Source organism: Sylvia atricapilla, chromosome 19 (genome assembly GCF_009819655.1).
Source record: "Sylvia atricapilla isolate bSylAtr1 chromosome 19, bSylAtr1.pri, whole genome shotgun sequence".
Lineage (NCBI taxonomy): Eukaryota > Metazoa > Chordata > Aves > Passeriformes > Sylviidae > Sylvia > Sylvia atricapilla.
This window is the reverse complement of record NC_089158.1, coordinates 3,594,683-3,731,251: the sequence shown is the minus strand read 5'-3', so window position 1 is coordinate 3,731,251 and position 136,569 is coordinate 3,594,683. Positions and strand designations below refer to the sequence as shown.

General features: G+C 50.5%; 6 protein-coding genes across 9 annotated transcripts; 4 read left to right on the top strand and 2 right to left on the bottom strand.

Annotated features, from left to right (window-relative positions):
- The first annotated feature begins 2,675 nt into the window (after positions 1 to 2,675).
- On the top strand, positions 2,676 to 10,727 carry TOR4A (torsin family 4 member A). Of its 3 annotated transcripts, none has more exons than XM_066332512.1 (2): positions 2,676 to 2,786; positions 7,723 to 10,727. In XM_066332512.1, the coding sequence occupies exon 2, from the start codon at positions 7,762 to 7,764 to the stop codon at positions 9,514 to 9,516; it is 1,755 nt and encodes a 584-aa protein (XP_066188609.1). In that variant the 5' UTR covers positions 2,676 to 2,786; positions 7,723 to 7,761; the 3' UTR covers positions 9,517 to 10,727. The 3 variants fall into 3 exon arrangements, with proteins under 3 accessions (XP_066188609.1, XP_066188610.1, XP_066188608.1); XM_066332513.1 differs by having other exon boundaries at positions 2,676 to 2,825; XM_066332511.1 differs by lacking the exon at positions 2,676 to 2,786 and adding an exon at positions 3,083 to 3,617.
- A 14,057-nt stretch (positions 10,728 to 24,784) lies between these two features.
- LOC136369605 (discoidin domain-containing receptor 2-like) lies at positions 24,785 to 83,097 on the top strand. Its single transcript, XM_066332524.1, has 17 exons — positions 24,785 to 24,815; positions 51,475 to 51,606; positions 55,548 to 55,650; positions 57,628 to 57,856; positions 60,476 to 60,623; positions 62,471 to 62,576; positions 63,686 to 63,872; positions 67,219 to 67,465; positions 68,489 to 68,581; positions 69,067 to 69,224; positions 69,475 to 69,670; positions 70,792 to 71,036; positions 73,429 to 73,550; positions 73,903 to 74,100; positions 77,220 to 77,454; positions 79,539 to 79,688; positions 80,813 to 83,097. The coding sequence occupies exons 2-17, from the start codon at positions 51,483 to 51,485 to the stop codon at positions 80,951 to 80,953; spliced, it is 2,682 nt and encodes an 893-aa protein (XP_066188621.1). The 5' UTR covers positions 24,785 to 24,815; positions 51,475 to 51,482; the 3' UTR covers positions 80,954 to 83,097.
- Positions 83,098 to 86,102: 3,005 nt separating this feature from the next.
- On the top strand, positions 86,103 to 99,815 carry CIMIP2A (ciliary microtubule inner protein 2A). The gene is made up of 8 exons (XM_066333064.1): positions 86,103 to 86,158; positions 89,434 to 89,603; positions 93,186 to 93,361; positions 93,542 to 93,715; positions 94,698 to 94,800; positions 95,972 to 96,066; positions 97,980 to 98,097; positions 99,727 to 99,815. The coding sequence occupies exons 1-8, from the start codon at positions 86,103 to 86,105 to the stop codon at positions 99,813 to 99,815; spliced, it is 981 nt and encodes a 326-aa protein (XP_066189161.1).
- TUBB4B (tubulin beta 4B class IVb) lies at positions 99,806 to 101,958 on the bottom strand. Of its 2 annotated transcripts, XM_066332510.1 has the most exons (4): positions 101,812 to 101,958; positions 101,617 to 101,725; positions 101,428 to 101,538; positions 99,806 to 101,013 (listed from the first exon to the last, which is right to left on the bottom strand). In XM_066332510.1, the coding sequence occupies exons 1-4, from the start codon at positions 101,866 to 101,868 to the stop codon at positions 99,953 to 99,955; spliced, it is 1,338 nt and encodes a 445-aa protein (XP_066188607.1). In that variant the 5' UTR covers positions 101,869 to 101,958; the 3' UTR covers positions 99,806 to 99,952. The 2 variants fall into 2 exon arrangements, with proteins under 2 accessions (XP_066188607.1, XP_066188606.1); XM_066332509.1 differs by having other exon boundaries at positions 101,428 to 101,725.
- A 7,525-nt stretch (positions 101,959 to 109,483) lies between these two features.
- On the bottom strand, positions 109,484 to 122,803 carry LOC136369596 (ectonucleoside triphosphate diphosphohydrolase 2-like). Its single transcript, XM_066332508.1, has 9 exons — positions 122,657 to 122,803; positions 120,516 to 120,633; positions 118,810 to 118,960; positions 117,901 to 118,060; positions 116,235 to 116,462; positions 114,965 to 115,234; positions 113,541 to 113,636; positions 112,443 to 112,574; positions 109,484 to 111,221 (listed from the first exon to the last, which is right to left on the bottom strand). Exons 1-9 carry the CDS (start codon positions 122,768 to 122,770, stop codon positions 110,994 to 110,996), a joined length of 1,497 nt encoding a protein of 498 aa, XP_066188605.1. The 5' UTR covers positions 122,771 to 122,803; the 3' UTR covers positions 109,484 to 110,993.
- A 2,049-nt stretch (positions 122,804 to 124,852) lies between these two features.
- On the top strand, positions 124,853 to 135,941 carry NELFB (negative elongation factor complex member B). The gene is made up of 13 exons (XM_066332507.1): positions 124,853 to 125,068; positions 125,218 to 125,381; positions 125,566 to 125,665; positions 126,897 to 127,127; positions 128,039 to 128,224; positions 129,205 to 129,317; positions 130,097 to 130,199; positions 131,130 to 131,225; positions 132,450 to 132,592; positions 133,458 to 133,564; positions 134,433 to 134,574; positions 135,165 to 135,273; positions 135,513 to 135,941. The coding sequence occupies exons 1-13, from the start codon at positions 124,967 to 124,969 to the stop codon at positions 135,648 to 135,650; spliced, it is 1,734 nt and encodes a 577-aa protein (XP_066188604.1). The 5' UTR covers positions 124,853 to 124,966; the 3' UTR covers positions 135,651 to 135,941.
- Positions 135,942 to 136,569: the final 628 nt, after the last annotated feature.

Sequence of the window (136,569 nt, the reverse complement as noted above, 5' to 3'; positions counted from 1 at the left end):
ACCTTGATGGCCCCAAGAATGCATTCAGGGAATTTACACTGGGTTTAGGATTCAGGAGCCCAGGGATCAGCAGCAATTCAGGGCAGATCAACACAAGGTGGGTGATGTAAAAGGGAAAAAATCCACTCACCAGCTTAATCCAGAGCTGATGTGGCTGTGGAGCTGTGGGGGTCACATTGCAAAAGGGCAGATCCATGCTCAGAAAAAGAGATCTTTGGTCTGGGAATGACCCTCCAGGGCTGGATTCTGCACTCCTGCCAGGAGCTGCTCACCTCCCCTGTGTGAGTCCTACCCACTGTAGATCAGATTATTTTATGATATTCTTTTATTCTTCCCTGTCTGGGGCTGCAGGAGAGGCTGGCTCCAATGTCAGGGCCCGTGGGGGTCCTTGGGGGTTTCTGTATCCCAACCCCAGCCCCATTTCCCCTTCTCCACTTGCAGCCTCTCACTTTTAGTTTCAGGGCTCCCTGCCTGCTGCAGGCTTTACATGCATGGGCCATGTTTCTGGTCTCTACTTCCATTTTCCTGCTTGCTCCAAGCCTGTGACCTCTTCTGCTGCTTCTATTTTTTTTTTTTACTAGTTTTCCTCTTTTTTTTTTTGCAGAGTTTCTCTGAGCAAGGCCAGAGCTGCAAGTATGGTTACACTCCATCCTGGAGCTGCTGTGTCTCACTCTGGACCTATTCTGAGCTCTGAGCACCCCACAGCTTCCTCAAAGGTTCTTCATTCACCTAATTCTGGTTTCTTGGGGTGCCTAGGGGGGATTTGCCTGTGTCTGGGATGCAGCTGCTGCTCCTCAGCCCTAGAAACGTTCTGGCTACAAGGCAATGTGCAAAAACTTGAAGGAAAATGCTAAAATTGTCACATAAGTTGGTGCCACCAAGCTCCGGGTGTTGCCTCCTGATGGGTGCCAAACCCAGGGGTGCCCAAAGCAGTGGGTACCAGTGGTACCAAAATCTCGGCTCAGGGCACAGTCCCCTTCTCCCTGGGACATTCTCTCCCCTCTCTCCATGTGGGAGAGGCTGTGTTTGTGCAGGATTTGCATCCCTGGCCGCAGGAAGGGCTGTGGCACCTCTCGTCCCCATCCTGGCCCCGCACCCGTTTCCTACCCGCGGGGCCCCATCAGGGGTGCCCGGCCTCGGCACCCGCAGGGACACGGGGGGCAGGGCTGGTGGCCTCAAAGCCCTGGGGGACAGGGCTGGTGGCCCCAGTTTGCTCCCACATGGCCCCCTCCCACTGCCCTGCTGGCCCCATGTGCCCCCCAAGGCAGGGCTCCCCCATGGACACAGCCCCCACCCCATGGCACTGCCCCACACAGAAAACACCCCCCTCTCCAAAAAAATCACCTCCGTGCCTGCATGTCCCCACAGTGTGTCCCCTCCCTTCCCACAGGACACAGCAGCTTGTCCCCTCCTGTTTGGAGGTCCCCAAAACTCCGTGATAGGGGGAGAGGACAGAGCCCCCACACCAGGGCCCAGGAGCACTCAAGGGGATATTTGGGCTGGGAACATAAGCAGCTTTCCCATCCTCCTGTCCTCCTTGTGCCCACATGGGACAGCCACCTTGTGCCATTGATGCCCCTTGCCCTCCCCAGGTGCTCCCCAGTGTTTTTTTCTGGCCATTCCAGACCTAACTCCTGATTTTGGAGTTGGCAGCAACACCAGGACAGTGTCCCCAGTCCTGCATCACCTTGTCACCTGTGATAAGGCCGGCAGTGGCCAAGCTGCCCCTCCAGATCCTGGTTCCACACGTCATCCAGTTCCACCAGCAACCACGGGGGTCCCAGGAAGGTCAGTCCCATGTCCCCACTGTCACCAGGATCTCATCACCCTCTGCTCCAGCAGCGCTCTTTGTCTCCAGCACAGGAAGGGTTTAGAACCCCCCTTTCCAGGGCAGGCTGCATCTTCCACTCTCCCTGGGTTTCCTGCTGTGTTCTGGGGGGTTTCTGCCCCTCCCCCCCCCCCCCCCCATTACCCCAGCAGCCCCTGGAGTGCTGAAATGCCTCAAACTCTTTCTCAGTTAGAGCAGAACAGTTTTTGTTGGGCTGTTGAGGTTCACTGGTAGCCCTTGAGGGGGGTGGCAGCTTTTTGCTTCTCTAATGTTAAATCTTTCAGAGCTTTGGGGGGCACTGTGTTTTGGGGGTTTTTTTTAATGGTTACCAACCAATCTGCTTTGGAGAAGCTCTTCCTTTTCAAAAACCTGAATTAGCCAGAAGAGCATCTCTCTTCATGGCTGCTCCCAAAACACCTGCCAAGGTCTCTTAATGAGATCTCTGCTTTGGGTCAGCCCTGCCCGGCTCCTTGATCCCGAGAGCAGCTCCTAGCTGCTGAGTGTCAGCTCCAGCTGGGCCCCTGTGCTTTCCTGACACAGAAATCCCCACATTTGCAAGGATTTGTTAGGCAAATCCTGCTGGCCACAGCAGAGGCACATGCAGCTGCCTGGCACCGGGTGGGGAGTCTTGCTCAGAGAATCCCCACCCCTGAAGTGAGGGGGAATAGTGTGCATCAAAGCCAGCAGATCTGCATTGTGATGCACCAAAACCCCTTAAATTCAGAGGGTTGCCCCTTGTTTTTGGTCGTGTGCAGCTGGGCTCACAGGGTGATGCTTCCAGCTGAGGGCTATCAAAACCCAGGAGCTTGAAATACCAGCAAGAGCTCGCTTTGGGCTTTTCTGGCTTTACCAAGTGGGCTTGTTTGGGGGGAAAAAGCCTTGGCCAGGTTGTGTGAGTGCAGGTGAGAGGTGGGACGTGCCAGGGCGTTCATCAGGGCTGAAGGAAAGGGCAGTGCAGGTGAGCAGGAGCCGCCGAGATAAACGTTTGCGCTGCTGGGTGAGGAAAACCCCTACTGCCTCCTGCTCTGAAGCGGTTTTCCCCGGGCAGTTTTTGTGCCCACACCACTGGTGGTGCCAGGGTTGCCGTCCAGCTCTGGCCATGGCTGTCCCCATGTCCCCATGTCCTCGTGCTGCTTGGACAGAGCAGCCAAGGGGCCAAGAGCTTCGGGAGGCAGCACAGCAGGAGCGCGGCTGCAGTCAGGACCTGCCCAGGGTCCAGCCAACCACTCTGGACTTGCTTATTTTTCCAGACTCTTTTTTTTTTTTTTTTTTTTGAATGGACTCACTCCTTCCCCCTCCCCAGACTGACTCGATTTTCTCCTTGTTTCTCCTGTTGGCAAGGGGAAGCACCCAAGCACCGCGTCAGCCCACAATTAACCCCGCTTGGCAGCGTCACCGCTTTGACCTTTAGGGTGACGGGTTCCGGGCTAATGACTAAGGACAGACAGGCCGGAGGGTGGGGATGTTTTGCCCGGGCTGTCCGGGGGATGAGCTCACCCCGCTGCCCCGGCACGGCCGTGTTTGCTCGCACGGTGCCGCCGTGACGGCAGCGGCCGGGGAGGGCTCGGGGCAGGACGGGGACACGGCACCGGCCGGCTGAGGCCATCCCGTGGTACGGGGAGAAGGAAGTGCCGCCCAGGGCCACTCCTCCTCACCATTTCCTCTCCGGGGCTGGTTTCTGTACGGATGAGAGCGGCGACAGAGGAGCTGCTGGCCCCGTCCGAGGCCGGAGGCTGCGCTCGGCGGGCGGAGGGAAGCGCCGGTGGCCGGCGCCGAGGGGACACCGCGGGTAACTGCGCTGCCGTCGGCTCCCCCGTCCTGCTCCCCACCCCTCGGGGGTCACCAGGGCACCCCAGGGCTACTTCCAGCTTCATCCCTGCCACCGCCTCTTACTCGTCCCCAGTCGCTTCTATCCGCCAAAAGCCGTCTCGGTTTTTTAGGGATGCTCCTGCTCCGGATGGTTTGGGATGCTCCAGGCTCTTCTCTTCCGCTTGCTGTCCTGCCCTTCGGACTTGGCTTTGGGGCCTGGCCAAACTTGGGGCTGGGCTGGTGGGGTTTGGTGGCCAACAGGCTGTCGGGGGGAGTGCTGCTGGCTGTCACCGCTGTCACCCTGCGCCGTGTCCCCGTGTGTTCGGGGCCGGTGAGCGCCTGCACCCGCCCAGCTCCGGCCGTGATCAAACCGCCTCGCTCAGCTTCTTCCCAACCGGGGCCCCCGGGCAGCTGCAGTGCGGGATGCCGGCGCCGTGCTGGCCTCTGCCGACACTGCGGCTTTCTCCTCCCAGCCGCTGACCCCTTGATCTGCGGCTCCCACGGCAAGGGGCTGCTTCGTGCCCCTTTCCCCATGGGAGTGCGCCCTTTGGGGGGAGGCTTTGGCTCCAGCTGGGAGTGAGGGGATATCAATCTTTAGACTTTCCCGGTTGTTCCCTTTTCCCAGCAGCTTTGCTCATCCGGAGGGGCCGACTTTGGGGTGCAGCCTCTCCAAGGCTACTACTACTTTAACCAAGACCACGGTTCTCTGCTGGCCTCTCCTGCCCCCCAGGCTTTTGCCGCCCCGCTGGGGGCTGTCCCCATCCTGCTCCCCTCTCCCAGGCTGCCTCCAGCTGCTCACACAGGCTCCTCTGTTGTGGAAACGTTGTTTTGGAGCAGCAGGGTGCATGAATGCAAACACTGCAAGAGCTACAGCAGGAAAGCTGGAGCCTTCCCAAGAGTGTTTCCAAGTGCAACTTTTCCTGCGGTGTCCAGGCTCAGCACAGAGCAGCAATCAGCAGTGTTTACATGAGCACTGGGATGCTGCAGACTGAATTCCTGGGTTCTCTTTCCTGTTGTTTTCACCAAATGTTAAATTAAGCTGTCGAAAGTGCATCGTTGCAGGCTGGTGCAGCCTCCTGCCCAGCCCTGGCCTGACACTGAGTGTGCAGGGGCTGCTCTTAGAAACTTCGAGTCCTGTGTAAATACCAGCAGGTATTAGGAACTGAGTCATGGCATTAACAGAGCTATTATGCTCATGACTGGGCAGATTCCTTGCTCAGGATGGGGCTTTGTCCTTCCATCCTGCCTTGCTCAGCTCATCTGGAGGGTTGGGGGTGAGATGGATGTGCTGGTGGGATTTTGGGAAAGAGGATCTTGAACATCTCCCAGCTGGTGAGCACTCGGTCCTCACCATTCCTCACGGGTCTTGTAGGGGCTTCAGGCTAGAGAGCATGGACATGGCAGTGGGAAGGCAGGCTCTGGGCTGAGAGCAGCCAAATCACTTCATGTTTCAGCTGCAGCAGCCCCTGGCTGTGGCCTGGCAATGTCCATGGGGAGGTCTTGGGGTGTCCTGTGTTCTCCTGCCAGGAGCAGCCCTCAGGCCTTGAAGGGAGCCTATGAAAAACAGAGACAAAATTTTTAGTAGGTCCTGTTATGACAGGGCAAGGTGGGATGGTTTTAAACTATAACAGAGTATCTTTAGAGAAGATATAAGGAAGTTTCTGAGAATGAGAGTGGTGAGGCCTTGGCACGGGTTGCCCGCAGTGGCTGCCCCACTCCAGGCCAGATTGGATGGGGCTTGGAGCAACCTGGGCTAGTGGAAGGTGTCTCTGCCTGTGGCAGGGGTTTGAAACAAGATGGTCTTTGAAAGTTCAATCCAGCCATAACTATTCCACGATTCTGTGATCCTTCTGTTCTCTCAAACTTTTCCTGTAAATTTCCATAGCCTCTCCCCTGCCATTTAACCAACCCCCTCTTCACCTGCAAGGGCTTGGGGCTGAGAAAACTTCACCCTGTGTTTGTGGAGATGTTTGTTAGTGCCTGGAGGGTTTTCTCATCCCTGGCTGAGCTCTGTGGTGTCCCGGATCCCTTGAGTCTATGCTGCTCTGAGCTGCAGGGGCTGCCCCCCGGTGGCTTTGGGGACAATTGTCCCTTTGGGGACCTGCAGCACTATGTGAACAAGGTGATGCAGAGTGGAGAGGAGCACAGGTGTGACTGCAAGGTGACCTGGGGACAGCCCAGGGCTCCCAGTGCATCCTTTGGGTGGCATCGCAGTGATGGTGGCATCCAGTCCTCTTTCCTGGTGCTGCCTCAGGGCATCCTTGTCAGATCCCGTCTGGCTGGTTTTGCCTTTGCACACCAAGCCCTGCGCAGGGTTAGGAATTGGGTCAGCAATTAGCACTCGGGGTTAATTGCTGCACAGCAGTGGCAGGTCCAGCGATCACTGGGCTCACTGGCTGCCTGCTCACGGTCCCGAAATCAGCTTGTGCACGGAGTGGGAGTGAAGCTTTGCATTTCAGAGTAGCCAGGAAGGGTGTGGGGTGAAGCAGGGAGGCAGAGGGAGCCTTTCCCAGTGCCTGTGGCTCTCACAGCTCCCGGGGCACCCTCGGGCTCGCTGGGTGACGGAGGCTGCCTTGCGCAGGGGAAGTAAAACCTTGTCCAGAGCGTGACTTTCTGCAGGTTGGTGGCTTCCTGCTCAGCTGGGGTGAGTTAATAACAAACTTGTAGACCTCCTTGTTCTCTCCAGAGTTGTGGTGCTTTTGGCAAGACCCTGTGTTGATTTTTTTTTAAGGATGGCTGATGAAAGTGGCTTTTCCTCATGCTGCCTGTGCCGACTCCCTGCTCTGGGGCTGGCAGTGTCACAGCAGCAAACTGTCCCTTGTGTCAGCCCTCGGTGGGCTTCTGCCACCTCCAGTCTTGTGCCAGGCAGGGCCAGGGCAGCACATGGAGGTGCTCATGGGGCTACAGAGCTGTGTTCTCCCAGGGCCTTCCCTGCTGGGTCTGTGCCTCTTGTCACATCCCTCTGGCCTCTCCTTCTTGTTTTCCAGCTGAGGTTTGTCCATCAGATGGTTATCCCAGGATGACCACATCCCTGAGCTCTCCTGGGCAGCTCCAGGGTCTCATGTGGCAGCCCCTGTGTCCCTCCTGCATGTCCAGGGGGGTGTGTGGGCACATGGGGCAGGGGGGACCGTTGGGGTGGCAGGGTTGGGGTTCTGTGGGGCTGCCCTGCTCCTGTCCCCATGTGCTGCTGGCAGGCTCAGGCACAGCCACGCTGGTTCTGCAGCCCCTCTGAGCCTTCCCCTCCTGGGGCAGCTCTCATGTCACTCCCTGCCAGGCACATCCATCAGCACAGGCAGGAAAATCCTCCCCCGGGAGATGCCACCACAGCCAGGATGGAAACTACAGCAAGTCACTCCCACAGCCCAAGAGGTGCCCGTGGGTGGATGAGTGATTTCCCACGGGGTGTGGACGTGCCTGTGTGCATGTGCTGGCACAGAGGTGGGGCTTTGTCTTCTTCAGATTCAGCAGGTGTAGGGAAAGAGGACTGGGCAGTTGTGTTCAGAGCACGGGTCAGTTTGTGCTGCTGTCCTGCCTCCCTCTCACAGCAGAGCCCCTGGCTGTGGCCCTGGCAAGCTCTGGCCTTCCCTTCTGCATCTGCAGGCAGGGTTGGGGTTGTGTTATAACATCAATTTGCATTAATTGACACTGAATTTCATCTGTAGTTTTGCACATCACTCCCATCCCCTCAGGGGACCTGTGGCTCCCCTCACGTGTGGAATAGATCTGTCCAAGGAGATCTCTGACCAGAGCTGAAATAGAGGAAAAAACCCCAATGTTTATTCTGGATGAGGTTGAGCTCATGTCCCCCATCCTGCTGGACACTCTCAGCCGATTCTTTGAACCCAATCAAACCAACGAGTTCCTCAATGCCATCTACATTTTAATAAGCAACCTGGGAGGTGCTGAGATCACAAAGTTAGTTATCCAGAATGTCTGCTTAGGTCCGAAAGTCTCTGCCACCTTACCATTACTGATTGCTGCAGGTTTCTGCCCATTAGAAAGGGGGATATCTGTCTAATTCCACTGTTACTTGTCACTTCCTGATGCTAGGAAGGTTGATTCTATATAATTCCTTTTCTTTTTAGAAAGAAGATGATGTGAATGGGCTGTAAGAACCAGACGAGATGGAGGAGGAGCTGCCCTGCTCTGAGGTGGATGGAAAAAATGTCCTCATGGATCTGGGGGTGGAGATGCCCTGCATGGAGAGCAGTCCCACAGGAGACACAGCTGGAGCAGAGAAGGATGCAGGAGAGGTGCCCTGTGCTGAGAGTAGCACAAGAGAAGAGGCTCCTTGTGAGCCAGGAATTGTCTTCACTGAGGGCAGCATGGGAGGAGAGATGCTGGGCAGTGGCAGTGATGGGGAAGGGGAGACTCCCAGCACCAGGAGTGACAGGGAAGAAGAAATTCCTGACACTGGCAGTGACAGGGAAGGGGAAACTCCTGGCACTGGCAGTGATGGGGAAGGAGAAATTCCTGGCACTGGCAGTGACCGGGAGGAGGAGATCCCCAATGGAGAAGAGGAGATTCCTGTCACCGACAGTGATGGGGAAGAGGAAATGCCCTGCGAAGCAAAAGAAGAGGCCTCTTGCTCTGAGAGTGACGCAGAGGAAGTCCCAGATGCTGTAATCCCTGCTGCTTCCAAGAAAATAACTTCTATTTCCTCTCCCTTACGGGCCATCGTCCGCCTGCGCCGGCACTACCGGGGGCTGAAGAAAAGCCGTCTGCATTTAGAGCTCCCTCGGGAAAAGTCTGCAGAGTTTGTCCACACCAGACTGCACCAAAGGCAGCTGTCTGTGAGCAGAACTTCCCTGTACAGCCCTTCCATGTCCTTCTTTAATCAGGCTGGCTTTGAGAGCTCCCAGTACTTCACCTTTGACACGTCTGTGGAACATTACTCTGTGAAAAAGTGCAGGCGGAAAAAGAGCCGGAGGAAATCCAGGATGGTCCTCTACCCAGACAAAACAAAAAAATACCTCCCAGCAGAGGAGAAAAGCAAGGCAAAGCGCTGCCTCCTCTTGCTCATTGCCATTATCTTCTTCCAGATTCTCAATGCAATCGAGAACCTGGATGATAACCTCCAAAAATACGACCTCGATGCTTTGGAGAAAACCATGCACCGGGAAGTATTTGGGCAGAAGATTGCTGTGGAAAGTATTGTGGAATTACTGAAAGACTACCTGGCCACTCACATCCACAACAAACCTCTGGTGATCTCTCTGAATGGCCCAACAGGGGTTGGGAAGAGCCACGTTGGCTGGGTGCTGGCCAAACACTTTCGCTCTGTCATGGACAATGACTTTGTGCTCCAGTACTTTGTGATGCATCACTGCCCCAGCGGGGTGGCTCCCCTCACGTGTGAAATAGATCTGTCCAAGAAGATCTCTGACATGGTTACCAGAGCTGAAATAGAGGAAAAAACCCCAGTGTTTATTCTGGATGAGGTTGAGCTCATGTCCCCCGTCCTGCTGGACACTCTCAGCCGATTCTTTGAACCCAATCAAACCAACGAGTTCCTCAATGCCATCTACATTTTAATAAGCAACCTGGGAGGTGCTGAGATCACAAAGTTCGTTATCCAGAATGCATCCACTGAGCTCCTGCATCAGCAACGGGGAGCTGAAGAGCTGCTGAGCATCATCCAGCCAGTCCTGGCCGGTGTCCACCCTCTGTGGAAGGCTGCAGACATCATCCCCTTTGTCCTTCTGGAGAAGTCTCACGTCATAAACTGCTTCCTGGAGCAGATGAGGAGGGAGGGGCTCTATCCTGACCAGAAGCACATTGAAAATTTGGCGAATCAGCTCAGTTACTACACTACAGGGGACAAGCAGTACTCCATCATGGGCTGCAAGCAGGTTGTGGCCAAAGTCAACCTCCTGTAGGGATTCACTGCAGAGACCAAGCCCTGATCTCAGGATTTGCAAAGTTCTGTGCTCATGAGGAGTGTGTTACAGCAGGCTGTGCTCAAGGTGCCCTTTCTCAGCCCTGCACTGGATCTGCCCTGCTCCAGGCACAGAGGTGGCAGCTGGGACAACCTGGTCCCTGTTGTCCTCCAGAGACTTCACTTTTTCCTGATGTCCTGTGAAAAAAGAAGAGTAAGGAAGCTGGAGCCACCTCCCAGTAACTGCAAGATGCTTTGTTCCTCACATTCTCATTTGGGATTCTTGTCATTAAGGAGTTTTGAGGTGGCATCAAAAGCTGCAGGACATAAATTGGATGAAGCAATCCCTGGGTCACTGCCCTGCAGAATATGTCACCTCATGTGTCTCACTCTCTCCAGGCTCACAGCTCTTTGCTCTCCTTTGTCCTGGCTGGTGTGTGAGAGCAGAGGCAGGGCTGGACACCTGGCACTGGGACAGTTTGGGGCTCCTGCTCCCCCAAATGTGCAGGCCTGCCTTCCCCAGCTCCTACGTGACCACATCCTCTGGAGAACACTCTTTGGGCCTGTTCCTGAGCTGTTGCTCTTCTGAGCTCATCCCTGAGCTCACCTTTGGCACCTGCAGTGAGATTTCTGTCCTGCAGGTGTGTTTGGGCTCGCCTCAAAGACAGCTCAGCTGTGCCAGATGGTGCAGAAATAACCTCTGGATTGTTTCAGGTCTGGTGGTGACACCTCATCCTCAGAGCTCTTCTGCTTTTCCCCTCTGGGGACACGTCACCGTGGTCAGTCATTATCTAGAAAGCCCAAAGCGGCAAGTGATGGATATTAAGCAACACACACTGGAAAAGACAGTTTGTGCTGATGGAGTGGGAATCCTGGGCTTGCTCCCTGTCCTGAGAGGCCAAGAAGAGGCTCTTGGCCATTGAGGCCCAAGTGAGATGTGGCCTGGGAGCAGCTCGGGAAGGGCTCACAGCCATGTCTTGAGCAAAACTGAGCAGGTATTTATGACATTGTTTTCTAAGGTTGTGGTTTTGTACAAGATTTCTACAGCTTGCTGTGAATTCCCAGACAAGAAACCTGTGGATTTTTGCACTGGGGGTTTGAGTCACCTCTTCCTAGTTGTTGGTCTCCAAAGACTCATTCACAAACTCCAGCTTCCAGAGCTATTGTCAGGAATAAACCCAAACTATCCTGAATAAAATAATTGAAAATGCATTTCTTTCATTTGACTGAAATGTGGATTTCCTCCCAAATTTCCCTTCTGGAGCCATGTGGCTGCACTGCCATGCCTGTGCCTCCCAGTGACTCGGGTTGGGAGCAAGGCCAGAGCTTTGTGGTGTGTTTTTTTGCAGAGCACCTCAATGCAGTGTGGGTGCAGCAGCTCCAGGTGTGCCCCTGGTAAGCCCAATCCCAAACCCACACAGTGCAGCTGTGCCAAAAGCTGGGTGCTGCACACCTCCTTCATCCAAGCCACCTTCTAAGTTCAAGTGTCCTCAAAACCTGACATGTGGGAGCTGGTTTGCACAGCTTAACTCGAGCAGTAAGCTTAGCTTATTGCTAAGACATTTGGGGTGCTTTTATCCTGGATCAGAAACAACTCGGGGACCAGGATTCCCCTGCTCTTCCAGCTGGGAGAGGGGCAGATGTTAGTTCTGATTGTGTCAGCAATGCCTTTACAATTACCCCCCCACGGGGTGTTTGGTTGTGCCAGAGGCCCCTGGGTGCCTCCACACCAACCAGCGCCCTGTGCAGAAGGAGAGGGTGACTCTGAAATGAGCTGAGCGTCTGCAGAGTTCATTTCCACCCCTGTAAGACTCTCCTGCTCTAAATCAGGGCTCCTGGCTGTTCCCTGAGTCTGAGTCTTCCTGAGTGCCCTGTGCACCTTGAAGACCTGCCCAAGTCTTTGTGTCACACAAAGCTGCTCCCAGTGCTCAGGAGTGGAGCTCAGCTTCCTGCTGCCTGATCACCTCATCCCTCACCTCTGGAGGCTCTTGTCAGACAGCACAGGAACCTCCAGGCTATGGAGAGGTCTTTTCCTACCAGAAGATAGGATGCAGGACTCAAATCCCAGCTCCAATGGCTCTTTAGGTTGTCCCCAAAGGCTTCCTCAGTTGGCAAAAGCCCTTCCTGAGTCAGGACAGGTCTCTGTTGTGCTTGGAGCAGGGATTTGTGGCAGGCTGCTCTCACCCTGCTGCAGTCACTGTGTTTGAAGCCCTGGTTCAGCACTTCCAGCAGCCCTGGGGTGGCTGTTCCCTGTCACTGCTGGCTGGGAGTCCTGAGGACGCCATGCAGGTACTCTGCACCCTGCAACTGCATCCCAAAGCCAGAGTGGGGCTTGGACCAAATCCCCTTTTTGCATCAGCCCTGGGGAAAGGGCAGGGTGATTCCAAACAACTCTGTAGTGAGAAGGATGCTGTTGCTGCCCACGGGAGCAGGGCAGGGAAGAAGGGTCAGAGAAAATGGGAAATAATTCCTGTCCTGAGAGCACAGAGTGTGACCCCACTGGCCAGTGTGTGCTGCAGCTTTCCCAGGGCTGGGCTCAGGATGGGGGGCCTGTGGGCAAGAGCTCAGATTGCTCTGGTGTGTGAGCTGGGAGGGGTTTGTTTTATTCATGCAGTGACTATGAGCTGCTCTCCCCAGGCCTGTGGGCTTGGAGCACTCGGGGCAGGAGCTGGGGCTGGGGTCCCCAGGACACTCCTTCACCTGGGATGGGGGAGCAGCAATGGATGTGCCCTGTGCTTCCCCATGGACATGGCCCAGCTCCAGCCAGAGGAAGGTGGGTGGGTGCAAGTTCTGCAGGAGCTCTGGATAACTTCAGCTGCCTCGGGAAGAAGAGCTTTGGATTTAAATATTCCTAAAAAGGACCTAATTCCCAGCTGCCTCCCTTAATCAAAGCAGCCTGTCTGAAGCTGCCTCCGGAGGTGGGTGCTGGCTGCTGGAGGCAGGCTGAGTCCTCCTGGGGTTTCCCTGCAGCGTGGGAAGGTGTGATGACCCTGCACCAGAGCTCTGTCACACAGCACAGCATCACCCCAGCCTTGTTGGGCTTACCAGGTCCCTGAGTGCTGCTGGGGCAGCTGCCACTGCTGTGTGCCCACCCAGCAGGACCTCGTCCTGTCTCCTGAGGCTTCTGGCTGTCCCTGAGGATCTGTGATGTTTGCCCAGGGCACCTGAACAGTGTTTGCAGAGAGAGGCAAATGAAGAGGTGCAGAGGGATCCCATCTCCACACACACCAGTGACTTGTGCCTGTGCTCAGGACAAGGAGAAGCTGCTGCCAATCCCTAGAAGTGATTCATTGCTTTCTTTCCAAGCCCTGTGCTCATCACTAAACAGGTGAGGTGCCACCAGAAAAGCAGATTTTGATGCCAGTGGTGGCAGGGAAGGTCAAGGCTGCAGCAGAGGAAAAAAGAGCGAGGACAGCCCGGGTAGGTCAGGGCTGCAATTCCTCCGAGGGTGCAGAGGGAATGTCTGCAGTGGCTTTTGAGACCATGCTGTGATGGGGAGAGTCCTGCAAAAGTGGAGGGAGGACAAGCACCCCTGCTCCTTGGGAAGGAGAAGGAGGGACAGGCAAATAAAGGAGTGACTGCATTACCTGTGAGCATCCTGAAGAGATGGGAGAAATTACATCCAACACTTTTCAAAAACACTTGTAACCATAGAATCTGGTATCTTCCTCTTAAGGATATCCAGAGAATAGCAGTTAATAGTTACTGGGTTGACCTGGAAAGAGTTTTCCAGAGCTGGGTAAACTAAATATTCCATAAAAGGTGGCAGAGCAGAGGCAGACACATGGTTTGTCTGCCAACGCAATTTGGAGGGGAAGGGGAACTGAGAGGTACCCAAGCGCTGCAGGAGACGGGCTTGGCATGGAAATCATAAACCGGAGGAAAGGTCTGAAAGAAGGTGCTGCAGAGGAAGGTGGGAGTGAGCAAAAGCACGTTCCAGGATGGGGAGGATGAAAGAAGGGCTGAAAGGAAAACAAGCCTGGGGCCATCACAGCACTCCCAGCCCACAGGAGGGATAACACCCCGAGCCGGAGAATGGCAAAGATCCCGTTAAAATGTATAAATAGGTGTGTTACATATACAAGGGATGAAGTAATGCCGGGCCACGCAGGAGCAGTGTGGTACCATATTTGGGCACCTTTGGGGCAGGGAAGAGGGCAGCCCTGGGTGCTGTGCCCCCACAGCATCCTGCCGGCAGCGCAGGGAGAAGTTTCAGGTGAAGCCCGATAAGAGGTTTAACTATGCAAAACACGGGCAGACAGGAGACAGCGGTGCTTGGTTCTCCCGGCTTCCCTCGGGCAGGGTGTGGAGCTGGCTCCGGAGAGTGAGGTTTATGGAAAACTTCGGGGAAAAGGCTGGAGCTGTGGAAGTGCAGCACCCAAGTGGGTTGAGCTGAGAGGCTGCAGAGCTGCTGCTGCAGCCCCCGGGACAGAGGGTGGGTTAGGCAGAGACTCAGGGCTCTGCCCAGGGCTCTCGGGAGGTCCCACTTTGCCTGTTCTCTGTCACCCCTCCAGCTGGAACCTCCTCCTCCTCCTCTCGCTGGCAGTGCTCAGCCTGCACCAACATCATTCCTCTGTCAGAGAGATGCTTCAATTCCTAAAACATCTGGATTTAGGTGCAAAGTTTCGGGCAGCTGCATGTGAACGTTGCCAGCCTGGGGCAGGACGGTGAGATCACGGTGAGCCCAGCTCAGATGGGCTGCTTTCCAGTGGGATGGGTTAGAGGCACGTGAAAGCCAGCACTGAAACCACAGTGTGTGGATTATTGTAGCCATCCCCAGAAGTGCCTGCAGAAGGAACTGCCCTCCCCAGCACACTTTGTCTTCTCCAGTTGCAGATGTGGTGGTCTCTCCCTGTCTCCTTGAGCAGTGTGGGCTGTGACATCAGCTCCTGCTCCTCCTCCAGCTCTGGGGGTCACAGCAGAGCCCCTCACAGCTCCATGCAGGATACAAACAGTCCAGGACTGTCTATGGATGCTAATTTGAGTTTTGTGCTTCCTGTGATGTGTTATCAGTTGATCCCTCAGGCTGGAATTCAGCTGCCCTAATTTTGGTAACTTGAGGAAGCCTGAGTAAGTCTGCCTGAGATTTCCCCATTCCTGCCTACTGAAAAAAAGCCTGTCCAGGAACCCAGGCCTGGGGAAAGACCACCTGACAAACCTCTCCTGAGGTGAGTGGACATTTTTGTGGTCAGCAAAGAGACATGTGAAAGAATGTAAAGCATTAATTGCAGCCAAACTCTCTGTTTTCACCTGTACCTTTGCCCCTCTCCTGCTCCTATTAAATGTGCCTCACTGTTCAAATGCTCTCATTTGGACAAACCAGACCCATGTGGTATCTTTTCTGTTCTCCTTTGGAAAAAAACCAAAAGTTAAAAAAAAAATTCAAAATCCTGCAAAAAGACATCCCCAGAATTCATGGTTTACTTTTAAACTTTCCAAGCCACCCAACCCAATTTTTGTGCAGCAGTAGTTGCAGGCATGACTGTCTGAAATCGGGGAATCCTGTGCTGCATTCCCACCCAGCCATCCCCAGCTCCCAGGTTTTCCAAAACTGTCACTGAAGGAGGTTGTGCCCTCTCAGCTGGGACAACCTGGTGGTTTTACCCTGTGCTTTTCCTGACATATCGAGAAAACTGCCCAGTTCTTCCTGAGATGACTTCATGACCCCCCTGAGGCTCAAGGGCCCTGAGTCATGGCCTTGCTCTGCCCTCACTGAGGGTCTGCATCTCTCTGGGCGCCTTGGGAAGTCAGTTCTGAGCTTTTCCTTCCAGGATAAGCTGGTCCTTGCCTTCAAGGTTGTTGCTTCTCTTTCCAAGTGCAGAAGTGCCCTGGGATTGCTCCAGCCATTCTGGATGATGGAATGAGCGTTTCTGCCCCTCCCTGCACACCCCTGCAGCACAGACAGCACAAACAGCTCTGCATTCCTGAGTGGCTCGAGGTCAGAACACGATGCTGAGTGTTGCAGAACTCTTTGGCCTGACGTGACCTGGTGTCCTCAGCTCCATCTGTGCCGTGGCCTCCGTCACTTCCAGCTGCAAAAGCCACTTCTTGGTGCTTCCCCCTGCCAAACACCCAGCACTCCCAGCTCTGGGTGCTGCTCCCCATGCAGCCACAGCTTGGTTCTTGTCTTTGGTGGTCAGTGAAATGCACTGAAGTCTCTGGGTGAGAAAGGGTGGATGAAACTCAATTGTTTGGACCCAGCCCAACAGGTATTTTCATTTCTCCTTGCACCTGGTGGGCAGAAGATCTGCTGCTTGCAGGGCTGATTCATCTCCTCACCTGAGGAGGATGCAGTGACCTGCTTGGACAAGCTCCACTGGGAGTTATAAATGCATCCCTGTGTTACACTGGGATGACAATAATGGGGGTTGGAAGCAGGATTAAGATTTGTCCCTACAGGTCTCCCCCTCTTCCTGAGGCTCCTTCTGAGGCTGGGCTCCCACTCACCTCCCTCCAGCTGGGAGTTGGGCAATGCTGGGGAGATGGATTAGGGGCTGAGAGGTGGAATTTCACTGAAAACCTCTACGTGATGAGCAGCAGGAGATGCCACTGGTGCCAGAGCTGGAGGCAACCCCTGAGTTCCTGTGCTTCAGGAGCTGCCTGTTAACTGCACCAGGGTGACACAGCTCAGGTGGTGGGACAGCCGGAAAAAGCTGATTTGATCTGTCTTCCTCCTTGGATATGATCCTGATTGAAATAAAGAGAGTTTGAATGTAATCTCTGAGTGAATCTTTGGGGTTTGTCTGTAACATCCACCCAACACCCAGGTGTGCATTTGGGGCAGTGCCTGTGGCACTTTCTCCTGAAACCCCGTGGTCTGACTCACTCAGGTGCTGGGACCAGGCACCACAGGGCAAGGCAGCAGTGATCCACAGGAGTTATTTCTTAATTGTGTGCTTCTTTTGAACCACTAACAAGCCTTGGGCGCTGCCTGACAACATTTCAGCATTTTCAGGGCAGGGGTGGGCAGTGACTGGGCTGTGGTCACTGAGAACAATGTTTGCCACCAGAATTAAGGGATGAGCCATTCCACCCCTCTCCAACCAGCTTCCCTAAGAGGTGGTGACCCAAGAGGCCACCTGGGCCAATTTTTTACATCTTAGGAGCTGCCTTGTCATGAGTGGGGAATTTTGGAAGCAGCAGATTTTTCTGCCAGCCCTCTGGACTTTGCCTTGTAGAGGAGTAGGGGAAAAAGATTTCTAAAGCCCACTGAAGTGCTGTTTGTGCCTCTGGTTCAAGCCCTCACCTGGGCAGCACAAGGGAGAGCCCTGAGAAGGATTTTTCAGCAGCAAGTGCCTTGAGGGGAGCCACAGGCTCCAGCTCCAGATCTGAATGGGGATTAGGGGTGATGGGACCACCAGAAGTATTGTTATGTGGAATTAATGCCCCATCACCTTGGATCTCTTGAGTGGCACATTCCTACAAGAGGGACCCCATGTACTGTAGTCACTGTGTTAGATGTTTTATTTTTGCCTGAGTTTCCAGTGCAATAAACCTTGGAAGAGTGAGAGTTCTCCCACTGTGACAGCAGGTGACACAGTTGTGATTTACAGAGCTAGGAGCACAGGGGGTTGATGCATTGTGACTCAAAGCCAACATCACTTTGGTCTTCCAAGAAGCAGATAGCAAGAAATGTTAGGGAGCCCAAAGGGCAAGAGGAGTTGTCAAAGAATAGTTTTTAAATTGTCAAAAGCTATTTTTTAAAATGGAATTCATGCCCTTTTGCTGCTTTGTGGTGGCTAAAGGCTGCCTAAAAAGACTTAGGAGTGATCAAGTTCTATTTACTTGATCTGCTGGAAGGTGTCTCTGCTCACAGCAGTGAGGTTGGGACCAGATGATCTTTAAGGCCCCTTCCAACCCAAACCTTTCTAGGACTTTGATTCTTTCGTTTGGTTTTACTGTCGCTATCCAGAAATGGGTGCCCAGGGTCTTTTTACAGAAATGCATCTTCCATTCCCTCCAGCTCGAGGTGGCCCACAATGACCAAGAACATGTGAAGTTTGCAGCTAAATCTTCTAAATTCATGACTAAGACCTGAGAGAGCTGGAGCCCTTCCCAGCAGGTTTGTGGGCACTCAGCCCTTTCAGGCTTTGTTTAGTCATTATAAGGCACAAAGAATTCAAACATGAGTGCTGGTTTTTTCCTTTTCTGGGCATATCTGAGATGGAGCTTGCCAGAGCAAGTGCTGAGGTTGCTCATTTTTCTGGGGCAGAGTGCTGAGATTGCACAGGGTCAGGACAGAAACTCCAGCTCAAGGCCAGAGTTACTGATGGGTGGGATGGGAAGGCAGGGGGCAGCATCCCCAGGTTCTGTTCTTTATAGCAGATACATGAATTTCAATGAAGGACACACTCTCAAAAGCACTGAAATGTCTCGAGGCCAAGCCTTGTGGTAGACAGCGGTAATAAAGGAGAAGTGGGGAGGAGAAAACTTGGATCTGCCTTTACACTGCTGTTAGCAGTGAGTGCCCCTGGGCAGATACTGGGCAGATATGGGCTGCTGGGGTACAGACATTCCAGAGTGATTTCTGAGGCAGTTGAGCTCCTCCCATCATCACTTCACTCATCAAAGTAAGTATTTATAGCACAGGTAGGAGCAGGGGGAGAAATCAAAGAGGAGCTCCCTAGAAAGACACATAAATCACTCCAAGAGTTCAGCTCTGGGGCTCTGCATTTTTTGCTTTAATGAAAGCGCATAAAAACTCCTGTGTTATTATTAATATTTCTTAATATTATTTCAGTGGTCTGCTTTTTGCATTAAAATAATCTCGGAGGTATTTCCATGGAGTTCTCCCAGCTTTCAGAGCTACGCCTGCAGACTACTAAGGACATGCTGTCTTACACCAGAGAAAACATTTGCTCCAGCACAGAGCTGCTGAAAAACAGTGCAGAAAATCCTTCCAGGCTGATGTTTGCTGCCCAAGCTGTCAGGAGACCTTCAGGCCTCTCAACAAAGCGGAGCAGGAAAGCCAGGAAGGTGCTGTACCCAGCCCACGTGAGGAAATATTTGCCACGTCAAGAGAAAGATCCAGTCAAGCGGTGGCTGCTCTTCTGTGCTGGCATCATCCTCGTGCAGGTGTTAACTGAGGCTCCTGAGCAGGAGACAGTGGCCGTGGGGCAGAGCCCCGGGGAGAAGCCGCTCTGTGCAGCATCAACCCCGGGGTTCGCTCGGAACCGCTCCAGAGAACACTCAGCTATTGCGGGAATCCTTTTCCCCGCACCTCGGGGGCTCCAGGCTCTCGGGCACAGCTCGTCTGAAGTGCCACAACAAGTCCGGAGCCATCCCGACGCTTTCTGCTGCTCCACCCGGGCAAAGCTCTGAGCCGGCTGCCAGGACCTGCGCTGCCCCAGCCTGGGCACTCCTGCGCCCTCCGAGGGGACACCGCCACTCGGGATGGGGACACGGGGCTGGCAGCGGCCACAAGAGGCGTTGATGAAAGGCCAGCAGCAAGAACTGAGCAGTTTTTCCTGCTGATTTGTTTGTGACTGTGATTAGAGACTGTGGTTTCCACTGGCTGCGGCAAAGAGCTGCAGGAATTAGAATTACCGGCCCGGGCCGGGTTTGTGCTGTGCTGATGGACCTGTCACTGTTGTATGACTCGTTTCAGTGTTCACGGGTTGTAAGTCACTTCTCAGGGGTTAAAACAAAGCAGCTCAGCTCTCCAGAGAGTACCCAGAGAGCAAAGCTCCCGAGTGCTGCTCTCCCTCTGTAATACTGTAAGAATAAACTAATGACATCAGATCATCACAGCGTCTTTTTGCAATTAATATTTTAAAATTAAGGTGGTGTTTTGTTTTTTTTTTTTTTTTGCCATCCTGGGGAAATAAAACTGTTCAAGCAGCAAGGACAGTGGGGTGGGAGCCATGGCATGACCTGGACATTGGCTGAGGCATTGGGACATGGGACATTGTGGCCTGACACTGGACATGGAAGAGCTCCATGAACCTGGGGCAGATGCTGCGGTTCCAGCTGGGGAGATGGGGCAGCAGATGGAGCCAGCACTGGGATATCTTCCTGGAGAACCCTGGGAGATCCCTAAAACCACGAGACATGCTGAGAAAAAGGGTTGATCGAGGAGTGGTTTAACTAGAAATCCCCAGTGCTCTCTTCTCACACAGTCCCACCATTTATTGCTGTGCTGAGCAGGGGTTACTGGGTGGTTCTGTGCACAAAATACGGGATTGCCCCAGCTCCACGGCAGTGCAGGTGTGGGATTTTTGGAGACAGTGATGATGTGTAGGGGCTGGGGCAGGCTGTGGGAGCCAGGAGTGAAGAAATCTTGCCCGGGAGCTGCTTCTCCTCCTTGGGGCTTATTGCAAAGAGCCACTTGCAGGAAATGCAGAGTGCAGGATTTCCGGGGAATGGTATTTTCAGCCTACGGAGTTGGCTGGGCTGTTTTATCAGACAGCCCCTGAGGCTGGGATTTAACTGTCTTAGTTTAGGCATCCTGAGCAAAGTCTGATAAGGCTTCCCGGGATTTTCCCAGCCCAGTCTCCTGGGAAGAGGCTGACTGGGGAAAGGCATGTGGAACCCCTACCCCAAGCCATGCCCACGCTCCAGACTCATGTCTCTCATGTATCAGGGCTTCCCCTCACGGAGTTCTTCCCCAAAACACCAGTTATGTCTGTGCAGCCCAAGCTTTGCCCTCCAGGTCTCCAGCCCAACCATCCACTCTGCCGAACAACTTCAAACTTCTGCCAGGTTGCTCAGAGCTGCGTCCAGCCCAGCTTTTATAATCTCCAAGGATGGAATCTCACCACCTCCTTGGCCAATCTCTTACACTTGCCTGGGACTTAATTCCAATTAATTCCATGCCAGATGATGACAGAGCTGGTGAGCCTCACACAGCTATTCGCTGAGCAGAGTGTCCCAGAAAGCAGGTGTTTTTTGGAACAAGCAGGTATTTCCTCAGGTCTGGGTAAAACCAGAACTCAGAAGTTTTGTGATGACCCACAGCGGGCAGGTGTGACCCAGGAATGGGACAAGCTGGGTGGCACATGCAGGGATTGCACAGGAGGGGTGGCAAAGCCAAATGTAGCAGTGCAGACCAAGGCAGAGGAGAACAGGGAGCTGCAGCCAAAGGTGAACACAGATCTGTTTGCCTAAAGAAGAAGAAAAAAAAAAAAAAAAAAAAAAAAGAAGAAGCAGCTGAAAAGGCTGACTCACTACGAGATTTAGCTGCTTAATTTCTCCTGGGAAGAAAAAAAAAAAAAAAGCCAAGGCACTGTCTGGATAAAGGAGCAGCTGGCACACAACTTCTGCAAGTGGTGATTCAGGACGAGCCTTTCAGAGGATCTCCCTTGTGTGACTAGGGGAAAACACACCAGCACAAGGAACACAAGGATCGTGAAGTTTTGTAAAATTCAGGAATTATGAATGTTGCTGGGAATAGAAAGAACTTTTAACGATGGTGTTGGTGTCGGCGGCGTCTCTCAGAGTCGATGGGGGAGGCAAAGTCTTCCCCCAAGCCCAGCACATGCAGAGGCATCACGAGAGGGCAGCAGAGACGGGAGCTGAGCAGGACACGGGGGCAGCTCCAGACACCGAGTCTGAAACCGCCACCGAATGTGAAAGCTGAGGATGCTGCCAGCAGGAACCCAGAATCTGTCACAATAAACGAGTGTGCTGAACAGCTCAGCAGAATAGACACAGATCTCTTAAGCAGAACACCCCCCATCCCTGAGTCCTGTAGGTGGGAGTTTTATTGTTCAATGAGCTGAGGTAAAGCACAGGCTGCCTTCACCAGCTGCCTGACACTGGGAGCTGAATGCAACCTCCAAAAATCCACTTCAGGCTTGGTAACTTGGAGGAGCTTGAAAAGGGACCTTTACAGTCAGTCTATTGCATGAAGTCTGGTGGCTCCTGGCATGGCCAGCCCCTCCTCCAGGCTGTTACATCCCTGTTTACCCCAACACTTGCTTTTGGCAGGGTGAAGCACGGCCAGGACAGCTGAGGTGAGGGCAGGAGTGAAGGACACTGCCGGGAGTGCACATCTCTGCTCCACAGCTCCGTGCTGGGAGTGAGCCCAGCCTTGCCCAGCTCTGGGGGAGCTTCTCCCTGGCCTGTGCATCTCCGAGGCAATTCTGAGATGTGTCCCAGCTCCTCCTGAGTGCACAGGGCCTGAGGCAGCCCCAGGATGGCTTTGGGAGCCATGGAATGCCCTGGAAGGATAAGGCATCTTTGCCTGGATGGCAAAGCCCCACATCCAAACAGGCTCTGTGGTGGGGACATGCCAGGACTCGGTCCTGAGCTGCCATTGAGCTGACTGCTCAAGGCTTGTGGCTCCTGTGCCTTCCCTGTGGGGTTGCCCTTGTACTCCAGTGGCCTCCACTCCCACCTTGGCTCAAAACTTTTCTTCCTCCTTCCTCTTCCAGTTCCTTGTTCTGTGCTCCAGAGCCTTTCCAATCCATGCCACAGCCCCTTCTTTCCTCATACAACTCCTCCCTCCACCCTCTTTCCATACCCAAGTCTCCTTAGGCTGTCTCAGCCTCCCCATCCTGCTGCCCCAGTGTTCCCCTGCCCTGCCCTGGGCACAGAGACCTCGGCTCCAGCACATGTCCCTGCTGGTAAAATCCCTTGGCCTTCAAGCAAACAGCATCCAGATGTGTGCTGGGAGCAGCCCCTAGGACATTCCCACCGTGTTCCCCAGCCAGAACCACCCCTGGTTGGTGCAATACCCCACAGGACCCTTCTGGGATCACGTGTGATCACATTTGTGGCTCAGCAGTGTCCTCAGGAGGGCCTTAATTTGGTACTAAAGATGTGTCCTACAGGACCGGGCACACTGGATATCCTAACATCTGCTTAGACTGGATATCAGGAAAACTTTCTTTGAAAGGATGGTCAGGGATTCAAACAGGTTGCCCAGAGCTGATGTCACTATCCCTGTTCAAAGAAATGTGTAGGTGTGGCCCTAGGGGACATAGTTTAGTGGTGATGCTGGGTTAATGGTTGATCTTGGAGGGCCTTTCCACCCTTAATGATTGTATGATTCTATGCAGCACTCCAAAGATGCTCCTGAAGGGCACCTTGCTCCATATTTCCCCATTCCTACGACATGAACCCTTTAATGCCCCATCCACACAGGACCTGGAGCTGCTCAGTAGTTTTTCCCAGGGAGATGTAAGAAGATTTTTCACACCCTCATTAGCAGAGAAAGCTCTGAGGCAGCTCCTTGACCCTCCATCAAATGTAGGAGCTGGCTGTGCTCCCTCCTGTGACACAAGGGCACAGAGCTGCACCCTGTGGGGGCGTGCCATGGGAATTATAACACAGCTGCTTTCTTCAGGCATGTTATTCACCCCCTGGCTCACTCTCAGTTGGACTGGTGATGTCTCATGAGCATAGTGGAGAACATATTGAAGTGTTTTTTCATTGCTCTGCCTCACCTAGGTATTGCGTGCTGCTCGACTCCATTGCACAACTGTCTGTCTGAGAAAGGGGAGGCTGAAAATGCTGCTGTAAATAAGACTTAGAAAGGAGACAAAAGCCAGGGGAAATGATAAGAATGCAATAAATCAATGAGCAGTCTAGTGAAGACATTGCAGGATCTGTGCCTCTCTTTGCCTCGTAGCAACAGAGAGCCACTTGACAGAGCTAAAAGCCATGATATTGAAAACGGGTTTGTGTACACTAATACAGCAAAAAAGGAATTAGAATTCTTTATGGGAGACGGAAAGTTTGGTTGTTATGACCAAAAGATTATCTGAACACCCTGGGCTTCTGCTTCCTAGAGCAAAACAATGCTCTTCAATGCTATTTGCCCTCAAATAGTATCTTCAAAAAGTCCATCTCCTTTACACCCAGAGGGTCTGTAGCTCCATCCAGCTCGTTGCTAGCCTAATGTTTTGGCTCTGTTTTCACCTGGTGTACTGGAAACCTCTGAGCACACGTATTCCCTGGTAAGTGGAATTTCCTTCTTTCCCTTTCTCCTGCTTGGGAGAGTTTCCCTCTGCTCTCTTTGGCTTGCTCTTGGCCATGTGTCTGGACAGCTCCAGGGAAGGGCTCGTCCTCACTGACAGCAGCACAGAAAGAGGATGGAACACCATCATTTGTTAAGAGGAGAGGCTGCCGTAATGGAGCCTCTGTGCATCCTCAGAGGCAAGTGCCAGGGGTGGCTTTGGGAGGGTGCTGGGGGTGGTGGGTGGGTGAGGAGGGTCCCTTGTGGGTGTGGTGGTCACCTGGGTTGGGTGACTGAGCAGCAAGGGGGACTCAGAGACATGGTGGTGACCTGAAGTATAAGGGGGAATAGGGAGATGTGGCAGGGCTGTAAAATACAGGAGATAACCTGGGAATGTGGCAGGGCCAGGGAGGGGACAGGGGACACAGCACAGCCCTGGGGGACGGGAGGTCACCTGGGAACATGGAGACACACAGGGGCTACAGTTCAGCCCTGAGACACCTGGGACACAGCCCTGAGAAACACGGGGACACAGAGTGGCTGTGCGGCACATCGGGACATGGAGGCACACAGGGGGACATGGAATAGCTGTGAGGCACATGGGGGGACAGGGGACAGTCACCCCACAGGGTGCACGAGGGCATGAGTGCACAACCGTGATGCACAGGGCACGTGGAGGGACTGCGGTGCTCAGAGGACGTGGCGGCACAGCCGCGGTGCTCGGGGCGCCTGAAAGGACTCCGATGCACAGGGGACAAGGGAGCTCAGCCCTGGAGCACTGGGCACATGGTGGCACCGCTGGTAGTTCACAGTTCTGGCAGTCAGGGGACATGGAAGGACTCAGGTGCACAGAGGACAGAGGCGCACAGCCTCGGAGCGTGGGGGACATGAAATGATCTAATACACAAAGGTTACCCGGCTGCCCAGCCCTGGAGCACAGGAGACGTGAACTGACTCTAAATGCACAAGGCATACCCGGGTGCCCAGCCCTGCAGAACAGGTGACATGAAATGACTCTAAACGCACAAGGTACACACGAGTCCCCAGCCGCGGAGCATAGGAGACATTAAATGACTCTAACGCACACACGGGTGCGCAGCCCGGCGCTGGGGGACCTGAACGGGCTCCGGCGCACAGGGCACACGCGGGTGCCCGGCCCCGCCGCTGTCCCGCTGTCCCGCTGTCCCGCTGTCCCGCTGTCCCGCTGTCCCGCTGTCCCGCTGTCCCGCTGTCCCGCTGTCCCGCTGTCCCGCTGTCCCGTTGCCGTAGCGACTCCTCCCGGCGGCCCCGGCCCGGCGCGGCCGCTTTAAGAGCGCGGCGCCCGCGGCCGCCCCCGCCCGCCCGCCGGAAGGGGCCGTGAGCCCGCGCCGCCGCCGCCGCCGCCGCCCGGCCTGCCCCAGGTAAGCGCCGGGGCCGCCCCGCCCTGCCCGCCTCCGTGCCCGGCTCCCGGCCCGGCTCCCGGCCCGGCTCCCCGCGGCACCGAGCGGGGGCGGCGCGGTGGCCGCGGTGGGAGCTCGGGGCCGCCCCCGGGGCGCCGCCGGCGGGGGGCTCCCGGTGTGCCGAGGGGATCTCGGGGCTCGGTGGGTGCCGGGGCGGTGTCCCCGCGGGGTCGGGGAGGGGTTCCTGGGGTGCCCCGGGCCGTGCGCGGCCGCGCTGGGCTCGGGCCCCGCGGAGCCCCCAAAGGTGCGGGAGCGCTGCCCGGGACCGCGCGGGGCTCGGCGCGGGGACGTGCCCGGGAGCCCCGCGAAGCGAAGCCGGTGCCGGGGCTTTGTTCGGCCTCTCCGCCCCGCCCGGGGCTTCCCGCCGGGGTCCCGCTGCCCGCTCCGGCCCTTCCCGCCCGTGCCTTCGGGTCCCGCGGCCGGGCCGGTTCCGCTGCCGGGGCTGAGCGAGGTGGGAGTGACGCTCCGGCGCGGTGCGGTCCGGTTTGTTCCGCTCACGTCCCGGGACCTGGTTTCTTCCTCGCAGCTTTGAGAGTTGGGCTTTCGTGCTGCCTCCCGGCTCATTTGCCTGGGGTTTTTCCCGCTGTGAAAAAAAGCGCTTTCTGTTTTCCTTAAGCGGACCTCTGTGTGAAAACTTTGCTTTTAAACTTTTGTTGTAGCCTTTGTTGGTTTATGCCACTGCTTGTTCCTTGGTGTGTTTCCCCATCCTTTTTTTTTTTTTGTGTTGGATGTGCTGTTCCTTTGGCTGCTCTGCCTTCTAAATACTCTTTTGTGGCGAGGTAAGATGGGGAAAAGATAAAAACATGAGAATCCGGGACTGTTTTGTGTCAACTTTTCTAATTGAAATGTTGTAAGCCAAAGGGAAAAGAAAAGAAAAAGTGATCGAGTGGAGCTCAGGGCATTTTGCTTTGCTGGAAGCAGAGAGAAAAAACTTATGAGGGAATGACTGAGATTTTGTTTCACTTTATTTCTCTTCTTTTGAGGCTGAAAGATAAACAAGCATTTTGAAATGCTTTGGTTTAAAATTCCGAGCTCTTAATTTTCTCTTCAGCTGACTCCATTAAAGAAAAAAAAAATTCTTTAAAAAAAAGTCGAAGCAGTTCTGTAGTTGTGGAGCCAGCAGCAGTGGTGTGTGTGGGCAGAGAGGCCCTGCTGCTCTTCCATCAGCCGTTCCTGCCTTGTCTCTGTGGACTATAAAATTAGAAAGGCTCCGATGTCCATTCAGTCTGATGTCTGGGTAATGTGGGCTGTGCAAATCAAGAGGAGCTCTCTGTGAATTAGCTGCTGGGCTGCTCGTGGCTTGCTCAGCCTGTGGGTTCTGGCCTCTGGTGTATAATTAGGAAAGTAATTGTATTTTAAGAAGCCTTAAATCTATTATCCAGGTGTATGCTTGTCCCCTGGGCAGGTATCAGGTGGTGTGAGCTTTCTTTTGCTGCGAGCAAATGATCTCTATCCTTCTGATGGCTGCAGACTGCAATCTGAAATTTGCAGCATCTTAGAACCACCGAGTTTGAGTTGGAAAGGATCTTTGAAGCTCTTCTAGTCCAACCCTCCTGCAGTGAGTAGGAATGTATTCAACTATCCCAGGTTGCTCCAAGCCCCGTCCAACCTGGCCTTGGACACTTCCAGGGGTGGGGCAGCCACAGCTTCTTTGGCCACCCTGTGCTAGGGCCTCACCACACTTGTTTCAAAAAACTTGCTTCCTCGTATCTAATCTACATCTCCCCTCTTTTAGTTTGGAAGATTCACCCCTTGTCCCACTTAAAACTTTAAGATCTAAGGCTCTCCGTGCTTTTCCTCCCCTGGGAATGGCCCAGCTCATCTCCTCCTCCCCCCAGAGCTGTCTCCTTGCCTTTCCTAGGAGTTTTTGTCTTTCCAGTCCCAGTCAGTGTCCAGGAAGGCTTTTATTTGTTGCATCTTTCCTGAATTTGCATTATGTGCATGCTGAGAAGCCCAGCCGTGGAGAGCACAGGTCTGTGGTGAGGGATGGAGAGCCAAGAACAACTCCAACTGGCTGTAATTGAAGACTGGCAGCTCTGCAGCAAAGGAGGATGTTCAAAGCATGTGGCTTGGGGCAGCTCCTTGGATAACGGCGAGTGGGGAACTGGATCTTCTGGTCTAAAGAAAGTCAGAATGCCCAAATCTCGGGGAGTTCTGTTGGCTGGAGCCCAAAGGTGGGATGGCAGGAGGGCTCTGGATGGCTTTCCTTCAGAGGTGCTGCTTGGTGCTGCCCTTCTGCACAATCTGCCGTGGTTGCTGTTGTTCTGGAGATGCCCTAAAGCGACTTGGCGTAACTGGTGTATCCAAGTCATGGTGCCTTGGAGAACTCTGCTTGTTCCAGGTTTCTTGCCCTGCCTTCCCTTCAAGGTGGCTGTTTCCTGGGAGGCTGGGTGCAGTTGGGGGTCTGTGCCCTGCAGGGACTGGCAGAAGGTTTTTGGGAGACAGGCCCAAGAGGAGAGCAGTGTGCCCACCCAGGTGTCAGGTGCATTGGGAAACCCTTGGCTAGGACAGGGCAGGTGGGGGCATGGGAGAAGCCTGGGTATCCAGGAGGAGGTTGGAATTTGGGAGAGAGGCAGTTCTAACAGGAAGCAGACACTCGCTGTAGCAGTAGACAGCACAGAAGAGCTGCTCCTGCCCAGTGTGGGTGAACCTGGGGCAGTTCCTTGATGAGCTTGTGGGTAAAATTCACTGTTTCATTCCCCAGGATCCTGCCATCCTCCTGGGCTGTTGTATCTGCTGGGGTTTGCCAGACATTGCCTAAACTGCTCTTAAACTGCAGCTGTTTTTGCAGGTTCCCAGTTACTGCACAGTTGTTCTTACTGTGTTTATTTTAGTGGTTATAAACTGATTTTTAAAAAGGACTTGGAACTTGAGCTGGAAAGTCTCCTTTTTCTTTCATGATTTAGTTGAGAAGCTGCACCAGAGGAGCCAGCAGCTGAGCCCTTCGGTATTACCCCCCTCCCTTTATACTTTGAATTTTCTGAGCTGTGGTTTTCCAGGAATTTGGGGGCAGTTGTCCTGTACCTTGATTTTAGTAGTGAACATCAGTTTGGAGGTGGGATGTGGGGGGTGTATGCTCTTTATCTGGTAAAATTAGGAATTTGGCTGGGGAGTAAAAAGTTTGAAGGAGACTGGGTTTTTTTCCTCATAACATTTTGTTTAGCCTGAATGTTTGCAGTCAGAGCTATGTGTTTCTTAAAGACACAGAAAGCATAAAGCTTTTCCAAGGCATTTATTTCAAATTGCTGTGAGCTTCACTGTGTCATTTGGAGCTAGAAGGTGCCACCATTGACCAAAAAGTTGCAGCATGATTGTGATTCTGCATTGTCCAGGGCAAAGTCCCTCACTCTGGTTTGCACAGAGGCTTCAACAACTATGGGCTGAGGTGTTAGGAATCCTTGTGTACAGTAACTTGTAAAGAAGTTACTTTACATATATAAAGTAGCTTTTGTAAGGATACAAATTGAAGGCGAACCCAGGGGATAAATTTTTTCCTCTGCTCTCAGGATAATAAATGTGCGATGCCTGATCTTTATTGCCTTCTGTTTGTTTCAGAAGAGTTACTTCTGCAAGCTGCACTGAAAATAGGTGCTGGAAGTGGAGAATAATCCAGAGCTGTGAAGAGCCAGGGGCTCAGTCCTCCAGATCTCCTTTGTTAGAGACAGGCTGGCTTTCCCCCACTCCCTCCTGTGTTCTGCTCTGAACATTAAACAGTGATTTCTATGCAAGAATTTTAAGCAAAGTCTCTCAGAGCAGCACTTGAATGACCAGCGAGGGGCAGCTGGGGAAGGGTTGCCTGGGAGATGCTGCTGGGAGCAGCTGAGGCAGGGTGTGACAGCATGGAAGGAAGCGAAGAAGGCAGGATGCTGCTCTGATCTTCCCTTCCACCCTGCTGGGTGCAAGAGGGGTGGTCCTGCTCCTGGCAGCTCGGGGGATGCAAATGTGACCGAGTGTGTGAGCACAGGACTCATTCTGCTCACCACAGAGCCCTGGGGAGCCAAACTGGGAATCGAGTGCTGCACTTTGTCCTACACTCTGCAGTGCTGTTTCCTCAGGGTTTGCACTGAGGAGTAAAAAAAGATGTCTCCATCTGGGCATGTTGTAGCCCAGGGAGGATGTAGGGCTCCTGCAGCATCTCCAGAAATTCAGGTACAATTCTGTTACATCACTTGGAGCGATCTTAGGACAAAGCTGGCATTCCAGGGAGTTTATTGCTTGTTCCTTACTCCTCTGCAGAGCTCTCACTGTACTGGTTATTCCTGTATTCTGGAGCATGTCTTGAGTCCCTGTGAGAATTGTGAGGAAATGCTGAAATACACGTCCAGAAATTCAGAGAATATTCTGGTTTACACATAGAGATGATCACTGTTGCATGTTTCATGAACTGCTTTTCTGGATGCTGCTCAGCTTGCAGCTCTGAGTTTGTCCTTGCACTCTTTCAGTGCCTGTTTGAGATGAGCTTTGCTTGAGAATGTGAGTGCTTTGGGGCTATGGGGAATGCAAATAGGATGCTGCAGTTAGGTGTTGGCAAACTGTCTTGTCTGGAGTTGTGTGGGAGCAGGAATGGTTTCTTGGTTGTGTGACCCCAATGGGGAGAAGAACAGCTGAGGCTTAACAAAATGGTTAAAATTATATAGGCCCCAGAATCCTCCAGAGACTTCTCTCCTTTCCTAGAAGCTTCCTTTAACAAGCTGATTTCTCAGGCTGATTGCTTGCAGATGAGATCATGCAGTGTGTTTTGCAGAGAAAGAATCTGAGCTTTGACTGGTGAGCCAGGAAGTTTTAACACACAAGTCACATGCCCGGTGTCCTCATGGCACACACCAAGCCCCAGGGGCTGCCTCAGGGTGAGCTCAGGGCGGCTTTGTGCTCCAGCAGGAGCTTTCTGAGCACACACAATACCCAGGGATGCTCTCCAGTGCTGGGGCTTGCTGCTTGGACAGCCACGGGAGATGATGGCAAGGAAGTATTTCATCTTTCCTGAGCTCTGTTTCTCTCTTTAGTGTGTGTGGGGTTGGGATAAGCCCAAGTGAGGGAAGGCTCTCATCTGCCTTAATTCCACAGACGTTTTGCTGCTGGCTTCAGCAAAGGAATTTATGTAGAATTGATGGTGTTTTTTCTGTTAATGCATGAGAACATTCTGAACAGGGAAGACTTGATGGTAATGTTCTGCTGCAGAGGATCCCAGCAATCTCTGGTCTCGCTCTCAGAATGGATGCTGGGTTCCATTTCTCTCGGTGGCAATTGGGTTGCTCTTCCAAAATAATCACAGCCATCGTTTGAGAGTGTTGAAAATTAAGCAAAGCTGTTCTGAGGTGATGTTGGGTGGTGTTCCCAGCATAGGGAGCTTTTGTTGCCAGTAGCTTTAAAGTACAACCTGTTCTCACAGGCAAGGTAGGAAGGCATCCTTCTGATGCCAGAGCCTCTCTGTGCCTAAAATCACTTCTTGCCAATCACGAAGGCATTAATTATGCAAAAATGGATTGGGGGTGGGTGGAGCTTTTATTGGCTGCTGAAATAGGAGCCAAAGAGCCAGTTGATCCCAGTCTCTCTTAAAAAAAATTAACAACGGAGTCAGACTGGGAGGGGAAAGTTTTGAATCCCAAACTTTAAATCTATCAGCATTTTATGCAACTTGAAGATGGGAATGCATAAGGCAAGATGTGTTAAAACCTCTTACTACTCCATAGCCATGTTCTGCCTGTCATCTCCTCTCAGTCACTCCTGTGAGCTGTCTCTCTGAAACAAATCACTGAAAGTAGAGTTTACAGATCAGCACAGGCTTGATGGTATTTTTTTCCCCTGACACTTAAGCATGTTTGTTCCATGGGAGTTTATCAGAAGCCTCTTCCAACATTTAATTTCACACAGATGGGAAAGTCAAGCACGTTAAAGTGGAAAACTCCTGTATGTAGGTTATCAAACTTCATTTGGCTTCCTTGAGAGTGTGTACTAATGCAAGTACTACATACACTAAATATCTGCTTTTTATATTATATAATTTTATTCTATAGTTTAAATAGTTGTGAGCACAAGTTGCTTTGGTTCCATGCCCTTACTGGCTAATAATTCCTTCTTTTGATGGCAAGGACTGGTAGAACACTAGCTGCTCTGATGGATGGCAATGAGGTTGTATATTTTTTGTAGCAGCTCAAGCATTTCATCCTTCACTCTGCTCCTGGAGGGGACCCTGCTGAGTGTGTCCACCTGGAGCCTGGCTGATGGTCATCCCAGGCCTGGCAGGGTCCATGTGGGAGGTGATGATCTGTACTCTGAAATGTGCTGCCTAAACCTTGTTTTGTCCATGACGCTTCAAGTGTGGAGCTGTTAGAACCTCAGCCCACTCAGAGCTAATGCCTGCAGAATGCATGACCAAGGAATTAAACTGGGTGGAGTCATTCCAAAATTTGGACTTGGGGCCTGTCTCCTCCTAATGCAGCAGCTTTGGGTGTTTGCTTGGAAGTGCTCCCAGCGTGGATGATGCTCTCCTGACCTGATCTGACTTTTCTTTCTCGGTGTTTGGGTGCTGTGCCCAAATCTGTCTGCAGAGCTCTGCAGTGCAGAACTGCGATGCGTAATGAACCTGAAACAAGTCAGCTCCTGTCAGGAGATGATGGCACAGAGATGGTCGGCTCCTGGGTGCCCTGGGAGAGGGAGGAGGGACAGACAAACAGAGTAAACAGTTGTGTTTCTTCCCCGGACTGTCCTGTGTCCTGAGGCTGCCAGCTGCAGTGCGGAGGCCAGAGGAATAGGGCGGGGTATTTTCTTCCAACCAGATGAAGCTGTGCTGTGAAAATGAGGAGTTAGTTCAGTTTCTCTGGGAATAGTATTTAAGGTGTTAAAACGTCCCACCCATCAGTAACAAAGAGCTGCTCAAGAACAAGCAAATACAGAGATGGAGCCTGAAGAGCACACTGCCTTTGCAGCTCTTCTTTTTCCTTGAAGAATGAGGGTTTGGGCATGTTTTTGTTGCATTTATCATTTGGTCGTGGTGTCCATCATTTGTGTTACCCTCCCAGGGAGAGCTGAACTAGCCAACTGTTGGGTTTTGTTGTCCATCTTGATTACTGTTTTGTTATTTCACTTGTGCTTGTTTGTTTCTGCCTGTCAAAAGGTAAAAAAAAATAAAAAAGAAAAATAAATACTGTAGCAGAAATAGCTGGAGTATCAGAACTCTCCAATAGGAAGATGTCAGCCTATGATGAGTGCTTTTCACTGAGCTCTGCCTGTTTCTGCTGCTCCTGACAAGCTGTCATCTCTTCATGCTGGGTAATGTGATTTTCCAGGAATGTTTCTCTTTCATTTCTGCGTTTGTAGTGTGGAGCTGAGCTGGGGGTGCTGGGAATGTGCCTGCAGTGCCCTGTGGTTGTCTGGGCTGAGGTGCTGCTCCTGTGCTGCTGAAGGGAGCAAATCAGAGCAGCAGAGCTGCCATACAGAACTCCCTTTTCCCTGAATGAGGGTCCCAATGCTGTGAATTCATCCTGGGGACTTCTTGTTTTTAAGTGTTTTGCCTTCCTCTGGATTGTGATGGACATTATTCTAATAACTTTACAAAGTGTCCTTCCTCTTTCCATGGTTTTGATGCCTCCCATCTGCAAACTTGGCTAGCAGCAGTCTTGTATTTCTTTTACATTTTGGGGCAACCTGGACAGGGCTTTACTCTGAGAAAATGAGCTTTGCTGGCCAGTGGCATGTGTGGATACCAGGGGTGGACATGTGGAAGGAGCAGCACCGATTGCAGTTCCTCTGGTGACCAGAAACATTCTTTCATCTCAGTGCCAGCAGCTGCTTCCCCATCACCCTACAGGCAGCACCTCGTGTAGACACTCTGCCTTCTTCCCAAGGACTGAGCCCACCAGTGATTAGTGTGGTTCAGTCTCTGCTACAGCATTTTTTTGGCCTTCTCCCAGCAGTGGAACGCCACCAAATAGCAGCAGTACTGTTGAGATCTCCCTAGAGTAAAGACTTAAAGTGGGAAATGAATTTTCTAGTTGGTTCTAATGTCAATGTCTTGAGACCTATAGGTTGTCTGGCTTTTAACCTGTATTCTTGGATTATTGCAGGCTATTGTATTTGAATGCATTGCTGAAGTTAAATTACCAAAAAGGAATCTCTTGTGACGGGTGTTAATTTGAGCAAGGGCAGTGTGACGCAGTGTGCTGACCCTGTTTGAGACCCATGCAATATGTCAAGGCTCAGATCCTGGCACTCCAGTACTCCTGCCAGTACAGAATTAGCCCTCATTGTGAGTGCTGAGGTCTCTGCTAACCAAGCTTTTATTATTATCTAGAAGGATCTCTCCAGACGAACTCGATGCAAACATTTCTTGTTGGCAGTAATTACTCTGCCTCTTCTCATTTGCTGCCACACCAGTGATGGAAGCACTGGTTGAAAGGATATCTGGAGGTCTCTGGCCTCACCTCCTGCTTGAAGTGGGACTGTCTCCAGCATGTGAGTGATCAGCTCAGCCATGGCTTTGTCTGGCCAAGTCTTGAACCTGTCGGGGATGGAGCAGGGTATCACACCAGATCAGCTTTTGTTTGCTTTTGCTTGGAAGTTATACCTAGTGAGACACCTTGGAAAGTGGGTTAGGCATTTAGGCTGGAATGACCTCATCCTGCAGGTTTGAAAACATTCAAGTGAGCTGTGGGAAATGTCCCAGTAGGGTTAATGTAATGTGTAATGGATCCAAATCCTTCTGTCTTTTCCGTGCTAACATGGGAAACATGAGCAGACCCTCGTGCTGTTTCTGCAGGGAAAGGCAGGGATCCTGTTAGGTGGTTTTCCTGTGTTTGCATGGGGAATTGCAGGTGGAACAGTGCCTGTAAGACATGAACTATTGCTGCAATGAGCTCATGGGTGTTTTCCCACTGGAGTTCTGTTTGTCAGGAGGCACAGCATGAGCACCCCTGAGCATCCTTTGCCCCAAGGCTGAGTGTGGGATTGATGCTGCCCAGGCTGAGGCCACACATGCACAAGGCTCAAGTCGCCTTTTATCCACCCTCCTCAGCCCCTTGCCATGAGAGGGAGAGGGTTTTCCCCAGAGTCTGCTGCATTTATTTCAGACAATCTCCCGTGGGATGAGTGTGTGCACGTCTGAGTTACCCATCATGGTCCTGTGTGTTAAAGGGAGCAGAGCAGCAATCTACATCTGAGGAGAAGACTTGCCTTCTGACATGCCACGAGCTTCTGGACACAGTGGGTGTCCAGGGATGGCACGTAGTCAGGCCAGACCAGAGGATTGCTGCTGTGGCTGGGCTGGGCTGGATTTCTTCAGACAGAACTGTGGATTGCAACACCCCTCGTGCTTGTTTCGGCCAGGAAGCCTTGCTTGGAAGGGAAATGGCTGAGAATGGAAAGAGCTGCTGAGGAGGTGGAAGCTTCCCTAGCCAAGGCCTCTTTGCTAGACTCAGCTCTGGATCCATGCACTGTGCATCCCCTCGTGCAACAGGAATTGTGTGAATGCTTCATGGGCCCTGAAAAGGAGAGGTCCTGTGGTCTGGTCCCGATCTTGGCACTGCCATCTGCTCTGGAGATTCGTGTTGTGTTCCTGTTTGAATGCAAACCAGTCCTTGTGTAGGATGAATCTGTTGTTGTGGAGTGAGCAGCAGTGTCCTTGGGTGGGTTACAAATTCTCACTTGCAGAGGGCCCCTTTGGTATCTTGCACATCTGAACCCCTCCTGCCTTTTGTTTCCATGCCAGAAAGGGCAGCCAAAAGGGCTGGGAGCAGGGGCTTCTGCATGCTCTGGTTATTTGAAGATGAGGGTCCTTGCTGAGGAATCACAGAAATGTGGGGATCACTGTTGTCAGCTGCTCTCCATGTGCTCACTCCAGTCCAAAGTGCAGAGGTCAGGTTTGGGGTTATATGGCCAGAGGGTCCTGGAGCAGCAGCTGTAAAGGGCTTCAGGGGGGTCAGGGACAGCCTGACGTTGGCTGACAGCTCTTTTGTTACCACCAGTTTTTCCATGCACCATTTATTTTTGCAGAGGTCTGTCTTTGTGTGCTGCAGGGGGAGGAGCTGTAGTGGCATTGCTGCCACAAACTGAGCTCTGCCCATTTCATGGCTCAGTTGGGTTGGTGTTCCTTGCTGGGAAAATCACATGGCTGGTGCAGAATCTCTCCCTTCCCTCGTGCTGTTCCTCCTTAATAAAGCTTGCAGCCAGTGCTTATGGTTTGCTATGGTTTTTCTGTTGTTGTTGGTGAAGGATGCTGATCAGCTTTTCTCTGAACTGGATATGGAATTGCTACTCAGACATTGTTCTCCTCAGATCCCCACAGCTTGTAGTTTTGAGATGTAATATGCCAACATAGATTTATCTGGGAAGCTTCTGGGAGAGAGGAAGAGATGTGGAGGAGTATCACTGTAAGAGAGACAGCAGGACTTTGTCCCAGGACCTGTGTAGCTCTGCTTTTCAGAGCACCTTACACCATCTCCTTGCTCCAAACTCCTGACAGGGATGATGGGCAGAAAGAGCTGCCTGCTGCTGTGGTGGGGAGGAACATGTGAAGGATGATGCTCAGAATGTTAGATACTACTGAGTGCTTTAAGAGGAAAGGCCAGCTTTGGAAGAGGCCATGTGCCTGCTGGATATACCAACTGCTTCTAGACATTAGGGGTCAAAACCTCAGAGCAGAGGTTTTCTGGCTTGTGGGAGTTGAGCCTTTCCTTGATGTGGCAGTGATCCTCATCTGCAGCCAGAGGGTTTTTGGCTCAGTAGACAGACAAAAGAGAGCCTGGAGATGTCTTGCTTGGGCTGGTCCTGGTGTCCAGGGACAGGGAGGGATGTCTGTTTGCAGATAATGGTTTTCTCTGCCCCTTTCTCGTGCTTGCGTCAGCGGCGATGGCCAGGGAGAGTGTTTACAAGTGTCTCCTTGCTGAGCACTGCTCTGTGCCAGCAGCTCAGCCCTCGTGGATGATGTGTTCTCTGGGCCTTTGTCATTGCAGCAACTGAGGCTGAGCTGAGCTCACTGCCCTGCTTCTGACCTGGGCTTACCCTTCCTCACCCTCACCTTTGAGGCAGCCCATGGTGGGGACCTTGTTGTTTAAACAGAGAGCAGATGGGAGGCTGCTCCTGTTTGGGGCTTTCCTGGTAACAGTAAAGCCCTGAGAAAGATTTTTGGAGCTGGGAAAGAAGAGTCGTTGTTCTTCTGTTGCCACCTCCCCAGCCATTCTGACTCCTGGGAGAGGGAGCTGTGGTGGCAAGAGGGTGCTGGGACCTCTGCTCCCATGTCCCAGCAGGACAGGGCTGAGCCTGTGTGCCCAGGAGCAGGGAGCTTGGCACAGCTGCAGAGCTGCACCAGCTGAGGACATGAGGATGTATCTGTCCCATGGCTGGGCCAGAGGTTGTCCTGGTGATTTGAGAAGTGACTGAGAGGCAAAGTTCTGCTGTGGTTCTTGCCCTCTTGAAGACTCTGACCATCTCCCTTCAGAGCAGGAAAAGCTTCCTTGGCACGGGCTGGGGGGAGTCTGGTGGAAGGGCAGTGCTTCCCTTACTTGCAGCCCTTGTTTTGCACCCCTTGGGAAGGGTGTGTCCCACATCAGGTGTCTGTAATGTCACCACGTGCTCTGTCTTGTCAGCTCTGAGCCTTCTGTTACCCCGCAGAGCAGCTCTAGTCTGCACCTGGTATGTGGAGATGGTTTGTCAGTATTTCTTGGAAGATGTCACATCTCAAACTTGCCCTCCTTATCATGTCAAACTGCCCCACTTCCCTCTTCTCCCAGGTTTATGGCTGGAAGTGCATTTCTTTGCAGTGGAAGGATGATTCCAGCAGAGCTGGGCTGAGCAGATGTTTCATGGGGCAGTGGGAGTGAGCACACTCACACTGGGTAAAGACAGGGCAGGGCTGCAGGGTGTAAACAGAGCATTTTTACAGCAGGCTTCTGCCTTCCATCAAAACTTCCTGGAAAGGTGAAGGCAGGAGCTGGCTTTCACCACCTCTCACTGAAAGAATAAAGAGCTTTAGCATTGTGCAGGTCAAGTCTCTGTAGCAGGGCTGTCCTGTGTTCCTCAGCTGTGTCTGTGTTTGGCCCAGGGCCACTGAGGTGATGTCCTGGTCCTGTGTGACAGGAGATGTTGGTGCTCCAGGACTTCTGGAGCCCCATGGGATAAGGCAGGTGGGGCCCTGACACGGCTGGGCTGGGTGGGAGGCAGTGAGTGCAAGGCCCATGGAGCAGAGCCCCTGGAGAGGGACAGGAGGTTTTATGGACCTGTTGTGCTGCTGCTGCAGGAGAGACCTGGCAGAAGAAGCTCTTGGCTGCTGCTTCATGATGTTCCTTATTCTTGCTTGGACGTGTGTTCCCATATCACTGTTGGTGGCTGGGGAAGCTGTCTGGTGCAGGTCTCCTGATGTCTCCACAGTGGGATTTTGTTGCTCTTCTCTGCAGGAGCCTGGTGCTGGGTACAGAGGAGGGATCTCCTCAGTCTGTCTTGAGCTGTTTGTGTAGTTGCCTTCACCCCAGTGTTAACATAACCACAGGTTACTCATTGATTTCTCGCAGTGCAACCTGACTGGGGGTGGCTTGGGGTCAGCAAAAGGAACTTCCCCATCCCAATGTGATCAGCTCACCAGTTCATCACCCACAAATTCCTAATTCCTGCTTTGCTGCTCAGCATCGCGGGTTATTTTTAAGCACTGGGAGAAAAAAAAAATTGGAAACCCTTTCAAGTCGTTATTTTGTGTTTTGTGAGTTCACCTCTTATCTCTTGGAAGGCCTTTGGAATACTTCTGGGATTCACATTATCGTATAGATGCCTTAAACCCAACGAATTTGGCCTGCATTGGGATAAACAAGCTTTTGTGTCTAAATTTGTATGTGGAATTCAGTGTGTGCTAATGGGTCTTCATCTGCTAATTGGATGGATCTTTTCCAAGGCCAAACAGAATCTGTTGGAGAAACAATCACGGTGCCAGCTCTGGCCTGAGCTGGGTCCTGTTCCTTTCTGCTCCCTCGTTAGGAACCTGCTTGAGCTGAGGAAAGCTGTCCTGTGCACAACCAAAACAGGGCCTGTTGATGTTATTCCTGGTCCTTTGAGAAGATGACTTAGTGGTCACATGTGCTGCCATGAGGTCATTAGGAAGTCTCTCAGATACCCAATTTGAGAAGCAATGATGCTATTGCAGAAGTATGCTCCCTCTGCGATGTGAGATGCAAAACTCTCCCGAGTACTTGAGTTTGCAATAGCTCTGAGTGGGATCTGTTATTGTGCATATTTGGGCTTATTCCAGTTTAAAAAAAAAAAGGCTGTTTTCTGCTTTGCTTCATCCCTCGATTGATTAGTGGATGTGTACTGTGGGATCAAGTTACATCTCAGAGGGCATCCAGCAGAGAGCCTTTTTCTGTGCTGAGCTGCTCAAGTGAGTCTGTCTGCAAGGTCAGCAGTTTTCCAGCAGTGTTTTGTGCCTCAGCAGCAGTGCCCTTCCCCAGGGAAAGGAGCTCCTCAGATCTGTTTGTGAGTTGAGCCACTGCTCTTCCCAACACCACAGGGAAATCGGGAGCTTTTTGTAGACCCTTGATGTTGTTTGTGTGATATGCATCTGCTTTGGTGCTTTTATTGATGCCATTCCTGGACTCACTTTTCCTGGATGTCCAGCGTTTCCTGCTGCCACAATGTGCTCTGTGTCTTGCAAAGGGAATTGTTTGATCCCAGTTTACCCCAGGGGCCTGTATCCAGATTGGTTCCCATGTACCATTATGTTCTCAGGGCAGGCATCCTTGTTTTGGGAGGAGAGTGCCTTGGAAGAGCATTATCAGAATGATAACACTTCTGGAGCAGGCAGAAAGGGATTTGATGTCTTCCCACATCCACCCTGGTCATGTCCCAGCCATCTACGAGCCTTAGGGACTATTCCATCCCTCTGAATAACTCACTGGTGCATGGAAATATTACCATGGGACAAAAGAGAAAATAATTTTCTGTGCTCAGACCAGAGGTGGATTGTGTAGCTGGGATGGGGCAGGGAGGAAAATGGGACCAAGGTGGCATCTGACTGCATCTTGCAGCTCACAGCTGTATTTTCCAGTTGGGACTTAGTATGGGCACAGTGTGCTTCATGTCTGCTTCCTTTTTTCCTTTGGGATACCCCAAATACCTGCTGCTTCTGTTGAGGCTTTGCTGGGATTCCTGCTGGAAGCTGGTGCAGCCTGTGAGGTTCTGCAGGCTGAACGGCTTCTGTCCCCTCTCTCCACCCTCCTGCTGTGGAGTCCCTGTGAGTCCTATACAATACTGATATCACTTCCCAGCCCTGCCCTGCTGGCCCTGGGAGGAGTCCTACCCCTGCCAGGTGTGTGGGTGAGACATTGCAGCCCTTCCCTTGCTGAGCAGCTCCCTGGCAGGAGGCAGGCTGCCACCTGCATTTCCCAGCAGGTAGGGTCAGCACATTCCTCCTGCTCTCTGGTCTCCCTGTGCTGCCATGGTTCCTGCTGGGGTGGTATCCCAGTGCCCTCAGAGGTTCCTCTCAAGCCCCTTCTCATCCACATGAGCGTGGCCCCATCCTGCTGTGCCCTCCAGGGCTCTCCAGCAGAGCCCACATGGGTGCTGGGGGTGGAAGGGCTGTGCAGGGCTGTTGCAGCCCAAGAGCAGTTTTGTAGCCCCTGAGGTGTGTTTGGGTGGTCTCACAGTGTCACAACCTGCTGGCCCTGTGACCAGCTCAGTGTGTCCTGCTGCAGTCCTGCTTGTCCTGTCACCACAGAGCCACCTGCTCATGACATCCCCATTGTCACCCTTGGTAATCATCTCCCCTGAAACGCCACAGCCTGGCTTCAGCTCTTTATTTCTTCCCCTCAGTTTGTGTTTTGAGAGAAAAGGCTGGCACACTGGATGGGGTGTGCTGTTCTCAGGCAGCTGCACTGGTGACCTCCCTCCTGGTGTTCAGCAGTGGGGTGAATGAACACACAGAGAGCCCTGGTGTCACAGCTGGGCTCTCCCTCTTCCAGGAAAGACTTTGGAAGCAGAAGTCCGAATGTCTGAGAAGTGCCCGGGGCAATAATAATTCTGTTGGTCGGACTGGCTAATAACTGCCTAGTTGTGTTGTTTTTTACCTTTCCTCGTGGATGGCACAGGCTGGGGCAGGATGAAGGTGAGGGCTGGTGATGTTCAAGCAGAAGGTGCGGGCTGGCCGAGCGGTGCCTGGCCTGCCCCTGGGACTACACGGGCCCTGCTTCCTGAGCAGGAGAGCTGCTTTATGTTGTGGTTTCACTAAATGAATTCAAAGCTTGGCCTTCCTCCAGGCAAAGTCTGGGCCAGGTGCCAGCGGAGCAGCCCCCAGGGAGAGCACTGGAGCAAGGAGGGGCCAACAGCAGGGAAGAGCAGAGGAATCCAAGAAGGCAGATTTGCCTAGAAAACAGCTCTGTTTCCATCTGCTGGGTCAGGAGTTGCTATAGGAACCGGGATGATAGAGGCAGGGCCATCTCCTGGGCCTGTCTGTGTGTGCTGGGAGGAGTTACTCAAGTTTGAACATATCATGTGTGTGCTGGTGGAAAGTTGCAAGGAATGTCGAAACTACAGCCTGGCTCAACCTGTGGAGCTCCAGAGAGACATAGCAGTTGTTCCCTGTGCTCAGCAGGTCCTGGCAGAGGCAGGTAGGGTCCTTCCAGCTTAACCTGGCTCTCAGCTCGGTGTCAGCTCTGTCCCTTCTCTCCCCTCCTGTCTCTGTCCTTGGATGGAGCCTTTGGAGCCTTGCTGGGAGAGGTGGAGGTGGCAGTGCTGGGAGGTGAAGGCTTTTCTGCCTGGGCTGGTGAGGACAGGGGGGCTCTTTGCACCCCCGTTTTCCCTCCTACAGCTCTGGGAGGGTTCCCAAATCGTGGGTATTCCCCCAGGGATGTGTGCCTGGGCACCCCTGGGATGGGCAGGGTGTTGTGTGGGCACTAACGTGGTGCTGGCTGGGGGGTTCTGGGCAGAAGTGGTTTTGGGGGCTCTCGGGGGAGCACGTGCAGTGTTTGAGCTCTGAGCTGCTGCTGAGATGTGCCAGGGCTCAGGCTGGGCCAGATGTGCCAAAAAGTGGAGCTGGCAGCCAGTTCTTGTGGACAGTGGGGAAATGTGTTCTTGTCCCCTGAGCCCCAGCAGCTCCTGCCCCACACGGGCTCTGTGGGTGAGCATTCACCTCTTCTCCCCAGGAGAGGCAGACCCTGTCCCCTCCTGAAGCACCTACTGCAACTTTGGTCACTGTTTAACTTTCTCAGGCTCCCGTTTGCCCTGAAACATGGGAGTATGAATATGCAGGAAGGTGCTCCTGAGAATCCTCATTGTTAGGGTGAATCATGGGGCTCTCCGGTAGCAGCCCCTCCAGATAAAATCTTATTTATTTCCTTAGTAAACCCATTTTTTCAGGTGCTGATTTCCACCAAGAGCGTTCCAGAGTCGCTCACTGCTCCACAGGTATTTCTTTAATAGGTTTGACTGAAATTTCATCTGCTCTTTTTGTGTCACAGAGGATAATCTCATAAAGAAAAAAAAAAAAGGCGGGTAGTGTTGTTTCTCTTTTTGAGAAGCTGCACAATAAGCTGCTGAAAACTGAAATGTGATCTCTATCCATGGAGGCAGAGCCTGCCAAACTGGCTGGGATCACAGCCCACCTACTCAGGCACCCATCTTATCAGAGGCACAGGAAAGCCCCAGAGCCTGAGTGCAGCCAGCTGTGGAATAACCTGCCCGAGCAGGAGATAACTTTCTGGTCACATTAGTTACTGGTTTGCTTATGGCTGGCTAGAGGAAAATTTATCTCCAGTGTGCTCTCGTTCACTCTGTTAATGGAATCGCAGATGTTCTTATTATGGAGATCTACTTCCAATATTTTATTGAATTACTCCCACATTGCTCTGTGGCGATGTGTCCCAGAGGCTCAATGCACATGGTATGCTGTGGAATTTCATTTCCTCAGTTTTAATTTGTTGTTCTTTAATTTCAGTTCCTTTTCAATATGGAAAAGAGGTAAATGGAGTCTTTTTTTTTTTGGTTTAGGCATCATTGTTTTACATGTTTCTTTTTTCCCTTCTCATCTCTCCTGTTTCTCTTGCCTTTGCCCCTAACAATACTGTGATTTTCCTACTACTACCTGCCTTATACGTAATTGCTAAATCTTATTACGTCTCTGTGGGCTTCTGTTTTTTGTTGTCTCAAGAAAATTTAATCAGAATTGGTCATTCTGCCTTGCCCAAGCTGTGAAATACTGCTTGAGCTTTTTTCCCTGTGTTCTTGGCTTTGCCTTTGTTTATAAGCAGAACGTTTGCTTTGATTGCTTGAAATACATTGTGGTAAGCAAAGATCTTCTCTGAGCTGTCTCTAGTCATTGTAGGTATTTTGCTGGAATGTTTAATTAATGGCAGCTTCATCTCTGTACATGGGAAGTTGAATTTTATCTTGCAGAGCTGTACTAGTAAATAGCAAACCCAGTGGAACATGGCTGGACCTGCCTGGAAATCCTCGCTGGGCTCTCCAGGCTTGGTGCTGTTCTTCAGGTGATGTGTGAGTGTTGCCACTCACTGCTCCCATCTCTGCCAGGCACTTCATAAATTAAACTTTTAAACCACATTGGGTCATAAACAAAGTTTGCTCAAGCCAAATGCAGCAGCTGTGTGTACCCAGAGTTGGCTGCCTTGGCTGGAGGTTGTGCTCAGGCTCTGGAGAAATGGTACCCACTGAGGTCACAGCCTGTGTTGTCCCCTCTGGCTCCTGGGGTGCTGTGGGAGGGCTGGAGCACTTCCCACCCCCTGCATTTTGGTGTTTGGAGTTATTGCAATCCGTGGAATGCAGTGAAGGATGATAAGTTATGCTTCTTTCTGATATTGGAAAAGATTCTTCAAGTCTGGTACCTTCCTGTGGCCGTAGGCCATGGCTCTCCATTTTTATTAACATTTTTTGATCCTACTGGCACAGAGCCCATAGTGCTCCTCAACAAAGGGCAAGGGCTCTTTGCCAGCTACAGGTGCTCTGAGTTTTATTTTTACAAATATGAAGAGAAATTTTAAAACTCGTAAAATGTAGCTTTTGATAATATCAACATTTGTCATGGTTTGAGGGACACTAGATGGGCAGCTCAATTAGTAGATGTTCTAAAATCCTGTTTCTGGTTTGATTTTCACTGAACTGTCTCTTGGAGTTTGGCTTCCACCCTTGCAAAAATCAGCAGTTCTCAGGTACTATGTGCAGCTCTATGCAAAGGTTTGCTTCTCTTCTGGTTTTGCAAAGAGCTTGCCCCAGTAATCGTGTTTTAGCTTTTAAATAGGCTCAACTATGAGCAATTTGCAAAACAAAGGTTGTAGATAAGGCCCTGTTACTGTAAAGTCGGTATTTTTGAAGGTAGGCAGTTGATAAGAAAAGCTAAAGATAACTGAAAAAGCACAGTAAATATATCATGGGGCAATGAAAAATATTTTTATATCTGTAAAACAAAATAAATTTCATCAGCGGTGCTTATATTGTTGGGAAAAGTTAAAGCCAACTGATTGCTGATAGCAGTGCAGAGAAGTAAAACATTTCTTTCCCATTTTTGTGGAGAAGCTGGATGATACTCTCAGAATACCTCCTGTTGCATGGGTAACCAGGGAGGGTGTTAAACCCAAGATAACATTTCAAAGTCTTTTGAAACTTGAGCAACACTAGAACCTGTTTGTTTAAAACAAATTGGCAAAACAGCTTTCTGAGTCCTGGCTGCCAATTTGTAATAAATCTGGGAAAACCAAAGGAGTTCCATTATGGGAAAACATAAATGTTGTAGCAGTGTTTTAAAATGGAGAAGGGAGCAGGTAACCAGTGGGCAGTGGAGACCAACCTCTGTCACATTAAAGGAGCATTCTCAGCAATCCCTGTGCTCTGATGGAAAGCAGATCATGTCCAAAAAAAAAACCCCTCAAATTGTGGGTTTAATGAGATTCCAGCACTGGTTGCCAAAAGTAGTTGCACTGACATCATATACCTGGATTCTGAGGGATGCAGCCCTGCTGTCAACCAAAGGCTGCTGCTCCCAGGAGGCAGAAGAGGCTTTGCTTTGGGAGCAGGAGTGTTAGATCCCCTGGGCAGGAACTGATCCCTGGCATGTCCTTCATGCTTTCCTGCACGCCTCAGCACTGCTGGTGGGCTCTAGGCTGAGGAATAGACACCTGAGCAGTTGTGGTAGGCTCTGAGCTGGCAAACACCCACCTGAGCAGTTGTGGTGGGCTCTGAGCCTTTTCCCAGTCCCTGCCCTGTGCCAGGGTGGCAGTCCCAGTCTCCCTGTCTCTGCTCAGCACAATGTTGAACAAGCTGATTTAGAAAGTGCCACCTGATACCCCTCAAAAATAGTTACCATTGGGAATGTGATCCCTGCTCTCTGTAAGCAGAGGGCTGAGGAGTTGTGCTCTGCCACGCTCTAACATCACTATGGGACGAACTCAGTTATTCCCTGGATTCCCTGTGAACATGCCAGTGGGAGTCATGGCAAAATCTGACTAGAGCTGTCTCACTGCCTGGAGGGTGCCTCTGTCTCACTGGGGATCAACTTGGGAGAAAATATTAAGTAAATTAATACTGAATCTTGGCTTCCCTGAGCTGGCTGATGGAGTCAGGGTGGTTTAGCTGGGACCAGAGGAAGCTCTGGAATATTCAAGAGCAGATTATCGAGGAGGTGCATAGCAGGAGGATTGACAGTGATTGTCAGATGAGATAACAGGAGTTTCTGCCTTGTGATAGAGGGATAAAGTTTTCCTTCTTCAGACAACTGAGCAGTGGGAGAGATTATCCAGAGGGCTGAGGGGAGCCTCCATCCTTGGGGGCTTTAAAGACACAGCTGGACAAAGCCCTAAAGCCCTGCTCTGAAATTGGTGCAAACCCTGCTTGGAGTAGGAGGTGGGATTAGATGCTCTCCTGGGGATCTCCTCCAGCCCAAATAATTCTGCGACTCAGCAACCTGATCTCCTTCTGAGTGCGAGTTTGAGCACAGTTAAGTAAAAGGTTATGGTGGAGTCTCCTGAGAGCAGGGAGGGAGGAAGGTGGTTTAGATTGAGTGCTCTTAATACCCCATCTGTCATCTCTGTGGTTAACATGTCGTGGGGATGGTTGCTATGTGAGACTTTGCAGTGGAAGATTGTAGGTCTTGAGAGAAGTATTGCTGACTTTTAGTTGATATATTTTAAGGATTGTTTAAAAAAAATGAAAAAAAGCTGGAGAGAGATGCCAGTGTTTAGGAACAGTGAAAATGTCAGTGTGCTGAGTGCTCTTTGGGCCTGTCAGGGTGGGAAGGAAGCTCTGGAAAGGGACAGTAAAGGACACTGCTGCTTGGGCAGGGATAAGAGAGGTACTTGGAACTGCTGCTTTGTGCACAATCCTGTTTTCCTGCCACTTCTGCCCTACAGAAACAGTGGCACTGGGGACTGGAGTTGCTCCAGCTGAGGGTATTGTGTATTTTGGAGGGTGTGCTGGAGGCTCCTCTGCCCCTGCTGCTGGATGGGGGGTTCCTGGGGAATGGCCATGTCCTGAGCAGGGCCCTGGTACGTCTGGCTGGGTGGTGGGAAGAGCTTCCAGGTTCCTTGGTTGAGATGAACAGAGTTCCCATGCCCTGGGTTAGTGGGGAAGCTTTGGCCTTGGTTTAGCTGAGCTAAAACCCCGCATTGTGGTGCAGTGAATTTGCATTTCCTTATCTTTGGCTTTGTCTTTCTAATTTTGACCTTGTTATTTGGATGGATTAAATTACATTTAATGCATATTCATTTATCCTCCAGTCTGGTTTTGTGACAGAAGTGCTCTGAGCAGTTTCACAAACTGAGGGCACCCCACTCCTGTCAGACTGGCTGACAGGCAGTGGGAGAAGTCTGGAGGATTTATTGGTCTTGTGCAGAAACACCAGCATCTCTCTGAGCTGTAGGTGAGGCACTGCCTCCTGTTTGAGTCCATGGGCTGAAGCTCCTCCCAGTGTTAAATGCTGTGGTGTGGGGGACTGCAATACTGCTTTTCTCCTAAAATCTAGCAGGAGTGAGGTGTCACTTCCTTCACAACCCCATTAAGAAGTTTGGCTACAACATGGAAAACAAGGCTCAAACCCTCCTCAGCACAGACCTACCCCCACCTCTCAAGAAGTCCACCAGGCCTTGATGTTCCCATTCCTCTGCCTCAGACTCAGCTCTGTGCTGTCCCTGTCCCCACCCCAAATGCCACTCCTGAATGTTGTCCTTTTAGTCCCACATCCATGTCTCTTGTGACAGGTCTCCTAATGCCACCTGAAAGATGATGCTGGAGCCTATGCCTGTCTCACTTTCCCTGTTCCTGTTACAGACTTCTCACATGTATCTTGATTAACCCAACCCTTTCACCTAAAATCTGTTTGCTTTTATCTGTCCAGCCTTATTGCTGCTCAGGACATCACTTAGTGGTGTCATTATTTTTGCCCAATGTCCCCCACTGTGTTCCTGACATTGCAGTGGGTTTTCCCTCTTTCTGACCATCTCTGTTGGTGCCTAAATCCCATATCTCCTGTTGTAGCCTTGCACTTCATGCCATGATCTTGCTGGCTCTGCCCAGCTCCCCTGTTCCTCTGACAAAATGAATCTTGGTGAACCACTGTTGGCACTTGGTTTGTCTAGGTGTCATCTATGTGTCATGTAAAGACCTCTCTATTGCTGCCTGGTTGATTGAATTCAGGAAAAGAGACACCACACTGAGTTCACCTGAGGGGAAATTGGTTGCCTTATTTTCATAGGGCTCCTGCAGTCCATCCTTTACCCTCCAGCAGTTCTTTTGGAGTGGGTGGCCATGTTCTCTGCTCAGCAGCCCTGCTCTGTTTTTCAGTCTTGTGCCAGTATTTGAATTGTAAACTAAGCAGAACATTTTAAAAAGTGATCAGAATTCTTTCTGCTAAGCATTTTCATCACCAAATTCTGTTTGGTCCAGGCTGGAGCTGTGTGTCCTCCCGGGGAAGACTGCTGAGGCTGGGGTCTCTCAAATCAACTCTGAGGCAAATAGAAATGCTCTACCATTGTTTTGGAGCCAGAAAAATTAAAATCACACTCCCCAGCCTCTTATTTCTTCAAGCATCAGATATTGCCCTGATTATTAGCTTTGCTTCTTCGCCACTGAATTCCTTTAGGAATGTTAGGAGATGCCATCCAGTCCTCCTGGTTGTTCCTGGACCTCCTCTGAGGATGCTTTGATCCAGGACAGCTCCTCCTGTTACACCCAGAGCTCTGTGTGTGTGATACACTGTGTCTCGCCCATGACCCTGGAGTTTCTTGGTGTGGCTCTGGGCATCTGGAACGGGATTCCTGCAGCAAACCCTCAGGTCCCACTCCGGGGTAATGATCTGCAAAGAAACCAGTTAAAACAAATGCCTGTTTCAGTTGGGATCTAGAGAGGCTTGCAAACATGCCAGACCTCCGTAATGGATCTCTGGAGGGAGAACAGTACCTGGAGGAGCTCCAAGTCCCACCTTCTTCATGCACATCACTGAAGAATAGCTCCCTCCTGTGCTCACTGAGCCTTTGCTGTGCTGGGGACAGTGCTGGGTCATAGCCAGCTGCTTCTCTGTGGAGGCATGGACTGGCTTTTCAGGCATGGTATCTGCTGGGTTTATTGGGGAAAAGTGCCCTCTTTTGCATTTCTTGGTGAGTTTTTCAACAAGTAGGGTTTTTTTCCCCCACTCTCCCAATGATTGTAACAGGATTTTATTCTCCTGCAGCCAGCTGTTAGCAATTAGCAACTTGATCCAGTCGGGCCTGGGAACAGAGTTTAACACTTTCTTGCCTCTCAGAGGATGTTGCTAATCCTGTTTTTGCTGGTTTTGGGCCTGTACTGTAGTTTTGGCACTTGGTGTGTATGTGTGGGCAGGGTGGGAAGATAGGCATGAGTACACCCAAGGATTCTAATGCAGCTGAAAGAAAAGTATTGAGCCATTTACACAGAAAAAGTCCTTAGTGAGATGATTCCCAAGCAGTTTGTACAGAGGGTTGTATTTAGTAGTAATTCCGGTGTGTCCTAGCTCTGGGCAGTGTGCAGTTTGGGAATCCAATCTGCTCCTGGATGAGATTAAGAGTCAGCACCAATCAACATCAGCAGTTCTTCAGACAGTGATTCCTGCAGCTGGAGCTCCTGAGTGGGGCTGAACCTCCTTCAAAATGTTTCGCCCTCTGAAGGTGTGAAAACACTCTTGCTGACCTCGCTGAGAAGAGCAGCTGCTGTGGAGCAGTAAAAGCTGGGAAATGCCATTGTTTGCTCCCTCTGGGTGTCACCTCTCTCAGGACTCGCTGACAGGCACTTTGGTGATCCAGGACTGAGAACCAAATGTGGTGGGAGAAACAAACCCAGCAGAGCCTGAACCAGCTGCTGAGGTTCCTGTGCAGGGCTGAACTGCTGGAAATAGTTCACCACTGCCACACACAAAGGTGAGAATTCATGTTATCAAACTGGGAGTGACAGGACTAGTCCAGACCAGCCTTTTCTTCTGTCAACAATGGAGACACATCCAGAGAGGATTCATCCTGCTTGTCTTGGATACTCTTTAGGCAAGAGCACAATTCAAAGCTGGCTTTTGTAGGCACAGAGCTGCTGACAGGAGAGCTCTAGATCAGCTCTGGAGCTTTCCTTTCCTCTCCTAGAGGCCAGACTGGCCTCTATGGCCACATCTTCCAATTCTGGCTTGCAGTTCCCCAAACCACGCTATTTTTGTGGACCTGCAGAGTTCCATGTGCCCATCAAGCCCTGAGAAGTCCCTGGTCCTCAGAGAGGCACCTACACCTGTCTGCCACCAGTTTGTGCCTTTTCTCCAATGCTGGTTGCTGGCTCCGTCACAGGAGCTGAAATGGTGCTTGGGCATTTCTGTGTGACTTTCTTTGTCCCCACACCTCATTCCTTCTTTCTTCCTGATATTTTACATTCTTATCATCACATTCAGGTGGTTAAATAATGTGGCTGGCTCTGTGGCAGTACAAAAGGTGTCATTCAGAACATGGCCTGATATTTGCATGAAACAACTGGGCACTTATGTTATGGTGCTTGTTCAGATGAGATAATGGTGCTGTTTGTGGTGCATTTATTCACTTGCTGTGACATTGGTGGCTGTGGTCATTTTGAGAGGATAGAGGGCAGAAACAACTACTCTGTTGTCAAAGGAAATTCCCTGTGTGAAGTCTCAAGGTGAGCTGCTCACTGGTGCCTGCAGCCCATCCCAGCTGGGCTGTGAGTGCTGTGCTGATGGCAGAGGATGGATGATCCCCTGCTCTTGGTCCTTCTTTGCTGGGCTTTTGGACCAAATGGGAAACGGAGGCATCTGAACACTTACTGTTGTCTGCTCTCATTTCTTTCTTGTTTCAGCAGTGAACCTTGGGCCCTCAACTTAACCACAATCCCTATTTCAGTGCTTTCCAGCCATCTTTATTCCTGGACAAGTTAGAGAGAAATCCCTGTGTGTTTTGGTGGAGCCAGCCTGAGTCTTGAAGCTCACCCGGTTTGCCAGGCTCAGGAGGGAGGATGAGGGTGTGCAGTCTGTGGGTGATGTCATTGGCCATTTGAGGGCTCCTTGTTGAGAGCTGTTAAACATGCAGCTCAGAAATCACCTGGGACATGTCTCCAAGCTGCTGTTCTCACTCCAGGGCCTCCTCCACAAGCTGCAGCTCTGGTCAGTGGCTGGTCCAGCTTTGGCACCCACAAGAAGGATTTATCCTGGACTTCACCCTTATGGTGCAGCTGATCTGGGTCATGGTCAGGGCACAACCAGACAGGTCTCTGCTGAGTTCCATCCCCTCCTCCAGGAAGGTGGTTCAAGTTAAAGCCTTGGTATTGACAACAGGTCCCTTTCTCAGGTCCTGTGGCAGGACTGTGGCAGGTCCAGCTTTGGCAGCTCTGAGGACACCTCAGCAAATCACCTGCATGAATGAACACCCACCAAGTCTGTCTTCAAACTCTGCCCCAAAACTTCTTCACAATGTCTCCCTCCAGTTGGCTATACCAAGTCTCTTTGTCGGAGTCTCTTCTCTGCAGTCTGCCCTGGGATGGTGGGAATCGATGTGTTTTCAGCAGCCATCACCTCCTTCCATTCCAGGGGGGAAGGATGACCTTGGATGCACAAACAGCTGCAGAGTGCTTGGTCAAAACCTCTTCTGTGGTCGCCAGATCCTCCTGCTGAGATCTGGGCTTGTGCTTTGCAGGCTCACCACAGGGGATGCCACGGGATCACAGCCCCTTCCCAGCCCTGGCCAAGATGCTCGTGTAGGGAGCCAGGAGGTGGCTGAAGCAGGAGGGACCTGGTGATTTTAAGGGGTTTTTTGGTTGCCTGGCTGGGCACAGCAAGGCACAGGCACCCAGCATTAGCTCCCCCTCCTGCCTGCGTGTTTGGCTCCCTTCCCAAGAAGGCCCTTAGTTGTTTTTCAGGCTCAGAGCCATCTTTTCTGATGGAATCCAGCAGGGACAATGGCCAGTAGCATATCCTTAGGAAAGAGAATAAAAACAGGGCAAGCTCCAGTGATTCTAACCCCGATTTAGCTTCTGGGCATCCAGCAATCTGCAGCTGGGGGATTTCCCAAGCCAAAGGTTTTACCTTTGGATTTAAGGAGCTGTGGTGTATCTGTCTGTTGTGAATATATCCAGTCCCTTGGGTTTCCACGGCAGCTCAAGACTGTGGCTTGTACAGTTTAATTATGTTGGGTGGAAGAAAAAGAGCCTTTTGTTACCGATCTCTGAGCTAATGGCATCTGATGCTCCTGCATGCGTGCATGAACTGGCACAGTGATGGGCCCTTTTATAGCCTCCCCTCCTTCACTAACAAATCCCAGCATTCAGTGTTGCCTTTTTATTAAAACTCCGAGGATTCTTGAGCAAACACCTTCTGGTCCTGGCAACTTTGCATTTATTGATTTGTTCTGTTTTCTTTTCTCCTGGCATTCCATTCTGAGACAGAGCGTCTAACCTGCCTTCTGTAAAATTATCCTTCAGGATGGGAGCCTCCCAAGGCTCTTTGTAGTGAGTGTGGGCACAAAGAATTCACATAACTGCTGATCTGACCTTCTATTCCTTTAGGTGTTATCATGGCTTTCCAATGGAATTGGAAAGTGTTTAGGCCTTTGCTATTTTCCTCATTTCCAAACAGGAAATGAAGTGTGCTCACCAGTGTGAGTGCTCATGCACTTTTGGCAGCAGTGTGGACGTGCAGGGACAGATTATTTTCACCCTGTTTTGAATCTTTATCTTAAAGCTATGTGGCAAGTCCCAAGGTGCCTGCTTGGCTACTTGATGTCAAGGTTTAGGTGGATAAAGCCTGCTTAGGGAGCCTGGTTGGACTGCCTGGGTTCATTTGTAGCTGCACTTTCACTACTTGTTAACTTAGTAAGGAAAATGAAGTATTGATGAGGGAGAGATTACTTTGCACTGGAGTTGTTTAAGAGCAGTTAAGAGGATACATCCATCCACTCAGGACTCATGGCAGCTGAGGGCCTGAAAGATGGACTGCACTGGTAGCTTTAGGGGTGGTTTAGACAGTCCAGTGATCATTGGTTCTTCACTAAGCCTCTGCTCTGATGAGCAGAGCAGGGCTGAGGTCAAAGATACTCTTGAAGGCAGGGAAGATTGCCCAGCCTGTCACGAGGCAGTGACACGCAGCAACCCTGCAGCACAGAGAAGTCCTGGCTCTGGAGGACTCATCCTCTCTCTTTGCTTTGTCTTTCAGAGATGTAGATGGCAGCTGCTGCCTTTGAAGGACTCGTCTGGCCCTGTGCAGCACCTCCAGTTGCTACCATGATCTTCTGCATGCTGCTGCTGGCCTCCCTGCCTGAGCCCTCTGGCGCCGAAGTCAACCCTGGTAGGGAGCTGCCAGGCTGGGAGAGGACTCATCTCCCTCCTTTTGTGTGCTCCTTCTCACCTTTCTTTGCCTCTCATCGAGGTTGAGTGCAAAGGTTGCATGTAGAGATAATCACTGATGTGTTTCCCAAATGTCCTCTGGACTGAGACATTCCTGGACAGCTGTGCTGGAGTGGGACACTCTCCTGCCAGTCCCAGGGAGGCCAAGGCACACGGATATCCTCCTTTCTCTGCCCACCCAGACCTGTCTTGAGCTCTGAATATCCCTCCATTGCGTTGACTGTGTGGCCTGCAGGACAAATCTCACTCCAGACGGGCTCAGCGGTTCTGTGCTCGCTGTGGAAAACAAATTACCAGTGAGTGAAGCATGAGGCACAGCTCTCCAGCCAGCGAGGGGCATTCTGGAGAGAGAAGTGTGGAAGGACAGATAGAAAACCTCAGCTGACACAAAGATAGGGTAAGGATAGGGATATGAGTCTGTGAGTCTCTGTGGAAGGCAGGACCTCTTATCCTACAACATTTAGCAGGATTCATGATGGAGATGACCAAGATAATGGTCTGCAATGTGTTGCAGAAATTCCTGTAGTGAGGTGTTTTGAGCTGGAGACAGTCTATGAAATAAATGAGTTTAATCCTTTTCCAGCTTGGCAGAAGGTGTGGTGAGGCAGCAGTGCTACCCTGAGGGCCTGTGCTGGCTCTGCTGGGGCTGGCTCTGTTTGTTTGGAGCCCTTTGTGGCTGGCTCTGGTCCTGCTCTGGCCTGTGGATATTTGCAGAGGTTTGAGGTTGTGCTGCTACCAGCCAGAAGTGAAGTGAGGGTTGTGGGGGAGCTCAGCAGCATTCCTGTGCTCCTGTTACACAGCATTCCCTGCACTGTGCACCCCACCACACACCCAGTGGAGCTGGGGCTGCCATCTGCTCCTGATGGTTAAACCTCACAGTAGAGGAGGGATGGCAGCTGGAGGGTCAGTCCCATCCAGATTCCTTTTGATGGTGGTTGGTGCAGGAACAGCTCTTCCACACCAGCTCCAGGGAGGTGAGTGGGCTCTGAGCACAGGTCTGTGCTCCCTGCTCCTGCAGGAATCTCTTCCATCCAGAAATAACCCCTCACTTCTCAGCTCTGCCTGTGACTCCTCAGGCAGCTTTGCTTCTTCAGCTGCTTTGATGCCTCTGCCTGGGGTTGGCCCTGCTCTTCCCAGACAGATTCCAGCACCATGGCCCAGCTGGCTGCTCTTGGCTGTGGTGCCACAAGCTCCATGGATTATCCTGACCTGCTGCAGGAGCAGCCTGAAGCACATCCTGCATTGCCCTATAACCCCCAGGGGCTGCTTTGGGGGTGGTTTCAGACCTGTGTAGCAGGGTCTGGGAGTCCTCTTGTCTTGCAGCCGTTGTTTGACCTCACTGACAGAAGGGCTGGGCCACCTCTCTGAGTGTCTCCTGAGTGCACAGTTAAGGGGTCAGGAGTCCTGGTGGCTCCTAAACAGAACCCAACGACGGTTTTGCTCAAGATACTGCATTTTGTCAGAGCCTCATGCTGCTGGTTTTGGTGAGAGCTGTGGCCACCCACAGAGTGCATCCCTCAATGCCAAGGACACGCTGGGTTCTGCTGCCAACCCTGGGGTTGTGAGCAAATGGGTTTTGTTCAGGGTTGCAGGAAGACTCAGTCCCCCAGAGTCCTTCCCACCTAGCTGTCCATCTGGCATGAGTGTCTGGCCTTTAAATAAGGTGTGACCACACAGGACTCCCACTGTAACAGCACAGAAAGCACTTTCTCCTTTCAGATGGTGACCCCACCCTTTTGGAAAGTGTCCATGTATTCACCCATAGTTCAGCAACAGATCAGGTTGTTCTGGTCTGTGGTGGGACAGGTGAAAGTGAAGACAGTCGAGGCTGGTTTTGTTCCCCAAATAATCCGATGGTGCAGTGTAAGACCAGCAATTGGAACTCTTGGATTGCTTTCAGCAGGCACAATTGTTCTTGATCCCAGGCAGACACCAGTCTCGTCCCAGGGAATACAGGCCTCTTGACAAACCCCAGGCCTGTGAATGTTGTGGGTGATACCAGGAGCCCACCCAGCTCAGTGGCCTGGCTCCAGCAGGGCCCCATCCCTCTGGTTCTGAAAAGGTGCACAGATGGGCTGGCACACAGCAGAGCTTTACCCCAGGGATATCCTCAGATCACTGCAGTTTCCAGAGCCAGTGCTTGGGTATTTATTTATTTGCTTGTGGTGACTGTGAGTTTGTTCAGCTGGTTTTTTGAACCCAAGGGAAACTGTGGCACTGGAGTGTTTAACAGGTTAAGGATTTATATTCTGGTTTTGAACTCTCCTGCCTGACCTTTTGATGCCTTCTGGTTCTGGTGTTTTGAGAAACAGTGATAATATCTATGGTTCAATATAAATTGTCTTTGTCATACTTCAGTAAAGATGAGACTGCTGATCTTTTCTTACTTCATCATCTTTGTTGCCTTCTCTGCCTTTTGAGGAGGGAAGGAAGGAGCTAGAGCTCTATTCCCTATCTCCCTGGCATCTGACCATGAATACAGGCAGTGCTGCAATGCTAATTCTAATTTCTTTTATGTGTATTCTCACAATTTAAAAAATACTTAATATTTTTTAACATTAAATAACCTGGTATCATTAGCAAATGTTGTCATCTCACCAGCCATCTCCTCTACCCAGTGATTTAGGAACACTTAGCACATCACACATTCACTGATAGAGGTGCCTAACAGCTGCAGGCAAACACTATTGAAGCACCACCCTCTGCAAACATTTCTACATCAGATCTGTCAGGCAGTCATTCAGCCTGAGGTGCTTTATTCTGTGTAGTGATGACAGCAAGGTGGTTTTCATCCCTCTGTCTTGTCTTGTAGCTTCTGAACCTGCTGATTGGATTTCATGGAATCCCGGAATCTCCTGAGTTGGAAGGGGACCCACGAGGATCCTTGAAGTGCCACTCCTGTTGAGCAGTGTCCAGGTTTGGTACAAGGGTGGCAGGAGATCATCTCTGAGGTCCCTTCCAACCCAGCCCATTCTGTGGTTTTGGGAAACCAGGAGGACACCCAGGGCAGCCCTCCCTGAGGGGGAGGCAACAAGAACTGCTCCTGTGGCTGCAGCAATGTTGCAGTGAATACATTCAGATTTAGAGTTTTCCCGAACATCTCTAATATTCCAGGACATACTTAAAGACTTCTGTCAGGAGAGAGAACCTCAAGGCCAGCTAGGATTTGTCAGCTGCATCTGCAGGGAGCTTTTGGACATCCATGGCTTGAGCCAGTTGTGTCTGTACTCCCTGGAGGCACCAGCTTTGAGAGGATTCCCATGCTGGGGAGAAATCCCTGCTCCAGTTGAGGCTGCAGGCAGGAACAGACTGGGATGAGGCAGGATGGATGACAGGGGCTCGTGGTCAGGTGTGAACTCCAGGCTGCAGTGACAGGACAGAGCAGATGTTTCCATGACTTGTTATCTCTAATGGATGTTTAACTTCTTCCTTCTGTCTGAACTGGTGAAGGTAATAATTGTTCCTGTTTGAACACAAGTCAAACATCCAGTTTATTCCAGGGGAAGAAGAATCTTGAACTAAAGCTTCCTTTTTTTTGTCACATCATTATTGATGAATAATTTGTCATTGTAAAATGGGCCCATGCAACCAGTAATGAAAATATGGTTTGGGATTTCATGCTCTTAAAATGTTTCTTTGTGAAGTTTTTGCTTTTCCTGGGCTCTGCTGAATGACACTGTAAGTGTAATGCATTACTTACCATTTCAGTTTATGATAATTATGAAGCGTATAGTTCCTTTTTTTTTTTTGGCATTCTTTATTTTAGTGTTACCATGTTTATTCCCTGGGCATGATAGCCTTTTAATGAAACTTGCCTGGAGATTTTAAAAGAAATGAGTGCTGATCTTTGCTGTTTGCTTGCCTGTGTGTTCCCATTTGCAGCAATCTGTCGTTACCCCCTGGGGATGCACGAGGGCACCATCCGGGATGAGGACATCACTGCCTCCAGCCAGTGGTACGACTCCACAGGGCCCCAATATGCACGGTGGGTTCACCTCTGACAACAAATTTAGTCCTTTTTTCCCCCCCTAGATACCCAATATGTGGTTGAGGAAGAAGATTCTTCACCCTTAAAACCTTGTTTGCTGCTTTCATGTTCGATCTGGGTAGTGCACAGTGAAAGGCCAGGAGGCAATGGCAATGGTCACAGCAGCTGTGAAACAGGAAATTCTGGTTAAATATTAAGAAAAAAAAATCCTTCTCCGTGAGAATGAAATGATGGGATGGGGACCCAGAGAGGTGGTGATGGCTCAGTGTTTGAGGACTTGGCTGTACCAGGCCTTGAGCACAGGGCAGCCTTGGGGCTGGCCCTGCTGTGAGCAGGGGATGGGACTGGGGACTCAGAGGTTGCCTCTGACCCCCCATTTTTCAGTCACTCTGAATAAATCTCTGAAGGGTTTGTGAGTTACAGCTCAGCCAGGGACCGTGCCCCTGGGATTCTTGTGGAGTGCTTTAATCTAAATCATAGGAAATCCTTTACAAGGATGAACTTTTCAACAGCATCCTATTGAGGAAATGGGCTGTGCTCACTCTGCCTCAAAAACCTTGGAAATGCAGAGTTAAGGAATTGTTATGCAAGCAGCTAAATGATTTTCTTCACTGTCAAGAAGGCCTACAGTCTTTATGATAAGCTTTGCTTTTCATTTTTTTGATAATTTTATTTCTCTCTAAGCTATTAACTCATGATTCACAAAAGAGTTGCAAATATGAGTTTCCTTAGAATTATTTCTAATGGTGATATCAAACATTCCTACAGCTTTGGTGCAAGTCAGGACCACAGATAGGAATTCCAGGTTAACTATGATAGTTATATTTTTATGATTAATTCAGGCAGTCCAAAATCATAAAATTCTCCTAGTGCTCAAATATTGTTTTTTCTTAGTCTGTGGTAGAGCAGTGGTGCTGTGTGTTCTAATAGTGTTTGAACAGGCCTGTGGCTCTGAAAGCTGGGAGATTTTCCCTCTGAGTATGGTTTCTGTCCAGTGCTGCAAACACTCTGGGCATCATTGGCCATCTCTCTTTGTGGCAGCTGGAGGCCCACAGGGGGAAGGCATGAAGTTCACCTCATTTGTTTAGAGGTCAGAGTTGTCTCATGCAGATGTCTGTCCCTGTCACTTCAGTCATCCCTTCTGCCTTTTTTAGAGCTTCTTTTACTGTTATTCCAGTGTTAGAAAGTCTTACAGGAATATCAGATTAAAACCAGCCAGAGATGAAAATCTTCTGTGGCCTGAGCCTTGACTCAGTGTCTCCTCCTGGATGCCACCTTTCCTCATGCCCTCACTGTTCCCACCAGCTGGAGGTGAGGTACTTTCCTCACAGCCAAAGACACTTCAAGGGGTTGCTGTTGGCTAAGAAATCCCTGTTGCTAAAAACCCCACACATTTGTGGTGTGCAGATAAATTTTTCACAACTACAGCTCTCACAATGTTCACTTTAGGAGCAGAGACCTTCCCCCCACTGTCCTGGCAGCATCCTACACCAGCAGCTCTGATGACTGCAGGAACTGTGCAATATGCATCGAAACGATCCAGAATAATTTCAAGCAGAGCTTTTCTCACTAAAATATATATTTTAAAATGGCTTCTCTTTGAGCTTGTAGAGCTGCAGGAGGTGATCAAGCAGAAGTTCAGGCCTTACCATGTGGGGTTTAGCAGCAAGGTGCTGCAGAGCAGTGAGCAGTTCCCTACTGAGCAGCAGGGTTGTTTCTGATCCATGTGGAAATTCATGTCTGGGGAAGAAATTACTCCAGGTAGTTAAAGAAAGATATCTAGGACTGAGGAGCTGTCCTGCAGAGCAAAACTGCCTGTAGGATTTGAGTCTCAACTGCCCATCATCCCAAGGGCAGAGGTATTTGGTAGCCATTGCTGGTTTTGTTGCTTCCCCAATCCTCAAAGCTCCATGTGTTTCCTCAATTAATCATTGGAAATCTGATTCTTTCTAACGCGTGTGATTTTCCCCTCAGGTTACAGAGGGAAGAGGGGGATGGAGCCTGGTGCCCAGCTGGTTTGCTGGAGCCTGAGGATGTGCAGTTCCTGCAGATTGACCTGCACAAGCTGTTCTTCATCACCCTGGTGGGCACCCAGGGCCGGCACGCCCGCGCCACGGGCAAGGAGTTTGCCCGCGCCTACCGCATCGACTACAGCCGGAACGGGGAGCGCTGGATCTCCTGGAGGGACCGCCAGGGCAGGAAGGTGAGCCCGGGGACAGCTGCCTCTGCTTGGGCGCTCTGTCAGGCACATCCTGCTCAATGCATCGTGCTTCATCCTGGCTCTGCTGGAGCAGTGTGTTGTGCCTCAGCTCTGTGCTTGCTGTCCAGCATCTGGTGTCATTCCAGCAGTGCTGCAGCATTCCTGATGTGAGGAGGGCTGGGATCAGCAGTGGCCAGGACTGGAAACTGCTGCTGGGTTTGTCTCCCACACAAGTGATTTGGGTTTTCTGGCCCTGAGTAACGGCATGCTCAGGAGCAGCAGCTACAGGATGTAGAGATGCTACACAAGGTGCATCCTTTGCTCCTCTCAGAAGATGGGCAGAATTCTCAGCTCTTCTGCTGTGGAGCTGGTGCAGTTTTTCTGCACAGCTGATGCTGTTTTTCTGAGGGGATGTCTGAAGTTTTCTTTTTTTGTCCATGTCCCCTGACCTGATCACCTAAAGCAGGAAAACTGTGGGTCTTCACTGCCTGTCTGTGCACGTCCCAAACATCACATGGGTGTCCTTCTCTTAGACACTTGTTTCTAGACTGGAAGCTGCCAAGCAGATGCCTGCTTTGGGATTTAAAATTGGAGGGGGTGGCAGGGGTTGAAGAAGTTTCTGGGTGTCTGATTGCAGTGTTTGGTGTATGGATGTTAAAGAGGAAGGAGTTTAGAGAGTAAGAAATGTGCTGAGCCCACACACTGAGGCTTCCCTACTCACCACAGTTGTCTCATGCTGTCTCCAGGCCTGAGCACAGAGCTCTGGGCTGTGTGTTCCTAAGCCTTTGTTAAACTTGCCCTGGGAAGGATTTCCCTGGGAATCTCACCTGCAGGTCTGCAACTCGACTGACCTGGTCACCCTGCCTCAGGCTGGCCTGTGGAGTCTGAAGACCTGAGTCAGACCAGAGAGTTACTGGGTATGGTGATGTTTTCTTGCACTGAGGGTGCTTTGGAAGTCCCAAGCCCCAGCAGGGTCTGCAGTGCAGTATTTGGTAACAACTTTTATCTTGTTAATGAATTATTTGCTCACTCAAACCTTTGAACAGCTTTTTGGCCATTACAATTATATTGCCCATCCCTCACATTTTGGTGTGTGCTACAAAAGCTGTGTTTGTGGGATGGGAGGGGATGACAAAATACACAATAGTGTCATTTGTAAGGACAGTGGTGGCACTTTGGGGAAGGGTGAGGGTCCCTGCCCTGTCACTGAGGTGCAGCAGCATGGGGTGGCTGTGGTGATGCTGAACACCTCAGTCCAAGATGCCTCCTGTGCAGCACCAAACACTGCAGCACCTCTGGAATTGTGTTGACTCAAAGAGAAAGGACATCAGGGCCCTCCACCAGGTAACTGGTGATGAGGGCAGGCTCTGTTACCTGTTGCTGGAACCCACGGATCTCTTCAAGGAAGGGGTTTCATCCAGTAACTGGAACTCTCTGCAACATCCACTCATGCCTTCACTCCCACCTGCCTCTCTCTCCTCCCTCAGTGCTGTCTGGGAGGGTCTGCAGGGGGCAGGAGGTGAAATGGCAGCACCCCTCACACCCCATCAGCCACGGGAGGAGCAGCAGCAGCTCCTGCTCTGCAGATTCCACCTGGGGGAGCTCCCCAGTCCCAAACAAGGGGGTGCAGAAGCACCACTGCAGCACAGCAGGGAGTGAGTGTCAACGTGTGGGTGGTCACAGGGTCCTAAAGAGCAACTTTGCATCCCTGAACCTGTGATCACAGGATTGTTTCAGTCCAGAACAGGTTCGGACAGTTCCAAGAAAAAGGAAGAAAAACAGTCCAGGGAACTTCTCTGCCTCAGCTAGCTTAGAACTAACTACAAGCACAGGAGATCTCTGTCCCACTGTCTGTCTGTGCTGCAGACAGCACAGTCCAGGAGCAGAATGTGGAGAAGTGTGCAGTTTCTGAAAACAAACTCCACACTTTTCTGTCTCCTTGCTTCACCCTCAGAACCAGTCCCAAAGGTACAGAACATAATATCCAACATAAACAGAACAGATGCTTGGGGAAACAAGCATCATAAAGTCACCCCAGGACAAGGGGGCACAGCTGTAATGGCACTGGTGAAGCAGAGAAGGGACAGGTTCTCGTTTGGATATCACAAGACTGTTTATTCAGGAGCACAGGCAGGGATAGTGAAGAGGTCCAGGGATGAGAATAGAGGTTCAGGGATGTGAACAGTCTCAAATAAAATCCAGGCACGGGAATGAGGAGGGGGACTGAGGGTTATAAACAAGACAGATGGGGTGGATCTGAGGGTCAGGGTCCAATAGGGATAGGAAAAAGTGGTGTAGAGGTGTAAATAGGAACCAGGGGGAACCAACAGGGTAACAGGGGTTAGAGCCAGTGGCGTTCAAGGGGAGGGAGAATGTTGTAGGAGGAGTGCATATATAGTGAACGGGGGGCTGAACATACATAGTGAATGGGTGGCATAAACAAAGCAATAGTATAACAGAACTTAAAAGATACTATCGTGTGGCTGCAAAGGCCCACAGGAGGGAGGCTTTTCTTACCCTAACCTTGAGGGATATTTCTGCCTGTTTGCACTGGCCCCTCCCGGGCTGAGGCGCTGCTGCACAGGGGAGAAGCTGCTGCTGAGGCTCTTCCTCCTCCCGCAGGTGATCGATGGCAACACGGACACTTACGACGTGGTGCTGAAGGACCTGCGGCCGCCCATCATCGCGCGTTTCGTGCGGCTGATCCCCGTCACCAAGGCGCCCATGACGGTCTGCATGAGGGTGGAGCTGTACGGCTGCGTGTGGCACGGTGAGCCCCGGGACGGGGACAGGGACAGCTCCGGCACAGAGCCGTGGGCAGGGAGCGAGGGCTGAGGGCATCCGTGCTGCAGGGGACATGCGGCACCTGCCGGGGCAGCACAGCTCCTGTGTCCCCTCCCGGCCAGCATGGCCCTCAGCCCGGGGGCTCGGCGCCCTCAGCCCCCTCCTCCATCTCCTGGCAGAGATGAAGGACAGCTCTCCTGGCCCTCAGTCCCCTCCTCCATCTCCTGGCAGAGATGAAAGGCAGCTCTCCTGGCCCTCAGCCCGGGGGCTCAGCGCCCTCAGCTCCCTCCTTCACCTGGCAGAGATGAAGGGCGGCTCTCCTGGCCCTCAGCCCCCTCCTCCATCTCCTGGCAGAGATGAAGGGCGGCTCTCCTGGCCCTCAGCCCGGGGGCTCGGCGCCCTCAGTCCCCTCCTTCACCTGGCAGAGATGAAGGGCGGCTCTCCTGGCCCTCAGCCCCCTCCTCCATCTCCTGACAGAGACGAAGGGCGGCTCTCCTGGCCCTCAGTCCCCTCCTCCATCTCCCGGCAGACACGAAGGGCAGCTCTCCTGCCATGTGCCCGTCCCCTGCTGACCAGGCCTGAGGGCCGCTGTCCTGCGCTGTGGATGTGCTGCTGCCTGGCAGGGGCTGGGCAGGGAAAGGCTTTTCTCTCTCTCCTTGCCTGGAGGTGCTCCTGGCATTGCTCTCTGGGAATGGCAGTTCCAGCTGCAGGCTCAGGCCCAGCCCTTGGGTCTTGCCTCAAGTTTGCCTGCTTTTCACTGTTTGCATTTTGTTCTCACGAAGCTTCAAGTCAACTATGTGTATTTTTAGGAATTATCTGTTGTTTAGGTATTTCTCCCCTGGGAGGAGAAAGATGATTGATGGTGATGTTCACCAAAGAGGTGGCTACCTGTGTAGCCAATCTTGGGCCTGTTTGTCAAAGGTATTTAAGATGGAGTCATAAAAAAATAAATGGAGAGAGCTTTCCTGCTTGACCTCCTGCTGCCTGCTTCATCCTTTTGTGTCCATAACAGTGACACTTGGGCTCCTCCTGTGCACGCTGAGCCCTGGGGCTCCCCTGTGTCCCAATGTGTGCAGAGGGAATCTCTGCCTCCTGGAACTGCTTCTGTTGGTCCATGGCATAAATAAAAGGGTCGTGGTGTGTAAAACGAGTTCCACTCTCCTTTTTAAAAATTTATAAGTTTAATTAAAAAAATTAAGAAAATAGACAAATTAGGAGACAGAATAAGTGAAGCCTCTTGGCTGAGGGGGCTTGGCACAAGGTCTGCCCATAGCCCACCTCCCTCTTTTAGGATTTCTGTCTTTAAGGAGTGCTGTTTTGGTGAATATTCAATAGATGAATATTTTGGTTGAATATTCAATAGATGTTAATCAAACATTCTTCTTTTCATCAGTTTTAAGTATTCCTGATCATCCTGTCAAGTAGATTTATTCTGTGGGTGGCTTCACTCAGTCTGGTTACATGGGTGTAAATTTTCTCCTGAGGTTTTCTGGTTCTTTTCATTTGGATGAGAAAACAGAAAGTTAACAGTTTTTTTATGAAGAGTCACAAGGTGACCCCCCTTCCCATAACTTCTGGCTTGGTGGTTTAGACATTACAAAGAAGAGATAAAAAGAACCCCACTCTTAACCCTCTGGTATAATCAGAAAATGCACATTCATTACCCTTCTAAACTCTTACTAATAAAACATAACACAGCATAATTATACATGTAGTAGTCATGTTAATATTTGTGAAAAGCCAGCTATATAATATGCATTTATAACAATGGGGACATGGGTGACAGGAGGCTGCTGCTGCTGTATTTCTGAGGTATATGGCTTTCTTTTTTAGATGGTTTGGCATCCTACAGCATCCCTGAAGGAGGGACAATAGCAGCTCCTGGCTTCCCCATTGTTTACCTGAATGACTCGACCTACGATGGCTACCAGGAACGCAGGTGGGAGAAGTTGTCCTGTTCTCTCTGTCACTGTGCAAATTCTCTCCTACACACCCTGTCACTGGTATCTTGTATCCCAAACGCTTCTTTATGCCTGTAGGATGTTGGAAGATACTGGGTAACAATGTCTTTATACATTAATATCTGACGGTTTCAAGCTGGGCTGGTACACTACAGCTTGGATATTTAAAGAAAAATGTTTTTATGTACAGAGTAGGTGTTGCACGTAGCTGTCCATCCCTAACTTAGGAACCTGTGTCTGCTGGGGAGTGTCAGGGGGCTGCACAGGTAGGCAATAAACCCAACCTGCTAAGCCAGATCTCTTTGGAAGTACTTAACCTGTAGTTCCTGTGTCTGACTGGCCTGGAAGTAGGAATCTGCTTCTTCCAGCTGATAATCCTGGTTTGCAGTTCAAAGGCATATGTACCTGTGTTCTAGTGAAAGGAGGGCTCACCTCGGGTGGACTTGCAGAGCCAAGGACTTGTAGAGGGGATCAGAATTGTGCCACACTGGCATCTGCTACTCTGGAACAGTGCTGGAAAACTGTATGAGGGGCTCTGCACCCTCACATGGGAGTGCACCCCATCCTGGCAAAGAGTCCAATCAGCCTTGGAAAGAGCCAGTAACACTCTTCTCTTAGAAGCAGTGCCAGAAAAAATCCTGGTTAGGCTGTGGCTCATGAGCTGCCCATGGTCTCACTTCCCACTTTCCTGCCTTTCTGTGCCTGCCTACAGGATTTTCCCCACAGCTTCCCCCAGCACAGGATGGAGCAGTGTTCCTGCCATGCAGCTGGTGGTGAGACGCTGCAGTTCGAGCTCTGTTGGGAGAACACACAGGGTCATTTTTCAGAGTGTCTGTTTTTGTTCTCCAGAGCTCTGCCTGTAGCTCAGCTTTGCTGTTGGTCCTTGACACTTCTGCCTTTTCCTAAGCTGGGAATGATGCTAAAATCCCAGCCCAAACAACATCAAGGTGGTGCTGCATAAGAACAGTGAACGAGTTCTTGTGCAGGATGGGTCAAGAGTAGGAAAATGATGGTTTGCTGGTACCAGTTAAAAGACACATGTGATTTCCCACTGAAGCTCTGGCTGACTGTTGGTTCTCCTGGCCAGGCACCTGTATGGAGGGCTGGGGCAGCTCACAGATGGAGTTCTGGGGCTGGATGACTTCACCCAGAGCCACCAGTACCGCGTGTGGCCGGGCTACGACTACGTTGGCTGGAGGAACGAGAGCTTCAGCACGGGCGCAGTGGAAATGGAGTTCCAGTTTGACCGCCCACGGAACTTCACCTCCATGAAGGTAACTCAGTGTGGTCCCTCTCCAGGGGGACAGGCTTTGGGTCTAGGGGCTTCCAGGTTGCCCCTTTGGGGCATTGAATGGGTTGGAAGGGACCTCGAAGCTCATCTCATTCCACCCTTTTCCACAGGCAGGGACACCTTCCACTAGAGCAGGTTGCTCCAAACCCCATCCAACCTGGCCTTGAGTACTCTTCCCAAAGCAGGAGGATACAGGAAGTGCCCGACAGCAGAATTTGGGCAGGAGATACCCCAAGTTTTCCAGTGTAGAAAGGTGAAGCAGGTGAGCCCGTGCTTCTTCAGAGCTCAGACTCTCCTTCCAGTATTTGGCTTGAAGAAATAAAAAGCAGACACCTGGAGCAGTGTTTAGGCAGCTGAGATGGATTTAGGATGTAGGATTTACTGACCTCTGAGGTAAAGGAATGTGGCTGTGCTTCCATTTTGACCAAACATTTCTGTGGATGCCTCAGCCTGTGCTTGTTCTGTAAGAAATTATTTAAACACACAGGAAACGCATGAGCTGAACTTTGAGTCTGTAGTAAACAGCAAGATCTTTTAAAAAAGGATTGGTGGCTTTTCTCATAGAGATTTCAAATGAAGGAGAACCCACCACATCCTTAAATAAATTGTTTAGGTGGTTACTTACTCTGGTTTTATTTTGTCTATTTTTAACTTGCAACCGTTGGCTCTTTGCCTGCTTTTGCTGGCAAAAATAAGAGTCCTGCCTTCTCAGAAATCTTCTGCTTCTAAACCATGATTAAAGCACTCTCAATCTTTGCTTCAGTAAACTAAGTTGGCAGGACTTCTCAGTGCCTTCCTGATGAGACCAAGGGTCATTTTCAGAGCAGTCACCCAATCCTTTCCTTCTTTGCTTGATTGCACTTTTGGAGGTACAGAATCTGGATCTGGATGCAGGCTTTGCATCAAATTGCATAAAAGAATGGTACCAATTTCCTGCTTTTGGACGATTCCTCTTTGTTTGTGAATCTTGTGATGATATTAATCCTCCAAGCCAAGAGAGAGGGAGCCAGTGGTCATTAAGGCTTTGGGATCATGCTAAAAATCAGTTCCAAGTTATTAGTGTTCAGGATAAAAGTCCAGTGTGGAAAGCATCACTTAGATTTTGTCCCTGAGTTCACTACCCTGACATGAGTCAGTCCTTGAGGTTATTTTAGGAAACTCCTTCCCTCCTATTTAGTTTATTTTATTGCTAGAGATTCTGCTGTCTCCCTCAGGTCATTGAAAAAAGTAGCAAATAATTTTGATTTAGGAATGCATTCCTCTTAGAAAAACAGAGAAGAATTTGTGCCTTAAAATTTGAAAGACTTGCTGCTTAATAATGTTTAATCAAATTAATATAATACACGAGCTCACACTATGCTAATTGGGGACAGATGCTTTCCAAAAATCTGTCTTGTAAACACAACCATCCTGATAAACCAAACACATCAGATCATAAGAACAGCTACTTCATCTAGCATCTAATTAGAAAGCTGTTCTGATTAGCACAAATTAATCTTCATTATTTGTTGAATGTTTCCTCCTTCAGCTTTGCATTTCTTTTGTACAGGCCAAGTGGTCTGTGGATAATTTTTGCATTGTCTTACCTGTTAGCTTTATCCCAGTCCTCTGTGCTTTCCCAGCATGCAAGAAAGTATTAAAAATAAATGTTAACAACGTTGCAACTGCATTGCATAGGCTTGCCTGCTGTAGAATTAGACTTTAGCAGGAGATGTTTGTAATAGAAAATGTATCAGTCCAAGATGGAAACACATCCAACTCCTGTCCAAATATGGCACAAATTGTGTATTCCAGGCATCAAGCTTTCCTTCCTGGTTATGAATGACTGTTTCTCCTTATTGAATAATGTTGTCTAAGCTTCATCTGGTCATAATTATATGCAAATACCCTCCTTTTGTCTTTTTGCTGCTCATGAGGCCAGTTGTCCTCATTAGTGCTTCACTGCTTTTCACTGCAGGGCCTCGCAGAGGCCAAGCAATTAATAGGGTTCGAGGCTGTTTGTGGGTGGTTTGGAAACTGTTGCTGTCACAGTGGCAAATACCCCACAGTCACTAGGAAATGGTTCCTGGGGTGGCTGGGGAAGGTTGGACCACCGTGGCTGTGAGAGTGGAGCAGGCTGAGGGATACTGAAGACTTTGAGTCACCTGGTTTCTCCTGGTTCCTGGTGGGTGGCCACAGTGCTGAGATATTGTGGTCCTGAGCTTCAGGTCTTCATAACAGAGCTCAAGCTGATGCTGAGCCACCAGGAGAAGCTGATGGGTGCAGGCTCAGGTGATGTTTTCCCTAAAACTCAGATCCTTAGTTGTCTTCAATGTGCGACCAGAGCAGGTGTATATCGGGAATATCTGCCTGGGTTTGTCCTGGTTTCTGGGTTTTGGGAGGAATTAGCTTAGACTGCAGCTGCTAAAAGTTTCTAAAAGCTAAGGAATTTGGGACACAATTCTCATCAATTGTGGTATGCCATAGCTTGAGCTGGTACCTCAAAAGAGGGACTGAGGACAAAGAAATCTCTGGAATCCCTCATGCCAAGAGAGGCTGAAGAAGAGTTCAAGAGCAGCATTAGGGTTTGGATTCTCCATGCTCTTCATTGCATCACTATTTCATTACCAAATGGCTGCTGTGGCATTGTTTCTACACTGGCCTCTGAGAGGGGTTTCTGTGGGGGTTTTGGTGGGTTCAGTAGTTCATTTTTTTAACATGGTTGTTACAGTTCACAGACCACAGTCTTTGGGCAACCCACTCCAGCTATTGATCTTTGAGTAATATTTAAACTGCAGCTTTGTCTGTTCTAACTATTATTAATGATCAGATTGTTACATACAAGTTTAACTACAATCCATCTTTCCTATTATTAATGATCAGACTATTAGCTCCAGGGTTCACTCTAATCCATTTTTGACTTGCAGAACAGAGCCATGTTGTTCAGATAAAGTTCAATTTGTGGCCTAACAATTCCAGCGACTTATGTCAAGCAATTCAAATAATATTAAAATTTTAACAGTAAGAGTTTAGATGTGTTTTCTCTTTCCCTTCTTAGGTTAAATGTTCTAAGAGAATTGGTCTGCAAGGCTTTAGGTTAGTACAGGGTTTGCTAGATTGATTTTTATATGGGCCTTTTAAAGAGCCTGCCAGAACCTGACCATTAATGTAGCTTTTGCAGGTAGAATTCAGAGCTGTTTCAGAATAGCTTTTTGTCCAATATTCTCATTGCACACTGGAAGAAATCACTCATTCTGCATTCATACAGGGAGATACTGGGAATAGAAAATTTTTGTGGATGGAACATCCTTGGGGTTTGATTTAGGTGCCAGTAAATCTCCTCTTCCCAGGTGCACTGCAACAACATGTTTTCCAAGGGGGTGAAGATTTTCCAGAGGGTGGAGTGTCTGTTCAAACCCCGCCTGATTGCAGACTGGGAGCCTGAGCCCGTGGGGGTGGCCACGGTCCTGGATGACAAAAACCCCAGTGCCAGGTTTGTCACCGTGCCCCTGCAGCAGCGTGTGGGCAAGGCCATCCTGTGCCGCTTCTTCTTCGCCGACACCTGGATGATGATGAGTGAGATTTCCTTCCAGTCAGGTGAGTGCCCCTGCAGTCAGGCACGCCTGGAGAGGCACAGGGAGGAGGAGAGCTGGTGTGGGAGTGCAGGACATGAGGGGTTGACAGGAGAGTGGTACAGTGGGAAGGAGGAGGTTGTGCAAGTGCTGGAAGGGCAATAACGGGGCTGAAAAATCCAGTGGATGCTTTCCAGGCTGATACTGATGCACGTGAGCAGAAGCATGACCAGGGCAACCAAAAATTGGCCTGTAGAGCAGCTGTTCATTCTGAAACAGATCACAGACTCGCAGAATAGCCTGAGCTGAAAGGGACCCACCAGGATCACCCAGCCCAGCCCCTGTCCCTGCCTAGAGCCCCACCAATCCCACCCTGGGCATCCCTGGCAGCGCTGGCCAAAGGCTCCTGGAGCTCTGGCAGCCTCGGGGCCGTGCCCATTCCCTGGGGAGCCTGGGCAGTGCCAGCACCCTCTGGGGAAGAACCTTTCCTTCATCTCCAGCCTGACTCTGACACAGCTCCAGCTGTTTCCTTGAGTCCTGTTGGTAGTCACCAGAGTGAAAAGATCAGTACCTGCCTTCACTGCCCTAGCTGCCTGCTGGCGATGACATTGAGTTTTGCTTTTCTTTACCAAGTATTTTGTTGGGAATAATTCAAGTATATCTGGAGATGATGAGATCAAGTTTAGCAGATTATTAAAAAATAGAAGCTGACCTTTTTTTCCCTAACTATGATGCAGCAGTCAATGCCATGAGATGCTTTTAAAGGCTCTGGAGGGAAAAGGACAAAAGCCTTGGAGAAAACCAGCAGGACTGGCAGGGAAAGGTGTGGCTGTAGCTTTCTTCTCCGAAGTCTCTAATTAGCTGTAGTGAGAGGACATTCCTGAGGGAGGTATTACCTGGGTGCTGCTTGTTGCTTACCTTGCAGACTTCCTATTCTTGGTCTGCTGTCTGAACTCCAGCCCCCTCCTGCTGGGATTGGGATAGCAGGGACTGCTGGCAGGGAGGAGGAGCAGGTTGTTGGGCTGACATTCTCCCTTTCCTTCCACAGACATGGAGAGTGTGAATCCCAGGTTTGTTACAGTAGCCACAAGCACCACGGATCTCCTGGAAACCGAGCACAACGTTACTGAGGGCACCTGGGGTAAGGACTCCTGCCCCTTGGCCATGCCAATGGCTCAAGTGTTGGGGAATTTCACAGGAACATCCCAGTTAACATGATTTTTCCCTCCATTTCTGGAGATCTGGGGGTGGCCTGATCAGTGCCTTGTGCACAGGGGCAGCATGTGACAGTCCCCTGAGCCTCAGCTGGCCAGGGCTGCCTCAGAACATGGGCTGGAGATTTATGTGGAGCCAGTGAAACTCTGAGCACTGTCTGCTCTAGGATGGATCCACTACAGGAATCTGTTCTGCTCACAGCAATCTTTGATTGCAAAAGTTCTCTACACAGTTCTTAGTTCTTTGAGCCTACAAAATGAGAATTTCTGGTAAGAGGAAAATGTGAACACAGTTGGTGTTAGTGTTCAGGGAGCTGTCCAAGATCTTTTCTCTACCAGACTGTAGGAAGTTGGCTGGCACAGAAAACCTCTGGTGCTTTAAACCCCAGATTCTCCTTCTCTGTGATTGCAGGAACCACATCTTCTGTAACCAGCACCTGGATAGGGGAGAAGGCAGATGACTCCAACACCTCTATCCTTGTGGGCTGCCTTGTGGCTATTATTCTGCTGCTCCTGATGATTATAATCATCATTCTTTGGAAGCAATATGTTCAAAAAAGGTTGGAAAAGGTAATACAATGGGGCTATTTTGTAGACACCAGTTCAGAATTAATCATTCACCCAAATGAGCTCAGAACTGTGTGGAAAGCACAGTGTTTCCCCAGCTCCATGGAGTAGCTAAAGCTGCTCTCACAGCAGGGGAGGATGCCAGCCCTGTCCAAGATTTTACTGGAAGTTGCTGTGGTTGCAGCCAAGGCATTACTTAACAACTGAGCATCACTCAGTGTTTTGAATTTTTTTTCCCCCCTCTCCTCTGCAGGCCCCACGTCGAATCCTGGAAGAAGATGCCACTGTCCGCCTCTCCTTCTACAGCTACACCATTGCCAACAACCAGACCCAGATCCACCAGTCAAATCCCACCTATGAACGTGCTTTCCCACTGGATCTGGAATATCACCAGCCGGCTACACTGCTCCAAAAGCTTCCAGAGCTCTCCCAAAGTGCAGAGGATTCAGGTAACATCTTCAGTCTCCGGAAGCTGTGTGTTTCTTCTTTTATTATTTCTGTCAGATTGTAAAATGTGCTGCTTGTCAGTGTCTAAGTTGCCCTCTTTGACTCCTGTGCAATGCAATAACCCAGGGACCTCAGGCAGTATTGTGGAACACTGGCACTTCTTGGCATGGAGCTGTGGCAGCTGGAGAAGCAGTCTCACTAGAGGGTGGTGGCCTTTTGTTGTTTTATTTGAAGACTGTTTATGTATTACCCAGGTCATCTTTTAGCAGCTGGTTTGGGCAGTCAGAGCAACCACACATCATTTGTGGAGATGCTACCTGCAGCACTCTTGGGAGAAGACCTTTAACACCTTTTTCTGCAGCTAGGGCCCTTTGGAATTCCTATAGAAAAACCAGAAGGAAATAGAGCAGGGAATTGTCGTGGTGTCTGGCTTCCAGTCCCTAGGGAGCTTTTGGACCCACACAGAAGGGATTGTTTCCAGCAGGGTTTTGTACTCAGTGAAGGCACTGCTCATCGGTGAATAGAAGGGCAGTGCTGCATTTCTCATACTGACAAGTTGCTAAGATCCAGCATTATTCTACACAGGGAGACTGATTGGATTGAGCCAGTGAATTTGAAGCAGAACAAATGTTCTATGTAATACTGACCCTACAGGGAGTTAATGCTAAAGCATTATCCCATATTTATGTGAATAAGCTGTAAGAAAGAGAGGAGTTTGCAACCTGAGGACATGGGAAATGGAAGCCTCGATCAGTTCTTGTTGCAGGAGGGAATCCAGAGCAAGTTTGATGTTGCAAACAACATCCCTGTGTCAGGTAACGTGAACTGATTGTACTTGGGATGAATCAGAAACAGAGAATCACTTCAGACTCGTCTCCCTGCCTGGACAAGAATTGTAGCTCTCATGGCTGGCTAGAACAGGCTGTGTTGAGCAGGAATTTGCTGGCAGCTCACAGGTATTATTCTGGTTAAAGCAGAGCAGTGTGTCCCATGCAGGTGTGTCTCAGTACAAGGCAGCAGGCGGCCAAATTCCCAGAGCTGTGGGGTTGGGAGGAGAGCAAACTGGGACATACTGGTTCTGGGGGAGCGAGCGTGTGACTCCCCTGCCTTTGCCTGTCCTCAGTGTGCAGTGGGGACTACGCTGAGCCCGACCTGACCAAGTCCACCCCTCACCAAGGCTTCCAGAACAACGTCCCCCACTACGCCGAGACAGACATCGTGCACCTGCAGGGCGTCACCGGCAACAACATGTACGCGGTGCCGGCCCTGACCGTGGACTCCCTCACCAAGAAGGACATCTCCGTGGGGGAATTCCCCCGGCAGCAGCTGCGCCTCAAGGAGAAGCTGGGGGAAGGACAGTTTGGAGAGGTACAGCCATGCTCTGCTGCTTCTCCTCCAGCAGAAAGGGGGTGTCCGGCAGAGAGGAACCTTCTGAGGTGTTGATCGGTGGGACTGAGGGTTCTGCGTTCCAGAGTTTTAGTTGAAATGTGTACTTGCCCTTGGGGAAAGCTGATTAACCCCCAGGCTAAGCCACTGAGCCTTGTGCAGCTGTGAGGTTCTGCTCACTACCACTGAGGTCTTTATCAAGAGAGGAACTTGCAGACTTTTTCTGTTTGCTGTCTCTATCTCTGTTAAATCCCAGTGAGGGTTGGGAATTCAGGCTTTCACATCTTCTGTGGACATCTCAAATGTGATGGCTGTCACCCACCTTTGGACATGTGGGTTTAGAAACTCTCCACAGTCCAGCTAACACCGATCCTAGATGCTGAAACAGCTTTCCCAGTCACAGATGGGGATTCTGGGGGTGCTCTGTATGCTGACTTGAGCAAAGACAGGCATTTCCCAAGCACTGTGGCACCCTCATATTTTCTGGCATTGCTGCTTGCTCAAGTCCCAATTCGTCAGCAGCCTCAGGCAGAATGATGCACACATCTGTCACCTGCCAAGCTTTCCCTTTGGTCCTTGAGCTCCTTTCAAGCTGTCAACATTTTCACCTCGCCTTTTCTTCTCTCCCTGCTTCATTTTCACACCATCTGTAGCTCCATCCTGAGCAGGTCTTTCCTTCTCCTGCTCTCACTTTCCCACTGTCTTTTTTCTTCCCAGCTTTTGTTCACTCACAGCCTTAAATTTTGCTTCTCTGTTACATTTTGGCAAACACAGCCCTTTACTGACTGCTTCTTGCTCTATGATGTTCCCATCTTTGTGGTTCCTCCATTCTGACGCCCCACCTTCCCTACCACAGCCCCTCTCCTGTCCCCTCACTTTCTGACTCACTGTTTTCTGGAGAGGTGCTGACATCTTCAGCCTCCTCACCTGGCTGTCAGTGCAGCCCTTTCTGCTGCTGCCTGCATCCTGCTGTGTGCTCCAAAAGTGGGACAGAGAGGATTTTCTCATTGGTTTGCCTCTGGTTTCTCCTTTCCTCTCATGCTGTCTTTCTAATAACTGTAATAACTCCTCCTCTGTATTGGTTGGAGATGGCTCTCCCATCTCCATTTTCCTGGAGGATGGATTCAGAACCTGTTCCTTTCCATGTATCACAGGCTCTTTTGCAAATGTGCTGCACTGCCTTTTTCTATCTCTCCTTCTCACCTCCTTAGTTTTCCCCAAACTGGCCGTCACGTGCTCTGCTCCACTGCTCTGGCTGTGTGCTCCCTAGGAACTCATTGATTCTTTCAGGTCTCCACTTTTCCTTCCTTTCAGTCTTCTGTTTTCCTTGCTCCCAAGGAAGCAGCACCACCCCTCCCTGGTGACACATCACCTGGGAATTACCTGTGCTTAGTCCTGTGGCTCTTCCCTGCCCCAGGTCTCATGACTGTACTTTCCCCAAAGCAGATTCTTTCTCTGTGGGACTGCAGCAGCATCTTTGTACCTTTGTTCCCGTTCTGCAGGTTTGTCCCATTTTCTCTGCTGTCTCATTTTTCCCCTCACCATGCTTGTGACATAAGTTCTTGCTGCTCTCTTCATACAAAATTCATTATTTGCTCCCATTACAGTCCCCTCACTGCTGCAAGTCCTTGACTGACATATCCAGTCTGCTCCTCTTTTGTAGTCCTTTTTCCTATCCACACCCTCAGGTCTCTTTGCTTTCCCCACCCAGTTCTCCATTTAGATGAACATTCTGCTAACTCCTTAAGTGTCTTGTCACCCATTCTTGTACAACATTGGCAGTAATTTTATATTATTAATCATTAATTTATTGGAAGAAATTTGGAATTGTGTGTAGTTGTTAGAGCATTTATCTATTTATCCCTGGGTATATGTACAGGTGTGAGGTGTTCATATCAGGGACACATATTTCTCCTTTTTTTTCCTCTGGAATCTGAGGATTTTGTAAAACTGGCTGTTGTTCTTGGATGCTCCTCAGTGAAGTCTGAGCAATGCCTCAAGCCAGGCCATGGTTTGATGGTTCTGGGGTGTGTGAGATGCTTTAGTTCAGAGCAGACATATGCAGGCTCAGGGGCCTTCCTGAACATCCCCAGTAGGTGCTGGGTGAACTGGGCTGCCCCTGTGCAATAAATCCAGTGTGTTGGGGACTCATCTGGCTTTGATCCCTGTGTGCTTCTACATCCTGGACATGTTATGTCAGGATCTAGGGCCAGCTCTTGGGTCATTTCTGGTCACAGCTGTGTCACCTTCACCAGATGATTCACTTGTTCATTCTGCCAGCAGTGACCAGCCAGTGACCTGGCTGTGATGCTGTTTTCCTCTGCTTTTCTGCCTCTGTGTGCTCTTACAGCTGCCTCTGCCTTCTGCCCTACAGGTGCACCTCTGTGAAGCTGATGGCCTGCTGGAATTCCTGGGAGTCTCATCCTCAGAATTCACTCACCAGCCGGTCCTCGTGGCAGTGAAAATGCTGAGATCAGATGTCAACAAAACAGCCAGGTAAGTGCACCTGCAGTGCCAGCCAGCTGGGGAGGAAAGCAAATACTCCCCAAGCACAGGCTAACCCTGGGGCCTGCTGTGGCAGTGTCGTGTGTCTGTGGGGTTATATTCCATGTGCTCATGGAAGGAGCAGGACACAGCAGGGAGTAGGAGGTAGGGGAAGTGGAGTGTCAGCCTGAAATGCTGCGTTAATCCTGTTTGCTGGGAGAGGTCAGTGCTGAACTCGAGCTCAGAACCGTTTTCACCCTTGTGCATGCAAAGTGTAAATTACTCTGCACTGAGAACACACCCCTTGTGCTGTCCTCAGACAAAGGAACAGTCTGGGATTCAAAGGTGTTTTCTGTTCTACAAGGAATGATTTCCTGAAGGAGATCAAGATCATGTCCCGGCTGAAGAACCCGAACATCATCCGGCTGCTGGGCGTGTGCGTGCGGGACGACCCCCTGTGCATGATAACAGAGTACATGGAGAATGGAGACCTCAACCAGTTCCTGTCCCAGAGGGAGATCTACAGCAAATTTGCCATTTCAAACAACATCCCCTGTGTCACGTAAGAGAGGCTGCCTGTCCTGTTGGCATAAATCAGAAATACAGAGCTGCCAGTTTGATCTGCTGTGCCTTCCCAGCAGGGACCTTCCTGCAGCCTTGGCCATTGCCATGGCACATGGACTCCAGTCCTGCTTGGTGTGGGGCTGTTCCTGAGGCCTCTGGAGGTCTGTGTACCCCTGAAGTGTCCCTGACAGAGCTCTTCTGGTCACAGAGACCATCTTAGGTGTATTTATTGAGGTGACCATCTCTTTATGTTAGTGGGCTTGCATCCAGTATTTCATTGATATGAAAATCAAATCAGTTGCATTACAGCAAGAATTTTGGGAATAAAAATTAAGATGTCTCTTAGGCTTTTAAGAAGGTTCATATGTTCTCTGATGTCCAAAAAATATTGCATGAGAGGAACTGAGTGTGGAGCTTCAGTAAGGAGATTTCATCAGCTAACAGAAGGAGAATATTTGGCAAAGAAAACCACTTTTTGTCAGCAGTGGCACTTGTCTCCCTCCTCAGTAGAAGGATTAAATTTGCCATAAAAGCATCTCTGCTATTGCAGAAATGCTTTCCTCAGAGGAGAGTCATGTAGGAGTGATATATCCTGCTTGATAAGGAGCCCTGCACTGACCAGAAGCTGCAGCATTGCTGAGCCTTTGGTGTGTTCCTCCCCAAAGGATTACTTGGATTTGTGGTTCAGGCACAAGGCAGCAGGCAGAACCAGCTCTGATGTGCTGGACAGGAGGTGGCTGGGCCTTACCATGGCCAGACAACACCAGCCTTGCTGCCAGGACCTGTCAGTGGTCCTGTCAGGAGTGTTAACCTGGTGTCCTGCAGTCAGGAGCTGTAGGAGGAGAGAGGATTTGTGTTTGAGTAGAAATAGGTTCCAGCTCTCTCCAGTCTCCTGCCCTTTCTACCCACCTGAAACCTCATTCACCTCTAGACTTGTGGCTTTTTTTCCTGGCCAAAGCCTCAAAATGTTCTTTCTTTATGTCCTCTTTTCTTCTCAAACGACTACAACACTGTCACACACATTGTTCTTCCTTGCTTTCCATTACTTGGCACTCACTGATCCTTCAGCCTCCCCTTTTGTCCCTCCCAGGCAGAGAGTGTGACAAGGAGGGAGCTCTGAAGGGGTTGTGTCCTGGCAGTGACAGAGGTGCCCCTGCCCTAGGAGCAGCCTGAGTCTCCTTGTGCCTGTGGGTGTCTGATGGATGTGACAGGGTCCAGCCACTCCAGCTGTCTCCCAGAGCCAGGATTCAGTGCATCAGAGGTGGTGACCAGCCCTTTCATGCACAGGGATCACACATCCTTAAGTCCTTATGGCTCTTTGGTATTTGAAATGCACCTCCCTGCTGTCTCTGGCTGTCTGGTCACAGAATCATTTAGGTTAGAAAAGCTTTCGAAGATCATTGATGGTCTCCCAGCACTGCCAAAGCCACCATGTCCCAAAAGTGCCACATCTACGTGGCTTCTAAATCCTTTCAGGAGTGATGAGTCCAGTGCTGCCTGTGCTAAGACCTGACAACATTTTGGTGAAGAAATTTTCCTCAATATCGAACCTGTACTTCCCCTGGCCCAGCCTGAGGCCATTCCCTCTCCTCATGTCCCTGTTCCCTGGGAGCAGAGCCCGACCCCCCCGGCTGTCCCCTCTTGTCAGGGACTTGTGCAGAGCCACAGGGTCCCCCCTGAGCCTCCTTTTCTCCAGGCTGAGCTCCCCCAGCTTCTTCTCCATCAGCTTTGCAGCTCTTCCAAAGGCAGCTGTGCTCCTCTGCCTTTGGGGTGCTGCCCTGAGGCACCACAATGACTCTGCTGAGGAGTCTGTCCCATTCAGTCCCATCCCATCCCGTCCCTCTGCTGATGGAGCTGCTTGTGTGGAGTCTTGGGAACTACCTGAGCAGGGGGGCAGGAACCAAGAGGAAGCTGATGATGGGACCCTGCAGGATGTAGGTGGGACAGGAAAGATGGGGCTGTTCAGATGGGGAGAGCAGCCCCAGGCAGGGAGGGAACCACAGCCAACAGCCAGGTTATCAGGGGACAGGTGAGTGGAAGAGTTAGTGCTCTGAAGCCTATAAAAAGTAGGAAGAGGGACTTTTTATACAGACAGATAGTGACAGGACAGGGAGAATGGTTTTACACTGCCAGAGGACTGGGTTAGATTAGATTTTAGGAAGAAAGTCTTTACTCAGAGGATGGTGGGGCCCTGGCACAGGTGCCCAGAGAAGCTGTGGCTGTCCCATCCCTGGAAGTGTCCAAGGCTAGGCTGGATATTGGGGCTTGGAACAACCTGGGATAGTGGAAGGTATCCTTGCCCATGGCAGGGTGGAACAAAATGGTCTTTAAAGTCCCTTCCAACTCAAACCATTCCATGGTTCTGTGATAGTCTCATTTTTCTTTGAGTTCTGGTGGCAAAGACCTCTTTTTCTGGCCTTTACTGAAAACATACAAACTGTGAGCAGTTTATCAGATGTGTTCTGATGAGCCCATGGTCATGTGAAGCGTTTGAGCATCAGCAGTGGGAAACAGGCTCTGCAGCACAAAGCAAAAGTGTGGGAAGAATGCTGAGAGTCTGATGGCCCAAACTCTCTCTGTGTCCTACAGCTTTATTAATCCAATTTTCATTTAGCTAATGGAGGAATTAAAATTAAATTAGATGGAAAATGCATCTGTTTCTATTTTCAGTAATGTTTAGCAAATTTAAGTCAGCTCTCTTTAATGTGAAGTGACACACTTATGTTAATATACTCATTCAGTAGTGGTGGTGTTTGAAATACCAGGCTAAGTGGTTTTTGAGATATGAGATTCTGAACTTAATTTTTCATGTCTCTCTGCAAAAAGTTGCTGCTTTGATGCATGAACTCTTTGAAAATCTCGACATTAATGTTTGATATTGAAAAAAATAAATCTAAAGGATGTCAGGTTGTGCAGGCCTGAATTTCAGGGACAGCCTGTCTCTTCCTGCTTAGTCAGCTCAGGATCCTGGCTGTTCGTGCCCTGGAACAAGACAGTTTAGTTCCACTGTTATGGCAGAAAATAAAACAACAGGTCACTAACACATCAAATACAATAAAGTCTTGATTGTGGGGAAACTCCACTGATTTTTCTTTGTTATATTTTCCTTTACTGCAGCCACTCCAACCTGCTGTACATGGCCACCCAGATCGCCTCGGGGATGAAATACTTGGCTTCTCTGAACTTTGTGCACAGGGATCTGGCAACTCGCAACTGCCTGGTGGGGAACAACTACACCATCAAGATTGCAGACTTTGGCATGAGCAGGAACCTTTACAGTGGGGATTACTACAGGATCCAGGGGAGAGCTGTGCTGCCCATCCGTTGGATGGCCTGGGAAAGCATCCTGCTGGTAAGGCACTGCACAAAGCCTCTTGTTCTTCCTTCCCCTGAAGCAGTGACACAGCTGTGTGCCAGCCAGTCACCACCAGTATCTGTGCTGCATGTGGCCCCTGGTGAGAAATCCATGGGGTTGTGTTGCACATAACTCATATCCTGGAAAATATGCCTTGGAAATACAGAATATCATGGAATGGTTTGGGTTGGAAGGACCTTAAAGCTCACCCAGTCCCACTCCTGCAGGGATGGGCAGGAACACCTTCCACTTTCCCAGCCTGGCCTTGGACACTGTCAGGGATCCAGGGGCAGCCACAGCTGCTCTGGGCACCCTGTGCCAGGGCCTGCCCACCCTGCCAGGGAACAATTCCTGCCCAATATCCAATCCAAACCTGCCCTCTGGCAGTGGGAATCCAATCCCCCTTTTTTCCTGGCACTCCAGACCCCTGTAAGTTGTCACTCTCCATGTTTCTTGTCAGGCTCCTTCAGGCCCTGCAAGGCCACCTTGAGCTCACCCAAAGCTTCTCCTCTCCAGGTGAACACTCCCAGCTCTCCCAGCCTTTCCTCCCAGCAGAGCTGCTCCATCCCTCTGATCCCCCTGGGGCCTCCTCTGGATGTCTCCAGCAGCTCCAGGTCCTTGCTGTGCTGGCCCAGGGCTGGGGCAGCTCTGCAGCTGGGCTCTGAGCTGGGCACAGGGGCACAGGGGCACAATCCCCTCCCCTGCTGCCCAGGCTGGGGCTCAGCCCAGAGCAGGGGGCTCAGGGCTGGGGCAGCTCCAGCTCTCACCCACAGCAGCCCCAGGTCCCTGTCCCAGGGCTGCTCCCTCTGCTCAGCCCAGCCTGGATTGATCCTGGGGCTTGTCCTGACCCAGGGGCAGCTCCAGCCCTTGGACTGATGAAACCTCCTGAGGTTTTCATGGCCACTGCCTGAGCTTGTCCAGGTCTCTCTGGATGGCATCACATCCCTCAGGCCTCATCTGGGCATAAATGCCTGCCATTCCTGCTGGAACTTTAAGGAAGTTGCCTTTCTCTGCTTACTCACCCAGCTGCGTAAGGAAGCTGAGAGGGACAGGGACAAAACTTCCTGAGTTTCAAGTGCTGGGTCTGGTTTGAAGTTGTGGGTTTTTTTCATGTTTAAGGGTCTTGCTGTCTACCCTCAGGAGATTGTTCTACAGCCCAAATACATCCAGTCTGGAGGATATTTAAAGAGGTTTTTTTTTTTTTCCTTGTAGTAGTTGCTAAGTTACTTTCTTACAACATGGTCTCCAAGTACCCAGAAAAATTGTAGCTACCTCTGCTATACAGGCTGCCCGGCCCAAGCTCTCCAAAACGCACCCTCTTTTCCTGGTTATGGCTGCATCTAAACCACAAATCACTCCCATCTTCCCCGTGTGAACATCTTCCAAACCTTGACAGACTGCAAGGGTTGCCAGATAAGCCTGGGTGAAGTGTGGCTGGGGATGTTTTCTGCCCAAACAGGCCCTCCAGCCCCTCAAGTGTTTTGTGTTATTTTCTGAGCAATCATCATCTTTTTATTTCTCCAGAAACACATTGTTCCAAACACAGCCAGTTTGGGCACATTTTTTGAAGACAGAAAACAGGGACAGCAAGAAGAGTGTCGCTGGCTTCTTACATGTGCAAAAATCAAAATTATCTTGAGCCTTTCTCTAAGAGTCTGGAGTCTGCTCTGGCTCTGCTTTCACCCTGAGGGCTGAAAGGGCTTCCCTTTCAAAGGCTTTTCTGTGAGCTCTGCTGTTTTGGGTGGAGGTAGGCAGTGACTATATCCCCCCTTCCTCAGTTTATTTTATTCTGCTGCAAACAGACTCTCAGGAGGGACAGAAGTCTCTGGCTGTCTCTGGGACCTGCTCCCTGGTACAAAGCTTTGCCCCTGTGAAAACTGCACCTTCTTAGGGCTTGTGGGACCCTCGGGTGCTACTGCTGCCCTACAAACAGCCCTGTCACCCCCCGTGTGTGTGGCTGGGAGCAGCTCACCTGCTGTGCTGGCTCGTTTTGGAGCATTTCCCCAGGTGCATCCTCGTGCAGACTTGAGGGGGTTTTGCTGAGTGGGCACCTGGGCTGAGCAGATCCTCTCTGTCCACAGGGCAAGTTCACCACGGCCAGCGACGTGTGGGCATTTGGGGTGACCCTGTGGGAGATGTTTGTGCTGTGCAAGGAGCAGCCCTACAGCCTCCTGACGGACGAGCAGGTCATCGAGAACACCGGGGAGTTCTTCCGCAGCCAGGGCAGGCAGGTGAGGAACCAAACCTTCCTTCACTCAGCCATTCCCATCCAGCTGGATGTTCCCTGCTGCCCTCACCTCACCTGCAGCAGTCTCTGCTCCTGCTCAGCTTCTCACCTGTGCCCTGCCTCTCCTCCCTCTTTCCTGGGCTCACTGCACCAGTTTTCCTCTCAGAGTCCCACCGGAAGAATCCCTTTGCCCTGTCCTGCTTATTTCCTGTTCTAAACCACTTCACTCTGCCCTGTGTTCAGCTTTTCCAGGCTCTCCCACACAATCCTCTCGCTCTTTTCATCTGTCAGCACTCTCCCACCAGCACTGCCTCTGAAAGATGAGGAAGCAGGAGGGAGTTGTGGGAAGGAGCAGTTGTTAGTCTCCAAGGGATTAGATTCTCCCTGTGAAATCTCCAAACATGCCAAGAAGCCTTTGGCCATCTCCAGCTGCTGAAGGGCTTTTGTGTCATTTTGTCCCCACTGCTGCTGTCCTCAATAGATACTAGTGATGGTCCAGGACACTCCATCTCCTCCATACCCAAAGCTGAGGAGTGCCAGTTCAGAACAGTTCTCCCCAAAATTCACCTTTGGCACCAGAGAATTAAGGGAAATAAAATGATAAGGGGTTTACTCACCATCTCCCAAATACTAATGATTAGCCAAGAGCCTAAAAGAAGTGAGCCTAAAAACTGAGAGGGAGAAGTAAAATCATTCTGCCAAGCTGTGCTGTAGATAAGCTCTAAAAAGTGTTTTTTCTGTCTCTGCTAACAAGCTGTCACGATGCTTAGAAAGCCTCATGGGCTGTCTGCGGTGAGTTGAAAGTACTTGGATTTTATTGTGGTAAATTTGGTTTTGGTTTGTGTTTTGCTGTCTCCTGGAAGACAAATCCCTCAGAAGCATTCATGTTTTCTAGGAGACAAAGGCTTGTTTTGTGACCAGCTCATCAGACCAGTTGGCAAAGTGTCCGTGGTGCTGTTTGAGAGGCTCTGTCCAGACTCCAGTGCCAGACTGGGGCTGGAGGGATTCCAAACACTGCATGGTGGCTGTGTCTTGCAAACTTGGAATGAAACTGTCCTTTGGTGTTAGGTAAAGGTTCCGTTCTTTTGTGAGAACCCTACTGAAATAGTGTGACTCTCTTCCTTTCAGATCTATCTCTCCCAGACTCCTCTGTGCCCTAACCCTGTGTTTGACCTGATGCTGAAATGCTGGAGCAGGGATATCAAAGATCGTCCCACTTTTGACATGATCCACCTGTTCCTGCTAGAGCAAATGGAATCAAACATTTGACTCCAGGGAAGAGGCCAAGTGTCGAGAACAGAGTGACTTTGGGGTCTCTTTGCCTGTCCCTCACAGTCAGGCCACCTCGCTCCCCTCCCTGACTGGGCCCTATTTCAGTTGGGACGTCCATGGCAGCTGCTCATTCTCTTGGCCATGGTCTGACACACAGGACCAGAGGATCTCATTTGGTTGAAAAAAATCATCTCCTCTTCTGAATCATTTCCTGGGAATACTGTGAGAGGGGTTTTATTGGATGCCCATACACCTTTGGGCAAAAGGAATGAGTGAAACTTGGAGGGACTTGGAGCTCTCTCCTGGCTGGAAGAGAAGGCGCCGGTCGGTGAGAGTGCTGCCACTTGAGAACAGGTTTCTGGAAGGAAAGCCTGCAGCCTTCTGGAGCTATTCCATGGAATCTGATGGAAGTCTTGTGCACATGAGCAAGTGTTTCTGTGTGCTCTTGCTACAGACAATGGTGAGAGGCCAGAAACATCTGGAGCTGGGAAATGGTTTAATGGACTTGGGAACTGACGGAGCATTTGGGAACCCTTTGGGAGTGACACTGCCAGGGTCCACCGAAGATGCTGAAACAAGAGTCCAAGATGATGTTCTGTTTTCCTGTGGTTGTTAAGCACTGCTTTGGTTATATATGTGCATTTTCCCCACACTGGATTTTTTTGTTTTGTTTTGTTTTTTAGAAAAAATGATTTTTAAATGAATGTTAAAGGTCATTGGGAAGTCACTGTGTTAGAAGGTCTTCCTCTGACCGACAAATTAAGGTTAGGGTAGGGAGTTTGTATTGAGAAGTAGCTGATACTGTACTACTGTCACTATGTAGATTTATTAACCTAATGAACTTGTAGCCACAATGGACTGATGTGCAATTAATCCTGTATGATTACCCATCAATATGAGATCTCTAAATCAATGCTGTTATGTGTGAGAGGGAACTTAGATTTGGTGGAACCGGGTGGCTGAGAGCAGAACCCTCTTTGTCACTTGTCACAGCTCCCACGAGAGGGACAGGAGGAGCACACAGGTGTGTGTCTGGAGCCAGAGGTTCCTCTCCAGGTGTGCAGCAGGTTGGTGCCAGGCTCTGTCACTGCTGTGTCACACCAGTCCCCAGGGCTGGGCTGGCACGTCCCCTGCTGTGGCCTGTCCTTTATCTCAGTGCGGGGCTGGTTACTCATTGAACTTGGGGTTGCTTTTTGTGTGTCCTGTCACGAACAGCTCATTCTCTGGAGGGTTTTAGAGGGCTCTGAAATCCATTTGGAGTGAGTTAGAGAATTCAGTGTGTTTCTACAATAAATCCATTGTGGATTTACCAGGTGCCTGGGGAATACTCTGCTATTCCCTCTCTAATCATTTAGCAAGACACTTAGGACCAAACCAAATATTTCATAAGCTGAGAGAAGATGAAAGCTCAGCACTTGGCTTTTTTTTTTTTTTTTTAAAGTAGAATCCAACATAAAATGTATTTCCAGTAAAGATTATAAAGATCATTTTCATCTTAGCCACAAGCATAGATGACTGGCTGGCTGTGCTGCAAGAGGGCACTGCTGAGAGGGGAATGTCTGAGTGGTTACAGCACAGGGATAATTGTGCTAAAAGAAAAACTCTGCTTCTGAATGGGCAGATGCCAGGCTGGAGCATGGCATGGCTGTGTCTGCTCCTTGGGAAGGCTCCAGCCATGCCTGGGCTGTCCTGCTGCGGGTGTGTCCCCACCCCAGCTGCTCCTCTGAGCCCCTTTAGGGCTGAGGCACCAGGAGGCCCAAGTGCTCTCATCTCTCTGCAGGGATTTCTGGAATCTCACCCCCAAACAGGTTTTCTTTTTCCCCACCCTGTGACTGGAGGGGCTTGGGGTGAGCTGCCCTTCCCTGTGGGAGTCAGAGCCAGCAGGTCCCTGCTGCAGCCTGCTGGGTGCTGTTGTCTGGTAAACCACTCAGCCAAGGTATTTCTGGAGCATTCCTGCCCCAGGAATTGTCCCCAGTGCCACCAGCCATGTGTGTGGTCTCCTGTGCTCCAGAGCTGGGAGCTCCCAGGGTGTGGAGTGTCCCTGTGCCTCTGTGACATCTGAACATGCTGTTCCTCCATTGACATGGTGACATACAAAGTTTGTCTCATATCAATAAATTCTAATGATAACCTTGACAAAAGTGAATTTTGCACTTCTTTTTATGCACCCAGGTGTCTGTGTCTGCCCCGAGAACTGACATTTTGGTGTGGTTGTTCAGGAGCTCTTCAGGGACTGTGACCCCTGGGTTTGGAGGGAGCAGCCACAGACCATTAAAAGAAGAGTTTTGAAGGGAGTTTCTGGAAATGCTGGAAAGGTGCCAGCCCAAATCCCCTTATGCTGGTGGGGCCTGGATGGTCCTGGGGTTGGTGCTGCATTTCAATAAGCAGCTTTTTCATCTCAGTGTTAAAACCAGATGCTTTGGGCTGGGAGGAGCCTTTGTAGGTCCCTTATCAACCTGTCCACTTAAAGCTGAGCTGATTTCAAAGTTCCCTTGGGGTGCTCTGGGCTTTGAAGATTTCCAAGGTTGGAGATGCCATCCCTGACCCCATCCCAGAACTGCTCCATGTCCATGAAGAACTTGTTCCCTGGTGGGCCTTTCCTTTGCATCCTGTGCCCTTTGCCTCTTGGGCTCTCACTGTGCCCCTCTGTGCTGAGCCATTGTCCCCTGCCAGAGCCACCCACTCTGAACAGAGCTCGGGTATTTGGGCAAACTCTAATGCATTTTAGAAAGGCTGAAAATACCAGATCTCTCAGTTTAGGCACCAAGGGCAGGAGTCAAAGCAGCATTGTGATCTTCTCAGACATAAGCTTGAGGGAAATTAGGAACCTGAACAGGTAAGAACAACCCTCAGATATTCAACAGGTGGCCCAGAGCATCTGTGGGTGCCCCAACCCTGGAAGTGTCCCCAAGGCCAGGTTGGATGAGGCTTGGGGCAACCTGGGATAGTGGAACAAGATGATTTAAGGTCCCTTCCAACCCAAACCAGTCTGAGATTCTGGGATATTTAATCAATTCCATACATTTAATCAATTCCATACAAGAGTCAGATATTCATTGATTTATTTCTGCCTTCATTGGCTGCAAATATTCTTGAAAGAGGAAAGGTTTGGCCAGAAAGAGAAGCTACAGCTGCTCCATCAGCAGTCCAGTCAGTACCGCAGAAATTCTGAAACATCCAAAAAATCCCAGTGAGATTTTCTAAGTTGAAGGACTTGGGCCAGGCTCAGCAAGTGAAGTATTTCAAACTTTACACCTCCCAAACCGGATTTTAATCTTTCCTTCCCTCCCCCTGTGCCAGGTGCCCTCATCTTCCTCATGATCTGCCCCTCAAAATTCACTTTGTTGCTCTTGGAAACCTCTACTGAGGCACATGTGGCTGAAGTTGTTCTGAAACAGAAGCATCCCATCAGAAACCACCTTCAGAAGCTGGGAAACCACCTGAGCACAGCTTGGGGACTTTGCTGCCTCCAGAACAGCTCCTGTGGGCAGTGTTTGGAATTTAAACCACCCTGGCATCCCTCATTCCCCAGCTCTGGCCAGGCCACACCAAGGCAGGGCTGCCTTGGGCTTCTTCCTCAGCCCCAGAGCAGATAAAGGGTCTCCAAACACACAGAAAGGTTGGGGAGTTTTCGTCTCCTGAAGGAAACCTCTAATTCAATCTTTTCTCCTTCCTGTGACAGTGAAATCACAGCAGGGCTGAAAACATCTCCATGATTTACAACTGGTCCTGAGGCTGACACTGCTCATACACCAAAGAAATTAAACCTCCAGGTCCTGCATGTGACAATTCTGAGTTCAGACCTGAGGAAGTGAATCAACACAAGTGCTCCATCCTTTAAAGCTGTTGTCCTGCAAGAGCCACACCTCTACAGCACACAACTACCACAGAAAATTACAAAAAGACTCAAGATTGATGGAAAAACTGGTTTGAAAACTTACGTAGTGAGTACTTCATAATTAGATAGTCTCATTATCCCGTATATGACAAACAGAGTAACTACTTCAAGTAGCAGCATGGCTGCAGTTCCAATTGCAAGTCCAGTCAGCTGGGAGAGGAATTTAGGGAGAAAGAAGTTAATAATTTTCAACTTCACAAGTTATATATACTTTTTGAAGGGCTGAAAACACTCAGCTCAGTGAGATGTCTAAAAGCCAAGCATGTTCATAAATACTTAATTTTTAATTCAAATACCACATATGCAAGAAGTTTAAACTGTATCAGTGACCAGTTCTAAGATCACATGGAAAGTATTCCATGTTTTTCCTCCCAAAGATCTGTGAGCTGATCAACTCAATGTACAGGAGCTGCATGAGGGCATGGAGGGACAAGGGGGAATAGCCTTGAGATGAAGGAGGGCAGGGCTGGGTGGGAGATTGGGCAGGAATTGTTCCCTGGCAGGGTGGGCAGGGCTGGCACAGGGTGCCCAGAGCAGCTGTGGCTGCCCCTGGATCCCTGGCAGTGCCCAAGGCCAGGCTGGACATTGGGGCTGGGAGTGACCTGGGACAGTGGGAGGTGTCCCTGCCCATGGCTGGGGGTGGGACAAGGTGACTTCTATGGTCCCTTCCAACCCCAACTGTCCCTGGGCTGTTCAGTAAACAGGAGCCTCTGTTCTGGGCCTGCCTTCAGCTGGGCAGGGAGAAACCCAGCAGCTGCAAGGCAATGTGGCAATGTGGCCATGTGATGTTAGGGGTGGGAACACCCTTTATCCTGCAGGAATCAGGCTGTGAAGGATCATCCCACCACCCTCAGCCAGGCTGGTGGCAGTGAGGAGTGGGCACAGGAGGGATGGCTGAGCTTCCACAGCAGCCCAGGACATCCTGGAGCTGTCCGTGATGGCAGCAGGACATGGCCTGGGGACAGGCACAGCCAGGCTCTACAGAGTCTGTGGGGTGGGGACCACGGACACGTCTTTGTGCTGGGGCCACTCACGGGGAGCATCTGGCACGCTGTCTGCAGGGCTGGGAGCCTGGCAAAGGCTGCGAGATTCCTGTGCTCATCCAAAACTTCCAGGTGGGGAAAGAGCCAGCTGTGTCCAGGAGAGGCTGTGGGTGGAACCTGCTGGGTGCTGACATCACAGAGGCTCCCCTGGTGACTGCACTGAGCTGTGTCTCCTGCCCCCCTCCCCACCACGAGATTTAACATCATGGCAGGCTTCAAGGGACACTGCATCTTCCCTCAAAACCCCTACTACATTCCTGGGTAAGTTCATCCAAAACATCCATCTCCAATGCAAGTGGCTCTGATTGGGATCAGGAGTATTTATCACTCAGGATGTTCTGGCTTTTTTTTAAAGACACTATTCAATATTCCATATAACCATGCTCTAAACAAGAGAGAGCTCCAGGAGAAGCAGCACCTTACAGAAGGGTAGAGCTACAGACCATGCCGTAGCACATGGAGAGCAAAGCCAAAATGGTTCTTTCCCCCCCTTTTTCCCCTTTCTTTTAAGCTGCCAAGTTCACCAAAGCTATTGGGCAGGGTTCAGCTTCCAAACTGTCTTAATATTGATATTTGCATCAAGGAGTTTTGGGAGTCTCCTTTGACTGAATGGTTGTACAGATGTGACACCCTCTGGTCACTGAGCTGGAGCCCTGTCCTGTTGCTGGGTCAGGGACTGGGAAGTCTTGTGATCTACTCCGTAAGTAGCTGGATTTCTTTCCAAAGCTCTTTGTGACACTCTCCTGTAAAGGCTTGGAAAGAAGAAACCCAGGATATGAGGCAATGAGTTACAGGGGAGAAGGTAAGATATGAATGGGAGGAATAAGGGATTTACTGTGAATTAAGACTCTGTGAGGTCCTGTGGTGACTCCTGGTCTGGGAAGTGTAAAGAGGGTGAGAAGGGCTGGGTGGCCCCCAAGGGAAAGCAGCTGCTGTGGGTATGAAATCCCTGAGATCAGCCCAGGCTGAGGTGAAGCAGGCTGTGAGCCCTGGACAGGGAATGCCAGCCACGTGCCGTGGTGCAGGGCAGGTTTGGAGAGGCAGATCCCGGCCATAGAGAGAGGGTGGAGCACTTTTCCTGAGGGCTGTTCCTGCCGTGATGAGGGAATCAGCCCTTCCCCTTACAGTGACAGACAGGACTTCCATCACTGAGCCTGTACCTTCCCACTTACACAAGCTCTGAGGCTGAGGGGTTTTGACTCATTTCTGCATTGCTGTGGCCATCTGCTGTGACATCCCACGTGCACCATCAAAGCTGTGCTGGCAGCGGCTTGGGAAAGACGAGGGACAGCAAGGAGGGAGCTGTGGCTGGGATTGCAGCCTCAAAGCCTCAACCCCTTCCCTTGATCAGCCCTGCCTGCCTGCAGCTCCTTCAGGAGCAGCTCCAAGCCCTGGTGTGGACACAGCAGCTGGGGCTGCTTCTCTCTGGAGCTGCTTTAACCTCTGGAGGCAGGAGGAGTAAGCAAATCCTACTGCTGTTTCTGTGGGTGCTGTGCAGGCTCGGGGCACCCCCTGAACCCCCGTGGGTGCTGCTTTGCATCTGCTTTGGGTGCTGAGGGTGAGGAGGAGCTGCCTGAAGGGCATCACCAACAGAGCCCTGCACTGAGGTGTCACAGGAGGAGGATTTGTGCCCAGGATGTCCCCAGGTGTCCCTGTGCCAGTGAGCTTACAGACATGCACCAGAGCACGTTGTTGTCACTCAGGTCAGGCAATGGTCACAGCAGGAGTCTGAAAAGCCACCGCAGTGCTCCAGAGTACTGGGAAGCCTGAACCCAATGAGTGGGATGGCTTGGGGAGGTCTCAGTGACAGGGAAGGGTTCAGTCCATGAATGCTGGGCACAGGACACAGCCTGGCTCTGCAGAGCTGGGAAGGGTTTGGAGACAAGTGAGGATGGGCCCAGGGCCAAGGCTTTTCTGGCGACCAGGGAGGCAGAGCAGGTTTGGGTGGCAGCCTGGGAGTGGTGATGGAGGAGATAGGGCAGAGCAAGGAAGGCTGAGATGGGCTCAGCCCCAGGCCAGCAGGTTTTCACTGCTCACCAGCCTCAGCCCCCAAACAGGGATCCCCAAAACGGGATCCTCCATCAACACCCCGGCACAGGGGCACAAACAGCCCTGCTGAGGCTGATTCCTTCCCCAGGCTTTTACCAGCAGCACTTGTAACACCCTTGGTGGCAGATCCCTTCTGGTGCTCCCAGACTGACTGGCTCAGGTGGCCTCGTGGTTCACTGCAGAGGAACAGAGCACTTTCTCAGCCCAGCCATTATTTTGTCCAGGATCAAAGTCCCTCCAGCCCTCCTGTAATTATTTGGGCTGTGTCATTTGTGCCCTTGCTCAGTTTTATCAGCCGTGTTGCAAGACTCATTGAGAATCCCTGGGGATGAGCCACGGAGCTGCTCCAGCGGCTGCCAGGGAGGAATCCTGCATGCAGAGCGGGGAAACCTGCCAGGAGTAAATGCACAGCTCTGCTCGCTGTTGTTTAAACCATTTGGAAGGGAAAGTACTTACTCATCATCTTATGATCCTCATGCATCATCTGGCTTTATCCCTGGGTCCATGCTGGGCTCATTGATGGAATGTTTCTGTCAGTCCATTGCAACTGGCTGCTCTACCTTTCTTCAGGGCTGGAATAACATCACCATTAGGAAATCTGAGACTGGAACAGCTCGAGTTTCTCATGGTGACTCGGAGCAGAGCCAGAGCTCCAGCACCTGCCCTGCCCTTGGCCACCAACAAGTCATAGTGCTCATCCCAGGGATTGGGCAGTGGAGAGATCCCAAAAAAACAGAGCTGTGTTTGTTCCTGGGACTGACCACCTTCCCTGTGTCCCCCTCTTGGGCTCATCATCCTGGGCCCACTCCTCACTGTGAGCAGAGAGAGGAGGGTGCAAGTGAGGAATTATTCTGATTTTTGAGTTTCAATACTGAACAAGAGGCACTGGGATTTTCTCAGTTACTCACAGTGTGTCACAGCAGAGAGGCACTGCAGAGAGGCACACCACTGAGGCACACTGTACTGAAAATGGTGTTTTACCTGGGGGATTGTGGTTGTTGGTGCTGCCAAAGCCAATGCAGCCCAGGCTGTGCTGGGAGTGTTCCCATCCACAGGAGCTGCTCCTCATCCCATGTTTCTCCACGAACCAAAGGCCTGTGCCTGTACATGCCTGTGAACTGATGAGCCAGTTTTCATGCTGCCAGAGGAGCACACACATGTGGAACGCAGACACTCCCTCCTGGCCTCCCGTGTAACCACTCCTGTGGTCTCAGTTCTCCCCCTGTGCTGCTGCTCCACCTGGGCTCATCCCATCCATCACCTTCCCTGGGCTCCTGGACAGGGCCTTTCCCGGGTACAAACGCTCTGCAGCAGATTTGCACTGCCAGAGGGCAGGGCTGGATGGGATATTGGGAAAGAATCATTCCCTGGCAGGGTGGGGAGGTCCCTTCCAGCCCAAACCAGTCTGGGATATTCCATGATGACCCCACCAGTGGATATCTCCCACTGCCATCTCAGTGATGGCTCCTTGTTGGTTTCCTCCTCAGCTATGGGGGCTACGTTCCTCAGTTCACCTTTAGGTTTGGGGACACCTATGGCAGAACCACCCACAAATTGCTGCTAGACCCCACCGTCAGTAAGAGCCCTCGCTCCCTGCTGGCACCACTGGACAGCAAGGAAAACCTCCTCGAGCTCCGTTACCAGATCGATCATCCAGGTGAGCAAATGGACCCTGCTAATGAGCACAGTGTTAATTACCAGCAGTGGGGTCTGTGCCCCCCTGTCCTGGGGAGGCTGCTGGATCAAATGGGATGTTTTCCTTGGAGCAATCACAGCTCTGCTGTAGGAGCACTGACACCTGGGGAGCAGCAGAGTGAGGAGTTGGAGCTCTTGGCCTCAGCTCATGGGGATGGAGATTCTCGTGTTGTGCAGAGGAGTTTCAGTTCCCAGGTTATCTTCAGTTAGATGAAGAGAAGTGATTTTATGGCACATCATTAACTCACTCCCCAGTTCTTCCAGGATTCCTGTTGTGGTTTAACCCTGGCTGGCAACTAAACCCCATACAGCTGCCTGCTCACAAATCCTAAACAGGGCCTGTATTAGCTGCTATAAAGCTGCTATAAAGTCAAACCCAGCACAGTTCCACAGGCTAAAATCCATCTTTTTGGGGAAGGTCTGGTCTCCTACCTCACCTGCCTGGTGCAGAACTCAGTCTGCTCTGAGCACTGACAGCTTGGCATTGATTTTGCTCCTTGCTGCTCCTCCTCAGCTCAGCAGAAGATCTCCTGTGCTTTCTCTTTCCCTCCTTTTCCTCCTTTTTCCTCCTTTTTCCTCCTTTCCCTCCTTTCCCTCCTTTCCCTCCTTTCCCTCCTTTCCCTCCTTTCCCTCCTTTCCCTCCTTTCCCTCCTTTCCCTCCTTTCCCTCCTTTCCCTCCTTTCCCTCCTTTCCCTCCTTTCCCTCCTTTCCCTCCTTTCCCTCCTTTCCCTCCTTTCCCTCCTTTCCCTCCTTTCCTTCCTTTCCCTCCTTTCCCTCCTTTCCCTCCTTTCCCTTTCCCACTTTGCTAACAGGCCCCATCTCCTCCATGGAACACTGAGACAGGCTCATGTGGATTCCCAACACTGGGAATTTGCAGGAATCTCCTCCCAAGTCCAGCCCTTTGGGCAGAGTGCCTGGTCCCTGCTGAGCAGCCCCAAAGCAGGCACAGCAGGGCTGCCCTGTGACCCTGATCAGCCCATGGGGACGTGCCATCCTTTGGGGACACATTTGCCATGTCCCCTGCCATGGCTGAGCCGTGGCTGTTGTGGCTGCCCTGGGCAGTGGGAGTGAGTTTCCTCCAGGCTGAACACAGGGGTAATGCGCCCAAGTGGCATCTGGGTCTTTATTTCCCTGGAGATGGCCATGCCAAAGTGTTACTTTCTCATTTCTCATTGGGAATTTGTGTCGGGCAGCGTCTTGCAAACTTGTGGCCTCTCTGCTCCTCCTGGCCCTGTTTTCCAGGATCCAGGCCTCCACTACAGGTGGTGTTTACAGGTTTCATTCCTGGAGATTTGAATTTGCATTTCCTTGGTCTAAAATACAGCTTGGACAGACCCAACTAACCAGTTGACTGAGTTGCTGTCTCATTTTTCTGGTTCTCCCCTCTTGCCAACGCCAGAGCTCATGTTTGCTGCTTGTTAGCGAGGTCCTGAAGAACCACCCCTGGCTATGCTGATAAGGTCACCAACAGCTCCTGCTGTCCAGCTGGTCCTGTGCAAGCCCTTAAACCCTCCCCAGGTGCTACCTGGTGTCCTTCTGGGTGTTTTATGTGATGGTGATCAAAGAGCTCATAGCAGGGTCAGGTCTGTGGCTGCCTTTAGCAAACTTGGTCTTAAGATTTTTCTCTGGAAGTCTGGCTTTGATAAAGTCTCATTGATGGACACTTTGCTGGTTTCTGTCAGTTGAATCCCATTTGTTTTCTTGCTGGAAGTGAAATCAGGCTCTGCTGTTGGGGATCTCTTCCTTCTGGTGACCAGGGAAGGGCTGGAGCTCTGTCAGGGGAGTTTAGGTTGGAGATGAGGGAAAGGTTCTTCCCCCAGAGGGTGCTGGCACTGCCCAGGCTCCCCAGGGAATGGGCACGGCCCCGAGGCTGCCAGAGCTCCAGGAGCGTTTGGCCAGCGCTGCCAGGGATGCCCAGGGTGGGATTGGTGGGCTCTGGGCAGGGACAGGGGCTGGGATGATCCTGGTGGGTCACTTTCAGCTCAGGATATTCTGTGGTTCCATGAGATCAGCCAGGGATGTGCTGAATTATCCTTCATCCATGCTGGAACTGGTTGTGGCACAGGCCAAGAGTGCAGGCAGTCGCTCCCCAGGAACCTGACCTGAAAATGTGGATATTTACTCAAATCAAAAGCACTATGCTCTCCTGGCTTTTCATTTCATGCCTCACTGTGCAGCCTTTCAGGATCAATCAGTTTGCAAACTCCAGGGTCATAAAAAGGAGCTCACATGGATTTCTCAAGTACAGATCAACCTTTTCCTTTGGCGTGTGGGAGAAAGAGTAGATTCAACATTCTTATTAACAATGAAGTGAAAATAAACCTGCCTTAAAATTTGCACATTGGACTGAAAAATCGTTTTAATCAAAGATTTTTCTTTATTTTGGTGCCTGCCTGGACACTTGATAATTCAGTTGCATAGAGCATATTATATATATTTCGTAAATTTGTATACAGGATATATATACATTATTGTGTACAGACTGCATACCTAAATGCCCACCAAAAGTTTATACTCATGGAGAAAAGGGCAGATTTTTCTGATTTCTGCAGATTTGCAGAAATCATGGAATCGTTCAGCCTGGAAAAAACCTCTAATGAGTCCAGCACTAATCCAGCACTGCAGATGAACGGACTGTCTGCAGATGGAGCCCCTGCTGGAAGACGGTGCCTCATTCCCCGGGCTCAGCCCTGGGATGCAGATGTGCTCCCAAGGGGAGCTCAGAGGAAGGCTGTAATGACCTGGAAAAAAATGACCTGTGAGCACAAAAATGGCAGGCATTTGGTTTGTTTTAAAAAGACAGGGCTGACATAGTAAGAGTTTTCCAGTAAGGAGAAGGTGGCTGGGGTGGAGGAGTGATCTTTCTCTGGAACTACAGAGGAGGGAGAAAAGGAACTTCACTGCTGGCACTGAGGAAGAGAAAATGCCTCAGCCTGGGGATCACATGGGGCTGGGGCACCTGGGGAGCCACATCATGGGCCATTTTTAAGGGGAAACCAGACAAAAGTTGTCAAGCTCAGCTGTCCCTGCAGAATCTCAAATCACAGGGCTCTGTCCCTCATCCACAGTGGAGATATTTAGCATTTGCTGGATGTAAGGTAATTTTTTTCCAGCCAGTGTTTTTTCCAGCAGATCCTTTCCTCGATGAGCAGCAACAGTGCCAGAGCAAGAATTCCTCTGAGGGGGCTGTGCTTGGGGTGGGCTGACACAGCCACGTGGAATTAAGGATTGAGGGTTTTTTCCCTCTATTCCTTTTTAACTTGCCTGGTGATATTTTACTGTTTAGATGACAGTTGGAATAAATGTTATTTAACTTGGATTTGCGCTGGTTTTCTGTACAGGCTGGTTTATTGCTGGGGCTGAGGACACAGCCATGGGACGTGCATGGAGCAGATCCTTGTGGTCTCTTCCAAGTCGAGCTGTTCTGACTCTACACCACTGACCTCCAGGCTCCTTCCCATCCCCCGGAGGAGCACTGGGATAACAGGAATCCCTCAACCTCTTTGGGCCATGCCTATCCCCTAACTCAGTGTCTGTCCTTCAGGATATGTCACCTACCAGCCCATCGAAAGGCCTCCTGAGATCCCCCTGGGGCCACAGCCTGTCACCACGCCGGTGCCCGAGGAGCCAATGATGACCCACATGGACCCCAGGCAGTGGCAGGGCGCCCCTGGCACGGCTGTGCCCGCTGCCCAGCAGACCTGGCTGCCCCAGGAGCAGGTGATGAGCCACACGGACTCCAGGCAGTGGCAGTCCCCCTCGGGCATTGCTGTGTCCAGTCTCAGGAAGAGCTGGCTGCCCCAGGAGCAGATGATGACCCCCATGGACCCCAGGCAGTGGCAGTGCCCCCCTGGCACGGCCGTGCCTGGTGCCCAGCAGAGCTGGCTGCCCCCGGAGCAGCGGTGGGGACTGGCCGTGCACCCCGCGGCCGAGGACATGGAGAGGGAGGTGGCCAAGCCGCCCCTGGCTGGTGTCCTGGGAAGAATGATTGGAACAGGCCAGTGTAACTGTGCAACAACAGGCCGGTGTAACTGTGCAGGAACAGCCCAGTGTAACTACGGAGGGAGCAAAACGGTAAGTGGCCCTGGGGGCGCTTGGGGGTGGTGGGTGTGAGGAGAGAATTTCACATGAGTGTGAGTGCCAAGGGCACAAAGAGTTTGTGTAGAGAAAGATCAGAAACACAAATGTTTCCAGCAGCAGCAAATCTACTCCATCTTCAGGAAATGGTTTTGGTTGTTAATTACACTTCCCAATCAAAAAGGCTTAATTTCTCATTTGGGTGGGTTTGGCTTCAATCCTAGTCCCTGAAGTTGTGTTATGCTGTGCTGGGCAGCCGGGCTTGTGCTTCCTTAGGGTGTCCTTGGAGCCCTGGTGCTGCCTTCCTCCTCCTCTTCCTGCTCCTCCTCCTCCTCCTCCCATAAAGAGAGCAGTTCCAGCACCTTTGGTTGGGTTTTGGACCCTGTGTCTGCCCCCACCTGAATTTCTCACCATCATTACCTCTCCTTTGAACATCAGTACTGGGATTTGCCTGTGGAGCTGGTGGCTGTTGGCACAGCACAGCCAAATATCTCTCCAGACCAACACATTTTATGGGTTTTTAATTTTTTTAGATTATATTTATTAATTTTTAAGAAACCTTTTATTACATCCGGAGCTAGCAACAGCCTTTGTCACATTCCTGCAGCCATAGCTCTGCAAATCCTCTGAAGGCAGAGATTAGAGGTTTGACGCATGGAGTCAAAAGCTGCCTTGGATGTAAATCCCAAGAAGGGACATTCCTGCTTCTTACCCTCAGAAACAGATTTGCACAGGAGCTCAGTGCCCAAAGCTCCCCTTGCTCTCCGTGGGGATTTTGCAAACCCGTTCTAGGTCTGCTACCTGCTCCTCTTGTAATTTGACTTTCCCACAAATCACTGGGGTAGCTGTTAGTGTAAAGCTGGAAAGAACTGGAAATAGCAGTTGCCATTCCCAGGTCCTGGCAGTGATTTAAGCAGTGGAGCCGAGGGAAGAAGCGAGTTTTACTGATGCTTTATTTCATTTCTCTTTTTGTTTGTAGCAGCTAGAAACTGGAGGTGTGACACTGCCAGGAGGGGCAACAGCAGATTACACATTGCCAGTGCTGCCTGTCCCAAATGCCATCCAACAGAAAGTCACCATAGGTAAAACACAGGGAGGGCACGTGCAGGACCAGGCCACCTCTGAGGAAATTATGTGACGCTTCTCCCCCATGGGGAAACCTCATGGCATTGCCCAGTGGCTCCAGCTTGTTTGGGCAGGAAAACATCCCTGCTGCTCTCCCAGCAAGGGCATTTCTTTGGGATGCTGTCACCCTGTGGATGTCACTCTGTGCCCATGGGCAGTGGGATTCAGGAACCACCTTGTTCCCTGCAGCTTTGAGGCCAAGCTCCAGAGAGTGAGGAGAGCTGGTCCCTGGGCTCTGCCCCACTCTACTGGGGTGGTTTTTCATCTCTTAGAAATCAGATGTTTTCCTGAATCACCAAATCCACACACAGGGGTGTATGGCACCATCATGAAGGCATAAACTCTGTCCTACAAGGGGTGTTCTATAACTTCTCCCTTGCTCTGGGGGGACATTCCTGTCAGCAGGAGAGCTACAAAGGATGATGGGCTCAGCTCCCCCCTCAATCTTACTGCAGGGATCCTTCACTCTGTGAAGAGAGAATGTGTGAGTGCAGGGATCCTTCCCTCTGCACTGGATCACAGCAATACAGGGATTCAGTTAAAATGAGAGAGTGCCCGTGCTTTAGGGTGAAGAAGACAAATTTCTCTCTCCAAAGCATTCCTTTGGAAACAGAGAGTTTGGGCTGCTTTTAGGTTCTACCTCGCTAGGTTTTATGTAGTTTTAGACTTTATAAAGTTTCTGTTGTGGGGATTTGTTGGATGGGCAGAGCAGATGAGGAAAAAAGGTTGGACATCCTGTTGTTAGCCCCTGATGGCATATTAAATTGGGAGAAAACATGAAAGAGCTATAGATGTAAAAAAACAAAACAAAACAAAAAACCTAACCCCCCCCCCCCACAAAAAAGGACTTAGATAATGCAATGGTTTTTCCATACCACATGCCATCCAACAAAAATCAGTTCAGGCCACTGTGTTTTCCTTGGGAATCATAAGGACAAAAACCTCTTTCAGAGAGGATACCTCACATGTAAGAAATTAATTTTACAATTTAAACAGATTAATTTTTCCTTCCTGTACTTTAAGGTTTTATATCCATCCCAGGCTCCTCCACTCTCAGAGTGGTTGATCTTTAAATGATCATTGTATTGTTCTCAAGAAGAAAATGATCTCCTTTGCCTCCATCCAAAGGGTATGCTGGATTCATCCCCTGCATTGCTGACACCGTCGGCATGACCTTCATCCCATCTGTGAACAAAGCCATGAAGGAATTTGACCGACGCCAGGTAGATTAGAGATTATTATTATAGATTATTGAAAATAAGAATGTGCATAATGCTGATGTACCTCAATTGTCAGTAGTCGGATTAGAACTGGGGTACAAGCACAAGCAAAATCAAACTCTGTTAGGTAACACTGAAAAAAACACCAGCAATTAAATTCTGTAACTTGTTTCCTTGGGACATTAAAGGAGGGTAAATGAGTTCATAAAAGGATTAAGGAAACCTATTGAGGGCTGGGCCAAGAGTGGCTGTTAAAATGTTGCTCTGGGTGCAGAAATACAGGATGCAACTATGTGCACTTCCCTTATGGAATACATCTTCTCTGTCTGGTTGGCAGTGCTGGTAGCTTCCTGTGATATGTCTTTTAATTGGTTGTAAGGCTTTTTCCTTTCCTAACACAATTTGTTCTTAAAGGAATCTCGACCTTCTTTCTCTTCCTTTTGGGAAAGATACAGAAATATCCCCCCTGAAAAGCTGTTGTCCCCTTGCTGTAAGAGCTCCCATACAATGACACATAATCCCCCGGCACGGGAGAACGACATCCCTCCCGCAGCAGCGGATAGTTTGCATTCAGAGCTACACGTCCCTCCCTGCCCCCAGGATGGCGTGAGATCCTTGGATGCAGAGATCCCCGGGACTCAGCAGCCTCGCTGGTCCAGCGGATCAGCGCGTTAAATACAGGCTGAGACATCCCAGCCCCTCCTGCTCCCCGGGACACACTGCCGTGCCTTCAGCCCCGAGCGGATGGGGCTGATGTAGGAAAAACGCCCAAGACTGAGGATTCCCAGCTCAGAGAAATCAGCTGGGCAGAAGAGAGTCAGCGGGGAGAGCAGCGGCGTGCTTTGGATGAAATGCATTTCTCGGCTTCCATCTCCTTCCCTGCTGCCGTGATTCGGGATTGAAATGGAGCAAAGAGAACAAAACCCGGGCGTTTATCCCTGGCTGTGCTGTTTGCCAAGGCTTTCTGCCCCTGGTGCCTGCAGACACGCCTGTCATGCCGTGAGTCAGCCGGGGATGTGTCCGTCCGCCGCGGGATTCAGCCGAGCCCGGGCTGGCAGCGCTGGAGCAGATACACTGAAGGGAGAATCACAGCACATTTCTAGCTAAGATGGCTTCTGACTTCAAGCCACTAATCTCCTGCCCTAAATCGTTGTCATCCTCGGTTACAGATGTGCCATGGATCACTGCTCACTGCCTGCAGCAGGCACAGCAAAAATCCTCTCGAGGAGCCACAGCCTGGGCTCCATCCCAGGCACAAAGGGCTCCGTGACCCACATCCCCTCTCTGCATCCCAAGCTCCAGGGACACCTTTGGGGTTGTGTGGCTACAGAGCTGTGACACCCAGCTGTGACACCCACCCTGCTGCCCAGCCCCTCGCCTGTGTCCAGCCTCAGAGGGCAGGAGATGATTCACACTTTTCTTCAGTTAACACTCCCAAAGCCTTCCTGTTCTTCCTGGCCGGGGGATTCCAGGCTAATCCTGTTGGTGGGACTCATGGAAACCCAAAGGAGGTCAAACTCAAACAACCACAGCACAGGAGCAGGCCCAGCTCCAGGGACAGCAGAGCAGGAGCACGAGGCCTTTGGGACCTGGGGATGATCCCCAAGGGAATAAATCTCTGCAGCCTGGTCTGCAGCGATCCCAAGGACAGCACCCAAGCCATGCTGTGGGCACGGGGGATGAGCTGGCAGGGACTGCTGCCAACACCTGCCAGGAGAAAAATTTATGGAGTGGAAAAAGGGACAATGCAATGTAGCTCTTAATTAGAAGAAAGCAGGACTGGAAACAGAATTGCTTTATGTTGGCTTAAATATTTTATATAATGCAGAGTCAAAGCACATGACTTTGGTAAAAATAGTGTGTTTTAAAATAAACCGTTCCATGTTGTTGTGGGGTTTTTTTGTTTTATTTTCCAGCTTTTGGAGAGAAATCCACCTTATACGTTGGGCACGAGATTCCCGCTGACACACTGGCCAGACACCAAAATTTACAGCCGTGCTGGACTCATACCTACCTACGCAGGCCACGTACCACGTGAGTTCATCGGCGGAGTGAAAACGAAAGTCACTAATACTAATTACTGGGTTAAGTAGTGCTATTGCTGGCTGGAGTGGCATAGAAGCAAACAATCACTGAGATTCCAGTTCCACATAGGTAGAAGGGTTTTTTGTGGCCTGTGCCGAGGTGGTGGAACTCTGCCATGCTTTGGCCTCAGGACAGCCCAGCATTCCCACTGCCAGCCTCTCCCAGGCTTCACATTTCCAGCCACCATCCCCTGCCGAGACAGGGGAGGCTCAGTGACATCCCACCTGTCACTTGTCAGGAAAGGGATTTGTTCTAAAAAGCTTGAAGTCTGATAAAAAGGAAAAGGTAGATGGTATGTAGGGGTGGAGAAAGCACAAAACACGTAGGGTAATGGCTCTTGCCATCAAGACAGGTCCCTACCTGAGCCCTGTGACGTCTTGAGCTGCCTAAAAGGAGAGTTCTGGAGGAATTCTGTGTGTAAGGGGAAGGTGTGTCCATGCACCTGAAAGCATAAACGTACCAGGCTAAAAAATCTCAACAAATCAGCAACTAATGCGTTGCTGTATTTGGTCACAGCTCAGTAATGTGGGTGGGAAATCTTGGAGCTCAGCTGGGAAGAACTGAACTCATTGCTTGTCCTTGCTGCAGTGCAGAGGGAGAAAATGGGAGAAGACATAAAATATGGCAGGACTGAAAGAGTGGGAAAACAACTCTCCTGGCTGTGGCTGATGGGGAGGTTGGGCCCAGAGAGTAGAATGTTGAGGGCAGGTCTGACACTGGGCCCTGCTCCTGCAGACATTCCCACTTCCCTGCCTCTGGAGCCACCAGTCAGCACAGTTTTAACTGCTCCAACCAGTCCAGCTCTGGGTGGAGAAAATTAATTAAGGCAGAAAACCTTTAAACAAAAGCAGTTATAATGTAGAATGCTGAACTGAATTTCTCCAGCAGGGAAGGAGCCGGCTCCCTTCTGTCCAGCTCCTCGGTGACAGCTTTGTCACTCGCAGTAACACCGAACCTATGAACTGGTTCCATTGTAAAAACCTGCTGTTAATACAGGGTTTTCATGAGACAAACCAGTGTCAGACACTTGTCAGGTGTCCAGCTCACTGCAAAAGCAGAGGCTGCACCAACACCAGCTTATCAAATCCTCTACTGTGATTTTTGAAATCACTGCAGAAGGGCTGTGGATGGGACAGCTCCGGTGTCACCTGTCACAGCTGTGCCCAGCAGCCTGGGGCCAGGGCTCCCTGCTGGGTTTGCAGTGCTGAGGAGCTGCAGTGGAGCAGCTCAGCTGCTGCAGCAACACCCAGGGCTGGGTGGCAGCTCTGTGGCCCAGGCAGCTCAAACCTCCTGTGGCCCCTGGCTCAGCTCCTGCCAGGCCAGGCTGCAACGGGCTGCAGGCAGGTCCCTAAATTTAGATACAGCTTGGAGTTAATTCCACCCTCCCTGTTAAATGTGCCCCCCTCCACCAGTACCTGATTGTAACAGGGAATCTTTTCAGTCCCCACACCGGCAGAACAGGACTGCCACTGTGCCAGTGACACAACAGGCATCACCTGGCAGAGGGCAGGGGAGAAAGGTGGTTGCCATGGACAAGGTGGCAGAGCTCGTGCCAAGCCCATTGTTTTTCTCTTGCAGACCTGCAGGACATCTGTGGGCTCACTTACGGGGATGGCACACGGGAATCGTACCGGTGGGAACAGAGGAGACGGGGACGTGCACTGTGAAAACTGCTTTAATGGTGCCTGTACAGCATTGAGAGTGACTCGGAAACAGCAATAATAACACAACACAAACAGAACTTTTGAATGAGAGAGTTCATACAACTTTAAACAAAATTTACAGGTGTGCCAACTGCATAGCTTTACTCTGCCTCCTCCTCAGCCTCCTCCTCGAACTCTCCCTCCTCCTCAGCTGTGGCATCCTGGTACTGCTGGTACTCAGAGACCAGGTCGTTCATGTTGCTCTCAGCCTCTGTGAACTCCATCTCGTCCATGCCCTCACCTGTGTACCAGTGCAGGAAAGCCTTTCTGCGGAACATCGCAGTGAACTGCTCAGAAATGCGTTTGAACAGCTCCTGGATGGCCGTGCTGTTGCCAATGAAGGTGGCAGACATTTTGAGGCCGCGAGGTGGAATGTCACAGACTGCTGTCTTAACGTTATTAGGGATCCACTCAACAAAATAGCTGCTGTTTTTGTTCTGAACGTTTAGCATCTGCTCATCCACCTCTTTCATGGACATGCGGCCCCTAAAGACGGCGGCCACTGTCAGATAGCGGCCGTGACGAGGGTCACACGCCGCCATCATGTTCTTGGCATCGAACATCTGCTGGGTGAGCTCTGGCACGGTTAGAGCCCGGTACTGCTGGCTCCCACGGCTCGTGAGCGGGGCAAAACCAGGCATGAAAAAGTGCAGACGTGGGAAGGGAACCATGTTCACCGCCAGCTTCCGCAGGTCAGCGTTGAGCTGGCCCGGGAACCGCAGGCAGGTGGTGACACCGCTCATGGTGGCAGACACGAGGTGGTTCAGATCACCGTAGGTGGGGGTCGTTAACTTCAGTGTTCTGAAGCAAATGTCGTACAGCGCCTCGTTATCGATACAGTACGTCTCGTCCGTGTTCTCCACCAGCTGGTGCACCGACAGCGTGGCGTTGTAGGGCTCTACTACAGTATCTGACACTTTAGGGGAGGGCACCACACTGAAAGTATTCATAATTCGGTCTGGGTACTCCTCACGGATTTTGCTGATGAGAAGGGTACCCATGCCAGAGCCTGTGCCACCACCCAGGGAATGAGTAAGCTGAAAGCCCTGGAGACAATCACAGCTTTCTGCCTCCTTTCTCACAACATCTAACACAGAATCGACTAATTCAGCACCTTCCGTATAATGGCCCTTTGCCCAGTTGTTTCCTGCTCCGCTCTGACCTGGAAAAGAGCCATTTTCGTATTAGATTACGGTCACTGCTTCCTGCTTACTGCTTGCAAGCAAGGCTTAAGAGCATCAGGCTCCATGAAAGCTTTCATCTTATCGAGCGCAGGCAGGGTTGTGGTTTCACACAAGCACCTCTGCAGTGGCTTGGCAGACACAGGCAAAACATTAATTATCAATGATACAGCAGCCACTCCATTTCTCCCGGTGGCACGCACAGAGGCGGTAACGAAAAATCGGAAGAGCAACGACCTCTGGTGCCACCTCGGAGCTGCTCCCAGCCGCAATCCCGGTATTCCACGCCAGGATTAGCCCCGTCCGGGCCGGTCCCTCAGAGCATGTGCGGCGGGGCAGCCCCGCAGTGCCCTGCCCGCCCCACCCCGCGGCTCCTCCCGCCCCCGCGCACTCACCGAACACGAAGTTGTCTGGCCTGAATATCTGCCCGAAGGGCCCGGAGCGCACCGAGTCCATGGTGCCGGGCTCCAGATCCACCAGCACGGCGCGGGGCACGTACTTGCCGCCTGCAACACAGGGAGAGCCGTGACTACCGCGCCGGGGGGGAGCCGGGGGGGGCCTAGGGGGGCGGGTCCGGGCCCTACCTGTGGCCTCGTTGTAGTAGACATTGATGCGCTCCAGCTGCAGGTCGCTGTCCCCATGGTAGGTGCCGGTGGGGTCGATACCATGCTCGTCGCTGATCACCTCCCAGAACTGCCAAAGAGAAGCGCGTCAGCGGCGGCCGCGCCGGACCGGGCGCACTCCCCTCCTGCCCCCGCGCCCTCTTTCCCCGCCCGGACCTTGGCTCCGATCTGGTTCCCGCACTGCCCGGCCTGCAGGTGCACGATCTCCCTCATGATGGCGGCGATTTCAAGCGCTTTCTACGACCCCAGCCTTCCCCCAACCGACTGACTGCGTGAGGCAACCGCCAGCCCTTATATAGCAGCGGAATGCGCGCGCAGCCGCCTTCTCCCCGCCCAGGCAGCCACTCGCAGCAATGATTGGATGTTTATAGCGAGGCTCTACAAAGAAGAGAATCTGATTGGCTGCGCCGCTGTCACTCAAGCCGATAGCTTCTGTTCACCCCGCCCGCCTGTCTGTTAGCTTTACAGTTAGGCAACCGGGAGCCGCGAGTGCCCGCCCCACTTCGCTCACGGCGTTCCCGATTGGCCCAATTGAATGATTGATGTCGAAGCCCATTGGCTGCCGGCCCTGGGGGATGAGCTAACGCCGTTTGATTGGCGGAGGAGGAAGTGCCCTGGTAACCGTCGCAGTGACTCCGCAGCGGGCTCTGGGCGGTGGCCGCCGCAGCCGCCCATTCACGGACCCGAGTGCGCGCTTAGCGCAGCGGAGGCGGCGCCTCCTCCTCACTGCGGGACAGGGCGGGTTCCCCGCGGGTCCCCAGCGCTTTCCCCCCACCCCTCGCCTCCGTTCCTCCAGGCAGGTCTCCCCGCTTCCTTCCCTGCCCGTCCCCCTTTCCTGCTCCAGCCGGCGCCGCAGCGCCGCGGCGGGTGGGGGTAGGACCCCGCGCGCGCACGCGCGGGCTGCAGCGACGTTCCAGCAGTTTCTGGCGCGCGGCCCCGCCCGAGGGTGGCGGGGCCGCGCGCGGGGGTTGTCATGGCGACAGCGCGGGCAGGTGGCGGGAAGGGGCTGGGGCGGGCGGGTGAGGGGAGTGTGAGGGCTCGGGAGGCTGAGAGGGGGCTCTGAGGGCTCGGGGGGCTGAGAGGGGGCTCTGAGGGCTCGGGAGGCTGAGAGGGGGCTCTGAGGGCTTGGGAGGCTGAAATGGGGGCTCTGAGGGCTCAGGGAGCCTGGCTCCTGTCAGGGCTCGGGGAATCCTAAAGGCTCGGGAGGTTGGCAGCGGGGCTCGAGGATCTGTGAGGGCTTGGGGCTGCCGTAAGGGCTCGGAGGGCTGTGAGGGAAGTGTGAGGGCGGAGAGGGGCCCTGGCAGCTGTGAGGGGACTGGGGAGGTTCGGGAGGTCTGGCTGCTGTGAGGGCTTAGGGCTGCTCTGAGCCTTGCAGTGGCAGCGCTGTAGAGGCCCCTGTGATGTGGGGGGATCTGAGGCAGATGTTGCCGACCAAGGCTCCCTTACATGGACACCTCCATCCTGGGCTGCGTGTGGGTGCTGCAGCCCTGTCATGAGGCAGCCAGAGACGCCGTGCTGGATAAATACCACCCTCGCCTTCCCTTGTCCCTTATTCTACCTCCCAGCTTTGTGAGCACATTCTTGCCCAGACACTGCATCCATTGGTCATAGTTTTATTAAGCGTATTTGATTATTGTTTCAGCAGAATCTTTTTATGGTTGTATGTATTCATTGTGCTGCCAGCTGGGTCTACAAGTCCCAGCATCTCTTCTTCTTTCATACTGTAGCAAACATTTGAAAGAAGCTCCTAATGGAGCTCCCAAGGCAGGGAGCCTCATCGTGCTGCCTTGCCGTGGGGTGGGCTGAGGCAAACACAGCCGTGACCTCGATTCTGCTGACACAGGCCAGCTCTGTGTGACACACAAACGGCTTGTACACATGCTGGAATCTGTGCCTGGATAACAATAATCCAATCCTATGGCTGGGTCAGGTGAGGAGATGGCAGGATATAGAAGCCCCGTGAAGGCTTTGGCTGGAGGTTGAATGGACTCTGGTAGCTTAGTATAAAGGTTATGACGATCGATATTTCTGGCATATAAACAACATACTCTTGCAGAGGTGCTGGAAGGAATCCAGGAACATTTGGAGCAGCCCCAGAGAGCCTTTGAGGAGCCCCAGAGCATCAGGAGTGACCTGAGAGGGTCCTGGGAAAGGCCTGTGTCAGCCTCCAAGGTGTCTGGTGAGACACACACAGCTCATCCTTCACATCCGCAGCCGGAATGCAGGAGATTTCTGCAGTTCCCTTTGAGATAGCTGAGTAATGCACAGGCATTAGGGTCCAGATTTATCCCACTAATTACAGGCATTGATTGAATAGTGTTCACACTGGAATCAGTGGAAAGGGCTGGCTTGGCCCACTCCAGCTCTGACCAGTCCTCTGACAACACCTCTCTGTTCTCTGTGATGGTGTTTGAAGGGACCAATTCCAAAAACTGCAGCATCATTTAGGTACCAAAGGCAGCCAGGATGAATCTGGGTAAGATTTGCTCAAGATTTCACACAAGGCTGTGCTAATCAGTAAAGACAGCTTTTCCTGCAGGATGTGATGCCATCTCTTCAGAGTAATGTACAAAAGGAATCCTGGCTTCTTTCTGATTATAAGCAGGGAATGTAGAGTGTGTTGCCAGTGTTGTGCTGGCCGGGAAGGTACGTTCAGCATTGATTCTCATCAGGTGTGCTCAGCACAGCGTTCACAGGAAACCCTGGAAAACCTGCCCTGAGATGGAGCGGGGGAGCCACTGCAGGGCTTGAGGGAGGTTTTCTGGCACAAGTGCTGCTGTATTTAATGCAGATACAGGTTTGGGATTTTTTTCAGCCGCGGACAGAAAGCAAAGGCCTCTGCGTTATTGCCATCCATGTCCTCCCTGTGTGAGCAATCCTTGAGCCTTTGTGCTTCCCATAGCCTCTACTCCAGCCTGCACTGCCTTTCATGTTTGGGAAGCTGCTCTGTAATGTGTGGAGTGAGCAATTGTTGCCACCCCCAGCATTCCCAGAGGGAGTGTGAGAGTAGAAATGCTCTGCTGGGTTAAGGCTCCTGTACCTGTCTGCAAAACACCAGCGGGATTGCTCCCAGTGGAGCAGGGCTAGGACCCCGTGGAGGAGCTAAACTTTGCTCTCTGAGCTTCCAGAAGTTTCCCCAGGAGATTCAGCCACATGAAAATCTAAAGAGGTGGCATTTCAAATTATTTGTGCAACATTAATTTTGGCTAATTCTAGCCCAGTCAGTGAGTATTTCTGTTCTTATCTACATGCACATCCATAGGGAATGACAATTCTCTCTTAAGTATTTTTCCATTTTTTTTTAAATTGAAGTAAAATGCCAGTACTTTTAAGATCTCTCTGAGAAGGAACAGAGTCAGGAATCTCCATGGAGAGCTGCTGGAGCTGCCGACCACGTCAGCCCTGCTGTTTCTAAAGCTGTGGCAGGCCAGCATTAATTAGTGTGTGCCAGGAGGTGAGCTGGCAAGTGCCATGGCAGGTCTGTGCCAGAACCCTGGCTCACGCAGAGCATTCCTCCCATGGCAAACCTCTGCATGGAATACTGAGTGTGAAGCAAATTCTGGGAGAAAAAGCTGCACATTCCATGGTCCTGCCTGAGCCAAATGCTGAAGTGCCTTTCTCATGGCTGTTGCTTTAGTGGAGGGGCTGCAGCTTGCCAGAGGAGGCAATGCTGGAAGGCAGTTTGGGAGGGCAGAGAAAGGAGCAGCACTGAGGTGGGATGATTGTGGCTCCCACATCATGTTTTCATTGCAGGCATCTGTCTTAGCTGGTATTTGATTACTTTGAAAGCTCTCCTCAAACAGCTGCAAGTGACAAGCAAAGAGGTTTCACCTCATTTAGGGGCAGATCCCGTCTGTAAGTGCTGCATAAATTAATGGAGTCAGGGGGGTCCTAGAAAACATTGGGGCAGCTTTATGTGGCCAAAGACCCTGGGTATAACCCAAAGACAGACATAGGGAAGTTAAAACAACTTGGAAATTGCATTTCTATTCTGTTGAATTATGTATTAGAGGGTTTTTTTTAACTTATTATTGCAATTGTTTTGGTTTTGTTTTGATTTTTGCTACCTGTATTGCTTTTGGCAACAGATTGCTTGGAAACAGATTTTACTGTAAACACAACTGGTTTGAACAGAGTGGGCAGGGACTTCTACTTTTGCATATTGCCTTCCCCTTTTGCTGAACCAGTGTTCTCTTCGTGTCTGTAAGAGCTGATCCCTCCCCTCAGCAGGCAGGCAGGCAGTGATTGTTGACTGTCGTTCTTCCCTTGGTGCTTAACCAGCGAGATTGCAGCCTGTGACTCTGAAACAGGATCCAGTGTGAACTGACCCTCTACCTGGGGCTGGCAGGAGCCCAGACAGAGATCACAGAACTAATTGTGTTTCTGTAGGTAAAAACCTGAAACCCTGGGTTAAGGAAGGGACACTGGAGGAGGAGTGTGAGTGGGAGCTGCCTCTAGAACCAGAGGGCTTTTGGTGTTGGGGTCATTCCAGGTTTATGGTAACGCTGAAGTGAGACGTGGGTATGTGCAGGTGTTTTCTCATTCTTGTCTGATTGTTACTTCTAAGGATGAACAGTCTTGTTTTCCAGAAATTATTGCTCCTCTGATATTGAAGTTGTGGAGGTGAGAGGCTGCTTCCAGACACCACTGAGTGAGAGGTGCAGTTGTGCAATTCCTGCCTGAGGGAAATCAGAACAGCTGGATGGGCTCAAGCCACAGTCTGCCCAGGCAACTAATGCTCTGCAGCAGTTACCAAAGAGGAACAGAGCAAACAGATATGGATGTGGCAGGTGGTTCAGGCAATTCTTTAGCTGTGAGCAAGTAACTTTTTGTTTAATAGCCCCAAATAGGTTATTATGAATTTATCTAATCACCTTTTGCAGCCATGTAAACTTTGACATAAACAGCCTCCTGTCCTGATGAGTCCTGTGGTTTAACCATGATCTGTATGGAAGAAGAGATCCTTCCATTTGGTTTGATGATTTCCACTGAGTAACTCTGTTCACAAGGCTGAGTTTGTCCCTTCAGAGCTTTCACTTCAGGGCTGTTTAACATTTTCTGTGATGCTGTGAGGCAAGGTAATGCTAAACCAGCTTTTACTTTATGTAATGTTCAGCATTACATACATTTACATCTCCTTCAGTTTGAAACCTGTGAACTTTGAACGTTGCTCCCATGAAGGTTCCACAGCCTTACAGCTTTTCCTTGTCCAGTGATAAGCCTCACAGCTGTTGCCTTCTTCCACGTGGAGGATTTATTTCTCCTGAGACTTTCCACCAAGAAGTGGTGACTAATTTGGTCATGAGGTACACATATGGTGACACCCCTGCTGTGAACAAAAATAAACTTTCCTTCACACAAAAGTTGATTTTATCATTCCTCTGTCTCTCTCAAACCTCCTCTTCATTCCCAGGGCACTCCTCTTCCTGGTAGGGATTATTCTTTCTCCCTCTTGTTTCCAAAAGAGCCTTCATCAATACTCCATGCTAGTGCCTGTCTCTCTGCATAGAGGACTTCTTCCAATGCCGTGGCCTGTTAAATCCCTGGTCAGGGTGGCTTTCACATCCCACACAGAGTTTCCACCCTGCATCCACGACACGTTCCCAGAGAGGCCTCCGTGCTAATTGATGTCATTTGTGGGGGGAGAAGCTACTGGCTGTGTCAGAGATTTCCTAAGGCTTTCCAAGGAGTGCTCTGCCAGCCTCCCTCTCGTGACTGATCCCTGGCATTGCACACTACTCCAGGGAGCAGCAGTTCCTGTTCTGTGTTTGTCTGCCTTGAACAGGGATCTGACAGCATCCAGCTGCAGGAGGGCTCTGAATATCTCACACGGAGGGAACCTGGTCACCTCGGTGTACACAGTGATGTTTGCACTTAGAAAACACCAAAACACTGGGACTTGCCTGGGTTTGATGGCATTGGGAAAGGACTTTTATATTAAGAAAGCTGCCCTGCAAAAATCACAGGTTTTCTGATCCCAGTATTCCTTCAGGCCCATTCTTCTTCAGTATGTTCAGAATTAGCTCTTGAAGTAGGAGTGATAGCCCATGAGGCAGGATATAAACATCATATGGCTGCCTGCTTTCTGGAAAGACACTCAGATACAGGATCAGAGGCAGGGTAGAAGAACAACATAAAATACACTGATACTAAATCCAGCCATCCATAAAAGCTTTTCCTCTCATCTTCTGCTGAATTTGCACCACAACTGGTTGTGGATTCCAAGGCCTCAACTTGGGTCTCTCCTACCACAGGAGTATGTCAGAATGGGAAGAAAGAAACAACTCAGGCCCTGTGGGTACTGCAGAGTGGAACTGCAGGCAACAAACTATTTCCCTCAATATTCATGGGAATTGATTGAGACAACCCAGGTGGGATGTACTGGTTGAGAATCCATGGTGCTCTGGGATGCCTAAATGACAGTTCAGCCCCAATAGCCAGGAGCAGGTCAGTCACCCCTTTTTGTGTCTGGAGCTAAAATAGAGAAAGTGCTTTCTGGTGTCAGTTTTGGTATCTAATACTTTTTATTTCCTTCTTATTGGTATTTGCTGACAGCAGCAGAACTGCAGTTGCACATGAGCAGACTTCATTATCTGTCAGAAGATCTCTGCCATAGTTCAGCCTGAGTGAGAAGTGAGAACCCTGTGTATAAACACAAAGAATTTACAGACAGTTCGAAAATCCTCCTTATTTATCATTTCCACAGTTGAATTGCAACCAAAGGCCTGTAAGCATCTTTGTTTCAAAGGGAGTGAGTTCATCTAGAATCTCCTTTTAAGTAGATTTCTGCTGTTCCAGGCAATTTGGGAATTTATTTTACAAACTTATTGTGAGGCTGACATGAACGAGCTGCTCTATAGGAGGAGGGAATATGTTACCAGTATTATTCTCCTTTCTTCTCATAGGTTCCCCATTTTGCTATTTTGTTTTTTTTATTACCATAACGTGAGTTTTAAAATCTCAGTCTATCTTATAATCTAGTAAATACATCTCTAAATAGTTTTATCTGTCAGAAAAAGTGGGTTGTGGGTTTTTGCATGGCAGAACAGTGGTTCAGTGTCAGGGTGGCTCAAGGGGCAGGGATTTAATTCAGTGGCATGTACAAGGCAAAGGTGAAGTGTCAGGAGGTCACGCTGAGCTCATTGCCTAATTAGTCAGTTATTATCTGTTGTGGAAGTCCCAAAGCTTCTAAACAAGAGCTTGGGGAAGTTCTGGCTGATACTCTTTGGACCTGGCTGATACCCTTGGACCCTGTGATCTATTCCAATTGAAGAAGGTGCAATGACTAACAGGCCAGAGACCTGGAGTCCAGGAGTTCCTGGCATCTCACTGCCTTGTTTCCATTTCTGCCAGTGGTAGGATTCTTCCTCAGCAGGTTCCAAATCACAGCCAGAAATCCTGGAGCTCACTGCTGTGCTGTCAGGTGACTGAGCCAGAGCTCTGCTAAAGGATGGCATTTCCAGGTGCAGGATGAATGAAGTCTCAGGAATTTCCCTGATATTGCTGACTCCATGATAACCTCTTCATTTTTTCTATGCCACCTTGCCTGGATGCCTCCTACCTTCTTCAGATGGTTTGAGCAAAGAACACATCAAAAGGTGTAGGCGTGTCTCTCATCAACTAAATACCAGCAGTCAGATTATCTGAAATCTTTTTCTTTCACTGGAAAGAAAGTGCCTTCAGGGGTTCTCATTGTGTACCCCAAAAAGTACACAGCCAAATAGCTCTTGAGTAGAGGGAGCAGCAGCACCCCCATCCTGCTCACTGAAACACTCTGTGTTCACAATAACCCCCCTGCTTTGATCTTTTGCCAAGAATAACACAGACAGTCTATTAAAACATCTTTAATGACATGATATAATTAAAAATACCTAACGTGCAACTCAAAGAAATGAATATGAAGCTTGTTTAAGTCTGTTTCCACACCCCTCTAAACTTGACTGGCATGTTCCAAGCCTTCATTAATTGGCCTGAAAATGCCTTAATACCATAATATTATGGGGTGTGTGTGTCCTATATTATCAGTTGGGAGCACAAGGGACAAATAATCAGATTTGAAAGGATTTAGGTGCCATGGTAGCTTTAAAAATCCTGCAAGGCACATCACTGCATCTGTGAGCATTTACATTTCTGTTTAAAGTGGTCTGTAAAGCCTTGGAGACACTAGTCCCTGAGGCTCTTAACAGTCTGTGTGTTCTAAGTCTCTGAAGCAGTTGAGAAGGGAGCTCTAAGTGCCTTAGTCAAATCAAAGGACAGTGTGAATCGATCCCTTTTCTTCACAGTAACACAGAATTTGTACAGCACCTCATCTTTCAGACGTGCAGAGCAGACCAGAGGAGCCGGAATGACTGCCAGGTCCCAGGGGAATCCTGATTATTAGATCATAAAGTAACTCTGGTCATGGTCTAATATGAAAGTGACAATTAGGAAAGCTTCTGTTTGTGAGTCTGCTCTGGTCTAAAGGACAGTGTCAGCTGAGACACTTCCAGAGTCAGCAGGAGAAGCAGGTCAGTGCAAATGAACAAACAGGTGAACCTCAGCCCAGCATGAGCTCAGCTTTAGCAAATATGAAATTAAATGTGTTCATTTGAGTCCTTGCTAAAGAGTTTCAGTTGGCAATTTTAACCCTGTGTGGCCATGACTCAGCTGAGAGACAAAACCAGCTGTGCATCTGTGCCCTTTGTTTCTCTTTTGATCCTCTGCACATTCTGTAGAGGCCAAGACTAAGGAGGATTGGTTTTGAAGGATTCCTGGTCAGCAGGAGCATTCATTGGAAGGGAGACGTGATCATCATCATCATCACTGAGATGGAAGCACAGACAGATCAGGTAGAAAATACCTGCATTTTCCTTAGAACATGGAAGCAGTTGGCTGTTAAATTCTGACTGTATTTTAATGCCCTTCTAGTCTTCACTAATGGCAATACTGCAGGTATCATCTCTTAGGAGGCCACAGAAGAGGACAGAGCACTTTTTTCAGACACCACTTCTTCTGATTTGACAGGATAATACAATATTAACTTCACAATAGCTCAGGGCTGGCCGGCCTGCCTGCAGAGGCATCATTTTGTCTGACATGAGTAATCCCAGCTGTAGCCCAAGGAAGAGCCATGCAAGCTGTTCTTGTTTGGAGAATGAATAGCTTGCCATCCACCAGGAATCACAGACTTCCTGTGGAGCAGGATCCATTGTCTCTAAGTACAGTAGTGCAAGTACAAGCAAGTTGCTGGGAGCCCTGCAGGAAAATCACTTGCATCCTCCAGTGACTTACACCTCTGTGATTTCTGTGTGGACTCTGTTGGCCGTGCTCTGACAGGAGTCTTAAGTCACAGAAGACTGTCAGTCATCAAAAACACTGCTGTTCCTGTGGCTGGAGCTGCTCTCCTTGACCATCACTCGGTACAAGATGCGCATGAAGGAGCCCATGAGCAGCACAACAAAGAGGACCAGGAGCAAGGACCAGACCCCTGGCTCAATCCCCTTGAGGAAGCTTGGGCTGTCCTGGGGGATGGTGCTGGTCAGACTCAGCAGGTACCCAAGAGTCCAGCCAGATGATCTATCACCCATCTATTGAAATAAAAAGGAGAGGTCAGAAGAGAATGAGATGGCCTGGCCCCCAGCTGTGTTTCTGCATGGGCCCAAGGCTTTGTATGTATTATCTGATACTGATCCAATGATTTGTCTTGAAATAAGGAGCTCTCCCAGTCTCAGTGCCCTGAGTACACCAGTTGGGCTTAATGGCACTTCGACCCACACCTCTGCACATGGGCATGGGCACTCTGTGTAAGCTCTGGCCTGGGCAGCCCCCTCTCTCCTGAGCTGTGCTGTAGGGGAGAGCTGTTCTCTGCTTACTGACAGGTTTTTCTAGTAGATCTTAAGTTTGCATTGTGGATAGATGTCTCTCTGGCCCTGTATGAACCTCAGACCTATGGTTTAGTTGCTTGTCTCTGTCCTTCCAGGCTGGGCTCCCTGGGGCTCCTGGACCTACCTTATTACCTTGCCTTTTCTGATTGTCACTAGTTGGCCATGCTTAGTGGGACCATGGCTGTGACTGTCAGTGGTGAAGAGGTCTGGGAACAGGCTTTCTTTTCTTTTGGGAAGGGAATTACCTGAATCAAATCACCCTGTCCTAAGGCCTCCAGATCATGGAGCAATTTCAGACTTTATTAGAGATTTGGTTAGATTATTAGATATTAGGAAGAAATTATTCCCTGTGAGGGTGGGGAGGCTCTGGCACAGGGTGTCCAGAGAAGCTGTGGCTGCCCCTGGATCCCTGGCAGTGCCCAAGGCCAGGCTGGACAGGGCTTGGAGCAGCCTGGGATGGAGGAAGCTGTCCCTGCCCATGGCAGGGGGTGGAATGAGAGGAGCTTTAAGTTCCCTTCCAATCCAAAATCAGTCTAGGATGCTATGATGATGAGGTATTTGTCAACCCTCACGAGTATAAAGGTGGTTGCAAAAAGGTAGGGAAGCACCTTTTAGCTTGGGAAATGTTATCAGCAGCTTGCCCTTAGCATTAAGTGGAGATCAAGCTGTACTTCCTTCCCTGCCAACACAGATTTCTGAAGATGGTGTTGATCCAGAGAAGTTTTTTGACCCCTATGTTTTTCAGAGAGGACAAATGTCATCTCTGGCCCTCTGACACTGGTTTTCTTGTTTATCACGACTGTCAATCCATTTTGCAAAACCATCCTGCTGGAGAAGCCCAGCTGGTTTGGGCTTGTCAGTGTGGGAACAGGCTGGCTGTACTGGGACCAGCCCTCCTGGGAGCACTGTGCTGTAGGAACTGACCTTCTGGAATGCAGTCCAAGCAGGCCGGTCAAAGTCAAGTGTGTATCCTGTTGTAGTGAGATGGAAGATGAAGGCAGACACAGTGCAGTAATCAACAAGTGTATCCAGGCTTGCTTGGGACTCCCTCATCAGCTGGTGCCATTTCCAGAAAAAATAAAAGAAGATGGGGGAGAAAAATAAGAGGTAAATACTCAGTAGTCGAATTTCAGGTCTGCTACAGTTTCTCCTTTCCTGTTCTGAGACTTGACTACGGGCACCAGAGGAGAAGTTTGTGTTCTGTGCAGACTGAAACCACATTTCCTGCACTCACTGGGCTGTAGGGTAAAAATCAGTGTCATCTGTTACTGCTTTTCTTCCCATCTTATTAAGCCAGATCTAAGAGCAGCAGGATTGACAGCCAGGTTGCCTTATTGGTGAATTGCTTGGTAAGATTGATTCTCTGCTCTGTAATTAGATTGAGCTGATGCTGCAGCCTTTCTCCCAACTGGAACATCAGGATCTTTCTCCTCCTTCCAGGAGAGAATGCTTTAGGAGACTGCTTATGAGCTTATTTGCAAACCCTGGAGAAACTGTCCCATTTGAATGTTACTGTGGATGCTCCATCAGTGTAGGTGCAAATGACAGCGACCTCATAACTTTCAGGGAAAGAACTGACAAACTCACCCTGGCTCAGGCTCTGTGGGCCCAGCTGAAATGGGAACAACCCTGGAATCTGAGTAGGTGTGTCCCTTGTACTTAAGGACAGAAGGATAACAGCAAGACCAAGGTGATGTACAGGAGTGAGTAGACAGCCTTCCTGTTTACTCCTTAAAATACTGTAAAAAGTGTTTGTGGCTTTTCTTTTAATTAGGTTGAGGTGTTACCAGCAGCAGCTGGGATTTGAGAGGAAGGAAAATAAATGGAGCCTGTTTCCTTAAAGTGGAAAAAAAAAAAAAAAAGCCCACAAAAACCCAAAACCAACAAAATCCAGACAAATCCAAATGTTTCCCTGAGAGAGCCAGTAAGGTACAGCTCTGTCAGTCTGAGCTCTAAGGGCTTTTGCAACAAACTGTTCCTTGCTTCCCACTCTCCCTGCAGACCGAGTTATTCCGCAGTTACCTCTTTGATGGACATCCCACACAACCTCTTGACAGCCTGACCCAAGTCAGGAGAAGGCACAGTTCCTCTCATGAAGTCCATGGCCTCAGAAATCACCTACAACAGCAGCAGAAATAATCATCAGGTGGGATTGTGCTGTGTCCTTGCTCTGCACACCAGAAATTACCCCTAGGGGAGTGAGGGGCAGTGGCTGAGCATTGCCAGGGTGCCCTTGGTGTGCAGGGTTGGTGCCAGTGCCTTCGAAGGGCTCAAGGGACACGAGCAGAGCTGCTGCTGTGTGGAGATGGAAACAACTCTGTTCCCACTGTGCATCCAGCAGCCTTCCTGGCCCTGCCTGGATAAGTTGACTGGTCATAGAATCAAAAAATCATATTGGTTGCAGAAGATGTCTAAAATCAAGTTCAACCATTAACACAGCACTGCCAAGCCCACCACTAAACAATGTCCCCAAGTGCCACATCTACACAGCTTTTAAATTGCTCCAGGGGTGGTGATTTCCACCACTACCCTGGTCAGCCTGTGCCACGACTTGACAACCCTTTTGGTGAAGGAATTTTCCCCACTATCCAGTCTAAACCTCCCCTGGCCCAGCCTGAGGCTGTTCCCTCTCCTCATGTCCCTGTTCCCTGGGAGCAGAGCCCGACCCCCCGGCTGTCCCCTCCTGTCAGGGACTTGTGCAGAGCCACGAGGTCCCCCTGAGCCTCCTTTTCTCCAGGCTGAGCCCCTTTGCAGCTCCCTCAGCCTCTCCTGGGGCTCCAGCCCCTTCCCCAGCTCCCTTCCCTGCCTTGGACATGCTCCAGCCCCTCAATGTCTTTCTTGCAGTGAGGGGCCCAAAACTGAGCACAATATTTGTGGTGTAACCTCACCAGTGCTAAGGACTAGGAGATGATCCTGATGTTCCTGGGCACCATGCCCATGGGAGACTCAGGAGAGGGAGCTGGGGAAATTTCCAGTTGCCCTCCCTGGAAATGCACTCAGCTTGTCCTGGGATCTTGAACTACTCCTGGCTTAACAATCCAATGACTTTGGGCACTAAATCCAGGTTCTCAGGTAGAAGGGTGCTTGTGGTGCAGGATGACCAGAAGTTTGCTAAGAAAGGGGCAGAGATCTCCAGCTTTACCACAGAGCTGGTGTGGGAAGACCTGCTCAGCACACAACTCCTGACTGTCCCATCCCTGGTGACTCCAAGGAGCCCCAGAGTTGGTCTCAGCAGCAGACGCTGGGGAGATATAGATGGAAAAAGCTTCCCCATAGTCATTGTGGGAAGCCAGTGGTCCATGTTTGAACGGCTGTGTGGCAATGAGGGAGAGAGGGCAGGAGTGTCATGGTCAGGATGTTCCCACTCTATTTATTAATGGTCCAACTGGCCTCATTTCATGGGTTCCTCATACCACTTGCTTATCTCGCTGTAAATGAGAACTCACCAGAAACCTGGTCTGAAGGGGCTTGAGACCACTGCTGAGGGAATGCTTGAAGAAGGTGCAGGAAGAGGAAGAATTGAGCAGACTTTGCACGAGGCTCATGCAGGCTGTGGGATTGCTGGAGCCTGTGATATTGAAGACCTCCTTGGGGCCAGGGATGTCCCGTGTGTCATCACTGGCAGCACAAGGCCCATACACTGATTGCCACTGCACTTCCTGGGAGTAGGTGAGGGGCCAGCAGGGATTGGACACGGTTTTAGCACTTCTGTGATCCTGGAGGCAGAATAAAACAAGGACAGAGGTGGCAACAGAGGACATTGGCCTCTGTGCTTCACACAGGAATACAGAATGTAACATGGCTAGGAAGGTTACAGAATGTAACACACTTTCCCCAAGCAGCACAATGCTGAGATCGAGCAAGGAGGCTGTGAAAGCTTTGCCAAATCTTATGGCATCGAGTGAACCACGAGGCCAAGCCAGGTCCCAGCTCCTGCTGAGCTCAGGGGCAGTGCAGTGACTGGACTTCTGAGAGGTGGTGAGTCCCAGCCCTACCCACCCTCCCTTAGAACACAAATACAATTTCATACATCCTGTGCTATTTCTAGTTGCTGTTCTGATCTGCCTTACAGATAGTTCAACCCCACGAGAATCTGTGTTTCTTATCTCTAGCAACTTCCCAATATAACTCTGTTGAAGTTGGTGTGACATTCAGGCCAATGTGTGACATTCAGGCCTCAAACAAGGGCAGGTGGGGTTTATAGGGAGGAAAGTGAATGGGCAGGGTGCGGTTAATTCCTGAAAAACACAGTTTTGATGAGGACAAGGTGATTCTTGAGTTAGTACCATCCTATAACACTCTTTCCTCTGCCCTGTTCCCTAAGTGAAAATAAAATTTGGAAGAACCAAAACACTTGCATGTTTTAAAAATGAAATATTGCTCTTTTAAAGATGACTTTAAAAGTCAGCAAAGGAAATACCCCAAATGGAAGGTCCCAGTTGGTTCCTGGGTGCTCTGGAAAGTAATTTTGTGCTTATGTGTTTTAAGTAGGAGCCAAATAGAACCTGTAAGTAGGAAACCTTGAATTGATGCCTGTGTGTCTGCTTGGAGAGAGAGAAAGTTTTACAAATGCTCTGTGTTTTTCTAATATATGCAAACAACCTCTAGTAAAGAGAGATTGACTTTAAAGGGATTGACTTTAAAGTTATTGACACTTTTCCCATTCCCACACCTGGTGCAGCTGTTATTAGTGATGTCGTGCCCCTGAGCACTCACCTGGATGAGCACAGAGAGCAGCCTGCTGCGGAGCTGCTCTGTGCCGTGGCAGGGACACTGGTGGGTGTGCACCCTGTGTGTCTGCCCGTAGAGCTGCAGCCTCACTCCCTCCTTTGGGGCCTGCCTCTCTTCTTGCAGCTCAGAAGTGAGCTGTGCTGAGGTTCCTCCCACGGACAGGACTCCTGCCATCCCCTTCCTGGAGGGCACCAACTGTCCTCGCCAATCATACTGACCCAAAAACAACAAGAGAGGTCAATCCTTGAGACTTCTCCATCTTGGTCATAGCAAAGTGCCAGCATTAATGCACAGAGAGAGAAAGCAGCTCGATGGTGCCCACAGCCAAACTCTTTTTTGCCCACAGGACATGTTGCTGAACCAGTGACTTCAGAGGGAACAGAGGAGCCATTGTACTGGCACTGCCACCTGCACAGAGCCTTCCCACAGCCTGTGGGGGCAAACAGGGCTGCCCAGCCTGGGTGGCTGCACCAGGCAGTGGTCTCAGCAGGCAGGAGAAGGGGACAGTGGAGACGGTGATGGGGAGTGGCAGGGACGTTTCCAAGAGGGCAGATACAGGTTTCAAGTGCTTCCTTAATGCCGAAGTGATCCTTCTGTCAGAAGAACCTTGTGGCATCATCTCCTGCAGTCCTGCAGAACTGACTTTGGCAATGCTGAAGTTGGCAGCACAGGCAGCAGAGTTTACGTGAGGTAAACACTCTGTGCCTGGCTGGGGGAGGCTGTATTGCTGTCAATAGGTCTGACAATTCCCTAACCAGTGTGTGTTTGCTGCTGGTTATCAGAGCTGCTTTTCACATCCCTGGTGAGCGATGAATCAGTCTAACCCACCTTTTTCTTGCCCTCTGAGTTCTTTTTGAGACCCTTTGGCTTGATAAGTGATGAGTGAAACAAGAAAACTGATTTTTTTTTTTTTTTTTTTTTTTTAGCAAGTGCCTTCTAAATACAGAGCAGGCCTCTCACTGGTGTCTCACTGAGAGAGGCTTTTGCTTTGGCAGCAACAGAATCTGCTTCTCTACCATCCACAAGACTCCCTATGGGACAGCTGGATTCCAGTGGCAATCCCACAGCACTCCACAAACAGCAGCAACCCCTGTTTGACAGAGGCACTGAGCTGCAGCTGCAGTGGAGTTCTTGGTGATGCCCCATGGCCAGGGGTAAGGTCATCTACAGGAGCATCCTGGGCATGCTGGCCAGAAAGCCTCACGTCTGTTAGGGCAACTGCAGGGATGTGCTCATGGAAGGCCAGAGCAGAGGTTTGGTTCTTCAGTCTAGTTATGACCATGGAATCACAGAATGGTTTGAGTTGGGAAGAATATTAAAGCTCACCTCATTCCAACCCCCTGCTGTGGGCAGGGACACCTTTCACTGTCCCATGTTGCTCCAAGCCCTGTCCAATCTGGCCTTGCACACTTCCAGGGGCAAGGGGATGGGGCAGCCACAGCTTCTCTGGGAACACTGTGCCAGGACCTCACCACTTCACCTCAGCCAGCTGGTGCTGCATCTAATCTGCCTCTGAAGGGCAGTGGAAGTCGTGCTGAAACATTGTTTTAAGTACAGGGGTTCACCCATCCCACCACTTGTCTTGGTGGCTGTCTGTTAACAGGAGCTACTCAGCCCAGCTCTGTGTGCCCCAGGGAGAATCATCCTTTACCTTAAAGAAATTCTCCAGGACGTAGTTAACAGCAACCCAATTGAATGCTTCTTCCTCTGGGCTGGACAAGATTTGTGCCCCTTGAAAGTTGAAGGGGGATGACTTCAGAGTGTCAGTCAGAGCTGCAAGGAGACTGTCGGAGAGGATGGGATGGGTGAGGCTAAACACGAAAGAAAAAAAAAGACACATTTGATGTTACAGTATCCTGCCAGGAGCAGTCTGCAGTGGGGGCACACTGCAGGGCTTCTGCTGTGCTCCCAGAGATATGATTGACAATCCCGCTCCTGCTGCTGCTGCTTCCCTCTCCCCTCGCAGGACCCTGGAGGCAAGAACAGCATGGTTTGAGCAATTGTGCCACCATTTAAGAATTTAGGACCTTAGTACCCTCTGTCACTGTCACTATCCTCTGGCCCTACTCCACTGGCCTGGTCCCCTTCAGATCTTACTTTCCCCCAGTGTCTAAAAGGAGATAAATGTCCCAGTAATGTGGTGACTGAGAAGAAAGAGGATCCACAAAAATGTGTGTGATAAAGTGAACCTTCCCACCACCATTTCCAGTTTGCTGACAAGAAACGCTCCTGCAAGCCCATGTGGCCTGTCACACAAACTGAAAACACTTGAGCTTCCAGACTGATGGGTGTTTTCCCAAGCACTAATTGTGAAAGTGTAATTGTGAAGAAACACTACCAGCCTGGCAGCAGTTGCAGGACTGTCATCTTCATGGCTGCCTGGGGCGACACATGGAGACACAGCCATGCTGTGCTCCTCTCCTCAGGGCCTGAGGAAGGTTTACCTGACTGGCAGATTAGGGGTGGCTCACACTGCAGAGCAGACAGGGTGAGATGCCTGTACACAATGATCCTGTGATGTGTGCTCATCTCTGGGTGTGGGTTTGCAATATTCACTCACTTCAGCTGCCTCATGCTGGCGGTGGCTCCCAAGTACAGGGGAGTTTGGCTGTGCTGCTCTGCTGGGATCTCATTCTGGGCCCAGTTCAAACATGGCTCCAAGCTCTTCCCAGCTTTCTGAGGAGAATCTGAGTAGCTGGAGATTCCTGGACCTGAGGATCACGGAACAGAATGGAATTTTAAGGGAAGTTACGGGAGAACTGTGAGATCTCTTACCTCAGAGATTGCTATCCTAGGACACCATTAAGACAGAACCTGTCACAGGTGGAATGAAGAAGGTCTTCCAGGTATCCATCCTGCTAAGATATGGAACTGGGACCAAAACACATGTGCACAGAAATCCCAAATTACAGTAAGACTCCCCTAGCTCTGCAGCTGAGACATCTATACCAACCACATGATTGCTGCAACAGCTGAGGCTGTCTCAGCCCACAGAGGAAGAAATTTGGCTGTAGTGGCTATAAAAATAAGCAAAGGACATGTTGAAGCTGATGTGTCACCTCACTCCTCTAGCCACCGAGCCCCTGCCAGCAAGCAAGACACCCCTGCCCTAGAGGAAGCCAGTGCTCTGCAGAGGGAAACTATGTGCCAGCCTTGATTCATTTTTCCAGCAAGTCAGTGGGGTCCTAAATGTTGGTTTTGAGCTACTATCCAGGAAGAGTCTCCCTTCCCCATTCTCCTGATTCCCTCACCGCGTGCTTTGCTCTCTGGGGCCCTGTGCAGGGCTGAGCTGCAGCTTCCCTGCAGCCCTGCAGGGCTGTGGCTTTGCTGCCATGCAGACAGGGTCACTCATACCTGGGCTCCAGACCTGCCTGGGCCTCTTGTGCTGCTGCTGACAGCAAACTGCCTTCCAGAGCTGCTGCTTAACCCAGCCGCTGAACGAGGGACACAGACAAGGTTTCAGGGAGCCCTTTGTGCATCTTCTGTCTGTGATTTGTGTTGTTTACAGCCTGCGAGAGCACAAACCCTGTTCCCTGCTTGCTGTGCAGCTGCCTTCCCACAGCACACTGCTGCTGAGGGCTCAGTCCTTCCCAGCATCCCGCTATAACCAGGCTTTAACATCAAAGCCAGATTAGGAGATAGGGAAGGAAAACCCCATGCATTAATGCATGAAACTCTCTCAGCTGGGATTGGCAGGGTCAAACTGATTCAAATTTGTGAGGAAAACCCCCAAATTCTCTGAAATATGAGACCTAAAGGCAAGCTGAACCCATGCTTGTACTGTCAAATGCCACATAAGGGATTGGAGTCTTTGCAGCTGTGTTGTGCTGGAGCTCCCCCACTTACTGCCCAGGGCACAGTCAAGAAGAGGCAAAAGATACCAGGAGTCACCCTGCAGTCAGATTTGTCTCCATTGCTATTCACTGCCCCTCCTGGGTGAGAAGCTCCAGCAACCTTGGCTCTGTCACTGATCCATATGGACATCAGGACAAGCTTCATCCTCTCTGTGTTTCCCTGCCTGCAGCAGCCTCAAAATCCTGACATCTGCTACTGCCAACTGCCTGATGTCCAGCTCTGTGTGGCTAAATCTGCCCAGTCAAGAAGAGCCATGCTGAAAATCAGCAACCTGTGCTTCACTATTTCTGTGCACAGCTGGGTGGTGCAGGAGCCAAGGAAGTTGTGGCACTGGTCCATGCACAGGTCTCTGTTTTTCCATCTATCCCATGCCAGTCTCACAGACCATTGAGCAGGAAATGGGCACCTTACCTTGCACAGGACAGGAGCTGCATCCTGTGATCACCCCGGTCTTTTCTGCCTTGGTGGTTGTCCACTGGTAGATGAACAGGATGGTGCGGGATGGGCCGGCATCCAGAACAATGCCATACTGGAAAAACCCCAAGACATTCTACTGAAAAACACTTCTGAATGCATGCTGATTGACATTGTAGGGTTATCCAGCATACATAGGTATTCTGGGTGACCCCTGGGCCTGCACTGCAGCGTTTGAGTTTGTTTCTTACATTCAAAGAGCTGGCAAAGCCAGAAGATGATGAGGATTTGCAGGGACCCATCTGCATTTCTGAATATACATGAGGAACAGCAGGAGTGGAGAAACGCCCAGAAATACATCAGCCCTACAATGGCATGCACTGGAGCTGCTCCTGAAACCAGGCAGAGGGCTTCCTCTGAGAGCTGAGCCACCTGGAACTCAGGAAAAACAGGTCCTGAAGCAGTGGGAGATGGCACTATATGAGTTCTCCACTGATTCTGGGACTCAAACTGCTGCTGATTGGTTTGCTCAGGCTTTTGTGCAGGAATTGGAGGGCTGCAGGTAGCCTGTCCCGAGGAACCTGGGACTCCTGTGCCTCTTGGATGTCCCACTGCAGTGATAATGTGACACAGGCTGGGTTTGCCCTGATGTGTGCAGAGCTGTGGGAGCCGCAGCAACCAGCACAGATGCTATAGCAGCAGCCCCTCAGAGATAATGTCTTGGCAGGAGGAACAGTGAACATGAACAGCTCAGCCCCTTGTCCCCTGGCAGCTCTGCTATTGCCCAGGCCAACTGCTCTGTCTCTGTCCCCAGTGTTTGTTTGCTGCTGACCAAGCCTTGCTGCTCCCAGTATATGAGGGTGAGCAAGTGGAGGCCACTGGACTACCCTGCAGCACAGCTCTGGCTGTCCCCACACCCAAAACAGCCCCAGAGCTAGTCTAGAGCTCCTCTGCCCCCTATTACATGACCCCAGTTTGGGATATCTCCTACAGAGACAGGAAGGAAACTCATGAGCTTCATGGTAGTGCGTGGTCAAAGCTGTATCTCACACACAAATAGAGCTGTGACTGTGTGGGAGGAGAAACCTCCTGAGAGGTTGATGTTAATGCTACCAGAAGGCTTTCAGCACCACACAGAGCTGGCTGCAGCCTCTGAGCAAAGCTGGTCACCTGCTGCCTTCCTGGAGCTCCCAGTTGCTCCAGTCCTGGCAGCCAGGCCAGAGGCTGGTGGGGCTGGGCTGGAGCAGCAATGCGGAAGGAGGATGGAGCTCCCTGCCCGAGCCTGCTGGCACCCTCCCACCAGTGACAGCTCAGATTTCTAGCAGGGACATGTTGGCTGCCACAGAAGAGAAAGAAGGAAATGGCATTGGTGAAGAAACATGGAATTTTTTTTCCTCCTTCAGAAAATTAGAGGCTGCTGCTGGGAGCACAGGGGAGAAGGGGAGGGATCTCCACATTTGTGTCCAGCTCAACACCAGGAAAGGACAGAACACGAAGCAATAAGGGGGGTTTTAATCCAGTTTTGTTTCGGAGAGGAACATGGAGGAGGGGTGCTATCTCTAAATGTGCAGGATAACTTCCTTCTGTTGGGTTAAGCCATGGCGTGCTGCTGAGCTCCCCTCAGCAATGGGAGCATCAAGACACAGAGCAGGTGGGCATTAACCCCCTCCCCAGATCTGACAGTTGTGAGGAGCATGCTGGCTCTTTGACTGAAATCAAGATAGGACCAAAGAGAAGAAGGCATAAAAGACAAATTGTTTTTAAGGCAGAAGCAGCAGTTCAGGGGCACATTCCTATTGACTTTTGAGAGGGACCTATAGCTCTTTGCCTGCACTGACACCACAGTTGGTGTTCCTTGTTGCTCTGGGGCAGCTCCTGACATGGGCTGCCTCCCCTCAGCCTGCCCTGAGCATCTCCACTGATCCATGGACCATATGCAGCCTGTATTCCCTGACCAATCAAAGGGGTGGGCTTGTTTCTGCTTCGAAAACCTACAGCATGTAGAAAGATGCCAACCTGTCCTGACAGTCTTGTTCCCATTCCCTCCTCGGTTTCTATGTAGCTCAATAATGAAATAATGTCAAAAGCAACAAACCAGCCCAGTTTAGCTGCCTATCTCTCCCCTTGAGAGCCCTTACCTTGGTCCTGAGCGGGGCCATGGGCACATCTTTGGTGGAGACACAGAGCAGCACGATGCCCGTCAGTCCCGCTCCGATCACCAGCCAGGGGGGAAGGAGCTCACGCCAAGACATGGAGAGCTTTCTCCTTTCACGAAAGAGGAAGCAGCGGAGCAGCAAACCCACACCGGCTGCTTTAGCAACCTTTAAAAAGAGCAGAAAGGCGTGGTCGGGGCCAGGCTCTGACTTCAGCCCAGCCCCAAGCCACAGGGACCACAAGGACGCGTGGGCTCGGCCAGGACGCGTCAGAGCTCTGCTCTCCCTTCCATCGCTGCTGTCCATAAATAGCAGGAGGGCTCCGTGCCCTTCCCACTGGGAGCTTTGCAACGGCACCGCTGCAACCTCGAAACTGCCCCAGGCAGCGGGGCTGAGGTAAACAGAAATGTGAGGTTAACTCAGCTGTGTAATAAGAAGAAAGCAGGCAAAACTCATCCCTTTGGTATTCCACATCTGGCAGTGTGAGCTTCCAAATTAGAAGTGGGGAAACTGCTTGTCACTGGATTTACTTTGTTTCTGAGGGCATGAGCTCCCCTTCCTGACAGCTTCCTTGTGGAAAATATCCAAGGCTCAGGCTTTATGGAACACATGCCTGCTTTCTCCTGACAGTGCCACAGTCTCATCCCTGAAAATGGAAATTCTGAAGAAAACTCTGTGGCTGCTTGCACTGAGGCGATTTGCTGATTGCTCGTGTCCACAGACTGGTCATGGATCTGAAGATCAAACCAGCAATGGAGAAAAGACCACTTCTCTCTGGTTTTGGTGATGTTTCCTCTTTCCATTGCTATCTGCCTGTGATCAGCCAGGAGGAAGCCTCAGACACCCCCAGGAGCCCCAAGTTCTGCTGCATAGAAACATGGAATCACAGAATCTCCTGAGCTGGAAGAGACCCACAAGGATAGAGCCAAATACATGGCCCTGCACACCCCCAAGAGTCCCACCACGTGGAAGCTCCTGGAGTAGGTCCTGTGGAGAGCTACTAAGTTGGTCAAGATTCTGGAACAAAGGCTGAGGGAGCTGGGCCTGTTCAGCCTGGAGAAGAGACAGCCAAGAGGGGACCTCATCAATGTGTACGAGTATCTAAAGTGTGGTGTCAGAGTGTGGACCAGACTCTGCCTGCCCAGCCCAGACAAGAGGCAGAAACTGATACCCAGAAGTTCCACCTGAACATGAGGAAGAATTTCTTTCCTGTGTGGGTGACCAAGCAGTGAACAGGCAGCTCAGACAGGTTGTGGACTCTCTGTCACTGGATGTAATAAACGATTAGCCAATTTTATCAATAAAGAAATTTATTGAAAATTTTGGATATAAAAGTCCGAAAAAGCCACAAACAAAATGCAGTGTCAAGCCCGGGTTCGGCACTGGGTGAACCTCAGATTCGGTCTCTATCGCACCAAATCCCTCTCCATTCATGAATTCGGTCTTTGCAAGGTCAGTTTTTATACAGTTTTTCGACTGGACAGTGGGTTGCCTCATTTTTTTGTCCCTCGTTTTTCTTGCATATTCACGCATCCCCTTTTCCTCTCTGCCGCTCTGATGAACAGTTTTCCGGGAAGGGATGGACACTTGATTACATTTACGGGAATCAGGTACCATGATGCACGCCCTTGACGATGTAGGTAAGATGCCTATCGGGTGTTGATCACTGGGTCGTTGGCAGACCCATCTTCGGAGGAGACCCATCTCCTTTTGGAGCCACCCTTCTTTGTGTTGCAAATGGGTCACTTCACTGTTCCCGGATTTTCTTACGCATGAATGACTTTATACCATATCTTACAATAAAACACGAATTAATTCCATAACATGTATCACACTGGAGATATTGCAGAACCGCCTGGACACAATCCTGTGCCGTGTGCTCTGGGATGACCCTGCTTGGAAAGGAAGGTGGGACCAGACCACCCTCTATAGTCCCTTCCAACACGAACCCTTCCGTGATTCTGCGATTCCACGTGCCTGAGAGCGCTGTCCAAAGGCTCCTTGAGCCCTGGCCGGCGCTCAGCCGAGCCGCACCGAGCTCCTCGGGCCGCGGGCAGCCCGGGGACACCCACGGCAGCCGCCGCGGAACCTTGGTGCCCCGGAACCTTCGTGCTGCGGCGCGGGGCCCGCGCGCGGCGGGGGCGGGGCGGGGCGGACCGCGCGGGGCCGGGGCGGGATCGGGATCGGGATCGGGATCGGGATCGGGATCGGGATCGGGATCGGGATCGGGATCGGGATCAGGATCAGGATCAGCAGCTGAGCCGGGAGCGGCCCCGCGGACCCGGCCAGGCCGAGATGTACGCGGGGCTGCAGGAGCTGGGAGTGGCCAACGGCGAGGACCTCAAGGAGACCCTCACGAACTGCACGGAGCCGCTGAAGGCCATCGAGCAGTTCCAGGTGCCTTGGGCGCCGCGGAGGTGCCGTGTGGGGCCGGGCCGTGCGGGGACAGGGAGGCCGGGGCGGGCCCCGCTGCTGTCTGGGCTTTTCCTCGCTTTGTTTGTTATCCCGAGTGCCGTTCTCAGTTCCCGCCGCGGGTTGTGTTGCAGACGGAGAACGGGGTGCTCCTGCCCTCGCTGCAGTATGCTCTGCCCTTCCTGGACTTACACGGCACCCCCCGGCTCGAGTTCCACCAGTCCGTGTTCGATGAGCTGCGGGAGAAGCTGCTGGAGAGAGTCTCTGCCATTGCTTTGGAGGGGAAGGTCGAGGAGAGGTTTGTCAGCAGTCTCCTTGATTGATTGGAGTGAGCTGGGAATTCTGTGTGAAAATGCAGTGAGTGGGTGACTTCTGTAAATGAGAGTTGGGTTCTTCAGGGACTGAGTTCCAGTGGCTTTGAGGTGACCACTTTGTTCCTTTACTGCTCCATGGTATTTAGTCTTGTATTTTTCCATGTTCAGATACAAGAAGCTGGAAGATCTCCTAGAGAAGAGCTTTTCCCTGGTCAAGATGCCCTCGATACAGCCCGTGGTCATGTGTGTCATGAAGCACTTGCCCAAGGTGAGGCCACTGCCCTGGTTGGCCTGGTGTGACGTGGTGTGTCACTAGTGTGACATCTCTGGTGTGCCTCTGGCAGGTGGGCTTTGCTCCCTCTGCACCTTCTGCAAGTGTGTTGATCAGTGTTAGGGACTGACTGAAGATTCAGTGCATTCTTGTATCTGCTAATAACTCAGTGGACTAATTCAAAAAGCATTTTACATTTTCATAAACAGATGAGACTATTTCCCTATTTTTCTTCTAAGTTTGCTGATAGGTGAATTTTTCCACAGCTGATTTACAAATCTCTGGCAAGTGGGAGATAAGACTTGAAGAGTGCAATTGAAAGTAGGCAGGAGGGAGAAACAGATCTGTGAAACAAAAATCTGTAGGAGTGTCCTTACTAAAAGCATCATGTTGCACTCAAGGTAATGGATTCAAAATACTGCTGGAACTTCAGTAAATTAATGAATTTGGAAACATCAGTACCAAATACCTCAAATCTCAGCACTGGAGATTTAAAGTAGACCTTTTTTCTTCTTTGAAGGAATTAAGGGTGTGTGATTTGGTTGTTGAAAAAGTCTCTTGGGGCTGGTTTACTGCTACACCAGGAGGGTAAATGCCCAGACTGCCTGAGGTGGGGATGAGGGTATGGAGAGAATTGTCCTGCTCTGCTCCGTACTGGGGCAGCCTCACCTTGAGTCCTGGGGCTGTGTGGGCACAAGATAAAAAAAACATCTAAAGCTGTTGGAAAATGTTTAAAGGATGGGGAAGGGTCTGGAGGGCCCATGAGGAGCAGCTGAGGCACTGGGATGGTTCAGCTGGAGCAGACTGAGGGCAGAGCTCCCCGGGGGCTGCAGCTCCTCCCGAGGGGCAGCTCCAGCTCTGCTCTGGGCCAGGGACAGGAGCCAGGGAAGGGCTGGAGCTGGGCCAGGGCAGGCTCAGGCTGCAGAGCAGGGAAAGGTTCTTCCCCCAGAGGGTGCTGGCACTGCCCAGGCTCCCCAGGGAATGGGCACGGCCCCGAGGCTGCCAGAGCTCCAGGAGCCTTTGGCCAGCGCTGCCAGGGATGCCCAGGGTGGGATTGTTGGGGTCTGGGCAGGGACAGAGGCTGAGCTGGGTGATCTTTGGGGTCCCTCCCAGCTCAGGATGTTCTGTGATTCCATGATTTAGGTGCCTCCTGTAGCCAGTTATGTGTTACATGGACAGTCAGGCAGGTGAGGTGCTGCACACTGTGTAGCTGCTCTGTGGATTGCAGGTCCCTGAGAAGAAGCTGAAGCTGGTGATGGCTGATAAGGACCTGTACAAGGCCTGTGCTGTGGAGGTGAAGAGACAGATCTGGCAGGACAACCAGGCTCTCTTTGGGGATGAGGTGTCACCCTTGCTGAAGCAATACATCCTGGAGAAGGAGAACATTCTCTTCAGCAATGATATTTCCTTCTTGCAAAATTTCTTCAGTCCATCTCCTAAAACGAGACGTCAAGGAGAGGTGAGGACAAGGAAACCCTCACAATATGCTGGGGGGGAATTTTATCAGCTTTCACTCAACCATCACATAACAGGGGCTGTTTCCCCTGCCCATCTTTGCTGCTGAAGTTGTTTAGCTGAACAAACTCTTTGCAAGAAACACCAGGCCATTTTCTCCTACACATCTTGATGAAAGCAGCAGGAATTATTTTAGTTGTTGTGTAATAATTGATGAATGTTCTAAGCTGTTTATGCACTTTAAACATAGAAAGGACAGATTTTTTTTTTCTCTGTTGTTCAGTCTGGCTTTAATACACTTCAGCTGTTCTGAAGGCTGAACATCTCTGTCACATCAGTTTGAGTATGCTGATATGTTAAATCTGCTTTCTTGGGACCTTTTTTAGTGGACATAGTTCAACTGAAGTTGCTTTTTGTAAAAAAAAAAAAAGGATGTAGAAAGCTGTAGTTAATTGGCATCCAGAAATATTTCTCTTTGAATTAAATTAACTATAAGGCAGTATAAAGCTTTAATTTCAGAGAGGGCAGCACATCTATTGCATGAGGGATTGTTTTAGGCCTGTTTTGCTTTCAGAATAATTTGGTCTAAGTGCCCTGGTGTAATTTACTCCAGGTTTGCACTGCAGAGTTGTGCTTTAACCACAGCTGGACATGAAGGGATGGGGGGAGAAATCAGAAGGGTAGAAGAAAGAAACTTGTGGGTTGAGCCAAAAACATGTTACAGCTGTTGAAGATTTGGTGAACATCTCTTGAACAAACACTCTTGGAAGTCTTGGAGTAAACAGTTCCTTTTCAGGACTTCATGTCCCTGCAAATGCTTCAGTGGTGGTAAATCACCTAAGATCGCTAATTTGTGTGTGAGTAGAATGAGAGCATGTGCTGGTGCTGAGGCCAGGTTTTCCCCTGTGAGCTCAGGTGGTGCAGAAGCTGACACAGATGATCGGGAAGAACGTGAAGCTCTATGACATGGTGCTGCAGTTCCTGAGGACGCTCTTCCTGCGCACCAGGAACGTCCATTACTGCACACTGAGGGCAGAGCTCCTCATGTCACTGCATGACCTGGAGATCAGTGAGATCTGCACTGTTGACCCCTGTCACAAGGTACCAATCATGAGGGTATTTATGAGAATTTTATGGAAAAAGCCCAGAGAAGATGAGTCCTTTCTGTAAAGAGAGTTCAGATCTTGAACCTAAATGTCACCTTATATTCCTTGGACCTTCAGGTGGAAGCTTCATCTTGGTTAACCAGCAGTTTGCTGTCATTTCATAACCCATGAATCATTCAAATTTAGGGAACTTTGTCAGTGTTAAAAGCAATGTCTAATCTGACATTTATGCCATGTAAATGCTGCAAAAATGATAAAAACCATCAGCTTGGCCCCAGGTTCTTACTCCAGGCTTCCCTCTTAGTTGTGGCTATGTGCCATCTGTCAGTGAACTGTGTGTGTAACAGTGAATACTTTGGATATTGAATTATAAGAAAACATGAGACTATTCAAATACTGGGAAGTGACAGATGTGGTAATGTCACAACAGGATCTTGTTACTGGCCCCTTGTTCATCACTCTGACCTGGAGCAAGGCATTTTCTCTGAAGTAGTTGCTAAGTTTTACATGTATTCTGCCTAAAAAATAGTTCAGTAATAGAGCCCTAAAGCAGGAACACCTCAACTGTAATTCCTTTATTTAGAGAGTGGGAGTGCTATTGCAGTGGCCAAAATAAAGCATATTTTATTTCTAAATGCTGCTGCTTCTTTCTCAGTCTCCTACTTACGTAAATCCACAGGTGTGCAGGGCAGTGATGGATTGAATAAATGCCTTTTCCTTGATTCCTAGGGAATGCCTTCCCTGCAAGTGGAGAAAGAGACCCCAGGTTAACTCCCTGGGCATTCCTAACCTCCTTTTGGGATGCTGGCCTTTCTGACCTCTGTGTTTGTCACCAGTGTGGTACTATGCCTAGGTGCATTAATGAAGCATCTCAATTGCAGATATTTCGAGGTCGTTCTGAGCCTGTTTTCTCTGACATCATGTGGTTTATTGCTGGTTTAATGAGTTCATAAAGCTCCCTCCATTTGGTGGCAGTTCACCTGGTGCCTCGACGCCTGCATCCGGGAGAAGTTCGTGGACAACAAGAGAGCTCGGGAATTGCAAGGATTCCTGGATGGGGTGAAGAAAGGACAAGAACAAGTGTTGGGGTAAGGCACCTGGGCAATTTATTGGGAAACTGAAAATGGCTTCCTAGCACTGACAGGTGCTGTAGGTGTTAATTCCTCCCTGAAGCCAGCAAACCTCCAGCAGCCCCTCTGTGCAGTCACATCCCAAACATCCCCCTGTGCTGGGGCACAGCCAAGCACATCCTGGTGGCAGAGCTTGCACTCTTGAGTCTCCCCTGTGCCCTCATAACAAAATCCAGGAGCCTTTCTTAGGGAGTCAGAATAACTTATTATGAATTACTTGTCTGGCTTTAAACCCAGAGAAAATGGACTGGTGATGTTTGTCAGTTGAAGTACTTCATTAGCTTCAAATGACACCCCTGATGTGATCTGGTACACTGTAGTGCTCTCACAGTATTTTATTTAGCAGGTACTTTCAGATTTTGTCCACTGCTATTGTAAACTATTTGAGAATTCATTTTTACCTGTTGTTTTTCAAAAGCCCCTGAGACCCTTCTGTCCTCAGCATTCTGGAGATGGGCAAAACCTGCCAGCTCAAAGACCTCTGGCCACCAGAGCTCCACTGCCTGTGGGCTGTCACCCAGCAGATCTTCTGCTGGCTGTGGGAGATTTTGTGCTTGATCTCAGTGCAAAAGACTTCCAGCAATTGTTTTTTGTGCTCTTTCACATCAAAACCACCATGAATGTTACTTCTTTACAAGGCAGGAGAAGGTTCATCAGGTGCAGACAGCTGGGCTTGGACCCGTGCAATGGGGTTGTTGATTATGTATGACAAGTGTTTGATTTTTGCTTCTTCTCAGGGACTTATCCATGATCCTGTGTGATCCCTTTGCCATTAACACCTTAGCCTTGAGCACCATAAGGCACCTGCAAGACCTGGTTGGGCAGGACACCTTACCCAGGGTAAGCATTGCAGCTTGTGTACCTGACCTAACTGTGGTCTTGGCAGACTGGCAGCCCTCAGGGAAGGACTGGCACTGTCCAAGTCTCATCAGGTTCCCAAACGTGGCAGTTGGAACAAGGGAAACATGATTCCTGCACCTGCTGCAGAGCTCTGCAGGAGCTGTTTGGACATGGGCATTTTGGAACTCTCCAAACTGACCATGAATTCTTTGCATGGCTCATTCTGCCTGGCAGCTGTGCAAATACAGAATAACATGTAGAATCTGTGCCTCCCTGCTTTGTCCCTCCATCAGTTTGTCTGACAGCAGCACCTTTCTCCTGCCACGGTGAATGCCGTGGGTTTGTTTGCACAGTTCTGGTCTGGTGGCTGAGGTAAAACACAGCTCCTGCAAGTGGAGTCTGCAGGAAGTGCAGAAGTGCTGAAGAAGGGCACCCTACAGGTGTTTGAACAATGGGAGCCACTTGCTGGGTTTATCCCTGAGTTGTTAAACGTTATTGTTGCATGGAGTAACTTCCTTGTGACAGTTTAAGACTGAAAGTCGTTTGGGTTTCAGGGCACAATATAAACAAAAAAATCTATTGTCATTCTTACACACCCTTTCTCCTTTCTTCTGCTGAAATGACTTGGTTTGTCCTCTCACACATTATATTTTAGTGCACTAATTGGGCTGGACACATTTTAAAAAGATGTGCTCAGATGGCTGCAAACTTCCTGGTGCATTATAAATTTAAATCCACAAATCCTGAGGTATGGCAGTAATTTGATGCCCATTTGAGGATCAGTTTTCAATTAAGTTGAACTGAATTCCTTAAGCAGTCTTGGACAAAGCTGCTAATCCAGAACAGCTTTGAATATAAACCACTGCTCCCAAATAAATATCTCACATGAAAATCAAAATGGCTGTTTTTCTTCTCCCCTTAAAATTCGAGGAAAGCCCGGATCTGCTGCTGCTCCTTAGGATGCTGTCTTTGGGACAGGGGGCCTGGGACATGATTGACAGCCAAGTCTTCAAGGAACCAAAAATGGTGAGCCCTTTTGATGTTAAGAATTTAACACAATTAATCACATTTAGACTTGTTTATTATTTTATTGCATTCCTGATTAAACATTTGTTTTCCAAATGTCTCTTCAGAACTTTCATGGGAGAAAACAGCAGTCATAGAGCAGCTGTTCTGGACATGTGTGAGCTTCCATTACCTGCCTTTTTATTTCCATGGGTGCCTGGTCCTTACTGTTTTAAAATCAGCCTGTAAAATACTCCTCTGTTAAATACTCCACTGATTGCTCCTGGGGTCTTGTACACAACTGATGTGTTTGTAGAACACATTGTGGAAAGCAGAATTTCCAACACTGGTCTCAAACTCTGGTAGCAGTTTAGAAGCTTTTCATTGACAAGGAAAATATTTTTTCCCTCCCAGCTCTCTGTTACAGCAGCTGAGTGTAGTGCCACAGTGAGCTGTAATCTTTCCATGCTTTAGAAATCCTTTCCCAGTATTACAGGAATCCCTGGTGTGTAGTTCAGCTGAGGGCAGGAGGGCCAACCCTGGTGTTGCACAGCAGGGCTGTTCCTCAGGAGGAATTTGCTGTTTCTGTTCAACTATAAAGCAGTAAATGTTTTATAAATACCTAGGGGCACATTTGAAGTCTCCAAAGTACATCCACTCCTGGCTGCTAGGAATTTTAAATTCATGCCAGAGAGGGTGTGCTTTAACACTGGGATTGTAGCAGTGAGAGTGACCAGTCATCCTGAGGGTACTGCTGTGATTTGTGCTCTCTCATGAACCTATAAGGGAAAACGCTCAGTTTCTTTCCAAAGGGAGTCTCTGAATCAGTCTTTAAAATCTGATTTATCTGTGGCTCTGTTACCACAAGTAAGCCTGGGCCATGGTGGGAGCCTGTAATTGTTGATATCAGCAGTTTGATGTCATTCTGAACACGTGCCATGCCTGCAGCAGTGCTGGGAAGGGCCTCTCAGAAGAAATGCTACACAATTGTCCAAAGAAAGGGTTTGAACAGGAGATTTCTGTAGTGAGATGAAGTAGAGTTTTCCTAATTACCCTGGAACGTGTGGAAACGAGTTATTCCAGAGTTGTGACTGGAATTGGATGTCTGTGAACTGGTTTTCCTCAGTGTAGGATGAGGCTCCTCACACCGCCTTGCTTCTGTCACAGCACTTCAGGACCATTAGGTGGCATGAGGTGACTGATGGTGGCTTTGTTCCCTTCCCTCTGTCCCTCTCTCCCTCCAAGGAAGCCGAGCTGATCACCAGGTTCCTGCCCCTGCTGATGTCCTTTGTGGTGGATGACCACACCTTCACCGTGGATCAGAAGCTGCCCTCGGAGGAGAAGGGACCAATCCCCTACCCCAGCACCATTCCCGAGGCTTTCACCAAGTAGGTGCCGGCCCCCACCCAAGCAGCAGGAGCCAGCCAGGCCTGGCAGGGGAAAACTGCCTGGGGTAAAGGCAAGGCTTCCTGGGATAAGATTCAGTGCTAATCCATCGAGTCTGAACTTTCCCTTTAACAAAACCAGTTTCCCTTGTGCTCTTTCAAATAAAACTTATAGACATAAAGTAGTATTTCCTGTAATGACCATTGTCTCTTTCAGTATGAGAGTATTTGGTGTTTCTGTTCAGCTTCCCAGGCAGTGAATGCTGAGTTTTGGGTGATATTTGGGTGCAGCTGGATGAGTGCCCCTGTTGAAGAGCACTATTGGAAATCATCAAGTTGGCATTTTTGACACCCACCCTCTTTCTCTGTCAGAAACCTGTCACTCCAGGGACAGCAGAAAGATAATTAAAAACCTTTATGTGCTCTGCTGTGCTCAGATCTTCCACTGGTTTCTAGTACAATTCTTGTCTGTGTGACAGAATCTGGGATCTTGGATCCTGGTAGTTGTGCTGTCCTCTCTCACAGTGTTAATGTTTGACTTTTGGCAGACTAAAACAGTATTGGACTTTGTATAATTTTTGAGTGTTTTGACTTCTTCTAAACCCCATTTTGAGTAGCACTTTTATCATGAATACATTATAAATCTCCACAGTTAAATCCAGCTCTTTGCTGAATGTTGTTTTTCTGGAGTGTGGTAGTGAAGCTAGGGATGGATGATCCATCTGCTCACTCACTGAATAGCTGCTTGTCAGTGGGTTTGACATTAGCCACTGCTGTACCTGCTTGGTAACTATCTCAAAAGTACTTTAAACCGCTTATTTAAAAAAAAAAATAGCTTTATTGATGAATAAACTTTGTGCTATTACAGGTTCCTGCAGGAGAACAGAATAGCTTGTGAGATTGGGCTGTATTACATCCTTCACATCACCAAGCAGAGGAACAAGAATGCTTTTCTGAGGCTCCTGCCAGCACTAGGTAGGTTTTTGTCTCACCTTCTGTTCTGTGGCTGTTTTCCTTGTACTGGAAACCTAGAAGGCCATTAAACCTGGATGTCAGAGCCAGGGACATTAGTGTTCTGCCTTTGGCTCTTCTGGTGACTTAGTTGTGAGTCTTGCAGGAGTGTTTGGGTTCTGCAATTTTCTGCTGATGTGAGAGTTTAGGGACAGTGGCTGAGGTCGGTGGTTCCTTACATCAAGAGCTGCATTAACAATGAGATTAGTTGAGAACCCTTTGGAATGAAAGATGACAGAGCAGGTGCCCCAGTTCTGCTGCTGCCCACAGCGATTGCAGGTGGCCAGAAGTTGCTGGGACTTTTCTTTGTGTGGTGAAAAAAAATGGTAACAAAATAGGACTGAACACAGCCTTAATTTTCTCACCAGTATTATCTTGTTCACTGACTCCTCTGGAATGAATTGCAGGAGAGCTCTGGAGCAATCTGCTCCTAATCTTTTATGTCTGAAAGATCAAAGCCACCTGCCTGGGCTGCCTGTTACCAAAGGAAATGAGAAAAAAAATGACTGAAAGAAAATAGGTACTGGAAAGAAATTCTTCCCTGTGAGGGTGCGGAGATCCTGGCACAGGGTGCCCAGAGAAGCTGTGGCTGCCCCTGGATCCCTGGAAATGTCCAAGGCCAGGCTGGACAGGCTTGGAGCAGCCTGGGACAGTGGGAAGTGTCTCAGCCCATGGCTGGGGGTAGCACTGGATGAGTTTTAAGGTCGTTTCCAACCTGAACCATTCTACCATGAAACCTCACTGCAGGGTTTTCATCAGGAGAAGGAACTGTGTGGACAGGTTTTGGCACATCCTTGTCAATCTCTGTCTCTTTCCTTTCCATGTTTTATAGTTGAGACATTCAGTGACTTGGCCTTCAGTGACATTTTCCTGCATCTGCTCACTGGTAACCTCACCCTGCTCAGTGATGAGTTTGCACTCGAGGAGTTCTGCACCAGTCTCTTTGATGGCTTCTTCCTCACTGCCTGCTCCAGGTAAAGCAGATTTTTCTCACTGGAGAGAAGGAGTTTACAGAATGCCTGACAGAGGTTTTACTGTTTTGAACAATAGTTTAATAGTTCACCAGGTTCTCCCCAGGCAGGGGAAATATCAGCCTGATACTGTTTTCCTTCAGAGAAAGGTGTATATTTTGGAATGAAGTTTTTATCAGCAAAATGGCTATGTCTTGACTGAATTATCTAAGCTGCAATTCATCATCCCTAAGCTGGAGTTGTGAAGGAGAATATCCTTCAGGCTTTGCAGTAGCTCTGGCTATGTAGAGTTAACTTCAGCTCTGCAGTATCAGCAATGCACAAAAATCTGTTGTTACCTCTGGTCAGTCACTCATTTAGCTGGTGACCTGCAGACAAGTTCAGCCTCCAGAAAGCTGCTCTAAAAGTGTCTGAAATTACTGCTGGGGCACAGCAGCATGTGCTGCTGCTTCCTCCACACACTCTATGCTTAAAATTTGAAAGATTATAACCAAGTCTGTGGTGGGGTGAATTGGTGCTGTTGCTGTGGCTTCCTTGTTCTCAAGATGGTGTTTGTTTGTCTTGGTTACTCTGCTTTCAAATGGCTCTTGCAGGAAGGAGAACGTGCACAGACATGTGCTCAGGCTGCTGCTGCACCTGCATCACAAAGTGGCCCCAGCCAAACTAGAGTCTCTCCAGAAAGCTTTGGAGCCCACCAAGCAGGTAGGAAGGGAAGCAGGAGAAAGGGAAAACTGATTGCAAATGAAAGCAGCTGCCTTACCAGATGTTGTTGAATGGAACACGAGCTCTGCTTTCCAAGTGTGCCAAGCTGTGGCCTAATTACCTTATGGCTTTCTCCTCTGTGTTGGTTAGCGTTAAACACACAGGGTGGGACACAGGGTGTTCTGGCTAGAATGGAGTGTGACTGTGCTGTTTCCCCGTCCCTCATTGTCGTCCTGCAGAGTGGGGAAGCTGTGAAGGAGCTTCACACCCAACTCAGTGAGAAGCTGGAGCTCCGCAAGCCCAGCCCGGCTGAAGTGACTGAGACTCCCTCCATGGAGCTGCCCCTGCCCACCGTGCCCACCCCGGCCTCACGCTGAGCTCTGCCTGCAGGGCACCACTGAGGGGAGAGGAACTGAGCCTCTGCTGCCTTCTGAGTGTCTCTGCTCACGTGCTGGAAACCAAAACAAAGCCACTCAAGCTCCTTCAGGAAACGCTGCAGCTGACCCAACTCACTGGCTCTTGCTGGTTAGAAAACTGTGTGCAGTGCATTGCAAGGTTTACTTCTCTTAAAGATAGCTGACTGTCTTCTTGTAGATCCACTTAAAATCTGACTGTACATTTTATAAAAAAAAAAACAAAAAACACCAAAAAGCAAAGCTTATTTTTAAGCTTGGCATCCTGTGTTTTTAAACTCTGCTCACTAAGTGTGGAGCCCCGGTGTGGCTGAGCAGGTGGTGTGGGCTCTTGAGGCTGATCGTGGCTTCCCTTGGCTTTGGTCTGCCCCTCGGGGTCCCTGGAGAAGATACTCAAGAGGAGGAAGAGTCAGAGGAGATGAGCTCTACTGAAATCAGTTCCTGTTTGAGGTTCCAGCTCTTGTGGCACATGGTAAGATGTGCTGCATTATCAGAGGTGTCCACTGCTGCCACCAACCCAAGGAGCAGTCAACAGCCCCTTCTCAGATGGGCTTTCACAAAGAGAGCCAGAAAATGAACCAGTCTCTCCCCTTTCCTCCCAGCTTTTCTCCAAAAGAGTAGCTTAAAGTGAGTCCTGGAGTTACAAAGAGCAGGACTGTGATGTTCCTCAGGGGCAGTAGGGGTTGAGTGTAGGTAGAGTGAGATTCAGTTTTTGGAAAAATAGAATCATAGAAATTACCTGGGTTGGAAGGGACCTTTCAGATCATCCAGTCCCAGCCCCAGCCATGGGCAGGGACACCTTCCACTGTCCCAGGCTGCTCCAGCCCCAATGTCCAGCCTGGCTTTGGGCACTGCCAGGGATCCAGGGGCAGCCACAGCTGCT

What these genes read in the sequence shown, in the direction of transcription:
- TOR4A (XM_066332512.1), top strand. Translation starts at nt 7,762, where the DNA reads ATGGAGGAGGAGCTGCCCTGCTCTGAGGTGGATGGAAAAAATGTCCTC.
- LOC136369605 (XM_066332524.1), top strand. Translation starts at nt 51,483, where the DNA reads ATGGCAGCTGCTGCCTTTGAAGGACTCGTCTGGCCCTGTGCAGCACCT. An exon ending in CGTTACTGAGGGCACCTGGG is followed by an intron (nt 68,582 to 69,066) that starts GTAAGGACTCCT and finishes CTGTGATTGCAG; the next exon opens with GAACCACATCTTCTGTAACC. An exon ending in CCAAAGTGCAGAGGATTCAG is followed by an intron (nt 69,671 to 70,791) that starts GTAACATCTTCA and finishes GCCTGTCCTCAG; the next exon opens with TGTGCAGTGGGGACTACGCT.
- CIMIP2A (XM_066333064.1), top strand. Translation starts at nt 86,103, where the DNA reads ATGGCAGGCTTCAAGGGACACTGCATCTTCCCTCAAAACCCCTACTAC. An exon ending in TTACCAGATCGATCATCCAG is followed by an intron (nt 89,604 to 93,185) that starts GTGAGCAAATGG and finishes TCTGTCCTTCAG; the next exon opens with GATATGTCACCTACCAGCCC. An exon ending in CCAACAGAAAGTCACCATAG is followed by an intron (nt 94,801 to 95,971) that starts GTAAAACACAGG and finishes CTCCATCCAAAG; the next exon opens with GGTATGCTGGATTCATCCCC.
- TUBB4B (XM_066332509.1), bottom strand. Translation starts at nt 101,868, where the DNA reads ATGAGGGAGATCGTGCACCTGCAGGCCGGGCAGTGCGGGAACCAGATC. An exon ending in GGAACCAGATCGGAGCCAAG is followed by an intron (nt 101,726 to 101,811) that starts GTCCGGGCGGGG and finishes TCTCTTTGGCAG; the next exon opens with TTCTGGGAGGTGATCAGCGA. An exon ending in GCCAGACAACTTCGTGTTCG is followed by an intron (nt 101,014 to 101,427) that starts GTGAGTGCGCGG and finishes GCTCTTTTCCAG; the next exon opens with GTCAGAGCGGAGCAGGAAAC.
- LOC136369596 (XM_066332508.1), bottom strand. Translation starts at nt 122,770, where the DNA reads ATGTCTTGGCGTGAGCTCCTTCCCCCCTGGCTGGTGATCGGAGCGGGA. An exon ending in CCCTTCAGACCAGGTTTCTG is followed by an intron (nt 113,637 to 114,964) that starts GTGAGTTCTCAT and finishes CTGCTGTTGTAG; the next exon opens with GTGATTTCTGAGGCCATGGA. An exon ending in CTTGGACTGCATTCCAGAAG is followed by an intron (nt 111,222 to 112,442) that starts GTCAGTTCCTAC and finishes TTATTTCAATAG; the next exon opens with ATGGGTGATAGATCATCTGG.
- NELFB (XM_066332507.1), top strand. Translation starts at nt 124,967, where the DNA reads ATGTACGCGGGGCTGCAGGAGCTGGGAGTGGCCAACGGCGAGGACCTC. An exon ending in TCATGAAGCACTTGCCCAAG is followed by an intron (nt 125,666 to 126,896) that starts GTGAGGCCACTG and finishes TGTGGATTGCAG; the next exon opens with GTCCCTGAGAAGAAGCTGAA. An exon ending in CTTTGGAGCCCACCAAGCAG is followed by an intron (nt 135,274 to 135,512) that starts GTAGGAAGGGAA and finishes GTCGTCCTGCAG; the next exon opens with AGTGGGGAAGCTGTGAAGGA.